We start from the raw sequence: 144179 nt of genomic DNA, 5'->3' as shown, positions 1-144179 counted from the left end.
CCTTTAGGGCCAGTATCAATAATGCTCTCTGTTAGTGCTAGACCTGGATAATGTATTATATTAGTGGCTAAGGAAAACTGCTGACACTTTTAAAATAATTTTTTGTCAATTACCTGGTTTAAAATATATTGTATATTCCCTGGTAAGGCTTAATAATATGAAAACCTTAAAATGTGAGATTTTTTCCATATGGGTCGGGATTTTCAATTATCTTTAAAAACCAGAATATCTGGTAATGCCAGGTCCATGTTCCCAAATAGCTACCCAAATAGATCTCCAGGTATTCACCAACATCTTCACCACTGTCTATGCTTGTGAGTACCTATTTGGTCAACTTCCAAACATTTATAAGGCCTAACCTTTTATGCTTGTTTGAGTTTGTAAGCTCAAGCCAAATCCAGAGCAGAGGAGACAGCCTTGAACATAAGTCATTATTATATAGTGTGAGTCTTGGTGATTCAGACAAAAAGACAATAGCAATTAGGTGACAGAATAAGCATTTGGGGGAATGAGAAATTTCATAGGGGATCTTTATACTGGTCACAGGCTAAGATCCTAGTCCTTATATCACTACTTGCATGAAAAAATAAACTCTAGGACCCAAACAAATGACTGAACAATAACATTTTTAGAATATTATCCATTAATTAAACTGGTGACTTCTTTATAAGTAACTCTAAGTACAAAAAATAAGTACCTTTCTAAGAAGGTACATTCAAGTAGAATAAAATCCAGGATTGGTGACCTTGATCCAAAAAATATGAATAGTAAAATGGTAAAATCTGGGAGAAAAAAAATGATGTTCATTATCACGTACATAATCTAACATCATTATGAAGGAACTAATCAAAATAATTAGATAATAGAGACAAATAGGGCATAAATATTAGAAAAATTCATCAAAACTATCATTATTCATAGACATATGCATTTATAAACTAGAAAGCAAAAGATAATTGATATGAGAACTCCTTCAGACAATAATAGAATTACTAAAGTAAGGAGTTATAAAATTATTTTTAAGCCAATCATTTTTCTATATGTTCATTCATTCAGAAAATATTTTGCCATGTACAATTCTAGGCCTTGATACAGTAATAAACAAACAAAATTTTTTTAAGGTACTTGCCCTGTGATACATATATTCTAGTGACAAAAGAAAGAGAATATATGAGATAGATAAGTAAAATACATGGTGTGTTAAATGAAGATCTGTGTTAATAAAAATAAAGCAAGAAATAAGGTCATACAGTATTAGAGGGATTGAAATTTTATATAAAGTGATCAAGATTCATAGGAGAGGACAGATGTAAAGATCTCAATTAAATGATGGGTAAATCTGTGAACCAGGCAGAGGGTTCCACAGGTACAAAACCCCTGATATACGTCACTCGAATATTATGGAAGAAAAATTCTATTCACAATTAAAAAGCAAAAGGATAGCATGCCTAAGAGCAAATATTAAAAGAAGGGTGTAGAATCTATATGAAGGAAACATTAAAACTGTATTAAGAAACGAAAGATATAGCTGGGTGTGGTGGTATATGCTTGTAATCCCAGCATTTGGGAGGCTCAGACAGGAGGATCCAGGTTCGCAGCCAGCCTCAGCTACTTAGTGAGGTCCTTTGCAACTCAGTGAGACCCTGTTTCAAAATAAAGAATAAAAAATAGGGTTGGGGGTGTAGCTCAGAGGTAGAATGCCCCTGGGTTCCATCCCCAGTACTGAACAAAAGAGGAGCTAAGTAAACTGTGTCTATAGGGGCTCAATAAAGAAAGCAAGGCCATTAGGATGATAATCAGTAAGGAGTTGATTGTAGGATGAGACCTTACTCACTTGTGGAAAGAGCTGGGGCAGTAAAAAGCCCCAAAGAGAAGGGGAGACGGAGTCACTTAGTCCTGAAGTGTTAGCCTAGATGGGAAATCAGAGCTTTCAGGGAAATCAGGAAGGAAGTGCAGGTAACTGCTGAAACTGCTGGCACACCCACAAACCAGCCTGTCAATCTAGAGAAGACTACTGCTTCCACATTGCTAACACTTGTGTGAGATCACAGTCAAAGGGCGATGGGTGGGACCAGGGCTGCTCTTCACCAGCAGGGCCGGAACCAAGAAGAGCAGGACAGAGAGTGGGGAAGAGCTGGAGTCCACTGGGACCGACTGGAGGCTACTGGAACCCACTGGAAATGACTGGAACCCACTGGAGCACACTGGAGCCCAGTGGAACCCACTGGAATCCACTGGCACTTGCATGTTTGCCTCTCGTTGCCTTTAGAAAACCTTTAGAAACAATGGCTTCTGCTTCCCAAGTCTTGCATATATTACCCTTAGAGCCAACTCCAACCTGGAATAACACAGAGAAAGGTATCTCAGGAGACCATCAATTTGATATATAAAACTTCTATAGAGCCGGGCGTGGTGGCGCACGCTTGTAATCCCTGCGCTTGGGAGGCTGAGACAGAAGGATCGCACAGGTTCGAAGCCAGCCTCAGCTACTTAGTGAGGCTCTCAGCAACTTAGTGAGACCCTGTTTCCAAATAAAATATAAAATAGTTCTGGGAGTATAGCCCGGAGGTAGAAAGGCTCTAGGTTCCACCCCCAGTACCACACACACACAAAAAAAACTTCTATAGAAAGATAAGTTGTGCCCTTAACACACACCACACACACACACACACACACACACACACACACACACACACATTGTAAAGATGTCAACTGCTCCTAAATTAATCTATAAAGTTGGTATAACTTCTAATGCCAGCAGGATTTCAGCAGGAAAAGGGGTTGCCAATAAATAAAATTCAAATGGAAAAATTAAAATGTGAGAATAGCTAGAAAATTTTCAAAAAGAAGAGAGGGCATCTGACTAATAAGATATTAAAATACAAAATTAAGCTACAAATATTAAATATACTTAGCATTAAAGAGGAATAAAATCAATGCAAAAATTAATGAGAAGCAGATCTAAATATATGTGAGAATTTTAAGGCAAAGTGTCAGTTTAATTTAATAAGGAAAAAAGGTTTTTATGGTATTGAAATATGTTTAAGAAAGAAAGCCTAGCCGGGCGTGGTGGCGCACGCTTGTAATCCCCGCGCTTGGGAGGCTGAGACAGGAGGATCGCACAGGTTTGAAGCCAGCCTCAACTACTTAGTGAGGCTCTCAGCAACTTAGTGAGACCCTATTTCCAAATAAAATATTTCAAAAATAGGTCTGGGAGTATAGCCTGGAGGTAGAACGCCTCTGGGTTCCACCCCCAGTACCACCAAAAAAAAAAAAAAAAGAAAGAAAGCCTAGCACAAAATACTTAATAACCAAATAAGAAAAGTAATAAAATGACTGCATTAAAATATAAAGTTTTTTAATAGAAGAAATAATAAAAAAGTTGAAAGACTACAACAAATATTGGAAAGCATACATGTACATTTGAGGTACAGTACTAGTTTCTATTATTTAAAAAGAACTCAATAAAAAAGATTAAGAAGGAGGAGGACAAGGAGAATGATAAGGAAAAGACATAAATTTTTAAAAGGAAATGACCTGAAACACAATAAAAAAATAGACATAAATATAAAAAGTTTACCAAGCCAGGCATGGTGGTGCACACTTGTAATCCCAGCATTTGGGAGGCTGCAACAGGAGGATCTGGGTTCATGGAGAGCCTCAGCTATTTAGTGAGGCCCTTTGCAACTCTGAGACCCTGTTTCAAAATAAAGAATAAAAAATAGGCCTGGGGTATAGCTTGGAGGTTGAATGCCCTGGGTTCCATCCCCAGTACCTCAATAAATAAATAAATAAATAAATAAATAAATAAATAAATAAATAAATAAATATATATATGTGTGTGTGTGTATTTATATATATATTTATATATTTATATATATATTTATATATTTATATATATAACCAAAAATATAAAGAACTAATTGTTTTATTTAATCATTAAAGAAAAGCATGTTAGTTAACACAATAATGAAAAATTATTTTATACCAGTCCAATGAGTAAAAACCAGGGAGCTTCATGCCCATTACTGTCAAGAGTGAAGAAAGAAGCACTTCATATCTCTAACCTTTCCTGTCTCACTCCTTGGATTGGTTTTTCTGTCTTTTACTTTTTCACTCCAAATACAGATTAAGTTCTCTCCTTTTCAATCCAAAGAGAAGTTGAGATCAGAATGATGTTAAACAAAACTCTATCAATGGTTGAACTAACACAGTCATTTGGAGAGAGAATTTGCTACTACAGAAAGTGCTTACTCATGACCAGACCCCACTCGGAAATTCCCATCTTCCTTTTAATGTCTTCCATGAGACAGAGACAGCTTACCTCGTTACCCCTAAATTTCTGAGTTTCTCATCCTAAATTTCATAAAAGCTTCATCTTTAACCACAGGAGAGCCTCCTTTGTTCTACTATGAGGGGTGCTCATTTTATGCCCCAGGATGGTTCAAAGTGGGAAGAGTCATTTAATTCAGTAAATAAAAATTATAATATTGCTGGGAGTGATGGTGCACACTTGTAATCCCAGTACGTGAGAGGCTGAGATGGGAGCTCATGGGTCAAGATCAGCCTCATTAACTCAGTGAGGCTCTCTGTAAGAAAGACTCTGCTTCAAAAATAAAAAATAAAATAAGGGTGAGGGGTATAGCACAGAGGTAGAATGCTCCTGGGTTCAGTCCCCAGTAACATACACACACACACACACACACATACACACACACACACACACACACACACACACACACAGAACTTATGTTAATTGTATATTTTTCAAAATCATTGAACAGTATCACATGAGCATTACTGATAGTTCATTTAAATCCATATTTAATAAAAATGTTCCCTTTAACTCTTCAAGCTCATAACTATCCATCTCAACATGCATCCAACCTATAGTACCACATACAACACTTAAAATCTTCAATTACAGTATTTCAAATGAGATCCATAGCGATTTTGGTTTTTTGAACTTTCAGATTTGCTTCCATTCATTCTAATAATGAAGCCAAATCAGAGTCCTTCCAAAAGTAAACTAGCAACACCTCTACCTCCAATAGCCTAAAATGGAGGACTCTCCAAAGGGCAGTTAAGTACAAGAGAACTTAAAATTCCATCGTCATCAAACATTCAGTTTCACAAACATTCAAGCTTTTGATATTGTGCATATATTACTTCTGCATTTAGAACAAATTAATGAATGTTCTTTAAAATAATCCTTTAGTTCTTTGGGATAAGAGAACAAAGCATATCTCTATGAGCATAACTGTTTTGAAAAACTAGCCATCTTCTAAAGAATTAATTATAGACAAACTTGGGACATGATTAAGGTTTACCTTAAGCTTACTTGCTACTGTTCCAGGTCCTCATTCAGGACAGAATTTCTTCCAGGAGCAAATCTTTTCCTGTTTCTTAACTATTCACTAAGCTATTGAGCTAACTCAGGCATGATACAGAACTTTTCCTATTGTGCCACTACTAAGATTTCTTTTGCTTACTAGTTGTGATTTAAATTTAAAAAAAAGTAAAACTCCCCAAGGGCATCTTCCTAGTGATACAAGAAGCTATAGGCATTTTGTAGCAGAAGAGGCATTTGGGACATCACAAATCTCAACACTTAAGTCTATTTGTAAACTTTCTCCTTTCTCTCACCCTCTATTTGCTTTTTCTGTTGCTATAGTAGATATAAAGGAAAGTACTTTGCTTTTTTTTTAAAGAATTTAAGAGCTCAACACAACAACAACAAAATATTGGAGGATTTCTCTTTTGAAAACATGCATTCATATTGCAAACTAGACAATCAAAACAACTGCAAAGAAAATATCACAACACAGAAATTAGGACCCATCCCACATTATTATGGTCCACAGATGGTAATTAAAGAGCTTAAGGTGAGCTTTGTGACATATTTTTATAAATCTTCACAAATAAACTATCTCAACTTGCATCATCTTTCCTTTTCCTTCCTCCTCCCCACAGGAGAATTTTTCCACCTCCATATGTTTTCAAAATAAAGAGCTTTATTCTTCAGTCATCAACAGATACACCCTGCTGAGAACTGCAGATGGAACACAATCTGTTTAGCTGAACTAGAGGCAGGACCTTGTTCATAGGATTTCCAGCACTCAGCTTTACTTACCTTCATAAATACCATCTCTTGCCCATGATTCAAAGGGAAATGCACACACGCACAGTGATCTTTCTGAAGAGTGTACTCTTTAATGATCTAGAAAAGAAATTTTTTGTGTAGGCATAAAAGAGGAAAATATTTGGCAAAAATTTGAAAGCTTGTGATAATAGCTTCAAAGATTCAGAAGATTAGATTAGGAAGTTTGCCGAATGTTTGAAGAATAAAGCGGTGCAATAATTAAGGAAACTTGGTTTGATTTAGGAGCAATTTTTCCATTAAACATGCCTACGCAACAGGATTTGGGGTTCCCAAAGTAGCTGTACTGTTGAGTGGAATCTGGACGACCCAAAGGATCCCCACTTTTGGGTATTTCTCAGGTGGTCTATTCCCCTTAAATAACTTGCCTCTAATCAATTTAAAAAGTGGCAGCATTGAGGAGCTATAATTAGGTAGCAGAATACTGGGATTTGCCTCTTGCTTATAGACTATCTTGATAGCTGGCTAAAATGAAGCAACCAGCCATGTTGGGGGGACCACAGTGCAAAAAGCTGGGGAGGGCCACTGGTCTACAGCCAACTGGGTGCTAAAGCATTGAAGTCCAACAGCTTTTGAGCAACTGAATCCTGACAACAACCACACAGATGAGCCTGGAAGTGGACCCTTCGCCAGCTGAGTCTTCAGAGGAGCCCCCAGCACTAGGAAACCCCTGGACTGCTGCCTCGTGCAAGACCATGGAGTATAGGCTCCAACTCAGCCACACCCAGATTCCCGGCCCAAAGATCCTGTGAAGTAATAAAGGTATATTCTTTTAAGCCGTTAATTTTTACAGTCATTAGTTAATAGTGGGACTCAGGATATGCTGCTCAAAAATATTAGCATACTAAGAATTTGAAGCTGAAGGAATTCAAGAAGGTCTCTCTTATCCTCCATTTTTCCCTGACAGACTGATAGAATTCTCTGACCTTCCTCTAAGTGTAGCTCTGTGTTTCTCCTCTTATACCCAGAGGAGCTACAAAGAACAATCTGAAAAAACAAGACTTGCTATATTCTCCCCAATTTATTGGCATTAGATCACACCTTTATTCCTTCAATCATATATATATGTGTGTGTGTGTGTGTGTGTGTGTGTGTGTGTGTGTGTGTGTGTATTCATACATATGGTTGGTCAAAGAGATATAGATACATAGATGTAGATATAAATATAGATATATTTGTACTTGGGATTGAACCCAGGGAAATTCTACCCCAGCCTTTTTTTTTTTTTAAACAGGGTCTCACTAAGTTTCAGAGAGAATCTCATTAAGCTGTTAATTCTGGCCTCAAACCTGTGCTCCTCCTGTCTCAGCCTCCTAAATATTGGTATTACAGGCATTCTCTACCACACCTAGCTCTCCATAATACTTCTGCGCAACTTTCTATAAAAATACACAAATTTTCCTATTTCTTTGGTTTTCGTTTCTTAAGGTTCCTGTGTCATTTAAAACTTAGGTTAGATAAACTTTTATGCTTTTCTCTTGTTAATCTGTTGTGCTTTTTGTTATAGGGATACCAGCCATTACACACTATAAATAACTAAGAACATATTTTACCTTTTGAAAATGTCCATAATGTCTGTTATTTTATAGATGTAAATAATTGTGTACTTACGACATTATTTATTAAAATTCTCCCTAACACATTCTGTTTACAGTTTAGTTTTATCTACAATAAGACTCAGTGGAACTAATAGTGGCCAGAAGAATCAATCTGAGCATTCTGATTCAGAGTAGGGATATTTGTACTTTGGAAGAGTGGTGGGAATAAGTAAGTTACTTTAAGAAGGGCTTCCATACCCAATACTTCAGCCATCTTGTTTTATATGTATGGAAATTTACAATTACAACTTCTTTGGGCTTTAATTATTATTGCCTTGACCCTGTTTAAAATAATATCATCTGAGGGCGGAAACTAAGGTATATTGTTATCCATTTGCATCTTTGTCTGAATATATGGGTCACTTTTATTTTAGATTTCTTTGAAAGCAGAAGTTTTGATAAGGAGAGGGGATCAATGTGTAAAACAGCTAACATGGTTATAAATGGTTATAAACTCAAAGAACAATAGCAAAGGCTTATCCTGTGCTAGTCACACTCAACACCAAAAGAAATTTCTCTCTCTTCATACCTCTGCCATATCTTTTCTGATACTTCCTGAGCACAATAGAATCAGACCGACAGACATTATGGAATCGAGCTTACAAACCAGTGCTCTTTGATTCCATAAATGAAAGGTGGAACCAGTTATAATTAAAAAAAAAAGGTGATATTGGGATCGGTTTTGTTGTAGATGTCCTCATCTGGAGCTTTAGGTTACACCACTACCAGCCCAGAGTGAGTTTGGAAATGTGAGAGGAGAAGGCTTTATTTGTTTGTGGCCATGACTGAGCCACAGTGAGCTTTACCTCAGGCACCACGGGACCCCCTGCTCCAGCCTTTCCCAGAGCCCCTCAGTCAACACTAACACACTTAACTGACTGTGCATCCTGCCTGGAAGATGCAAAGTTTTGTTCTCTTTCCTCCCAAAAGGACCCCAAGCCTCCTGAAACAAATGGGTCCCTCAGTAAACTTTAAGCTCCATTTATCGATAGTTTCTAGAAGAAGAAGTTACTCCTCATTAAACGTCCCAGAACATAAATAACCAATTATTATACAATATTCTAAGTGTTATGGTACTATGGCATGTTTGGACACTAGGTACAGGCCGAATAACAAAGGCACAATAACAATGACAGGTAGGATTTAGTAAAGACCTTTCTTTTGGGGGCAGTGAGGGGTACTGGGGATTGAACTCAGGGGCATTCTACCTCTGAGCTATACCCCCAGTTTTTTTGTTTTTTAATTTTTGTTTTGAAATAGAGTGTCACTAGGTTGCTGAGAGTATCACTACTTGCTGAGGCTGTCCTAAAATTTGTGATCCTCTTGACTTAGCCTCCCAATACTGGAATTACAGGCATGCACCACCATGCCCAGCCAGGACTTGTTATATTTTAATGCCCGTCAAAAACCTCTTATATTTTAATGTGCCTGTATTCCAGTAAATACTCTGTTTTTTGCTTATTTGGTGCTGGGTATTGAACCCAGGTGCATTCTACCTCCGCACTGCATCCCCCAGCCCTTTTTAAATCTTTGAAGCAGGTTCTCCCTAAGTTGCTGGGGGCCTCGCTATATTGCTGATTCTGGCTTCTAATCTGTGATCCTCCTGTCTCAGGTTTCCAAATACTGGGATTGCTGATATGCACCACTGTGCCTGGCTACTCTGTATTAATCCACATTCTAAATCTATAGGAGGAATGCCATTAGGATTCCCATTTTACAAACAAGCAAACAACATCTCAAGCTAAGGAAAGATAAGTAGCTTGCGAAGCAGAGCATCACAGGTTTGGTCCTGAGGAAGCAGAGCCTCAGATGGAGCTTAGCACGCAGTAGATAATTAGGGAGTTGAGGGATCTTGGAATCCATCCCTGAGGAAGGGAGGTGAAGGAGGCAAGAAGCTGAGCTGTGATTAGACTCAGCAAAGGCTTCCGCTAAGCCCTAGAACACTGAAGCGAGATGGCCCTTCAGAATCCTGTACGTGGGGCAGGGTAAGTGCTTCACCCAGTCTTGGATGCAGGCCACTTCACACAGGCTGCTGTCTTCTCTCTTCAATGGGGACAATTCCTGAAGCACGTCGTTCCCAGGAAGCTTTCTGGCACTCTCAGCAGCTGAGAAAATAAGTCTTTCATTCTCACAGCAGGACCTGGGCAGCGCCACACAGGTCCAACCCCGAGAGTTGGGTGCTGCAAAGTCCGTCGCTCTCTTGCATTTTAAAGAGCTACTGTTAAAAAGAAAAATACTCTCTTTTGTTTATAACAGAGTTTTGGGTTATAAAATGAGAGGGTTCCTCTAAGCTCACGTAAGTGAAAAAGAAGCAAGACAAAGAAAGCACTAGAATCCCCCCAGAGAATACAGAAGCAGGGCCTTGGCACTGTCCCTGAGCCTTGGAGGCCTTGGGGGTGTCTGAGGCCTCGAAGACTCAGAGAAGAGAGAAGAAAAGCCCCAATGGCAGGGCAGCGGGCAGCAACAGGTGCGATGGATTGCCTGCAAAAGGAGCCCACGTGGGCTTGGCCAAGAATCTCAAATATCGAATATTTAATCTTAGGTTGTCCATTATTCTAGTATAGTTTGGTTACCCCTCCCCCAAAGGTTCTGACTTCATCCACACAACGTATTTTTGTTACTGATGTCTCAAAGAACTATAGAAAAGGTAGTTCATGCCTATAGACAGGCAGTGGAGCCACCCAGGTCATTGAAAATCTAAAACGCAGGATGTTATAACCAACAGATGAATGGGTAAGGAAAATGTGGTAAATACATAACAAAGGAATTTTTTTGTGTGTGGTACTGGGGTTGCTGGAAGCCCTTCTACCTCCAGGCTACACTCCCAGACCTATTTTTTATATTTTTATTTGGAAACAGGGTCTCTTACACCAGCACGGAGGGCTTCGAACCTGCGTGATCCTCTTGTCTCCGCCTCCCAAGCGTGGGGATTACAAGCGTGCGCCTCCATGCCAGGCATAACAAAGGAATTTTATACTGCCATAAAGACCAAAATTACGTCAACTGCACAAAAATGGATGGAACTAGACAATATCATGTTGAGATCGGGCAGTTTTAGAAAATCAAGGGTCGTATGTTTTCTCATCTGTGGAAGCTAAAGAGAAAATAGGAACCAAAACGGTCTTCAGTCAAATGAGAAGAGAAAATAGTGGAAGGGGATTAGAGGAGGTTATGGGAAAGGTAAAAACAAGGATGGGGAAGGGAACAGTTCAAATAAGGTTATGTTCATACAAGAAGGTTTTACTACCAACCTCATTAACGTGTATGGGGAGGGGATAAGGCTGGGCACACAGAGGGAAATCCAGCAAGTCATGTGTACACAGATGTTTGTGTTTGTATTCCTCTGACTCTCACTATAATGTAAGATTGCATTATACCAATAAAATTATTTAAAAAATAAAGACTCCATGAGAACTATTGGGAGTGTTGGGAAGGGCACTGAACCTCAGTGAGATCCACCCAATTATTTGGCTATTACAAAAAGGGATTACCTCAGAAAAACAAAGGGCATGGGAGTATACAGTTTCTACCTTAGCAAAAGAAAATAAAAGCCAGCTGTAGTGTCACACACTTGAAATCCCAGCATTCGGGAGGCAGAGACCAGAGGATCGCCTCAGCTACTTAGCGAAGCTCTTAGCAACTCAAAACTGAGACCCTGTTTCAAAAGGTAAAGACTAAGAAACATAAAAATAGGGCTGTGGATGTAGCACTGAGGGAGGTAGAATGCCCCTGGGCTCCATCCCCAGTACTGCAAAACAAAGAAAGAAAAGAAAATAGAGTAAATTTTTCCTGAGACAGTCAAGAAAGTGCTTCAGAGTTGAAAAAGACAAGTGCGGATGGTACTGGAGGATGGGTAGGAGCTTTTTAGGTAGACACGGGTAGAGGAGGTAAGATATAAAGGCATCTAGGTCAAGGGAAAGACGTGTAAATACCTCAGGTATAACAGAAAACGCACCAAAAATGCACAGAAAAACAAAAGACGCACCAAAAAGGGCACAAAAAACAACAACTTTATGAACAAAGGGAGACTGGAACTGCAGAGGAGGGACTCTGGTCTTTGTCTGACACAGTGTAGAGCTTGAATTTAATTGTATAAGGTCCTGCTTCTCAAATGATATGTCTTCTCACTGGACTACATGTCATGGGTCAGGACTTCTGCAAAAACACAAACAAATGAGGCTGATCCTTCTGTAATATAAATTTTACACAAATATTTGAGGAAAAGGACTTTGTTGTTGTTTGTTTCTTTGTTTGTTTGTTGATGGTGATTGAACCCAGGAACATTCTATCTGGGCTATACCTCCCAGCCCTTTTTATATTTTTATTTTCAAACAAGATATTGCTAAAGTGCTGAGGCTAGCTTCCAACCTGCAACCCTCCTGTCTCAGCCTCCCCAAGTACTGAGATTACAGGTATGCGCCACCGTACTGAGTAAGGATATTCTTTTTAAATTAAACATGACATTGTTTTGCAGTAGAAAATAAAATTTGCATCATTTTTTAAAATAAAAGGTTTCAAATAGATGTTCTATTTGATTAAAGCAGTTCTTGTCATTTTCTCTGTCCTCTGCTCTGAGACTCTAATATAGGTGCTGAGAGTTTTGAGCAGGAGAGGATGGTAATCACCAATGTGTTTAGTTTTGCTATCTCATATGTTTTATTAGAGACATAATAACATATCTCATATATTTTATCTCATTAAATTAAATTATGCATAAATTAATTTTTGTGGTACTGAGGGTGGAACCCAGGGCCTTTTCTACCTCCAGACTATACTCCAGACCTATTTTATACTTTATTTAGAAACAGGGTCTCACTGAGTGCTGAGAGCCTCACTAAGTAGCTGAGGCTGGCTTCAAACCTGTGTGATCCACCTGTCTCAGCCTCACAAGCGCGGGGATTACAAGCGTGAGCCACCACGCCCGGCTCTAGAATTAAATGTTATATAGTTTATAACATGAGAAAGGATGAAGAGAAAGAAAAAGAATGACAGAAAAAGAAAAAGATCAAGACAGAGCACATGTGCTGCTGTGGGGTTGCAAGGGATATCCTCCCTTAGTGAAGTTTCCAATAGTTCTGTCCCTGTTTGCCTGGTCTCCAACTATGCTGCCTGGAGATCTGGGTTTTTAAGGTCAAGACTTCATCTGTGGTTGAAACAATTCTCGAGGCCCAAGTCACAATAACTAAAGCGAAAGTCTTTTACAAATCTATTGGCAATATGTATTAGTCTGCTTGAACTACTATAACAAAATATCAAGACTAGGTGGCTTAAACAATAGGAAGTCTTATTTTCTCATAGTTGTGAAGGCTAGAAGTCCAAGATCAGAGTAGAAGCATCATGTGCTGGTGTGGGCTCATTTCCTGGTCTGCAGATACCTACCTCTTCCTTCTTGTCCTCACATGAGCTCTCGCTCACTCTCTTTCCCTCTCCCCCACTATAAAACCATTAAATTTTCATCATGAGAGCCCCACCCTCCTGACCTAATCTGACTCTAGTTAGACACAATGAGACCCAAACGTCTCTTCTACAAATACCATCACACCGGAGGCTAAGGCTTCGATATATGGATTTGAGAGCTGAAGGACCAAAACACACAGTCCATAACACAAGAGATTCAGTGTCAAGTAGGAATACCTAAGATGCTTGAACCTTTCCTCGTAATATCTGAAGAGTTTTCCAAATGAGGACATATAAAGATTGTTCCTTCACACCAGCCACCGAAGATTGTTCCTTCTTCTCAGAACAAGGATCGTTAATATTCTAACTCTTGATTTTAGGCAAACGTAGATCCACAGTTGAACTGTCCTTCGTTATGAGTGTCTGCGTGTTTGGTCTGAAGGACGATGTATGACATACAAGCTCCTGCCTGACTTGCCTTTGTGTAAAAATCCTGATGTCTAAAATGGTTTGGAGAAGACTGATCATTTGGCTCCAATTCTGATGGGTTCTGGATAAGAACCACTGCGGCCTCGCCAAGGTGGAGACTAATGGAATATGCAGTGAACAGAGAGTAATTGCTTCTTGGGAGAAAGGCCCAGCAGACCGTTGGGATTCCTCCTTTTTTTCTGGAAGTCGACCTCATAAATCCCCTACAAAGGCTCTGCTCTTGGCTTTGGGTATCCTTTCTGTTGTTTACCTACAAGCACAAAAGCGCTATGCTAGATCAGCCCGCAGACACCTTAGTTCACTGGGTCACCTATGGACAAGGTGCTGAAAATACTGTGGGTATTATGGTATGGGCACTGCATTTGAAAGGGCATAAAAGAGCTTATGCCACCTTTCATTCAATTTCTTTCTCTTTATGCCCTAGAATTTTCTCCTATGTGATTTAAAGGATCAATGTATGTTCTCCTATAGGCACAGGAGGGACCATTCATTTGGATATTAATTTGGGCAGATCCTGACCTAACAGGGTTCCACAGTCCTTGAAAAGACAAACTACACATTCAGACATTTGTGCTATAAATGCAGAACCATAACCGAGGGAATCAGATGGTTTGGGGCAGTGGGGATGACTCTGTCCACTTCACGAAGTGGCTTGCTTTTCCAGGAGTGCCAGATGCAATGAGTCTCCTCCCCTCTCTGAATGAATGCTAACACTCCCCACTTCTCTTTATAAATAGCATGGAGATGATCCCCTTCTGTGATAAAAAAAAGTTTTCCAGAGAAATTAAAATAAGTTAGAGCTCATAGCCTTTCATATTACCTACATTTTAATGTCTGCAGTGAGATTTGAGCATTCCACTGTCTGATGGACCACACACAAGGATGCCAATTTTTTGCCCTTCCCTCCAATTCCTAGAGTCTCTAGCTCCTTATGGAGTGGTAGAGTTTGTGAATCCGGTGAAGCCCAAGCTTTTGACTAATGATGTTTTACAGAATAGGAGAAAGTGTGCAAAACATTAGTTTCTCAATAATTAAATACCTGGCGATTCATTGATACTGGATGGGTGATATAACAAACAGAATCGTCTTTTAAATAAAACAACCTCATAATAAAGTATTTCAATAATTAAATTCTCTTGGCTAATGCCTGAGATCCTCCTGACACCAGAGCAAAGAGCTTTTCTCGAGGTCCCAGAATGCTTACTCTGGAATATCTTTGTCCTTCTACACAATTAACAGCTCTGCTGAAGAGCAAGGAAGGAACTGTCTGGGTGCCCCTTGACACTGACAGATTTAAAGAAAGATTGTTGGGGTTTTTTTCTTTCTTTCCTCTAAAATCTACTGTGATCAAAGAAGACTTAAGGGCGTCAAGAAGAAAAACAAGCTAATACAATTTGTATTGAATTTTGAAAAAGCTTTCCCTGCAGCCATGGGTAACTGGATGAGAAAACACTAAACAAGTCCCTTTGGGGATATTACATGATGGTATTCAATTTTATACCCTGCCTCCTGCATTGGGGATTTCTTCAAGATATGGATAGGCTCTGAGACAGACTTATATAAATAGAAACATTGCTCAGTGATTAGATTACCTTTGGCTATAGGACAAAATTACTTCTAAATAGATCATGGTATTTAAAAAAAAAAGTTTTTTGGTTTCCGTACTATAAGAAAGCCTAAGTATTTCAAAGGTTACCTATAATACTCCAAAGAGTGACATATATAATTATTTTCGAAAGAGAAAGAAATTTTAATGATGGACATGTTGATTTACTATTTTGATAGACCCACCAAATTTCCTCCCACACTCCTTTCAGTCTGTTCCCAGACCTAAGGGCAGTACAAGGAATTACATTAGACAGCATAGTTTTGATTTCTCTGCTGCAAGAGATGTGGAAGAGAAACTTTAAATGATTAAAGTTTCCTTCACTTGGGAGTAAGGCTCCATGAAATTCTAAAACCAGAATACCCTCTGTTATCAGGCTATATACTTAATTAAGGTCTGAACTGTCAATGTTCAATATGCTAATTATATGCTTAAGAACACTGATTACAATTTTTAATCTATCACTCTGCTGGGTATGGTACCTTCTAGTTATATAATTGCATAACCAAAGAATCTTAAAATACACTCAGGCTGCCTTTCCCAGTCAAGTCACATCATTCATGTAGTTAACATAATTTTGGAACATATAACCACAAAAACATATTGGGACTTCTTCCCCATCTGTGTCAGAAATATTCAGACACATCCCCAGTTCTGCATCTGAAATAGTCATCTTTTGTTTTTTTCATCTAAGGAATTCTTCTATCCATAAAGCAGAACAATGTCCCTGGAGACCTCAGAGCCATAAAATGTGTTTCTCTCCTAGTTAGGACAAAAGGAAGGAAGACTGGCTGGGAAAGACCAGAGTATCTTATCTCTAGTCTAGACTATGACTCCTAGAAATTCCAGGACCCTGAAATCTAGACAATACCATAAATGTTAAATTGATGCTCAATAGGTTTTACAGTTCCTTTCCCACCTTCCTCTAAAAAAAAAAGTGTGTGTGTGTGTGTGTGTGTGTGTGTGTGTGTGTGTGTACTAGACAAGTCATAACTCTTATATTCTTATTAACCAATTAATATCACCTCACTTTGGGAATCATAGCTTCCCATTGGAACATACCCCATCCAACTTAGATCCAGAGTGCCGTGAATCCAGAGAGACAAGCAAAGCATGGGGAAACCAGAGCTCAGTCATCTTTACCTCTGTAACACTGCAGGCTTCCGTCCCCCAGGGAACATTTTGCCAGGGAAAGGAACATCCCTCTGACTTAAAAAGTCACTGAGGGAGAGCAGCCAGGGAGCTGCACCTTGGCTGGTGGGTGCAGTGGTAGCAACAAGACTCTCCTGTAGGCTTTCATGTCCTCGTCTGAGGAGTATAATGGCAGCCAGCTTTCAGATGGTTCCAAATGAAGCTTCAGGAAAAGAGGCGATCAGTCAGTCATTAGCTGCCTCACTGGTCACAACAGCAGAAGAAAGCAAGGACTCGTGTGGGTCCGTCCATGATCCATGTAGGAACACCCAAAAATTCTTTTTTTTTTAATTTTTAATTTTTTTAATTGGTGCATTGTAATCATACATCACATTGGAATACAAGACTTGAGAGGATATACAAGCACACATCATCCAATTAGCCCTCATCCAGCCCCCATCCCATCCCCTCCCCCTCCCTCGATCCCATGCTTGTTTGGTGATTAACTTTGATACATTTGTTTATGTACCTCCTGTGTTTTAAAGAGGCTCCATCCTCCCCTATTCCATACCCTCTGATTGATCACCTTAGTTGCTTCACAATAGGGCCCTTTCTATAGCTCGACCTCTTCCTGTTGCCCCTTTCCTCCTAGTTATTGCTGATTAGGGGAAGCATCTGATTTTTATTTTCTGTGATATTTCTCTGTGCATGTCGCGTTGCAAGTACCGATCCCATGATCCATGTAGGAACACCCAAAAATTCTTTTTTTTAATTTTTAATTTTTTTTAATTGGTGCATTGTAATCATACATCACATTGGAATACAAGACTTGAGAGGATATACAAGCACACATCATCCAATTAGCCCTCATCCAGCCCCCATCCCATTCCCTCCCCCTCCCTCGATCCCATGCTTGTTTGGTGATTAACTTTGATACATTTGTTTATGTACCTCCTGTGTTTTAAAGAGGCTCCATCCTCCCCTATTCCATACCCTCTGATTGTTCACCTTAGTTGCTTCACAATAGGGCCCTTTCTATAGCTCGACCTCTTCCTGTTGCCCCTTTCCTCCTAGTTATTGCTGATTAGGAGAAGCATCTGATTTTTATTTTCAGTGATATTTCTCTGTGCATGTCGCATTGCAAGTACCGATCCCACTCTTGACGGCCCCAGTAGTGGCCTGGCTACCCGGTGGACTGATCCAGACCTCGATGGCTCAAGCAGCAGCCTTGCCTCATGGGAGGTCCTGATTCTGGTCTTGCTGGCTCCGACACCAGCCTAACCCCTCAGCTGGCTCCGATCCCGGCCTCGGAGGCCCCAGTAGTGACCTTGCCTCACGACAGGCTCCAATGCCAGCCATTGGCCCCGGCACTGGCCTAACCCCTCGGCAGCCTCCAATCCCGGCCTCGGAACCCCACCACTGGTCTAGCCTCACAGAAGGTCCAATCCAGGCCTCTCTGGCCCCAACACTGACCTAACCCCTCAGCAGGCTCCGATCCCAGACTCAGAGGCCCCAGTAGTGACCTTGCCTCCTGTCAGACTTCGATGCCGGCCGTTGGCCCCAGCATCAGCCTAACCCCTCGGCCGGCTTCAATCCCAACCTCGGAGGCCCCAGCACCAGCCTTGCCTCACAGTGAGCTCCGATCCCGGCCTTGCTGACCCCGGCACCGGCCTAACCCCTTGGCAGGTTCCAATCCCTGCCTCGGAGGCCCCAGCACCAGCCTTGCCTGACAGCAGGTTCCAATGACGGCCTTGCTGGCCCCAGCACTGGTCTAACCCCTCGGCAGGCTCCGATCCAGCCTCGGAGGCCTCAGTAGCGGCCTTGCCTCATGGAAGGCTCCGATGCCGGCTGCTGGTCCCAGCACCGGCCAAACCCCTCGGCAGGCTCCGATCCCTGCCTCAGAGGCCCCAGCATCGGCCTTGCCTCACGGCAGGCTCAATGCCGGCCATTGGCCTCAGCACTGGCCTAACCCCTCAGCAGGCTCTTATCCCAGCCACGGAGGCCCCAGCACCGGTCTTGCCTCACGGCAGGCTCCGATGCTGGCCACTGGCCCCGGCATTGACCTAACCCCTTGGCAGGCTCCGATCCCAGCCTCAGAGGCCCCAGTAGCGGCCTTGCCTCATGGCAGGCTTCGATGCCGGCCATTGGCCCCGGTTTCAGCTTAAACCCAAAAGGAAAAGGAGGCAAGAATGAGGAGGGAACGGAGCTCTCCAGATGGGGCACTGTGTGGAAGGTGGTGACATTTTCCCTTGGTCTGCTCAAGCCTGGGACACTTGAGTTTCACAAGTATTTACCAAACAGTGTGACTGGGGCTGCAATTGCGATAGGGCTCAAATGCTAAGAAACAAAAGAGAGAAACAGAGTGAGGAGAATAAGGAGTTGGAGGAGTCAGGGAAGATGTAAAAGGAAGTAAGGCTCAAGCTAGGACAAGAAAAAAATACGTAGGATAGCTTTTCAGAGTGCCCCAGGGAAAGGGGGCTGCAAAAAAAGGAAACCGCTTCTGCAAAGACTCAGAGTCTCAAAGCCACAGACTGAGTGTGGAGAATCGAAGATTGGTGGCTACAGTTGGAGCAGTGGTGGCAAAACAGAGGAGAGGGCCTCTAGAGATAGCTTGGAAAGCCACTCACAACCCTGGACTTTTTTATAAAAGAGACAGGAAACCACTCGCAGGTTTAAGCAGTGACTCAGCTTAGGGGAAAATCCAATGGCAGCTTTGTGGAGGAGAGAGCGGAGGAAGACAAGGGTGAAGTTAAGGAGTCTATTTGTCCAGGGAATGGGTGAAGGAGAAAGAAGGACTTTGCTAAGGTCATTATCGTGAAGAGGGAGAAGAGGGTACCTCGAAGGGAAGCCTTTCCTCAAACCAAAATACCAAACTAATGCATGAGCAACCATGTTCATAGATGCACAATTCACCATTGCCATGCTGTGGAACCAGCCAAGATGTCCCTCAACAGATGAGTGGATTACAAAACTCTGGGATGTGTACACAATGGAATTTGCCCAGCCATAAAGGAGAACAAAATTATGGCATTTGCAGTGAAATGTCACAAAAAATAAGAAATCAGATGCTTTCCCTAATGTGCAAAAACTAGGGAGAAATGGGTAACAGGAGGCACTCTAGATGAAGAAGAGATCCTATAGAGGAGCAGTTAAGGTGACCTCTCTGAGGGGATGGGAGGGGGGAGGAGGGAAACTCTTTAAAGCACATGATGTACTTAAACAAACATATCAAAGTTAATCAGGAAACCGAGCATGGGAAGGAGGGAGGGGGAGGGGAGGGGTTAGGGATGGGGTAAGGGCATGTATATCTCAAGTGTTTTTTATCCTATTAAGAAGTATGACTACAATGCACAAATATAAATTTATTAAAAAAATGAAATAAAATAAAATAAGAAGGGATCAAAACATTTGACCTTGCAATAGTACTTACTTCATGGTTTCCTAACTCATCCACCTCCAATTTATCTTCACACAAAGCCATCAAGGCAAGGTGATCCAATGGCGATTTACTTCTAGAAAAAGCTATGGTCTCCAGGTATCTGACTCAAAGGTAGGCAGTACCCTACCCCAGAGACTGCCTGTCCAGACCAGTGCTCTGCCCACTGTCCGCAGTGCTTGGCACTAATAACCAAATTCAGAGAAAATGTATATGACTTGAGAGAATCTCACTGGCAAGCAGACCAAGTCAGGAAAAAAGAATTCTCCAGGAAATAACAGGTTTTTCTGATGGTCAGAAAATACTACTCTGAGAGTCATTTAAAACAGTTTGAGAACCAAAACATTACATGAGAGATCTATTTTTATTTTCATTTCTAATATTTAAAATATTACTTTGTAACTTCTTTTACATATTTTAATATATAACACCCACTTTTTACTCAAAAATGTGATTTGGAAAATTATATTTAAATCACGCACTACCCTTAAGAACATCTGGTAGGTACAGAAAATGTAAAATAACCGCGCCGGGCGTGGTGACGCACGCTTGTAATCCCCGCTCTTGGGAGGCAGAGACAAGAGGATCATGCAGGTTCGAAGCCAGCCATGCGCGCTGGCTTAAGAGACCCTGTTTCAAAATATAAAAGAGGTCTGGGAGTATAGCCCAGAAGTAGAAGGGCTTCCAGGAACCCCAGTACCACAAAGGAAAGAAAGAAAGAGAGAAGGAAAGAAAGAAAAAAAGAAAGAAAGAAAGAAAGAAAGAAAGAAAGAAAGAAAGAAAGAAAGAGAAGGGAGGGAGGGAGGGAGGGAGGGAAGAAAATGTAAATTAACCTCTTAAATTCTGGAACAATGTTAAGATATTTAAATGCATTAGTGTCCTATCTATCTAAAATTTGCATATGCTGTAATGAAATGGTCCTGTGTTCAGATAGTTAAACGAGTGTGCTTTACACTATAAACATTCAAACACAACATGCCAAAGAGAAGCAAACAGTAGAGAGTTTTATAGTGAACACATGATCTTTGAAGAAGAAACTAATTCCCTACTCCCCTGGCAATGACCAAAAAGAAAAAGTACGGGGACATTCTCTTCAAACAAGACCAGCAGGTGACTGTTCTAATGTGGTTAGCAGCAACTCATTAAATCCTACGGAATTCTCCGGCCAGAGCTGTATTAACTAGTAAAATGTTTTCTTATCTGCAGTTAGAGATCTCCGAACATAAGTCATTAGTGAAAGAAAGCACGAGAAGCTACTGAGATAGCAGTTGTTAGATGGTATCTATCTGTAAGCAGCTGGTTCCTGTCGAACTGAGAGCCGGATATAAGACAAATCCTTTCCCAAAAGCTGGCCAAATTCTTTTATCTTGACAGTCACAAAATATAAAAGTGAACTCTTGCTACCCCAGCCAAAGCTGCTCTTCCTCTAGTCTCTCCCACCTTTCTAGACATCACTTTGATTCGCCCTGGTACTGCAAGCATCTCTTTGTCCCTCAAATCCACTGTTCCTCCTGCCTTCGTTCACGGTGCCGTATGGACCATACTCATGAAATGCCTCCCTGGTCGCCCTCTTCCACTCTTCCCTTCTATGACTCCCACACACAGCAGCAGCAGCAAAAAATAATCTTTAGAAGCAAATCAAGAATTATAAACCTTTCAGAGGTGTCCTTGTGCTCCTGAGATGAAACCCACACCTGGGAGCATGCACTCTGCTCACTTACATGTTTACGTGTGATCTGGCCCCAGTCCTCTCCCCAGCTGCCCTCACATCTCTCTTCCTGCAATCCTTGCTCTCCAGAGACACCACCTGCGATTCCACCTCAGTGTCCCACCGCAAGGTCTGAGCGCATGCTGGTCTCTGCCTGGAATGGTGTGATACCTGGTCTTCACCCAACTCCAACTGTAGGTAAAAATAAACTAAAATACCTAGCTTTTCCTGGCCCATCAATATAAACTACGCTAGTCTTTCTCAATATGTGTTCTTCTTGGTACTCACAGCAATTTGAATATCATAGCCATTACACATTTACCTTTTTTTTTTTTTTTGCAATACTGGGGATGGAACCCAGGGGCATTCTACCTCTGAGCTACAACCCAGCCCTCTTTTTTATTCTTTATTTTTTGGAACAGGGTCTCACTGAGTTGCAAAGGGCCTCATTAAGTAGCTGAGGCTGTCCAAGAACCATGATCTTCCTGTCTCCACCTCCTGAATGCTGGGATTACAAGCGTGGGCCACCATGCCCAGTGTCACATTTATCTTTTTAATGTCAGTGTCTCTCTCTGTATAATATTAATAGAGCAGACACCAAATGCATCTTTCTGGATCACCTCTGTTTTCCCAACACCTAGCACAATGTCTACTACATAACTACTACAGGTATGCAATAGCCACTTTAAATGCATGTATGAATAGATGAGCAGAGTCCAAACTTAGGGATATTTCTTTTGCTGTACAAAGGATTTTCATTTTAATAAGGCACTGGTATTTCATTCTACTTTTTAAAAGATTAACGGGGTACAGAAAAATATTAATAGTTGGGTCAAATAAGCTGGCATTAAATACTACCATAGGATTTAGAAACTGTCACTTGAGGAAGTTTCTTCCCTCTCTGCATTTTGAGTTTCTTTCTTTTTTCTTTCTTTCTTCCTTTCTTTTTCTCTCTCTCTCTCTTTTTGTGGTACTAAGAATTGTGCCCAGAGGCAGACTAACTCTGAGCTATACCTCCACCCCTATTTTTTAGTTTTTTTATTTTAAAACAGAGTCTTGCTAGGTTTATAAGAGTATCACTACTTGCTAAGGCTGCCCTCAAACCTGTGATCCTCCTGTCTCAATCACCCAAGTACTGGGATTAAAGATTTATATCACCATGCCCAGCTCATTTAGTGTTTCTAACCTGTCTAAAAAGGAAGATTTGACCTACCACATAGTTGAAGGTGCTTTCTAGTTTTCTTCTTAGAACTTTATTGCACTTTTCTGCAGTTGTAATCAAGTGCATTAAGCATTATTTTAGAAATGCCTATCTTGCAAAGTTATCGTGACGATTGTTATTACACTATGACTTGCAATTCAAACACTGTATTATTAATTAGGCTAGTGAAAAATCACCCCCAAACTCGGTGGCCTAAAACAACAACATTGGTTATTTCTTCCCTATGGGTCTAGAACTCAGGAATGGCACCACGGGGCAGTTCTGGCTCGAGACATTCATGAGGCTGCCATCATCTATGGTCACCTGCCCGGGGTTAGACCACATACTCTGGCTGGCAGGTTGATGCTGGATATTGGTTGGGGGCCTCAGCTCCTCTTGTGAAGCTATTTCTATATCCTCACAGACCGGTAACTGGCTTCCCTGGAGATAAAAATCCAAGACACCAAAAAAAAAAAAAAGCTGTAGTGCCTTTTCTGACCCAGCCTGGGGTCACCATCGTCATTTCTCCCCTATTCTACTGGTCACACAGAGGCAGCTCTGATTCACTGCTAGATGGAGCCACACAGGGGCCTGAACGCTGGGAGGTGTGGATCGCCTGGGTCACTTGAGAAACCACCACAGGCTGGGAACCCTCAGCCTTTCACTTTCCCCTTACACAATACCCATAAAACCTCACCACCATGTATAATATTGACAGTCGCTAATAGTGATAGATTTGCTCCTCTGTCTCTCTCTCTCTCTCTCTCTCTCTCTCTCTCTCTCTCTCTCTTTTTTTAGTGGTAGGCTCTTTTTACATTGTCTCTGATAGAACAAAATACATGTCTCTCATATATTTAGAAAGATGTCAGTCACTGTCATTTCCCTTAGATAATGGTTTTGTTGTTTGTTTAATTCTCTTTGTTTCTCAGCATGCCCCCATCTTTATTCGTATTAGAACATAATAATTAGAGTAAATTCATAATTTAATGATGACTCTGATAATGATGGGCATGATTACTCCTTTAGGGTCACTACTAACTGGTTTTAGCCCAGGCAAGAGTAATTTAACAAATAATACCGTTGTAACTGCTATTCAGATATGGGAGCTAAAAGAGGGAATGAACAAGCACAGGAGAGAAAAGCCAACAACATCCTAGTAGCCTAAAGTCTAGTCACAGATCCAATGACAAGTCATTGATGGATACACTTGAGCACTCTACTCCTGATCTACCTCCCCACACACACACTCAGTAAGATTGCTCAGAGTGTGGACACTTGGAAAAGATGCCTACAGATCACCATGCTCCTAAGGCTGTCTTTCAGCCTTCCAACTACAGATGGTTATAAAAACAAAACCACACATGAAGGATTCTTTCTCCCAAGGTCCTTTAAATCATCCACCCTCTGATGAGACCCTGACTGCAATACTCCAACAGCACTCCTATCAGCTAGAAGCAGCCGGAAAAGACCTACGGCCCATTTCCCTAACCACAATTAGGATCACTTCATCAGAAGAGGGACATGAGGCAGGATAGAAGGCCTGAGAAGAGAAAGGGTTAAAAGAGGCCATCTGTATAAAGAACAAAAAGAAGGGAGGTTAATAAGCTATCAGGGTAACGATGCCCAGATAAGGACTATGGAAATCAAAAAGAAAACTTCAGCTTCTTGTGCGGGCTGCATTCTGAGCACAACCTGTATAAACAAGGATGGAGGAGGTGAACAGACAAGGAGCACCAGGAAATTAGAGCCACCAGCCCATGAGATAACCATTCAAATCAAGGACTGAAATTGGGCAAAAGACATTGGTCCTCCAAGACCCAATCCTGACCAATCACAAAAGAGCAGAGGGAGGACTACAAGAAGGTATAAAACTCATCTCCAAAAAGCGTCAATAATTCATTTTTTCGGGTACCGCTCCTCATTGTGTGTGGGGAAGCTGTTTTTGTCTTCTATCCTCTTTCCTTGACTTAAAATAAGCTTTCATATTCCTATGCTAAAAAATAAATAAATAAGCCAGGCATGGTGGCGCACACTTGTAATCCCTGTGCTTGGGAGGTGGAGACAGGAGGATCACGCAGTTTTGAAGCCAGCCACGCTGGCTTAAGAGACCCTGCTTCCAAATAAAAATATAAAAAAGGTCTGGGAGTGTAACCCGGAGGTAGAAGGGTTTCCAGGAACCCCAGTAAAACCAAAATAAATAAATAAATAAATAAATAAATAACACAATTACTAAGAACTGTCCTCACCCTACAAATATCAATAGCAATGTCTGTAAGTCAAAAACAAATAAAACACCAGATTGCTTCTGGGGAAGCCAGCCATCCTTGGATAACAAGGTGAGAAGGATGCTTCATTGTGTGCTGTTTATATCATTTGGATTTTAAATGAGTGAAAGTACCATCTAGTCAATATAAAAAAATTAATTAAAATTATTGGAAGAACTCAACTGTCCATCAATAGGAAAAAGGCTAAATGAACTATGGTCCATCCTGACAATGAAATCTATGCAGCTGAAAAAAAGAATAAAGGATGGGTAGATGTGCTGTATACGACTGTGAAGCCATCTACAGAATATGTTATTAAATGAAAAAGCACAGTGTAGAAAAAGTGTGCAAAGATGCTGGTGTGATGGCACACCCTTGTAATCCCAGCATTTGGGAGAATGAGGCAGGAGGATCGCTGTTCACAGACAGCCTCAGCTACTTAGTGAGACTCTATTTCAAAATAAAGAATGCTTTCTTTATTTGGGGGCTGGGGTATAGCTCAGAAGTAGAATGTCTCTGGGTTCCATCCTCAGTACCGTGGTGAAAAAATAAAAAGTGTACAGAGATAAAAGTGCTACAGTTTAAGAATTAAAAATGCATACAAATATATATATATATATATATATATATATATATATATATATCCATTTGAATAAGAAAGCAATGGAAGATTAGCATAGTATTTTTAAATAAATAGTTTTAAACCATAATTTTTAAATCTATAGGTCAGGGAGACAAGAATGGGAATTAGACTGCTTAGAATATTTACAGATTTTACATTGAAGCCATGTGAAGATTTCACATAATTACTTTAGAAATTAAATTTACAATCCAGGTGTGATGCCACATATACGTAACCCTAGAACTTGGGAGTCTACAACAGAAGATCTCAGGTTTGAGTTCAGCCTCAGCAATTTAATGAGCCCCTCAACAACTCAGTGAGGCCCTGTTTCAAAATAAAAAATAAAATAGGGCTGAGAGGGGGTCTAGCTCAGAGGTAGAACACCCCCAGGTTTGATCCTCAGTACCAAATAAACAAAGTAGTCTCTAAAACTTTGAAATGAAATGGAAGAAATGAACTTGTGTGTCAAGCTTATGGTACAACCACACAGTCCAAAACTTTGACGTTTGAGATACCTCAAATTGGGTATTTCTCCATAGTGGCTTGGAGCCAGCTAGCACTGCTTATCGGGAGCTGGTCTCACGTATCTCTTCCCAATTCTACTGTATTCAGTGACGATCATGTTGATAGGTTGAAAATAGCCACAGTGTGGGTACAGACATTATAGAAATTTGCAAATTCTACAAAGCAAGTTTGTGCTTACTTTGATTGTGTTATTTATGCCTGGTTTTAGAGTACTGATCATTAAACTTTTACCAGAACAAGATTGTATTTAACTGTATGTGCCTAAGAACAAAAAATAATTACCAAACAGAATTCCACAAATTCACTTCAATAATCATAGTGTAAGTAGAATATAGAAATTGTCCCTCTGAGATTGTTTTGTGCAGTGTATGAGAAAAACAAATGAGTAATTATGTCGCCATTGTTAAGAAGTGGGATTTTGGAGACTGAGAGGAGGAAAATATGTTAAAAAGAGGTTAAGTAAAAATTCTGAATACTTAATTCAGATGGGAAGTACCAGTATGATCATGTGATGAATTTTGTTTTATCAAACACAGTCATGGGGGTGGAATCAGAAAAAATCCAAACTGTGGGAACTCCAGGATAAGCAACACAATTTATTCAACAACAAGTAAAACACACACAGGCACACACACACACACACACGTAATAGGACAAGATATAGGTTATTAAAAGAGAAATAAAAGGCCTAAATATCTTTAAAGGTTTAAATGCCTTTCAATGATATATAACCAATCTATTGTATGATGTTTCTCAGATTCTAATTAACTCATTTTTTATAAGTGTAGAGGTAGGAAGAGAAGAGAAGGCACATGTGTGAAGGCGCATTCAAGCCAGTTAAGGAAACATGAGGACCATCTGGGAGATTTGATATTATTACAGAATTTTTGTAAAATGTGGAGGGTAGCTGGGCGTGGGGGCGCACGCTCGTACTCCCCGCACTTGGGAGACGGAGACAGGAAGATCACGCAGGTTCGAAGCCAGCCTCACTGGCTTAAGAGACCCTGTTTCAAAATAAAATATAAAATAGGTCTGGGAGTGTAGCCCGGATGTAGAAGGGTTCCATCCCCAGTACCACCAAAAATAATAATAATAATAATGTGGGGGGTATATTGTTATGTGTTACTGTGGATATTCTGACTATGCCTTAATAGCATAGACTTTGTCTTCTATAAATATATCCTGAGATATCAATGTATAAAATTGTGTGAATTATATAACATGTCTGAGTTCAAAATAATCAAGGGTAGGGGAGATAAGAAAAGTTGTCAAAATAGCATTGGTCATAGACTGATCGTTTTTATTTTTATTTTTGTATTCATTTATTTAGTTGTGGTAATAGGAATTGAACCCAGGACAATCTACCTCTGAACTACACCCCCAGCCCTATATATATTTTTTGAAACAGGATCTTGTTAAGTTGCAGAACAAATGGCCTCGCTAAATTGTTGAGGCTGGCTGTGAACCTGTGATCCTCCTGTCTCGGCCTCCCAAGTGCTGGAATTATAGGCGCACACTACCATGTCTGACTTGAACAAATTTTTCAACCAGTCATGGCCCACCATGCCTGGCAATTGATTGTTTTTAAAGCTTAATGGTGGTTACTTGGGAGGACAATGTATTGTTTTCCTGTTTTTGAATATATTGGAATTTTGTTTAATTATGTTTTGGGCATTTTTCTTATAATATCTTAAGGATTAATATTTCTACACCCTTATGTCTGGTAGATTCTGCTTTTCCAGAGTTGTCTTAGAAATATGTGCATATTTTATTGAGTTTAGTTTCCGTAGGTGTCTTTTTATTATCATCATCTACTAAAAACTATTTACTAAGTAGCTCATGTGTGGGCCTCAATATAACAAAATTACAAATCATCAAAGTATAGACAGAAAACCACACTGAATTAGTGAGAAAAAATTTAACTTAATAGAGTCATTTTATAAGCCAGAAAAGTTTGGAAGCTTTTAATGAAATGCTTAATTAGGAACCACAGAATTCCCAAACAATAAGTAATCAGAATGTCTTAAACAGTCACAAACCTTTTAAAGAGTTATTGCTGCTGTATAACATTATATAGGTCCACATGGAAAGACTCTTAAAACATCTGGATTCCAAGTACATCTGCTACAGGTGAGCAAACAAAGCCTCCATAAAGCCCTGGGACAAACAAAACAGCTGATTGACCCAAGGGACACTTTTATGAATAGCCCATCAGAAAGGGCGATAGACAGAACTCCTACCCACTGCACGTTTCTCAAGTAAAAGAAGCCACATCGAAGTACAATGAGGCATAAACCCAAACCATTCACATTGCTTCTGGTGTGAAACATCCTTTCTCAATTCAGACAGACAGCAAATATTGAACAAGAAGTGAAGAGGGGCAGGTGCAGTATTTGAACAAGCAGTAATGACTCCTTGCAAGTTGTGAGTCATTGGTGAGATAATTAGGTCAGTGACCTCTAGACACTGTCAGTGCTTTTGATCTCTATAAAAAAAAGTAAGGGGCATTTTAAGAGGAGATCCATTCCTGGCCCCTACCACCAAGTTCCAGCCAAATAAACACACGCCATGTAAGTCGGTGGTGAGAAATCTCAGCCACTAGTCAAAGTGGCTCAGATATTCTCTGGAAAGGGTCCCAAAGCCAAACTTCAGATGACATCAGCAAGGTGTTGACTTTGGGGGTTCCCGGTGGACGCTCTGAAAGCTTCAACTCATTTAAGGAGTGACTCTAAGCCAATGCCCTTGAAGAAGTGTCCACCTAACTCTGTACCAGAACTCCCCTGGGGTGTTGCTAAATGCAGACCTCCTAAAACAGAGTGGCAGGGGTGATAAGAATCTGCATCTGTAACTGTCCTCTACCTGAAATTTATGTCCTACTCAAATATGGGAACCACTGTGCTGGGCAAGGCGTGAACAGTGAATGTTATCACCCATCTCCAAATGCCCGACCACGAAAACCAAGGCTTAGTATTTTTCTATATACATGTAAAATGTATATGAAATTATTTCCTAATTATATCTCATATCTACAAAAGTTGGTGGAGGGAGGTTTGGGAGATGTGTAGTGCCAGAGATTCTGGCTTCTTCTCTGGCTAAATAATTTTCTGCTCTTTGAGTCATCTAGATTAAGTTCATATTAAATAAAAATAGCTCCATGAAGCCAGAAACTGTATGTGGATTTCAACAAATGAATCACAACTACACTGAGATTCCATCTAACTCCAGTTAAAATGGCAACCATCAAGAACACAAATAATAATAATTGCTGGTGAGGATGTGGGAAAGCAGGAACCTTCTTACATTGTGGGTAGGATTGCAAATTAGTATAGCCACCGAAGAGGTCAGTTTGGAAGTTCCTCAGAAGACTGAGGATATGGAACATATTTTTGATTTATGACCCAGCTATACCCGGCTTGGATATCTTTCCAAAGGAAATGGATTCAGAATATTAATAATGATGCATGCATATTCATGTGTATAGCACAAAAATTCACAATATTCTAACTATGGAACCAGGCTAGGTGTCTGTCAACAGATGAATGGGTTATGAAACTGTGATATACACACACAATGGAATTTTACCCAGCCATAAAGAAGAACAAAATTATGTCATTTTCAGGAAAATGGTTGAAACTAGAGAATATTATGCTAAATGAGATTAGCCAGTCTCAAAAAGTAAAGAGTCAGCTGAACATGGTAGCGCACGCTTGTAATCCCAGCATTCAGGAGGCGGAGACCAGAGAATCACGGTTGGCAGACAGCCTCAGCTACTTAGCGAGGCCCTTTACAACTCAGTGAGACCCTGTTTCAAAAATAAAGAAAACAAAATTAGGGCTGAAGGGGGATGTTGCTCAGAGATAGAATGCCCCTGGGTTCCATCCACAGTACCGCAAAAAAAAAAAAAAGTAGAGTCACATGTTTTCTCTCTTATGTGGGAGATTTATGGACCTATCAATACCAGCACCAATATTATGAACAGGGAGCAGGAGGAAGTAGGTGAGATCCAGAGGGAAATGTCCCAGGTGCTATGTGCATGTATGTGTCTATCATGCTAAACCTCAATGATATCTGGTTACAGGGCATGAATAAAAGTATATTTTTTAAAAAATTAGCTTCATAAGGACAAAGACTGGGTAAGGATTTCAACAAGCAAATTGGGCAGGCAGAGGGAAGGTTGGAAATAAACATTTAGACCATAGTATATTGTATGTTACAGATAACTTTCTGAAATCTGCTTAACAAAAATGGTGTATAGATTGCCATCATCCACTTGTCCAACGGCTGCTAAGCAGATTTTGGTGGGCACTGGGCTAATATGATCCAAATAGATTGAACATGATGCTTACATGATTACAGCAGGCAGGGCCCTCCAGCCATCACACTAAAAGGGGCCTTTGAAAAGGGGAGTGGAGAGAATTATTCACCAAGAGGGTGAATGTGGCATCCTGTGGTTCACGTGGGAAACACAGTTAACATAGAATAATGGAGCCAGGTGTGGTGGCGCACACTTGTAATCTCAGCATTCGGGAGGTTAAGACTGGAGGATCGCAGTTCGCATACAGTCTCAGCTACTTAGTGAGGCCCTTTGCAACTCAGTGAGACCCTGTTTCAAAATAAAGAATAAAAAATAGGGCTAGGGGTGTAGCTCAGAAGTAGAATGTCCCTGGTTTCTATCCCCAGTACCACAATAATAATTAATAATAATAATAATAATAATTAATAATAATAAGCCCTTGAAATCACTTATCTTTAGGACACAGAGAATTCTCTAGAAGATTCTGGGTCAAGGTCTCTACTTGTAGGGACTTGTAAGAATCCAGTTTCTAAATCAGCAGCAGCTAGAAAAGGAGACAATGGAATAGACTGAAAAGATGTCAATCACCTCATTCTTAGTCTCATTCTTAGTTCTCACCTGGCAGAGTTTTCATGACTTTCCAAAAACTGAGCTGTTCTCTCTCAATCAGGAATCATTCTGGGTCAGTGGTGGGACCCTTCTCTTGCTCTCCATCATTAAATGTGTATAACTGATCAGGGGGACTGGGAGATGGCAGTGAGGTCAGCTACAATCCCTGTGTCTCCCTTTCCCTCTTCTCTCCTCTGTGCCCTATACCCTGTTTCTAAGTCTCTCCCAGCAGAGGGAGAAAGCTAATAAATCACTAGCATGATTGTGACTTAGTTTAACATGTTACTTCTCGCAGTGAGCTGTGTTAGTTGAGAGGAATCCATAAGAATGACCTCCATGACCCTGTTGAACACCATACCTGCTGCTCTCCTCTTGCCCACATTCAATGTGTCCATCTTCTTCCTGCCATAACATTCATTACTGTTGAAGATACTATAAAATCCACTTATGTCTTTTGTCTGTAGTTCATGCATTCCTTCTCCCATTGGTTATAAGCCTTTATGAGTTCAGGAATATTTATTTTCTTCACCAGTATATGCCAAGTATCTAGAAGTGTGCCTGACATATAAATGGCTGTTGACTGAATACATGTTATTGATGGCTGGTAAGTATATGTTAAAGCCCGAGTTGTTAATGAAGGAGAAGTAAAAGGAGAGAGAGGACTTTCTGATGAGCATCGATCAGGCAGCCATACTTATCAATGCAGGACAGATCAGTCCTCACAGTTTCTACAACAAAGGCCTTTAATGAACAAGCTACATTCACATAGTTCTAAAGAATACCCTGGGTGGAATCCAACAGGGGAGACATCCTTCTCCCCAGGTCCCCTACAAATTATTCCTACAGGAAAAAAGAAATATTGCCTGGCCATGGCTCCTATGAGCTTGCCTCCTGCACTTCACTCCCAGTTCATTCCACATCTTAAAGGTTTTCAGAAACTAAAAGCAGCTCTTTATCAGGAAGTGACCAGGAGTTGTTGAGCCCCTTGTCTAGGGCTTTGCAGCAGACCCCAGACAGAGCTCATGAGTAAAGAGAGATAAATCAAACATGGGTCTGGGCTATTAAAACAGTACAAGTGAGCAAATGCAGCCCATGAGGGAGGAGCAGGTTTACTGGAAAATCATTGACTCAGAACAAGGGCCCAGGTTCAGCTCCTACATCTCACCAGGACTGAATCAGCCCCCAGTCACACAAATCCTACTTGTCTTGCCAACTCTAACAACGGTAGCACCAGCACTTGGCGTCTTTCTGTTTTCTAAGAAGGAAGGTAATCCACACATGGAAAAGGGGCTGGGAACGCACACAGCAGCTCATGAACCGCAGCTACCTCTGGGGGACAAGGTCACAGGGAAACGGAAGAGGCCATTAAATTTGTACACTTCTTGATTTTATGAGTTTGTCAAAACAACATACATTACTTTTGGGGATTTTAAGAAAATCAATCACTAGTCTCTTTTTGCCAAGAGTTCTGGTATTGTAGGATGAAAGCAGGCGTCTCAGACAGATGTACCATGACCAAATGGAAATTCTCAGTGAGGGGCAATTCCAACCTGCTCCCATGGGAACCACAGAAAAATATGAGTCTCATCCTGCAGCTTATGGACACCAGTGCCACGTGTCTCAGGAGCCGGCGCTCAGCCTCTCAACTGGGGCTCCATGCCTGAGATTCTATTGTGTTCCTTTAGCCTCCACAGAGCGCACGGCCACTCCAAGCAGTGGCCTCTGCACGTCCTCTTGCTCCAGACCAGGGCTACTCTCCAGCTATTTCAAATGATCCCTTGTTTTCTGGGTGTCCAGAATCCTCTGAGCAACCTGGCTTCAACCTTCAAGCCCTATTCCAATGGGACACAGCAGAGGGATTTATGAGAAGTCATGTCTGGAGACAAGAGGAAAATATTGGGTAATTAGAACAGGCTCTTCCAGAAGCTGGCTGTAGTGTATAACTAGACATCCACTTTGAGGCAAGCCAGAGACTGGGTCTTGTTACCTGGACTGACAGACTCACAGTGGGCTCCATTCACAAAACCGCAGCCCATGGCCCAGGGCAGAGAAGCTTAACACAGATGGCACCTTTTTCAAAATGTGGCGACTCAGACTTGTAACCAGAAAGAGTCTCCATTTCCTCGTGGTCAGTCTGGGACTGAAATGCAACAAGGCTGGTGTTACACAATGACTTGCAGAGTCAGAAGGGACTTGGTGATGAATCTAAGAGGTCAATCCTAACTAGGCTTCCCCGAGACTGAAAGGTCAGACCCAGCAGGCAAAGGTGAGACCAGAGGACTCTGGGTCTCCTATTATGTCCACCAAGAGTAGTGTAACAAGCCAGTGTGGTGACACACACTCGTAAATCCCAGTACCTGGGAGACTGAGGCAGGAGATCATGGTTCTCAGACATGCTCAACTACTTAGTGAGGCCCTCCACAACCTTGTGAGACCTTGTTTCAATATAAACAATAAAAAATAGGGCTAAGGTGTCGCTCAGAGGTAGAATGCCCCTGAGTTCCATTCCCAGTACTGCCAAAACAACAACAATAACAACAGAATGGTGTAACATTTATCCACTTATATTTGTCAATTATCCCTTTATATTTGTCTTTATATTTATCAATTTATATTTGTCTTCTCTCTTGGGAGTGTCAGATAGCCTTGTCCTGTCTTGGTGTGGAGTCATGTTCAGAGAAACTGTTGTCCATCAAAAATTATATAATCAGAGGCAATTCAAATCTATACTAAACAAAATCTCCAAAGGGAAAGTACATGTTTAATGCACACCAAGTTATCTTTAAAATTCATTGCTTCCGATATACTAAACAATGAACTTCCGGGAAAATGGCGACCGAGAAAAGCGGGGCTTAAGAGTCCCGCTAACAACCAATCTCCATTACCACAAAAAGAGCGCCTTTCATAGCCAGAAAACACCATCACCAGAAAAACAAAAAAAACCACCAGGCTCCAGAGAGAAAGCGGACTGAGAACAGAGTTCAGGGCCACAGAGGAGACACACGCGCCCGAGGACGCGGCAGCAGCGCCATACTGCCGGTGGCAGCGGCGAACTCAGCGGACGGCTACAGCAAGCCGAGGTGAGCCGATGCGGAACAGCCAGGCGGGATCTTTCGGCGCAGACAGCATTTAAAGCTCCCAGTGGCTGAGCTCAGCACACGCTGCAGGGATTCAGAGTGGAAATCAAAACCAGAGAAGAAAAAATACGCCAGCCTCATGGCCGAGGGCGTGGCAGAGGCACCATATTGCCACCGGCGGCGGCAGCAGCAGTGAATTCACCGAGTCCAGTACAACTACATCTACGTACTCAAGAACAGTGAGTCAAATTGCGGGCCACAGAGGAGAAATCGCAGTATTGGGCCTCCTGGGACTTGACCCAGTGAGGGAGTGGTGGTGGCAGAGATATCACACCATAGGAGAACGTGCAACCTGGCACCCCCCATAGTTTAAAGCAGCCTCTATCGACTCCCTGGGTCGGAGACTCTGTGATACAACCCAGTAAAGGAGTAGTGGGGTCTGAGATAATACAGACTCGAGATCCAGAGCACCTTAAGTGAAGCCATAGTGACCCAAGGGAAGAACCCAGAGAAGGCACAAACCTCCGAAATCATGGGAAAGAGGAATAACACTGGAGCAATGAATGCCCACAACCCCACAACATCAGAACCCGATAAAACAGAAAATCAGAGATTTCTAGAAGATCAAATCAGGAAAATAACTGTAGAAATAATAGAGGTGCTTCGAAAAGAACTCAGAGAGAGCCAAAAAGAGATAAAGGATGCAATTAATGAAGTAAAGGCCTCAATTCAAAGCACAAACAACCGATTAGACCACATGGGGAACAGAATCTCGCTCTTAGAAGATGAGCAATCCAAAAATGAATGCATAGTTTCTAATCTAGAAAAAAATATCCAACAGCAGGAATCTGACATTGAAGAAATATGGGCCCATCTTAAGAGAGCTAACCTAAGAATAATTGGAATAGAGGAGGGAAAAGAAAGTGATACCAAAGGGATCAACAATCTCTTCAAGGAAGTAATAGAAGAAAATTTTCCAAATATAGAGCAAGAGGTTGATACACAGATCCAGGAAACTTATAGAACTCCCTTTAGACAGGATCGGAGAAGAGGATCCCCACGCCACATAATTGTCAAAATGACCAATGTGGAAGCCAAGCAGAGAATCTTAAAGGCAACAAAAACAAAGGGCCAAGTGACATTCAGAGGCAAACCAATTAGAATCACTCCAGACTTCCCAAACCAAGTCATGAGAGCCAGAAGGGCTTGGAGTAACATAGTCCAAACTCTGAAAGAAAACAACTTCCAGCCAAAAATTTCCTACTCAGCAAAACTTTCTATCAAATTAGATGGAGAAATAAGAAGCTTCCATGACAAACAGAAACTGAAGGAATTTATGTCTTCAAAACCAGCGCTAGAGAAAATACTCAAAGAGATTAACTACAAAGAAGAAATAGGTAACACACATCAGAACCAGAGAAACAAGATTTTCCATCCAACAGACAACTAAGATTGGTTATCTGTGGAGATTCATTATTTATGTTAGTCTTTTACCTATCTCTAAGTTGTATTGTTTGCCTTTATTGTTGTTAATTTTTAGGATTTCTAGTTGGAATATTAATATACCTTCAGATATAGCATTTGGAAATATTTTATCCAATTCTATTAGTAACTTTTAACTCTGTTTACATTGTCTTTGGATATACAATATTTTCTTTTATTTTTTAGGGAGTTTGTATATTCTTCTGTTGCCTGTGCCATTGAAATCATATCCAAGAAATCACTGCCAATTTCAATGTTGTGAGGTTTTATGACCCAGATTTTCTCCTAAAAGTTTATAGTCTTAAGATTTATATTTAGGTCTTTTATCTATTTTGAGTTAATACTTGTATATGGGATTAGGTAAAGGTCCAATTTTATTCTTTTCCATGTAATTATTATTTTTCAACAATATTTAGTTAAAAGATTATTATTTCCACCACCAAATGTTCGTGGAAACCTTGTCAAAAATAACTTGACAATATAGGGAAGAATTTAGCTCTAGGCTTGTATTTAACTCCAATGGTCTATATATCTGCCTTTAGAACAGTACTACACTGTTTCAATTATTCTAGCTTTATATGGTTTGAAATCAGAAAATATATATCTGCTAGCTTTGTTCTTTTTCAAGATCGTTTTGGGTATCTAGAATTCATATTCCATATTAGGATAGATTTTTTTCTCTGAAAAATAAATATATAAATATATGATAGTTTCACCTAAAAAAACAGAAAAAAATATGCTCTAGTAAGAAAGAAAGCAAAAAGAAATATTGAAATGCTATCTTTAAATCATCAAACACTTGGTATCAGACTTGGATAAATTGCTATAATACTAGATGTCAACCACTAAGCCAAGCATGGGAAGGAGGGATGGGGAGAGAATGGGGTGGGGATCGGGTGGGGGCCGACTGGGCGATGTGTGCATGTATGTCTACAAAAGTTTGTATCCCACTATGATGTATGAATACAGTGCACCAATAAAATAAAATTTAAAAAAAAAATTCATTGCTTCCAATCTCAGCCATTCTCAATATCCCTCAGACAGATGGCAGCTGCTTCCTGAAATCTAACTCTTTCCTGCTCTCATACCCAGACCAAAAACTTTCCATGACATCCACCTCTCTCCCCTTCCTTTTCTGGCTCAGTTCTCTATTGTGTAGCTCAACTCAGCCTCCTGGGCTTCATTTGTCACCCCCCCCCCATTTGCTCTCCCTAAGTTTGTCCCATAAAGTACAGCCCAGATTCTAGTGTAGTGAATAGGAACCCTCGGCAGACAGAGAAAATGGAAAATGTCTGTGAATCCTAATGTGGAAGCCGAAATTTCTTCCTTGTTTCATTAAAGTCCCACAGAAAAATTCATTTTTTTTTAAAGGCTGCCACTGATCTAGTCCATCCTAAATTGAGTCTCTGAGAAAATTCTAACTTGTATTCATCCTTCTGCTACCCAGCTAGTGACAAGTTCATTACTTTACAAAGCAATGCCCATGCATTTCAGCCAGGTTTCATTTATGAAAGTTCTTCCTTAGCCAACTTTTTCATACGGTTTGAGGTTTGGACAAAAGTCCTCCTGCTTAGAAATATTCCTCTCCACCAACGGGAAGAAATGCCTCAATGTCTGACATTCCCACATGGTGTGTCCCAGAGGCCTAGTTCAATATAAATATATCCTGAAAAACAGGTAGGTCCTTCACTTGCTAACACCAGCCTTATTCTTTGAGTTCATTTCTCAAATTAGCTAGCCAGGCAACCAGTGACACTTTGAGACATTGGGTTAGGAATAAAGAAGGGGAAAAAAAATCCCAAAGTATGAGCTGACCAGAAAGGAAGGCCCCGAGAGAACATTCAGCAATGAGAAGGAGGAACAGACGGATCCAGAGATATCCACTGTCTCCTGTTAAAACCTTCAGCTTATCCAAGCTAGCCCAAAGGCTCCCTTGCCCCTGCTGTTGGGGACCAGGGTCTGTTTTCTGACCCAGTGTGATCTGTTCCCACCACCCAGTAAGCTCTGGCCCTCCAAAGTCTCTTTTCAGCCTGAGCCTTTTTCTTCTCCCACTTAGTTTCTTAATTATTCACCATCAGCTACAACTTGTGCCCACAGCCTCTGAAAACTTTAGTTACTTAATAGTTTTACACAGGGGTAGCTTTTGCACCTGACATCACAAAACCACACTGCCAAAGCCTTTCACTCTCGGGGCTTTCCAAATGCTATTCAATGAGTGAATTAATGAATGAAGAACAAGTCTATCATCTCATAGGGAATCTTGTGAAACTTGGCCCAAACAGGTTCCCTTTGGTCATGTGTATTCAAGAATAACAATAGCGATAACCATAGCAACAATTTTGAGGTTAATGCCCATTTTGTAACTATCCTCGATCCCTATCTGACCCAGGAACAATAGAAACTCATTGTTTTTGTGCAATCTGCACCCTTCTCTTTCTTCTGATTTTCCTCCAAGATTGTCAATGGAGGCACCTGACCCTCTCCTTCCTGATCAGGAGACGGGCTGAGGGTCTGGCTAGTAATTCAGACCTCTCTCCTCCAGGAATTTGCATCTTGAGCTTAGAATGGAAACAACCAGAGCAAATTTCTCCAGAAAGTCATGCCCTGCCAACACTGAGCAATTGTTTAAGAGGAAGTTTGCCCAAGATTGCATATGGCGTCACCATTCGTTATCCATGTGACCCTGGGTTACTTAAGGTTACATCTTGCTCCGTTTCAGTTTTCTCTTCTGCACAAAAGCGAGATACAATGCTCATTTGGGCCTTCTTAGGTTTAAGTACATTAAGACAGCAATAGGTTCTGTGTTTAGCATCAGATGTTCTTCCATATAGGAGCCCTTACAGTAGTCCACACAGTAGTATAAGGAGCCAAGATGCAGGTGTGGTTTGCTCTGGCTTAAAAACCTCATGTTCTCTACTTTTCCCCAAAGAGTTAGTAGTTTTTACAACAATTCCATAGGCACAGCTTTAGGTTCTCCCATAAGACATACCAATTACAAGAAACTGAGAAACCAGAAACTATAGCTTCCTAACATGTACTTTCGTTCTACCAGTCTTAGAGTCATTTAATAATGAAGGTCATTTTTTATCATAAGCAATATTGCCTAACATCATGGTTGACACATATCATCATGATGGTTTCCATAGTTCATCGAAGGTCATGTTGCAGGGGAGTTAGGTATCGCTCATTCTCTCACCCACAGGATAATAATGATATCCAACACACAGCATTGTTTTGAAAAGATGAATTAGTGCATATCAAGGACTTAGGACAAAAACTGGAACATAGGAAACAATCTAAATGATAGCTATTGTTGTTGTAGGTTTGGGGAGTTACCTGAGTTTTCTCTCTCTTCCATGATCTGATGATTTCATTATTCCTTCAATTGTCTTAGCTACCACTAAATGCTATAGTAAGATGAGTTTTTGCTTAAGTTGAGCAGAGTTCTTTCTACTGCAGTTTGTCAACTCTGATTGCCTTGGCGTAGCCAGAAGAAGAGCAACCTGTCTGTGCCTGAACCAGGCAGTCTAACTCTTGGACCTCTCCTAAATCTCAGATTTTGTTTTGTTTTGTTTTCTCCCCCACCCCATTGGTACTCAGGATTGAATGCAGAGGCAATCTACCTCTGAGCTACACCCCTAGCCCTATTTTATTTATTTTTTATTTTGAAATAGTCTAAGTTCTTGAAACCATCAACAAACCTACAATATACCTGTCTCAACCTCTGGAGTACTGGGATTACAGGTATGGGCCACCACACCCAACAGCTAAAATTATTAAGTGAGATCCTGAAAATTCTAGTGTCCCACTGGCCCAGAATGACAAGGAATCTGTAGCTGATGTGACTTCCAACCCAGAGCCAATAACATCTATATCATCAAGAAAGAAGCCATATTCCTCTACCAACCTGGCTCTGAAATATTAGGTCACTATGTTTGTTAATGACTTGAGGACAAAATGTGCCCAATGTATACATCTTTATGTAGAGAATTGTCCCAGAGCAAGTAAGGTGCTAAAACAGCTCAGTAGGGAACAGGAAGTGAGGACTCAGGTAAACAAGCTAGGAATCTGTTCCTGTATCATCTGCAGCCAGAGCAAAGACCTCATTCTGATGTGATACAAGAAACAGCGGGTTTGTCCTCAAGGAGGATCCCTCTGAATGGCATGTTCCTTTCCTTCCTCAGCCACTTGATGAATGGAAATGGTGGTATCCGCAACTCTTGCTCCTTCCTTTTTCACTAAGGTAACTGGCCGATGTCAAAACAGGATGACTCATTTAAAGGCATTTCTCTGCTGTCTCCTTTTTATGGTCATGGTGTCTGGTTTTCTGAATTGATTATTACCCCCTTGTCCCAGCTCCCATGAGTCTCTTAACCATCAGCACCCTGGTTCAGGGCTAGCTTCCACCCTCCTGCTCTGACATTCTTAACTAAAAGAAGTAGAGCAAGAAACCAAGGTGGCTTTTGGGTCCTAGACCTGGCAGGGGACCATGCCTGTACTTTTTCTCAAAAGAGTTGTCAGGCCTACTCTCTGGGCCTAAGGAACTTTGCCTGAGAAGATGACTTCCTTGGAAAAGATGATGGAAGGCCTTTTGCAACTCAGTGAGACTCTGTTTCATAATAAAGAATAAAACATAGGGCTGGGGGTGTGGCTCAGAAGTAGAATGCCCCAGAATTCCATCCCCAGTATCACAAAAAAAAAAATTGGAGGGTAAATATGAACATGTAAAACAAACCAAGGTCTTGGTAGAGGCCCATGACTGTTCTGTCATTATTTCTCCCTTTGGAAAAAGGTAAACAAAGTGCAATGACCAGTTGGCTTTGGGGCTCAGTCTTATTACTGTTATTTCCCAAATGCCAGCCATTGTTTTCAGGCATGACCACTACCCATTCTGTTAGTTACCAATTTTACTTCAAAATGATGCCCATTCCTTTTTTTTTAACATAAACACCCATTTTTCCCTTTCTAGACTCAAAACATGCATGCAATCCTAAGTTTAATGTGTTATTTTGAATGTTTTCTTAATACCATTTGCGCTTAACAAATACTCTCTCCCTAAATCTTTACCACAACCTTAAGAGGTAGGGCTGCTCTTACCTCCATTTGACAGATTAGGAAATTGAGGCTTAGATACATGAGATAATTAATTACATAGTAAGCAGTAGATTTGGAATAGAAATCCAGAACTCAAGTTTAACCTGAGTTAAGCTGAGTTAATCTGAGCAATCACTATGCTAGTTGGCCTGTTCTCTTTTTAAATTAGATTGAAATAAAAAGTAAATATACATATATACATACATACATATATGTGTGTGTATGTGTATGTGTGTGTGTGTGTGTGTGTGTGTGTGTGTGTGTGTGTGGTCTTATGGATGGAACAGAGGTATTCTACCTGTGCGCTACACTCTCAGCCTTAATTTATTTTTTTTTTTATTTTGAAACAGGATCTCACTAAGTTGTGGAGAGTTACTAACCTGCTAAAAACTTAAATATTGAACTGTTTGGGTCTTCATTTATATACCATTTAAAATTACCTCATGCCCTGCCAGTGAGTCTATACCGCTGGGAATACCATCTGAGTGGGAAGAGTTCTGGTTTTATGAATGGCAACTTCACTCATTGTATGGCCTTGAGAAAATTTGGGGATTTGTTTTTTGGGTTTTTTTTTGTTTTTGTTTCTTTTTGGTGCTAGAGATTAAACCCAGTGGATACCACCACACCTTCAGCTAATTTTCAACTAGTCTAAGCCTCAGTTTCCCCACATATTGACTATAGACAACAATCCTTGCTTTTTTCACAGGCGGCCAAAGACTAAGGAAATCAAAACACTGTAAGTGCTTTGGGAAATATTACAGCCCCAAGTCAACACTATCCCCTGTGATGATTAATAAGTGTCAAAATTAAGGGAACAGTGTCCCTACTTTTTCATTACAAACATCCCTGGCTGGCTAAAAAAAAAAAAAAAATTCTCTAATAAAAAATAGATCCTTCTTATGTTCTTTTGTGCTAGAGGTTGTTGCTGCTGCCACCTATCCAAAATAAATGATTTCATGAAGGTCTGTTTATATTATCCCACTACCTGATGACTTCCTGCATAAAACATTCAAATGTGAGCATCTCAGCCAAAGGCCTATAAAGCCATTTCCCCTACATTTGACACTTAGCTGTGCTAAACATCTGCTTTCTTTGGCCACCTGAGTTGATGAGTTTCCCTTTGCACCACGGTGAGGTCCGGGCGTCAAGCGAAGACCCAGACAATTTTTTCCCCACCTCTCAAAAAGCCCTGGGTTTACAGCTCCATTTCCCAAGTGAGAGCAAGTGGTGGGAAAACCACTGCAGCTGGGCTTCATTGTATTCATTCAACAGCCATGACTTTTTTTTTTTTTTTAAGGTAGCAGGGAGGCCCCAAGGTTGCATTCTTGAATTTTCAACCAGACTGAGTTGTGGCCATCTGGAAAGGCAGATATAAATGTATAGACAGCCCTTAATAGCCACAGGTTCTACATCTAGGTGTTCAACCAGCCACAGATCATAAATGTTTGGTTTTTCAAAAAAAATGCATTTATACTAAACAGGACAGACTTTATACTGGGTCATTATTCCCCAAACAATAGAATATAACAATTATTTACAAAATATCTATATTTTATTAGGTATTGTAAGTAATCTTGAGATGACTTTACACTGGAGGATATGCGTGGGCTACATGTAGTACTGTGCCATTTTATATCAGGAACTTGAGCATCACAGATTTGGAGCGTCTGCCAGAGTCCTAGAACCAATTCCCCACAAATATCAAGGGACAACTATAAACCTGGACAAGGGGTCTCGGTTTTTCTCTTCTGTTGTAGTCCCTACAACTGGAAAATTTCTTGAGTTCTCACTCTGAGAGCAATACGTTTTCTAGGCTGGGCCTGTGAGCATAAGCATGGATAGGTCTCAGCTCATTTCTGTTCCTCTTTCTTATCAGTATAAGAAAAAGCACTATAATGCCTGTGGGTTGTTTTGATATCCTTGCAAGAATAGTAATCAGTAAAAAAATATCAGTGAGACCTTTATATCACAGATGCCTTTTGAGGGTCTTCAATATAATCCCAACAACCCTCAAATATCAAAGTGTTTCTTTTGAGCCCTGTTCCCATTTTTCCCATGGAAAATACATAAGAGACAATTTCACCCAATAACTGCCTTTGTGAGAGGACAGGCAAGATAAATAGAAAAGAGCCAGCTTCTCTTATAGTGGAAACATCTCCTAATGCCATACAGCTTATCTCTCTCTGCACTTCTGTCGGCCAAACCAGAGCTTCCTTACATAGAAGAAAGCAATTATCTTCCTAAAACAATACAGGTTATATTTTGGAGAACATATCTTATTTAAAAAAAAAAAAGAATACAAAACAGGTTGTAACTGCACGAATACACCGAGATCCTAGCTGCTGCTATCCACAGCTTTTATACTTAATAACACAGGGCCTTTGTGTCTTGGTATCACCCCAGAGGATGTTGTACAAATGGAAAATGGACCAAGAGTATAGTTTGCAATCTTTTCTGAAAGGGGATTTGCACATGGCGGTCTGTCTAGTGTGTCTCATTGCTTACTGTCAGCCCTGACAGTAGCTTTCCTAAGCCACTTTTACAAGCTATCAAACAAGCATGGATCACTATTATTTTTTTAATGGTCCTGGTTGACTACAAGTATCCACATTTAGATGCTCAAGATTTTCTCTTCAATCAATCATCCCCATATTCCAGGGGCATTTAAAAAAAAAACATACTATAAAGGCTAACTAGAAAATGTCGTCTGTCTCTTTACATCTCCTGGTGAACTCAATACTGAGTTCTGTATCACCAAGCTTATGGGACCAAACATCTTCCTACACCTCAAGTCTTTGACCTTTAAATTCAGATTCACTATTAATTACTAGAGATGACTGCTTCAGGCCCTATGTTGCAAATTTTCCCAAGCACTACCCCATTTGCTTCCCTAAACTGATAACCAGAAGATCTCCATTTTATAAACAAGAAAACCTAGACATAGAGAGGTCACAAACCTAGTGGTGGTTGATTAGGGTTTATACCTGGGTCTTCTCCGGGGCCTGTACCTTCTCTATCAAATGTATTCTTTTTTCTGTGTGTATGTGTGTGTGGTAGTGGGGATTGAACCCAGGGATATTCTACCTCTGTGAACTGCTACATCCCCAGCTTTTTATTTTATTTTTTTTATTTTGAAACAGGGTCTCACTAAGTTGCTGAGGACCTCACTATGTTGCTGAGGCTGGCCTGGAACCAGTGATCCTTCTGTCTCCGCCTCCCAAATACTGAAATGACAAGCATATGCCACCACACCCAGCTAAATGTTCTGCTTTGACTCCTCTTCCTTCTGCTCTGAGCTCTCCCAGTTGGAATTACTGTCCACTCCACCTTTCTCAGGAGTATCTTCTCCTCTTCCACTCATGGCAGGAAGCCCAGCCTCTACAAACTCCACCACAGAAGTTCTCCCTTCATCCTGTGTTATCTCCTTTCCACTGACTTCCTCTTTTTCCTTTCCTATCACAGCCAAATTCCTTAAACACTACTGTATTCTTGCTACTGCTCAATTCCAGGCTGTTCCTTACTCTCTAGAAACTGATTGCTCAAAGGACAGCTTTGATGTGCTGCTGGTCTATTTCTTTCATTTCACTGGGTTTTTTGTTTGTTTGTTTGTTTGTTTGTTTTGTTTTGTTTTTGGGTGGAGGGAGCTGGGATTAAACTCAGGGACATTCTACCTCCAATCTACACTCCAGCCTTATTTTTTATTCTTTATTTTGAAACAGGGTCTCACTAAGTTGCAGAGGGCCTCACTAAGTAGCTGTGTTCCTCCTGTCTCAAGCTCTCAAGTACTGGGATTACCAGAGTGGACCACCACACCAGGCTCTCTTTTCACTGTTTTGATTATGTCTAGATCTCAAGAAAACAAATATAAGCTTACACAAATGTGATGTGGTTAATAAAGGAAGATAATTATCCACACATATTTCAAAGGACCTTACTAAAATTTTTTTCCAGGTGTTTTGTTTTTCCTTTGATAATTAAAAAATTTGAGCTACCTAGAAGTATCCCCTGCCCTCTTTTTAGTTGTGGGATGAGGACAATAACTCAATCATATTAGAAGCAAATAAAATATCAAGTTCACAACTGTTATACAAAACCACTCTTACTCTCTCAATTCCGAAGCTCTCATAACTTTGGAGAACAGAAGTAGTAAGAACAAACTACTCTATCTAGGTAAAAACTTCTTTTTTGAGAGTTGAATGATATTACATAAAAGGCTCACCTTCAATGATAAAATAGAGATAGAAAGAAGAAATTGTTTTTAGCTCCACCCAAAACCCGGATCAAGTGTATTAATGTAAGAAAATATCTCTCTCTCTCTCTCTCTCTCTCTCTCTCTCTCTCTCTCTCTCTCTCTCTCTCTCCATCCCCCTCCCTCCCTCTCCCTCTTTCTCTCTTTCTCAGATATCTCTAGTATAAAGGTGAAGAATATATGACCTTAAAATATGCCATTTTGGATCCACCACATAATCTGGCCATGCCACTACTGATTATATTTCCAAAGGGGCTGAACCAGTAATATAAGCATACCCATGTTCACAGCAGCACAATTCACAATAGCTAAAACTATGGAACCAATCTAGGTATCCATCAACAGATGAATGGATTACAATTATGGAAAATACACACTATAGAATTCTACTCAGCAATAAAGAAAATAAAATTACATTATTTTCAAGAAAACAGAAGGATCTGGAGAACATTATGTTAAGTGGGATTAGCCAATCACAGAGAGTGAAAGGTCATATGTTTTCTTTAATATGTGCAGCATAGGGAGTAATTGGGATACAAGAGAAACTCCATATGATGAGGAGAAATCTAAGGAAGCTGAGGAAGAGATATAAGGGTAGGGGTGGAGAAAGACTTAGGTTCATTAATAGAAATATTACCATATACTATATATATACATGTGAATATATAACAAGGTCAATCTGGGTAGTCCTATTGGGAGAGAGAAATATGGGAAGGAGGCATCAAGAGCCTGTGCATATATGCCATTGTCAACATGATTTACATCATGATGTGAGACTATAACACACCAATAAAAGCACACACACACAACACACACACACACACACACACACACACACACACACACACACGCCTTTTTGGCATAGGGGTTGCTTTGAACTAAAGACAACTCTGAACCAGCAGATGCAGAAGAAGCTCCTTATCGGCCTAAAATACAGTGCAATTTTCTTCCCAGCCTGAGGTTGGAAGAAAATTTGTTTAAAATGCAAACTTGTTAGCTTTCCACCACTGGAACAAAATACCTGAGAAAATCAACTGAAAGGAGGAATGACTGATTCAGGCTCATGGTTTCAAGTGTTTCCATCCCTGAGTGGCCGCTCCCCCTGCTGGGTCTGTGCTAAGGCAGAGTGTGATGGTGGACAGGGCACAGTGGAGCAGAGCTGCTCCTGGCTGCTGAGGTGGGGAAGAGTCCAGGGACAAAATATACCCTCCCTCTAGGGTGCACACCCATGACCCATCTCTCCCCTCTAGGCCCTACCTCCTCAAGCTTCCACCACCTCCCACAGGTACCACCGGCCACGGACCAGACTTCAACCCTCCGGGGACACTCCAGATCAAACTATAACAATACAGTTCTTTTTTTGTGAAGGAAATGTATATTTATTTATTTATTTATTTATTTATTTATTTATTTATTTTGTGGTACTGGGGTTCCTGGAAGCCCTTCTACCTCTGGGCTACGCTCCAAAACCTCTTTTTTATATTTTTATTTGGAAACAGGGTCTCTTAAGCCAGTGCGGCTGGCCTCAAACCTGCGCGATCCTCCTGTCTCCACCTCCCAAGTGTGGGGATTACAAGTCTGCGCCACCACGCCTGGCTAGGAAATTTATATTTAAAAAGAATTTCCACTTGTAAAGATGTCTCCTCTCACCAGAGGCAACTCATCAGCTAAGAGATTTTTCTCTGCAGAACAAGACAACCCATATCTGTCGTACATTCACTCCCCTCACCTCTGCATTTTTATGCACTAACTTAAAGTTTTGTCTTGTGCAACTGCATGGGAAGGAAAAGTCGTTTTCTTACTATCTGCCATAGTTCTTGCCTGAGTCTCTGTAACAAGTCAATTTAGCAAAAGAAAAATAAATTATCTTAAAAATAAGATAGTTACCTCGGATATATGAGAAATGCCTTTCTGTAAACCCCAAAACTCTCCTCGTTTACCCTAAAATGGCACATGAGCCTCATCTTCTAGCCATGTCCTTGAGCCACATTGTGTGTGTGTGTGAACTCTTGTGTATAGTATGTAATTCAAACATTTTTCTTTGTTGATCTCTCTTTTTTCCGTTTGATTCGTGAATCTCAGACTTAAAACCTAACAGAACAGAAAAAACAAGGAGAGTTTTCCTCACGAAAGTATCAACTGGCAAAACTTTAAAATGCTCATCCTCTTTGATCTAGCAACTCTGCCCATTTGGAAATAATCCCACAGATTTATTCATATCCATGCGCAAAGAAATATACGCTAAGATAGTCATTGTTTTACTTGGGAGTCTAAGACAGGATGATCACAGGTTTGAAGTCAGCTGCAGCAACTTAGAGCCTGTTTCAAAACATAAAAAACAAAGGACTGGGAGATGTAGCTTGGAGATAGAATGCTGCTGGGTTCAATTCCTAGGAACCCCTACCCCAATTCCACTGTGGCATTAAAAACAGAAGCAGGTAAATATCATATGAAATGTTATCCAAGATATCTGAAAAAGCAAAATGCAGAAGAGTATGTAAAATGTGCTAATATTTACCAAAGTAGAAATACACACACATACACACACACACACACACACACACACACACACACACACACACAGAAAAGACAATGATTTCCAAACATATACATACACATCTGGATTTGAAAGGACTACTTCTAGCAGACAATAAAATTTCAGCTTTTCCCTTTGGGAGAGAATTAAGGCTTGGGAGCCTAGGGTGGAAAGAAAAATTTTTTTCTCTATATATTTTTATGTGTTTAAATTTTTGCCCTGTGGAAGCGTGTGGAAAGAAAAATAATTTTCTTACTATTCTCCATAGTTCTGAAGATCCCCACAGTTCTCAGCTGGGTGTCCCTGTAACAAAAGACAGATTAACAAAAGGAAAACAGAAGTCTAATAAGATATGTACCTCCTGCACACATGAGAAATGCTCAGGGAAATCTCAAGGTATAAGTGTCAAGATTAGATCTCAAAGAGTTGTTTTACGTTTCTAGCTTAAATGCAGTTGTCCTCTGAAACAACAGAAAGGTATAGAAAAAGGCATGGTTATGGGGACGTAGTCAAAAACCACAAAAAGCAAGGTCAGGGTTTGCTATACATATTTAATTCCATTTTTTCCATTGATAAATGTTTCTACTCTCTTCTTGGTACAGAGAAAGAGAGCGAGAGAGACCCTTAAAAATGAAGATTTCCTTTATAGACATAAACTTTGCTTATAAAAGAGCAACTTCTAGTCTATTTTCACAGTGTCACCTGTGTCTGCTGTTTCCCAAGATAACCCACTCAAAATAATCCATACGACAAAGAGGTATATTTTAGGGTCACATATTCTGATTCAATAAGGTCATTTGGGGAGTGAGCTGAACCCATCAAAGTATTTAACAAACAATTTTTAAACAAAAATAATTTTTAAAAGAATTAGGTAAATTTGAATGCCTTTTTTCTCATCTTTAAAAAGCTGCTGTAAGATTTGGGGGTATGGGTGAGCTGACTCTGAGTGCAAAGGTCCAGCTGGTAACCTGGAACCAAAGAGGGTTTTCTTCCCTTGCCTGTCACTGGTTTTGAATTTTGAGTTCTTTAGTTCTTTTCAGAATTTTAAATGAAGTGTTACCTTAAAGAAGACACAAATTACTTAATCCATACCCAAGAGCCAGTCTCATTAGCTCACATCCACACCTCTTAAGTCACACCATGATCATTAATTATAGTTGGTCAGTGTTGTGAGACACAATCTCATTGCTCCCTGAAATATTTTCCTATCCTGCAAGTTCTGGGTCGCAGAGTATGAGTAATGACCTTCACCAGCCACGGTCCACTCTGTTCCTATATGTGGGCAGTAGGAGGCCTCTCGAGGTCAGTGGTAACACTAAGTCAGTCTGACTCAGTCATTTCAGCTAACCCCTCCACATCACAATTCCCGACACTGGATTGCAAGTTTATAACACCATAGCAAGCCTAGGGCTTCCGTTTCTTCCCACTCAGAACATCTACTCTCTTCCCTCAGGAGCTCCTCTGACCTGGCCTTCTCTCCACAGTCAACCTCACACCCCAGGCAAGGAGGGAAATTTCAGGGCCTGGGGTCCCCCCCCCAGCCTCCTGGGAAGCACCCAGAAGACAGCCACTAGCAGACACTCTGAGACCTCAGGCAGGTCTGGTCCTAATAACAACTGTCATTGGAAAGAATATTTTATAACAACTCCTGTTGTCAAGTGGAAAGAAATTTTTAATAATAAGAATAATAGCAGTGGACTGATAGTCCGGCTGTTCCAGAACAGCCATCCAGGGACATGTCAGCCTTTCTTTTCTATCAGTTCAAGCAACGGTTGATGTTTCTACCTCACTAGGGAGCACCTGAGCCCTTAATCTCTTTCAAAAGCAGCAGAGAACTAGAAGAGTAAAAGAGTGAGGCCAGGTAGCCATGAGTAAGTGACCACCATAGAAACCAGACCCTTCTCTGCATTTCTGTTTTTCTCACCACTATTTCTTTCCAACCTAGGTGTGGTACCTCGAAATGCATAATTCTCAGAAACTGTAACTCCCACTCTCTCTAGTGCCAAACAATGTTAAAATGCTAAGCTGCTTCCCGTAATCCACTCTCCCTGCTCAGCTTCAGCTTTGGCATTGACCAAGAAAAGAAGACTGCCTCATTTGCCCCCCTCAATCTTACTCAAGCATGGGGGAGACTCACCTACGGGAGGAGAAATACTTCCAGGAGCACGGTGTGAATTTATATCCCTACACACCAAATACACTGACATTCCAGAATCCTCATGCAGTTTGAAATAGAACAAGTAAAACCTGAATTGATTGTAGCCTGATTTTTTTCCCCCATGAAACAGGGACTTATAAATCACTCCATGTGTCAAACTCTGCCCTTTTCCCCTGATTCAGTAATCACTCTCTTAGTAACTTGGGAGATCTAAACTAGACATTTGTATCCTCCATGGGCCTTGACTGAGTTATTTATTTAATTCAGCTGAGAATTGGGGGTGTTATGTTCCATTAATTCACCAACGATCTATTTTAAATTAATGATTCTGAGCCAACTTCCTTTTGAGATATTGGACTTGAAATAAATACAATGCAATAAGAAGTCATTCTCCATTCTGGCTCAACTTAGTTATTGTGCTAACTATTCCCATAAGAAAAAAAATTCAAATGCTTGTAAAGCTTCACAGACATATTTTTGTCTTTATGTTGACTCAGAAAGGAAATCAAGTCCACAGTTTCATATTCATACTCTAAATTAACAGCAAGAAGATCCTAAGCCAATCCCCAAACCCCAGCTATGTTAAATTAAAGCTAAAGTTATAAAAATTGGTTATAATCACAAATTGCATCTAGCTTTTATACTATCTCTAATGCATAAATGCAATTTAGAAACACATCGTGTGTTAAAAAGTTTTAATGGCTTTAAAGGAAGGTTTATGTCATCTTCCCTTTTTTTCTTCATACCTAAGTATTCAAGTTCTATGGTGCTAAGACCCATGCAAAATGAGTTTCCAGAAATTCAAATGCAAGGAGAAAATAAAAGCTCTCCATCCATGTTTGCCTATCCAAGGAAGGAAGTGGGGAATGAGTAAGCAGATAGAGCTTTGTGATTTAAGGAAATCACTTGTGCTAATATACCCTGTAACATTTTTAAGTTCTCAGAAGTCACTTTTCAGCCCCAAGCCTGAAGCTGATTTTATAAATGACCCCATGATTTTGTATCCATAATTCCATGACTCAGAAATACTGAGCCACTCCGGGTACATTGATTCTTCTAGCTAAATATCTATGTCTCCATCTTCCCCAGAAATAGATTTCTTTCCTATTTTTTGCCATTCAACTAGAAATGGCTTATTTGGGTCTAAGCTATAAGGTCGACAAAAAAGCAATCAGACATATTATTTCTATCTTAGTGAGAATGCTCTGATGGAAGTGTAAGAGGATAAACTTTATCGCACTAACAGTTTTAAAGAGTTTATTTGATGGAGATTCATGAGTGGAACAGCTCCAGTCAGCAGGTGGTGGGTCTCTGCTAATAGGCCAAGAGGGGAATGCTTTCATGGGGTGAACTCCCAAGCAAGGCAAAGAAAATATACATTGCTTAAACTGGATTCATGGTCTATTTGGATTGTTTCAGTGGAAAATTCCTAGTTAGAAGTTAGTTGCTGGTTCTGATTGGTTAAGCTTAAATTGTGTTTTCTTAGACTAGGGCCATTTACACTGAGCTGGGTTTTGATTTTTCCACATCATCTAATGGGTCTCAACTGATCATTTTAACAGGAAACATGCTCTTTCTATGAATTTCTGAGAGCCTTCCTCTCATGGTGGTCCTTTTATTAAAAAGGTGTTCCTCTCTGTTCCTGCCACTTATCCAGGTCCATCCAAAATAGGATTGAAGAAATAAATCTGTGGAAAGTACACTTAAAGCCGACATGGTGGCACATGCTTGTAATCCCAGTACTTGGGAGGCTGAGACAGGAGGATCACGCAGGTTTGAAGCCAGCCTCAGCTATTTAGTGAGGCTCTTTGCAATTCAGTGAGACCCTATTTCAAAATAAAGAATAAAAAAAATAGTAGCTCATAGGTAGAATGCCCCTCGGTTCCATCCCCAGTACCACAAAAAAAAAAAAAGGACATTTAAGGGAGAACAATGAAAATGTAACTGTAATATGGAAGCCTATGACCAAGCCTGTATACCCCAAAGCTTGTGCTGATTCTTCCTAAGGAGGTCTCTGTTGATCAGACCCAGAGGTCACACAAAAGAGAAATCTTTTTGGACACAACTCAGGAGAGCAATCTCCTCAGGTATCATTGGCTGTTCTTGAACAGTTTAAACAAATGGAAACCTGCTAAGACATGGAAGGTCAGGAACTAGACAGTGAAGTCAGGATCTAGAAGATGATCAGTCACCCTAAATTGTATGACTGAGGTCATCCTCACAGTCCTCCTCCTGTTCACCTCTCACCAAAGTCTCTGGTAAAAGAAGAGCCCTGCACTCTCGTGGGACTCCTTTCACTTTGGGGGTGGCCCGCATTCTCCCTTGTATGTGTATTCCTTACTTTCCTAAATAAATCTTTGTCTCTGGCTTGTGCTCATTTTTTTTTTATACTTCACAAAAGCCAAGGACCATGTTGAATCTAAGTTGAGAATCAACCCTCCCCCCGTGATACCTCCTGCCCTCCAAGTCACCCTAATGACAGCACTACCTGTCCTGGTATCTAGCAAAGAGCCCACCCACATGAGAACGCAAGGAATGGTGGCAGAGGGATGATATTCTTTTCTGCTCTAAATTGTAACCTCCTAAAATTTCCATGTACTCTCAGGATGTAGCTCTAGGTAGGTCAGAGGCTAAGAAAGGTGAAATTTAGCTGTGACCTCAGAGGAGGTGTGTCTACAGGCACACCATGTAGGTAACTGCCTCTTTGTCTCCCCTCCTCCTTCATTTTAATGCTACCTACCACTGTTTCATCCTTGCCTTTTTGGGATTAAGCACAGGGATATTCTATATCTGAGCAATATCTCATATATAGATATAGATACATAGATATATGTATATGGATATATGTATATGGATATATGTATATATTACATATAGATATAGATATATGTATATATAGATATAGATATAGAGAGAGATAGATACATATATCTATATCTATATATGGCCTCAACTTATCATTTTAACAGGAAAGCATGCTCTTTCCATGAATTTCCAAAAGCCCTCCTCGGAAATATATATTATATATATAATACATTATATATAATATCTATATATATAGAGAGCCCTCCTCAGAAAGAAACATAATATATATATACATATATATGTATATATATACATATTTATTTATATACAGGATCTCACTAGGTTGATGAAAGTCTCACTACTTGCTGAAGCTGTCCTCAAACCTGTGATCCTCCTGTCTCAGCCTCTCAAGTACTGGGATTACAAATATGCACCACTATGCCCAGCATCATCCTTCCTAATTAACATCCTTTGAAGAGGAAGTTATAGATCACTTTTTTCCCTAAGAGTACAGCTCCTTGCTCAAATAAACATACTCAGGTATATGTTTTTTTCTTTGGAAAATAATTTGTAAAAGACTAACATGAACCAGAAAGATTATGAGAGGTCATCAATGGGAAGTTAGATATTGTATAAGTATTTTCCCAGGTTGGTTGATTCTATGAGCTTTGGTGTCTTTCACAGACTTTGAGCTATTGTACAACTCTATAAATTGTAGAAAACTGAGAGTAATGCAAATGAATCTTGTCTACAGGCATGAAAATTAGTTTTGTCCTCTGAAAATACAATTGGTTTCCTTCTCTACTGAAGAATGAGCCAATTTTGCATCTATTCGTAAATTTATTACGGCGTTACTTGCTGGTTCTTTGAATTCTCCTTTAAACCCATTGCAATATTGTATGGTTCCTTCATTAACACATTAAAATCTACAATGTGTTAATTTTTATGTGTGAGAATCATAATTGTGTTCTACTTTTAAAAATCACGTTTAACACAAGAAACTTCAGAAGACAGTACAAAGGTATGTCTCACGTTCCTCACTGAGGAATCCAAAGTTGGTCTCAGGTGGGTAACAAGAACCCCCATCCTTGTTCCCTTCCCACCCCTTCCTCTCAAGTCTGCTGAGTCTTATTAGCCATTTACACTTACTGCAGACTCAGCCAGCCAGTTCCAGCTGAAAGGAAGAAAGAAGAGTACTGTTTCCTTGGTTCTCTCAACATACAACAACTATGAGAAAAGTAAATCTGTTGGTATTGATGACCCATCAGATCAGAACTCCAGTGTGCTATATTAATCCCAGTGGTCAAATGTCACCTTCAAAAAGGAGAAGGGGGTTAAAATGCCATTCTACCATTCTCTGTTGCCATTCTTCTCTGATTTAAACAGTGTGTTGCTGATCTGTCTCTCCATTAAAGAAGATGGTTTCCATTGATCTACTCTTTCATTCCATCTCTTTCATGCCACAAAACTAGCTGACCTCATTAATTGAGCATTTACTATCTATCAGGCATTGTTCTATTTGCTGGAAAGTATAGACTTCAAAGAACTTCCAAGTTTGAGAGGATCACCATCACACGAGAAAACAGTTATAATTTGGTGTAGCCATGCAATACTTAATATACCTGTACATTTCAGGACACAACTAAAGTTCTCAATAGAGAACTCAATCAACTCCTTGATTTCTTTGTCTCTAAGTTTGAGCAAACACAACCATTTCCAGACCAGACCTATATGAATACAAAATAGCGACGATCAGATATCTTGGATGGCTAGCTACTAAGTTCACACTCACAACCCAGAAAATGTCTCTGCTTAGTTTGACTTTCAAGTTGATGATTCATACCATCACAGAGTTAAGAAAGTATCTTGATGAGGCACTCAGCATGCAGAGACAACGTGGTGGGGGCTGTTCTGCTTGGGGTCTGTTCCCCTTCTAAAGTAACATGGGCAATTCATTTCCCTGACCTCCAAGAGGCAGCCAGAGTTTGTTGTGTTTTACAACTAATTTTTAAAGTGCATGCTAGACCTCCCTCCCTTTTCAAATGCTCCAGCTTCGCTAAGCTCTTAAACTTTCTATTTCATTACAGTACAAACAACCCTACAAGCAGGCCTCCTGCTTCTCCCCTCAGGCTATGCGGAATTATTCATACTCGAGGACTACAGAGGAACATTGGCATGGAGGAAAAACAGACTAAGGAGTGAAAACAAATTAGCAATCCAAACAGCTCTCTCCCCGCCTGTCACTGGCAGGCCTTTGGTGTCTCCTTCCAGAGTCAAGGGGTTTCAGATTAAAGGATACATTTTCAGGGCTCAGAGAACAGACACTATGCAATGTATATTCATCCAAAGCAACAGGACAAGCTATGCATATGCAGCCCCAGGCGTGCCGTATACCCTGCAGGGGCTCCCACAGATCTTCCTGAGGTGGATGTTAGGTCTTTGGTACCCAGGGACATAGGTCTTCCAGATTTTCCTTCTTGCTGGGGGAGGGGGAAAGGAAGGAAGAGCAATAACTCCTTAAGCTACCTTTGGGAACCTTGTGAATCTCACCTTAGAGTAGTTATACTCGACCAGATTTTGCACCACAAGGGAACATTTGGTAAGTGTCTGGAGACATGTTGGATTATCACAACTGGGGCTGGGAGATGCTTCTGGCAGCTGGTGGATAGTGAGCAAGAATGATGCTGCTGAATATCCCACAATGCAAAGGTCAGTCCCCACAATAAAGAATTACCTGTTCCAAAATGTCAACAGTGCTGGGGTTAAACAACCCTACCTTACAGAGATTAATCAATGGAAACAAACTTTTGAGAAAGCTTCTGTAATAGACACACACACACACACATACACACACACACACACACACACACACACACACACACACACGGCTGGCTTCAAATAAAACCTGTGCCTATGCTGAGGGCCCCACATTCATAAGAGTCCCTGTACTTGACACCATCCTCTATTGCCACCACTTTGAAATACCCAATAATTGTGAACAAGAGGTCACATATTATCCTTTTGCCCAGCCCTACAAATCATGAGGCCGGTGCTGTGTGCAAAAGCACATGTACCGGAGGCTCGGTCACTTACTGGGGCAGAACCAGATGTTCGAGTGGCACCACCATTCACCCTCAGCACTGTGCTTTCCCAGAGTAACACATGATCTTCTTTTGTCTTTGAAAGAGAATGGAATAAATAGTAAATAAATAAACACTTTTTGGGTTATGTCAGAGCTGAAGCTGGAAAATGAACGATGCCATGGATTTCAAAAGTGCCTGCAGATTTTCTTCTTGCCCATCAAACTGTCTAGAAAATCCACACAAGGCACCAAGTGGCAGTCAGCAGATGGTGGGACATAAACACACTCGTTTTCTCAAGAACTCAAAAAAAGCTGCAGAGGCAGTAAAGAGTTTTCTCTGCTTGTCTGGGCAATGGGACTCTAATATAATACTGCTGGCAGAAAGTACAAATAGAATCCAGGACAAGGATTCTGATAACTGCAATCAAATAAAATTTACTTTCATATCTATCCCTTTTCACTGAGCTACACCCCCCCCCCCCGCCAAGCCCTCTTTACTTTGTATTTTGAGACACAGTCTTACTCAGTTTCTCAGGCTGGCCTCAAATTTACAATCCTTCTGCCTTATCCACCCATGGATGAGAGGTATGCACCAGCATACCAGGCTTTAGCTTCTTTTTGCAAGCCTTTCTTCATCTAATGTTTTGTATTAACAAGTCTGTAAATATGCTTAGAATCTCCTAATAAAACCCCAGCAATCTGGAATGTGGTGGTGCATGCCTGTAATCTCAGTACATGGGAGCCTAAGAAAGGAGGACCACAGGCTCAAGGACTACCTCAGGCAGGTGGTGAGACTCTTGACAACCTACCAAGACCTTATTTAGAAGCAAAAATTAAAAAGGACTGGAGTTGTAGCTCAGAGATAGAATGCCACTGGGTTCGATTCTCAGTACCACAAAAGACAAACAAGAAGTAGCAAGGTAACTGTCACTCGGCTTTCTGCTAATTACTTTCAATCTACTCTCATGAGGTCAGCAACAATTGATTGCACAATTGTAGAAATGTGAGATCCTACCCACAATTTTGTTCCCTCTTCAGAATGGATTCTTTAAAGTGTGCTGTTTGTGGGAGGACACAGAACTCTCAGAGCACCAGAAGATGTATGTAGATGTCCTTAACATCTGTGATTCTTACATGAAGAGAAAAAAAAAAAAAAACAAGAGCAAGAAGAAATTCATTTTCTAGGTACTGTACAGACAGGAGAAGTTCTGTGTAAAAAGGGCCCCTCTGTTGAGAAGTAAATCAATGAATCTCTGCTGCCATCTTCCGGCAGACCATCTGCCAACACGCTCATTAGCATCTGCCACTGGGGAATCTCCCTGAGCAGTTTAGAACTACACTTACAAAGTAAATGGGCTTTGAAAAAAATATTAAAGCACAAATCATTGTCGCTGCCACATTAGTAAACAGTTGAGGGCATCAATAATAATTTCTGAGTATGCAGGCAATTCTACTTAAAACGGTGCACACAGCACAATCCATCCCCGCAGTCGGTGAGCAGGCAGCCTTGACAGAACAGGCGACTCTTTGGGGATCCACACAAGGACTGTGGATCCATGCATAGGCCAAAGAGGGAGGGAGGACATTGACAGGCCCTGACCCTAACAACCTGAGTGCTTTGAAGTGTTGTGTTCCTATGAGGGAAAAAGAGGGACAAGTAAAAATATACTCCATGCCCCCCCACTCCTTAGCCATTCCTGAAACACAGGCAGTGTCCCTTTCTCCTTTATTCATAATAACATAGACCAGACATGCAATAATGCTGATGACAATGATAGAGATTCCACAAAGGCAGGGACTATTTATTCCATTCTCTGCTGTATTATCATAACTAGAACAAAGGTTCATAGTAGGTGATTGAAAGATATACATGTGGGACTTTCAGGAAGATGTCAACCAAGGGAAGCACCACATACCAGTCCTGCTGATACCCAATCTCCATTGCCTCAAAAAAAAGCATTATATAGAGGCAAAAGATACTATCAGTAGAGGAATAAAAATAATAGCTACAAGGGAGAGGTTAAATAAGTTTAAAAGAGTGATCAGAGAACAGAAAAGAAACCTGCCTGCCTTATGGCAGCGGACACTGCAGTAGCCACCTTGCCTCATAGCACTCAACTCTAGAGAAGAAAAGGAAAACAACGAAGGACCTGAAGTGAGCAGTTACAGACCATCAGAGTTGTAAACCATCCATTCTTCCTGAACAAACATCAACTACAACTTCCATCAGTGGTGGCCAATCTCAGCACGCCCTCCAGGGATCCAGAGCAGAGCTCAACAACAGAAAAGAAACCTGCTTGCCTCATGGCCGAGGACGCCAGGATGGCGCCATCTTGCCTCACTGCACCCTACTCCAGGGATGATCAGGAAAACACCCAAGGATATGAAGTAAGCAGTTGTAGATCATCAGAACTATAAGTCATCAGTACCTCCTACACAAACAACAGCTAAAACTTGTAGCAGTGGCAAGCAAGTCCACGACTCCATGCTGGGCATTCTGCAGGGACTGAACTTCACTTTACTTCCCTCCTCACTCAACCTTCACTGTCGAATACAGTACAACTTGCCCTTGGATATACCAGTTGACATCTGGAGGCTGAGAGAAATCTAGCAAAAGCAATGGATACAAACTTCTGAAATCATGGGAAGGAGGAATGACAAGGAAGCAATGAGCTCCCACAACCCCACAATAACAGAATCTAACAACATAGAATTGCAGAGATTTCCAGAAGATCAAGTCAAGAATATAACTGTAGAAATAATACAGGAATTCTGAAAAGAATTCAGAGAGAGTCTGAAAAAAATGAAGGATGTAATCATTGAAGTGAAGGCATCAATTCAAACTATAAACAATTGATTAGACCACATGAGAATAGAATCTTGCTTCTAGAAGATGATCATTCCAAAAATGAATGCATTGAATATAACACAGAAAAAACAATTTGACAGCATGAATTGGACTTTGAAGAAATATGGGCCCATTTTAAAAGCGCTAACCTAAGAATAATTGGCATAGAGGAGGGGAAAAAAGGTGAAGCCAAAGGGATCAACAATCTTTTCAAAGAAGTAATATCAGAAAATTTTGCAAACATAGCGCAAAAGGACAATGCACAGGTACAGGAAACTTGTAGAACCTCCTTTAGACATGATCAGAGAAAAGGTTCCCCATACCACATAATAAACTAACCAATTTAGAAGCCAAGGAGAGAATCCTAAAGGCAACAAAAAGAAAAGACCCAATGACATTCAGAGACAAACCAATTAGAATCACTCCAGACTTCCCAAACTAAGTCATGAAAGCCAGAAGACCCTGGAGTAACATATTTCAGACTCTGAAAGAAAACAGCCTGCAGCCAAAAATTTCCTACCTAGCAAAACTATCTCTCAAATTCAATGAGAAAATAAAAATTTTCCACGACAAACAGAAGCTGAAAGAAATTAAGTTTTTTAAACCAACACTAGAGAAAATACTCAGAGATTAACTTCAAAGAAGTTAGTAATACAGGCCAGAATCATAATTTCCATCCAGCAAACAACTAAGCAAAGAACAACAAACAACAAACACTATTTCAAAAAGAAGTAAAATTTCAACATGTCAGAAATTAAAAATCATCTCTCAATAATCATAATGAACAAAAATGGCCTCAACTACCCAATAAAAATACATAAAGTGGCAAAATGGATTAAAAAACAGAATCAATCTATCTGTTGCCCACAAGAAACACACCTTTCAAGTAAAGATAGTAACAAACTGAAAGTAAAGGGCTAGAGCAGGGCAATCTATGCCAACAGAACTCGAAGACAAGTAGGAGTAGCAACTATGATATCAGACAAGTTAGACTTCAAGCCTAAGCTTATTAGAAGAGACAAAGGAGGCAACTTTTTACTGGTAAAAAGGAACAACCCAGCAAGAGGAAATAACAATATTCAACACTTATGGCCCAAACATAGGTGCAGATACTTTCACAAAACGAACTCTTTGTGACATTAAGTTGCATGTAAGTCTCCAAACAATAATAGTGGGAGGCTTCAACTCCCTTCTAACACTGTAAGACCAGTTTTCTAGACAAGGTCAGTAAAGATGCCTCAGACCTAAAGAACACCATCAATCAAATGGACCTGTAAGGTTCATATAAAATATTCCACACAACTACAGCAGAGTTCACATTTTTCTCTGTTGCTCACAGAACCTTCTTCAAAATAGATCACATCCTGAGCCACAAAGTGAGCACTGACAAATTCAAAAGACATGACATATTTCCCAGTGTCATTTCAGACCATATGGAATGAAACTAGTAATCAACTATAAGAAGACCCACAGAAACTACATAAACTTATATAAACTGAACAACACACTTCTGAATGAAGAGTGGGTCATAGAAGTAAGGGGTGAAATCAAGAAATTTCTAGAAACAAATAAAAATAGAGATACCACATATCAAAACCTCTGGGACATTTTGAAGACAGTATTAAGAGGAAAATTTATACCAATGAGTGTTCACAAGAAAAAGATAAAATCATCAAATAAATAACCTAATGACAAACTTCAAAGCCCTTGAAAAACAGGAACAATCTAACCCAAAAGCCAGTAGAAGACAGGAAATTATTAAAATCAACACAGAGATCAACAAACCAGAGAATAAAAAATACAGAAAATCAACAAAACCAGAAACTGATTTCTTTAAAAAATTAACAAGATAGGTAAATCACTAGCCATCCTAACCAGAAAAAAAGAGAATCAACCCAAATTACAAAGATAAGAGATGAAAAAGGAGATATCACTACTGACAGTGTATAAATGCAGAGGATTGCCAAAAACTACTTTGAAAAACTATACTCCAACAAAATGGAAAATCTGGAGGAAATTGACAACTTTCTAGGTAAATATAACCTATGTAAATTTAGTCAAGAATATATAAAAAATTTAAACCAACAAATAGCAATAAAAAGGATTGAAACAGAAATAAAGAACTTACTATCAAAGAAAAGCCCAGGACCAGATGGTTTCCCAAGTGAATTTTATAAAACTTTTATACAATAGATAATACTGATACTCCACAATCTATTTTGCAAAGTAAAAAAAAAGGAACTCTCTCAAATACATTCTATGAAGCCAATATCACATTAATACCAAAACCAAATAAAGACAGCTCAAAGAAAGAAAACTACAGGCCTATATCTTTGATGAACTTGGATGCAAAACTGCATAACAAAATACTAGCAACACACATTCAAAACCACATCAAGAAAATTATACACCATGACCAGGTAGAGTTCATCCCAGGAATGCAAGGCTGATTCAAAATATGAAAATCAATCCATGTAATTCATCATATAAACAGAACCAAAGACAAAAATCACATGATCATTTCAATAGACGCTGAAAGAGCATTTGATAAAATCCAACACCCATTTATGCTAAAAGCACTGCAGAGAACCAGAATAGAAGGAACATACCTCAACAACATAAAGGCAATCTACAATAGTCAACATCATATTAAATGGGGAAAAACTTTGAGAATTTCCCCTAAAAACAGAAATAAGACAAGGATGTCCATTATCACCACTTTTCTTCAATATAGTACTTGAGACTCTAGCCAGAGCAATAAGGCAAGAAAAAGAAATCAAAGGAGAACAAATAGGAAAAGAAGAACTCAAACTGTCACTATTTGCAGATGACATGATACTATACTTAGAAGACCCAACAAACTCAACCCAAAGGCTTAAAAAACTGATCAATAAATTCAGCAGAGTGTCTGGATACAAAATCAATTTTAAAAAACTGGAAGCCTTCCTGTATATCAACCATAAATACACTGTATACCAACCATAAATCCAGAAAACACTTCCACTCAGGATTTCCTACAAAAAATAAAATACTTAGGAATAAACTTAAGCAAAGAGGTAAAAGACCTCTACAAAGAAAATTATAAAACATTGAAAAACAGAAATCGAGGAAGACCTTAGAAGAAACAATGATCTTCCATGTTCATGGATAGGGAGAATAAATATCATCAAAATGGCCATACTTCCAAATGTGTTCCACAGATATGCAACACCCATTAAATTACCAGGATCATTCCTCACAGACATAGAAAAATCAGTCCTTAAAATCAATTGGAACAACAAAAAACCAGAATAGCCAAAATAGTTTTTAGCAACAAAAACCATGCAAGAGGAATTATAATACCTGACTTTAAACTATACTACAAAGCTATAGTAATAAAAACAGCATGGTACTGGCACAAAAACAGATACATAGACCATTTGGAGCAGAATAGAAGTCTCAGAAACAAATCCACACACTTAAAGCCAACTGACTTTTTACAAAGGGGCCAATAACATACACTGGAAAAAAGCCTGTTCAACAAATGGTGTTGGCAAAACTGGTTAACCATATGAAGAAAATGGAAATGAATCCCACTTTATCACCCTTTACAAGAGTTCATTCAAGATGGATCAAAGACTTGGAAATTAGACCAGAGTCCTTGAGGCTCCTTAAAGAGGGCATAGGTCCAATACTGCAACACATAGGCACAGATAAAACCTTTAAAACAAGACTCCAAATCAATATGTGAGATTGCATTAAACCAAAGATCTTCTGTACAGCAAAGGAAAATATCAAGAACCTCAACCGAGAGCCAATAGGATGGGAGAAGGTTTTTTCCAACTACTCCTCTGATAGAGGACTAATATCTAGAATATACAAAGAACTCCAGAAACTCAGCACTAAGAAAACAAATAACTCAATCAAAAATGAGCAAGTGAATTAAATAGATACTTCACAAAGGAAGAAATTCACATGGCCAATAGATGCATGAAAAAATGCTCAACATCATTAGCAATCAGAGAGATGCAAATCAAAACTATCCTGAGATTTCACCTAACTCCAACAACAATGGCAATCATTCAAATACAAACAACAACAAATGCTGGTGAGGATGCAGAGAAGTAGAACTCTAAAACATTGTTAGTGGGATTGCAAATTAATGCAACCACTTTGGAAAACAGTATGGAGGATCCTCAGAAGAATGGGAATGAATTTACCATATGATCCAGCAATACCACTTCTGGGTTATCTACCCAAAAGAAATAAAAACCAAACTATCAAACTAATGCATGTGTATCTATGTTCATAGCTGCACAATTCACCATTGCCAAACTATGAGACCAGCCAAGATGTCCATCAAAAGATGAAGGGATTACAAAACTGTGTGATATGTACACAATGGAATTTTACTCAGCCATAAGGAAAACAAAATTACATCATTTACAGGGAAATGGATGGAACTAGAGGACATTATTCTAAGTGAGATTAATCAGTCACAAAAAATAAGAAATTGAATGTTCTCCTTAATATGCAAAACCTGGGGAGAAATAAGTCATAGGAGGAATTTTAGATGAAGAAGGAGATTCTATAGATGAACAAATAAGGTGACCAGAGGGGATGGGAGGGGGAAAGAGGTATATTCTCTAATGCACATTATATACAAACATATCATAGTCAATCACTAAGCCAAGCATGAGAAGGAGGGAGGGAGAGGGAACGGGGAACACATTGGGTAAGGACTAACTGGGTGATGTGTGCATGTATGTCTCTGCCATCTTGTATCCCATTAAGATGTGTGACTACAATACACCAATAAAAAATTTTAAAAATAGGACTTCCGGGAAGATGGCGACCGAGAAAAGCAGGGCTTAAGAGCCCCGCTAACAACCAATCTCCATTACCACAAAATCAGCGCCTTTCATAGCCAGAAAACACCATCACTAGAAAAACAAAAAAATCACCAGGCTCCAGAGAGAAAGTGGACTGAGAACAGAGCTCAGAGCCACAGAGGAGACACACCGGCCTCACGCCGAGGATGTGGCAGCAGCGCCATACTGCCGGGGGCAGCGGCGAGTCCACCGGACAGCTACAGCAAGCCGAGGTGAGCTGCTGCGGAACAGCCAGGCGGGATTTCTTGGCGCAGGGAGCATCTAAAGCTCCCAGTGGCTGAGCTCAGCACACGCAGCAGGGATTCAGAATGGAAATCAAAACCAAGAAGAAAAAATATGCCAGTCTCATGGCCGAGGGTGTAGCAGAGGCGCCATATTGCCACCGGCGGCAGCAGCAGTGAATTCGCCAAATCCAGCACAGCTACATCTGCGTACTCAAGAACAGTGAGTCAAATTGCGGGCCACAGAGGAGAAATCCCAGTACTGTACTCCCTGGGACTTGACCCAGTGGGGGAGTGGCGGTGGCAGAGATATCACACCATAGGAGAATGTGCAACCTGGCACCCCCCACAGTCTAAAGCAGCCTCTATTGACTCTCTGGGTCGGAGACTCTGTGATACAACCCAGTAAAGGAGTAGTGGGGTCTGAGATAGTACTGACTCGAGATCCAGAGCACCTTAAATGAAGTCATAGTGACCCAAGGGAAGAACCCAGAGAAGGCACAAACTTCTGAAATCATGGGAAAGAGGAATAATACTGGAGCAATGAATGCCCACAACCCCACAACATCAGAACCCGATAAAACAGAAAATCAGAGATTTTTAGAAGATCAAATCAGGAAAATAACTGTAGAAATAATAGAGGTGCTTCGAAAAGAACTCAGAGAGAGCCAAAAAGAGATAAAGGATGCAATTAATGAAGGAAAGGCCTCAATTCAAAGCACAAACAACCGATTAGACCACATGGAGAACAGAATCTCGCTCTTAGAAGATGATCATTCCAAAAATGAACGCATAGTTTCTAATCTAGAAAAAAATATCCGACAGCAGGAATCTGATATTGAAGAAATATGGGCCCATTTTAAGAGAGCTAACCTAAGAATAATTGGAATAGAGGAGGGAAAAGAAAGTGAAACCAAAGGGATCAACAATCTCTTCAAGGAAGTAATAGCAGAAAATTTTCCAGACATCGAGCAAGAGGCCGATACACAGGTCCAGGAAACTTATAGAACTCCCTTTAGACAGGATCGGAGAAGAGGATCCCCACGCCACATAATTGTCAAAATGACCAATGTGGAAGCCAAGCAGAGAATCTTAAAGGCAACAAAAACAAAGGGCCAAGTGACATTCAGAGGCAAACCAATTAGAATCACTCCAGACTTCCCAAACCAAGTCATGAGAGCCAGAAGGGCTTGGAGTAACATATTTCAAACTCTGAAAGAAAACAACTTCCAGCCAAATATTTCCTATCCAGCAAAACTTTCTATCAAATTAGATGGAGAAATAAGAAGCTTCCATGACAAACAGAAACTGAAGGAATTTATGTCTTCAAAACCAGCACTAGAGAAAATACTCAAAGAGATTAACTACAAAGAAGAAATAGGTAACACACATCAGAACCAGAGAAACAAGATTTTCCATCCAACAGACAACTAAGATTGGTTATCTGTGGAGATTCATTATTTATGTTAGTCTTTTACCTATCTCTAAATGGTATTGTTTGCCTTTATTGTTGTTAATTTTTAGGATTTCTAGTTGGAATATTAATATACCTTCAGATATAGCATTTGGAAATATTTTATCCCATTCTATTAGTAACTTTTAACTCTGTTTACATTGTCTTTGGATATACAATATTTTTTTATTTTTTAGGGAGTTTGTATACTCTTCTGTTGCCTGTGCCATTGAAATTATATTCAAGAAATCACTGCCAATTTCAATGTTGTGAGGTTTTATGACCCAGATTTTCTCCTAAAAGTTTGTGTCTTAAGATTTATATTTAGGTCTTTTATCTATTTTGAGTTAATATTTGTATATGGGATTAGGTAAGGGTCCAATTTTATTCTTTTCCATGTAATTATTATTTTTCAACAATATTTAGTTAAAAGATTATTATTTCCACCACCAAATGTTCGTGGAAACCTTGTCAAAAATAACTTGACAATATAGGGAAGAATTTAGCTCTAGGCTTTTATTTAACTCCAGTGGTTTATATATCTGCCTTTAGAATAGTACTACACTGTTTCAATTATTGTAGCTTTATATGGTTTGAAATCAGAAAATATATATCTTCCAGCTTTGTTCTTTTTCAAGATCGTTTTGGGTATCTAGAGTCCATATTCCATATTAGGATAGATTTTTTTCTCTGAAAAATAAATATATAAATATATGATAGTTTCACCTAAAAAAATAGAAAAAAAATATTATCTGGTAAGAAAGAAAGTAAAAAGAAATATTGAAATGTTATCTTTAAGTCATCAAAAGCTTGGTATCAGACAAATGAAACTGTTATGTGAGATTATCATTCATTTTTAATTTTGGATAAATTGCTATAATACTAGATGTCAACCACTAAGCCAAGCATGGGAGGGAGGGATGGGGAGAGAATGGGGTGGGGATCAGGTGGGGGCTGACTGGGCGATGTGTGCATGTATGTCTACAAAAGTTTGTATCCCATTATGATGTATGAATACAGTGCACCAATAAAAAAATTTTTTTTTTAAATAAAGACATGCTTAGGCAGATGTGACAATGCAAGCATGTAGTCCTGGATACTGGGAGGGCTGAGGCAGGAGGGTCAGCCGAGCTCACTAGGAGACCATCCTGGGAACACAGAGAGACTTTGTCTTGAAAACAAAACAAAAAAGATAGATGCTTCACCAAGAGAAAGTCATAGCTATCATTTATTAATAATATATTTTATGCTGGGTCCCTTACAGTTCTTGTCTCATTTAATCTTTATAATATCCTACGAGGCATGCATCTTATTTATGTGTTATTTGTGGAGAGATGTCAAGCAGACTTGACAATTTATTAATACAGGTTGAACACCCTTGATAGGACAATACTTCCGCTACCAGTGAAATATTCCACACCTACCTTCATGTGCCAGGTCATAATCAAATCACAAAATACAAAATTACCCTCAGGCTATGTGTATGGTATATGTAGAAAACACAAACGGAGTTTTATCTAGTTATAGACATGCAAATATGCCAAAATCTAAAATTTGTAACATTTTGTTTCTTCAGTACTGGGGAGAAGGTGAAACCGAGAGCCTCACACATTCTAGACAGACAGTCTGTCATTGAGCTACATCCCCATCCCTTTTAAAAATGTTGAGACTGGCCGGGCGTGGTGGCACACGCTTGTAATCCCCACGCTTGGGAGGCGGAGACAGGAGGATCGTGCAGGTTCGAAGCCAGCCATGCTGGCTTAAGAGACCCTGTTTCCAAATTAAAAATATAAAAAAATAAAATAGGTCTGGGAGTGTAGCCTACTAGCCCGGAGGTAGAAGGGCTTCCAGGAACCCCAGTACCACCAAAAAAAAAAAAAAAAATGTTGAGACAGAGCTGGGCATGGTGGTGCATGCTGGTAATCTCAGAGCTTGGGAGACTGAGAAAGGAAGATCATACAAGTTAGAAGCCAGCCTCAGCTACTTAATGAGGCTCTCAGCAACTAAGTGAGACCCTGTTTCCAAGTAAATTATAAAATAGGGCTGGGGATATACCCAGGAGGTAGATAGCCCCTGGGTTCCACCCCCCTCCCAAAAAAAAAAAATGTTGAGCCAGGGTCTTGCAAAGTTGCTGAGGCTGGCTTCCAACTTTTAACCTTCCTGCCTCAGCCTTTTCCCAAGTAGCTGGGAATGCAGGCATGCACTACTGTGCCTGACTGAAATTTGTAGCATGTCTGGTCCCAAGCGTTCCACATAAGTAATATCAACAGCTAATATAAACATCAGTTATTGATAAATAACTGTGTGTCTGGACAGTGTTGAGCATGATCTTCTTTGATCCTACTTTCAATGAAATAAATATTACTAGGTATTTGATAGATGAAGGCCAGAAAGGGCAAGCAATTTGCCCAGGTTAGGAAGTGGAGAGCTTGGATTGCTACCAAGGTCTCTCTCATTAACCCAGCTTCTCCCTGCATATCCTGCCTCTCTTGATCTGTGTTGAGTTTGTTCCTTCCTCCAGGAAGTCCCCCATGAGAATCGCAACAGTATGAGACTACTCCCAAATGGAATGTCCACCATTGGACCAACTGCAGGGTATTTCTTCCCACACCAATTATTAGCATGGACGCAGAATAGAAAGAGACATGAGGTGGAGATTTGAGGACTCCAGTTGGTCTTCAGTGGAATAGCATCTCCAAGATACAGCCAAGGCCAGAAGACGGTCAGCTAAGAAGGCACGGATCCATGGGCAGCAGCTCAGCTCCTCCACATGTCCTGTGAACATTGTAAACTACATCCAAGCAAAGCTTTTGATGTCCACACAAAAATCTATACACAAATGTTCATGGTAGCGTTATCTACAAAGACCAAAAGTAGAAACAATACTGCTAGAACTGAGTGATCCAGCTCTGACTCTGTATTTGGAGCTGTGGCCTTTGGAAGTTAATCAATCATGAGGATAGAGCCCCTATGGATGGGAGAAGGGTCCTTATAAGAAGAGACACAAGAGAGAGATGGCCTTTACCACAGGAGGACACATCCCAAAACTGGTTCTCTGTAAGAGAGCCTTCACCAGTAATAAATCAGCCCGCACCTTGATCTTGGACTACTAAACTGCAACTATGAGAAACAAATGTCTATTGTTTAAGCAGCTCAGACTAAAGCATTCGTTATGGCAGCCCAAACAGACTAAGACAAACCCATTGTCCATCAGCTGATGACTGGAGATGAAAATTATATCCACATAATGCGTAATAATACATGTTCCAATGGGGATGAAACTTGAAAGCATTATACTAACTGAAGGAAGTCTCACCCCTAAAGCCTCACATTGTATGAGCCCACATGTATAACGTGTCCATGACAAATATGCACATCTGTAGAGATAGACGCCACATTAGAGATTACGTAGGGTTTGAGGTAGGGAGGGAAGCAGATGTGAAGAATGAGGGAGGAATGGCTGCTAAATGTACAGAATTTCTTTTGGAGTAATTAAAGTCTTCTAAAAATTGATTGTGGTGGCACTTGTACAACTCTGTGGATATACTAAACACCACTGAATTATATACTTTAAATACATGAATTGTTTAAGATGTGAATTATACCTTCATAAGGCTATTACCAAAAAAAAAATCCCTCAATATTCCAAATGTGTTTAGAAACAGAACGAGTTCTGTAAATACTGGGCTGGGGTGAGGGGCTCTTGGTGGTCCATTAAAACTTCTTAGCCTCTTTCCCCCATCATACTTGTCTTTGCAAATGATATCACACTCTTCTGGAAAGCTGTGAATCACCTATGATTTCTCCTTGTCCTGCTCCATCCCAAGTCCAAATCCATCAGGAATTTTTATCAATGCTCTCTCCAAAATGAATCGCAAGCATGGCCTACTTCTCTTTGTCTTTGCTGCCCTAGCCTCGTCCAAACCACCATTCTCTCTCAATACTAACTGATCTGGCTTCCAGTTTTGCCACCCTCCAGCCCATTTCTAAGAAATTGTAAGACTTGTTTCAAAATGTAAGCCAGTTGTGGCTGTTCCTGGCACCCACCCCTCAGTGGTTGCCCGTGGCAGGGGAGCACAGACCCTCTCCCTTCTGAAGATTGTCTTACCATTTTAATCATTAGAAAATGATACATTATTGGCAGATATGGCATCACATGCCTGGAATTCCAGTACTTGGGAGGCTGAAACAGGAGGATTTCAGGTTTAAGATCAGTATGCAGTAACTTAGTGAGACTCAGTTTCAATTGTTTTTCTTTTACTTTTTTTTTTTGGCACTAGGAAGTGAAATGTGTGGGGGGCTTTCTACCTCGGAGCCATCCCTTTTTATTTTGAAACAGACTCTCCATCATAAATTGTTAAGGAGCCAGGTGTGGTGGTGCATGCTTGTAATCCCAGCATTTAGGAGGCAGAGACAAGAGGATCCAGGATCTGGGTTCACGGCCAGCCTCAGCTACTTAGTGAGGCCCTATGCAACTCAGTGAGACCTTGTTTCAAGATAAAGAATAAAAATAAGGCAGGGGGTATAGCTCAGAAGTAGAATGCCCCTGGGTTCCATTCCCAGTACTGCAAAAAAAAAAAAAATTGTTAAGGGTCTCACTAAATTGATGAGGCTGACCTTCAACCTGCTACCTTCCTGTCTCACCTTTCCAAATACTGAGATTATAGGTATGTGCCACCATGCCCAGCTCAATTTTTTTTAATGTTTTAAAAGGCTGGGGGTTGTAGCTCAGATATAGAGCACCCCTGGGTTGCTCAACCTCCAGACACATACAGAGAGAGAGAGGAAGAGAGAGAGAGAAATTAATGTATTCTTTTTTATTCAAACATTTACTATAAATATATATACAGATTTTTTTGTAGTACTGGAGAATGAACCCAGGATCTTTCGTATGTTAAGCAAGTGCTCTAGCACTGAACTACATCAGAGCCTTTTTTATTTTTTTTGAAACAAGTTTTCACTAAATTGCCCAGCTTACCTCAAACCTATAATCTCCTTGTTTTGGCCTCCCAAGAAGCCAAGATTACAGGTATTTGGACCTACACCTGGATAGAACTTTTTTCTTTTTACACTGAGTATTATACCCAGGGGCATTTTACCTCTGAACTACACCCCCAGCCCTATTTTATTTTTATACTAAAACAAGATCTCGTTAGGTTAAGAAGAGTCTCATTACTTGCTGAGGTTTAAACTTGTGATCCTCTTGTCTCAGCCTCCCAAGTACTAGGATTACATGCATGTGCCACCACACCTGGCTGAACATTTATTTTTAATGAAAGAGTAATTAAAAGTTCATAAAAATTCCTGTACTTTGAGACTTATTAGAGAAGAAGCCAGCAGAGAAAACTGATGGAGCAAGGGATCTAGGTTCCCGAAAACTTCTCTCATAGGAAAATTCAGGATCATAGGAAAAACCATTACACCATCTAAGTGAATCTGAAAAAGACCTTATGACTGTGTACTTAATGAACTAACACAATAACAGTAAAGGTTATATAACTTAAATGCATGCTATCGGGTTGAAATTATTTTTCCTATTTATTAGACTATTTTGATTTCAATATTTTGAGGTTTCCCTCACAGATAACTCCAAAAAGATTATAAATTTTCCCCACTTTATGTACAGAAAAAATGAATGAAAGAGACACTTTTCCTCTTGGCAAGATTCTCTATCCAAAAGGTAGATGATTTTCTAAAAAAATAAATGTCTCAGAGTCCTTGAGTCACTTTTCCCAAGCCAAGACTCAAGGAGGTGATGGATCTGAGCATACTCTTCCAAAAAAATTTTTTTTTCTTTTCCAGAAAAAGAATACAGAATATTGTACAATCATTTATTTGGGGATTTCCATAAGAGAGGCTGCCCACACTTCAATTAAATGAGCTTAAAAAAATGAACAAGCGGTTCAATGAACAATAAAGTTGCTAGGCAGATTTAATGAGGAATTCAGAACTATTACATCCCAAGTCCTTGCTCATCATACCCCCCCCCCCTGCTAAACTATGCTGTCTCAAGCGGCGGACTCAGCAGGCCTGGATGTGAGGGAGACCTGAAGAAATAAATGTCAATCTATAGCTCCAAAAGATTCTGGCATAAAGTCAGGGTTGAAATACTTGCAGGCCAGACACTAAGAAAAGATCGGGTCACAGGGAAACAAAAATGTCCAGGATTTGCTGCTAGACTGAAGGCAGCCTCTTGTCTGGGGGTCAGGAGCACAGGAATGTAAACATGTAGTTCAGTGTCATATGATACTCTTAGCACTCTGCTATGGGGCCCAAAGATAGAGCTGTCTTCTAGTCTGAGTTATATTTGCTCTGGAAATACCAGGAGATTTTGAGAACTAAAATGGAACAAGGGATCTTTTTATTCGCAATTTTCTCTTTCCAAACTGGTAGTAGTCTACCTTTGAAGAAAGGCAACACTTTTACCAACCAATAACGGATCATGGGCTCTGAAACTTGTCCTAACCGGATTGGGTACCTTTAGCCCTTGGTTTGGAGAGGGGGGATGTAAAAAGCTAAAAGGAATGGGCGAGTTTTTTTGGGTTTTTTTTTTTTTTTTTTTTTTTTTGGTGGTGCTAGGGTTCCTGGAAGCCCGTCTGCCTCCGGGCCACACTCCCAGACCTATTTTATAGGTTTTATTTGGAAGCAGGGTCTCTTAAGCTAGCACAGCTGGCTTTGAACCTGCACGATCCTCCTGTCTCCAACTCCCAAGCGCGGGGATTACAAGCGTGCGCCACCACACCTCGCGGAATGGGCAAGTTTTATAAATGGCATCCTCCTACGTGAGAGGAGATCAGCTTTCTGTGGTTTTCTGTGGCCCTCGTGGTCGAATTGCCAGGAGCTGCAACAGACGGGATTGAAGACTTTAATGAGTAAAGAGTGGGAGTTTTGAAAATAGAAAACTAACTACAGAAAGCTAAAGCCAGCACGGCCTTGGTTTTAAAATAGTTGGTTTTGTGAATATAGTGAGATGTCCATGGAAACCTGAACCCAGGGCCTCCCACATGCTAGCAAGCTTTCTACCCTTAAGCTACTGCCCCAGCCCTTCCTGAGAAACTCTTACAGGGGTATATCCTGTTTGGAAACACATGCTAGAGAGGCTCTTACACTGTCGCTGTCATTTACAACAGCCTGTTTGTAGCTTCTAAGGGATCTCAAATATATACTGATGGTTTTGAATTCCTTTGTAGAATAAACTGCCTAAATATATACACATTAATACTATACACCGCTATTATTACTCTAACTATAACTAAACCCAACAATAAATTGTTTTCTCTTTAGAAAATCCCTGCAAATATATTTCAGAAGCTTTTGAAAATGTATATGTAGACTGGCTTCTAAAAGAGAATATAGCTTTCAGATATATACACAAAGCTGGTAGAAATCAAGTGGAAGCCGGGCGTGGTGGCGCAAGCTTGTAATCCCAGCGCTTGGGAGGCTGAGACAGGAGGATCGCACAGGTTCGAAGCCAGCCTCGGCTACTGAGTGATGCTCTCAGCAACTTAGTGAGACCCTGTTTCCAAATAAAATATTTAAAAAAAGGTCTGGGAGTATAGCCCAGAGGTAGAAAGCCTCTGGGTTCCACCCTCAGTACCACCAAAAAAAAAAAAAAAAAAAAGAAAAGAAATCAAGTGGAAGAGTAGTGTCATAGAAACACATTAGCAATAAAGGTTTGGATCAGACTGTAAAATTAGCTGTACCAATTTGGGCACCTGCTTAATCTCTGATCCTGAATTTTATTATCTATAAAATAGTGGGATGATAAAACCTGCTTTAGGGGAACAATAAGTAGATGATTATGTAAAATTTGGTCTTTTATTAAGTGATAGGTATATAGACTCAACTTTGCTAGTCTTTAAACTTTCACATTAAAGTTTTGCCAAAGCATAAAGAATTATTTTGTGCATGTGTGTGGTCTTGGGGGTTGAACCCGCACCTCTGAACTACATTCTCAGTCCTATTTTATTTTTTTTAAATAGGATGTCACTAAGAGTCCCTGAATCTGAGGAGCTAAGTTGCTGAGGGTGTCCTTGAACCTGCAATCCTCCTTGTCTCTGCCTCCCAAGTACTGAGATTATAGATATTGCCATCATGTCTGGATGCAAAAAGGATATTTTTTTGTGTGGTACTAGGAGTGAAACCCAGGAGCTTTTCTACCTCCGGGATATACTCCCAGACCTATTTTATACTTTTATTTGGAAACAGGGTCTCACTAAGTTGCCGAGAGCTGAGACTGGCTTTGAACCTGTGCGATCATCCTGTCTCAGCCTCCCAAGCGCTGGGATTACAAGCATGCACCACCATGCCCAGCCTTTAAAAGGGATTTCTTAAAAGTAAAAAACTATAATGACACCAACAACGTGATACGCAATAAAGGCCACTATTAGACATAGTTCATATTGGAGCATTCAAATAAATATCAAAATTTTTTTAGTATCTTGGTCCCAGAGCCAAAAACAACAACTTGAATTTTTTCTTGGGCAGAAACTCAGAAGTCCTAAAATGATCTTATTTATGAGACTATAATCATTTCATCTTCTGCCAATTATCAAGTGTTCTAATATATATGTGTATATAAGTATATATACATATAGATATATATATATTCTTTGAAATTTATTTTAAAATATTAGCAACCTCGAAGTCAACCATTAAGTAAGAGAAAAATAGAACTTTGTATCTTGACTCAGGCTTTTTTTTATTGATGCATGATATTCATACATCATATTGGGGTAAAAAACTTGTATGTAGAGACATGCACACATCACTGATTTAACCCCTACCCAATTCCCACCCCTTCCCTCCCTCCCCTGCTCGGCTTAGTGGTTGACTTCGATATGTTTAAGTACATTGTGTGTTTTAGAGATTTTCCTCTTCCCCCCTCCTTTCTCCTCCTTTAGATTGTCTTGGACACGGGCTTTTTAAAAATGGTCCTTCCTAATGGAGGCGGGAATCTTGGCCCGGACAGACAGAAGAGTGAATCAACAGCAGCATCTAGTGTTCAGTCAGAATCCTGCACAGCTCCTAAGAGGCAGACCTGTAAGATGCAAGTCAGTCAATTGCCTGAGATCCTCCAGATACCCTTGCTTGGGCATTTATGCTCCATCTTCTACAGATTGCTCCAGAGAGGCCAAAATTACCCAGCCTTGGAGCACATCTCCATCCCTATCTCAGCCTCCCTTTCTATAGACAGGGTCCCTGGAGGAGAGATGCTCTCTGTGATCCTTTAACAGCCTTCTCCCGGAATAAGCTGAATAAATTGTGCTAATTTCTAAAAATAAATCCTGGCTTGACATTAACTTTTCCCCAGACACCCTTAACCCCTCAATGAACAGTAAACTCTGGAGAGATAAATCTACTATTATCTACAAATGAAGGTGATTTGGAATCTATACATGACAGAGACTCTCATTTTGTTTCCTCCAGCAGTGGAACTATTGAGGGAAAAATATTTGAATGACAATGTTACGAAGAGTAGATAAAAATAGCCGGGCATGGTGGCACATGCTTGTAAGTAATCCCAGCATTCAAGAGGCTGAGACCAGAGGATCACCCTGACAGCCTCAGCTTCTTAGTGAGGCCCTCCGTAACTTTAACGTAGTGAGACCCTGTTTCAAAACAAAAAATAAAAAAATAGGGAAGGGGGTATAGCTCAGAGGTTGAATGCCCCTAGGTTCTATCCCCAGACACACAAAAAAACAGTAGATAAAATAAAGAATGTTTGTTCTATTAAAGAACGGTTAATATGGAAAAAACTTGCTCCCAAGTTCCTCAGCCTTCCAGAACACCCACCTTTTTCCTGCCCTTTCTCTTCTCAGTCTCCTTTGACCCCCTCACTCCATTATCCTATCCCGGGACACCCCCAGTTTCTGACACTTTTCTGCAGAGTCCCAGGACCTCCCAACACAAGCACTGTAAATTTGGACCTGTTTTCTTTAGGTGGCAATGGACAAAAAGGCACCCACAGGGCTGGGAAAAGGAGATAAGGTACTTGAACACAGTAGAGGTTTCATTTATCTATCACAGAAAGCCACACAGAGCAGGAGGCTCTGCAGCACGTTTCCAGTTAGAAAGACCAGCTTCCCATGTCTTCAGTCCCCACAAAGTTACTCCACTTTTTCTCTCCCCTTCTTGCTGATGGGACTACAGCTTTGGACGAGTATCCTTCTTTTGCCACTCTTCTGGGAGATTTTAGGCCTGCCTAGTCCCTCCCAAGTGCTACCCGCCTGTCCATCCTTAGGTGAGAGTACCTGGTGACAATCCCAGCAACATTTTGAAGGTTATTGAAAGGATAGCCAATGGTCATATCCCAAGGCCAATTTCCAGGTACAACATCTCTCTCACATTCCTATCCTTCAGGCTTGACTATGAGATGTTCCTAAAACTTTGTATCTTGGCATTTCCTCAATAATTCACTCGTTTAACTTTTCCATTCAGCAAGATGGCCTATCCGAGCATCTTCCAAACTACTTAACTGAACCAAAATGTCAGCCATTTTATGCTTGAAAATGACTCATGTCTCAAGATTATGAGAACAATTGATATTCTAAACAAACAAAAACTAGAAGGCTCTCCTTACGGTTAAAATAGGATGTGCATGGTTTATCAGAGAGTAAAATTTAAAAAAAAAATTCTCCCAGTCTCCTTCACTCAGTAAATTGTGACAGATGTATTAGCATTCTTACTCAAGGTTTCATACCGGTACTTAAAACTGAGCAATTGCTGGAGACAAGCCTTCTTCTCAATTATTCGTCTTAAAATTGGTCAACCTCAGTACTACTGATATTTTGGGCTGGATAATCTGATGTTGCAGGGGCCAGTCTGACACATTATAGGATGTTTGGCAGCATCTCTGGCCTCTACCCACTAGAGGCTAAGTGTTTCCCTAGCCCCAAGTAGTGACCCCTAACAATGTCTCCAGACCTGACCATGTATCCCCTAGGGGACAAAATTGCCCCCTCCCATGTTGCCTACCACTGTGTAAATTATATAATTCTTGAAAAAAAAAAACCCTATGGATTAGACAATCGTATCCTCATTTTACAGTTGAGGAAACCAAAGTGCAATGGGTTGTGCAAATTCCCTAATTTTACACAAGTAAACTCATTTTAGATGGCTGTAGCCCAGCTCCAGAGACGTTGCTGTCAGCCACTCTGCTGCATCCTTTGCTAAATTCCTAGCCTGCTTTTTGTTTTGCTTTGTTTTTGACCAGGATAAACATAACTCTCAGAAGAGCTAGCAATTTCCCCAGCACCACTAAGACCGGCTGCCTCTTCCAGAGGCCCGTGCGGCAAAAAGAAAAACAAGAGTTAAATTAGATCTCTTTCAATCTTGAGCTTGTGTGTGAAACTACATATCTCAGGACAGGTCAGCTTAGAGGTTTTTATAAAGTTTCAACAGCAATCAGAAAACAATTTCCCCAGCCTCGTCTCAATTCCCTGTAGCTTTCCACGCCTCTACCTTTAAACTTCTAAAAAGCTTTGGATTCTTTATTTGCTTAGGGGGCAGAGCTGGAGCCACTATTTTCCTCTAATAGATTTATGAGATGAATATAACAGAAATGCAACCATTCGTTATTTGGATTGTGATAAATATGGCCATTCATTATTTGAATTATATCAAGATCAAATTATTGTACAAAATGTAGCACTGATGGGTAGTTCTGACCAATTTGACCCAGCTCAATCCAGTTTGAACTGGTTGTTGCCAGTTTGATCCGATTCTGGAGGGTTTGATCTGGTTTGTTCCGATTCTAGCCGATTTGGTCCTGTTTGAACCAGTTTGATCAGACCAGGTCTGGCTTGATCCAATTTAATCCTGTTTAATCTGGTTTGATTTGATCCTGTTCAGGCCAGTCTGACTCAGCCCATTCTGGCTTGATCCAATTCAAGCCAGTTTTATCCTATTTGATCTGGTTCTAGCCATTTTTATCTAGTTTGCTCCTATTCTAGCTACTTTGAACCAGTTTTATTAGGTGCTAGCCAGTTCGATCTGGTTCTAGCCAGTTTGATCTGGTTTGTTGAAGCACCTGGGAAGCAAGAAGGGTGAAGCAAAAAGAAAATAACATCCGTATGATGTTGTAGAAATAATGTTAACTTACTTCCACATTAGTAAAATTTATAGGTTTGTAACTGATGATTTGTAAGGTCCATTTGTACTCTGGAATTTCAACCATGGCATCTCAAAGCCAGGAATCAGTCTTGCACCCAATATCACAGTGTTAACAACTTACATTTGTAAATTCAAAATAATTCATAGATAGTAATTAAGTGACTAATCAAAAATGTAAAACCTGAGCAGTTTTAATCCTTGAGAATTATATCCCACAACATGAATTAAAGATACTGAGCTGATAAGAAAAAAAAGGCTATTTAAAAATGCCTTTGTGTCCTTTCTGCCTCTATTATGAATGCCACCATGTGAGACAGTGAAAGACCCAAAGACAAAAGCTGAGACTGTTAGGGGAAAGAAATGCCCCATAAAACAGATGTTGTAAAAATGAAGCAGATGTTGCTTATTTGTACCTGGCTGCTGCATAGATTGACACTGTTAAAATTTCAAAGTAGGAGTGCACCCCACAGACAAGGGACAAAGGAAACAGACAAATCACAAAAGAAATGAAAGTGATAAATAAGCAAACAGAATAACCTTCCATCTAACTAATAAACAGAATGCAAATTAAATCATCAAATTAAATCAAAGTTTTACCTGTAATACCAGTACTTGGGAGGTTTAGACAGGAGGATTGCAGATTCGAGGACAACCTCAGCAATACAGTGAGATTCTCAGCAACGTAGTGAGATGTTATTTCCAAACAAAAAAATTAAAAGGGCTGTAGCATGGAGATAGAATGCTGCTGAGTTCAATCCCCAGTGCCACACACACAAAAAAAAATCAACAAGAGAGTACCATCTTTTTCTTTGCCCATTTCTTTACTAGTATACATCTAATGATGAAAAAGATATGAAACTATATTTTCCATACATCAATATTATGTGATAGCATAAATCACTATAAGCCTTTTGGATAGTTTGATGACATATAAAGTAATGATTTAAATATGGATAGCCTTTGATTCTATAGTTCTTCTAGGAAAACAGGACAATATGCACAAAGTTTGCTATAAAGACTTCAAATGAACTCAGAACATCCAAAAATGCATAAAATGAGACATCCAGGAAGATAGCAACCAAGGGAAGCAGCACATACCAGTCCTGCTGACACTCAATCTCCATTGCCTCAAAAACAGCATTCTACAAAGCCAGAAAATACTATCCATAGAGGAATAAAATGACAGATACAAAGGGAAGGCCAATCAGAGAGCAGAAAAGAAACCCACCTGCCTCGTGGCAAAGGGTGCCACAGTGGTACCATCTTGCCTCAAAGCACCGGACTCCAGAGATGAAAAGGAAAACAGCAAAGGACCTGAAGTGAGCGGCTGCAGACCATCAGAGTTGTAAGCCATCAGTTCTTCCCGTGCAAACACCAACTACAACTTCCAGTAGTGGCAGCTGAGTTCACCACGCCCTCCAGGAATCCACAGTAGAGCTCAACATCAGAAAAGAAACCCACCCACATTGTGGCAGTGGATGCTGCAGTGGTGCCATCTTACCTCAAAGCACCCAACTCCAGAGATGAAAAGGGAAACAGCAAAGGACCTGAAGTGAGCAGATGCAGACCATTAAAGTTGTAAGCAATCACTTCTTCCTGTGCAAACAACTAAAACTTCCAGCAGTGGCAGCTGAGCTCACCATACCCTCCAGAAACCCAGAGCAGAGCTCAACATAATAAAAGAACCCTCCCGCCTTGCAGTGGTGGGCACTGCAGCGGTGCCATCTTGCCTCACGGCATCCGACTTTGGGGACAATCAGGAAAACACCTATGGACCTGAAATAAGCAGCTGCAGATCATCAAAATTGTAAGTCATCAGTTCCTCCTGTGCAAACACTGGTTACAACTTACAGCAGTGGCAGCAAAGCCCACTATGTTTTCCAGCAATCCAGACCGGCATGAAACAAAACCATAAGTGAATCCACTGTCCCCAGGGACTCACACAGCCACAATAAATTCCCTGGAGCAGAGACACTGCAGTTCAACCCACTGAAGGAGGGGATACAGTCTACAACTTACAGCAGTGGCAGCTGAGCTTACCACACCCTCCAGAGATCCAGAGCTACATTCAATAACACCATTAGTGAAGCTGTGGTTCCCGTGGGAGAATGCCCAGTGTGGTGCTCCAAGGGACTCACACAGAATTGCAGAGATCTCCAGAAGGTCAAATCAGGAATATAACTGTGGAAATTAAACAGAACTTCCAAAAAGAATTTAGAGAAAATCTGAAGATACAAAGGATGCAATTGTTGAAGTGAAGGCATGAATTCAAACTATAAACAATGGATTAAACCACCACATGGAGAATAAAATCACACTCCTAGAAGATGATCGCTCCGAAAATGAACACATAGTATATAACTTAGAACAAACAATTCAACAGTATGAATTGGACATTGAAGAAATATGGGCCCATTTTAAAAGAGCTAACCTAAGAATAATTTGCATAGAGGAGGGGGAAAAAAAAGGTGAAACCAAAGGGATCAACAATCTTTTCAAAGAAGTAATATCTGAAAATTTTTCAAACATAGAGCAAGAGGTTGATACACAGGTACAAGAAACCTATAGAATCCCTTTAGACAAGATCAGAGAAAGGTTCCCCATGCCACATAACAGTCAAACTGACCAATGCAGAAGCCAAGGAGAGAAGGGTAAAGACAACAAAAACAAAGGATCAAGTGACATTTAGAGGCAAACCAATTAAAATCACTCCAGACTTCCCAAACTAAGTCATGAAAGCCAGAAGGACCTGGAGTAGCATATTCCAAACTCTGAAAAAAAACATCTTGCAGCCAAAAATTTCCCACCCAGCAAAACTATCTCTCAAATTGGACAGGAAAATAAAAATGTCCCACAACAAATAGAAATGGAAGGGCTGGGCGTGGTGGAACATGCTTGTAATCCCAGCATTTGGGAGGCTGAGACTGGAGGATTGTCATTCACAGACAGCCTCAGCTACTTAGTGAGGCCCTTTGCAACTCAGTGAGACCCAGTTTCAAAATAAAGAATAAAAAATAGGGCAGGGGGTATAGCTCAGTGGTCAAATGCCCCTGGGTTCCATCCCCAGACCCACAGAGAAAAAAAAAGAAAGAAACGAAAGGAATTTATGTCTTCCAAATAAGCACTAGAGAAAATATTCAAAGAGGTTAACTGCAAAGAAGAAATAAATAATATACACCAGAAGCAGAAAATAAGAATTTCCATCCAGCAAACAACTAAGCAAAAAACAACAAACACTATTTCAAACAGAAGTTAAATCTCAACATGTTAGGAACTAAAAATCATATTTCAATAATCACTTTGAATGTAAATGGCCTCAATTCCCCAATAAAAAGACAAAGTGGCAAAATGGATTAAAAACCAGAATCCATTTATCTGCTGCCTGCAAGAAACACATCTTAAAAGTAAAGATAGTAACAAACTTAAGGTAAAGGAGTAGAGCAAGGTAATTCATGCCAACAAAACTCAAAGACAAGAGGAGTAGCAACTATGATATCAGACAAATTAGACTTCAAGCCTAAGCTTATTAGAAGAGACAAAGTAGGTCATTTTTTTTTTTTTTTTTTTTTTTTTTTTTTTTTTTTTTTTACTGGTAAAAGCAACAATCCAGCAAGAGGAAATAGCAATAGTCAACATTTATGCCCCAAACATAGGTACAGCTGTTTTCACAAAAAAAAAAACTATTTTTGACATTAAATCACACATAAATCCCACTACAGTAATACTTAGAGACTTCAACACCCCTCTCACACTGTTAGACCGATTTTCTAGACAAAATTCCATAAAGATGCCTCAGACCTAGAGAACACCATCAATCAAATGGACCTATTAGACACATATAGAATATTCCACCCAACTACAGCAGAGATCACATTTTTCTCAGCTGCTCACAGAACCTTCTCCAAAACAGATCACATCCTGGGCCACAAAATGAGCACTAGCAAATTCAAAAAATATGACATACTTTATCTTTTCATACCATAATGAAATGAAACTAGAAATCAACTATAAGAAGACCCATAGAAACCACATAAACATGTGTAAACTGAACAACACACTTCTGAATAAAGAGTGGGTCATAGAAGAAGTAAGGGGTGAATTCAAGAAATTTCTAGAAATAAGTAAAAATAGAGATACAACGTATCAAAACCTCTGAGACACTTTTTTTAAAAATTTATTTATGTTTTGGTGGTACTGGGGTTCTTGGAAGCCCTTCTACCTCCGGGCTACACTCCCAGACCTATTTTTATACTTTTTTGTTTGGAAACAGGGTCTCCTAAGACAGCACGCACAGCTGGTTTCAAACCTGTGTGATCCTTCTGTCTCTGCCTCCCAAGTGCAGAGACTACAAGCGTGCGCCACCACGCCCAGCTTGAGACACTTTAAAGACAATATTAAGAGGAAAATTCATAGCACTGAGTGCTCACATTAGAAAAATAGCAAATCTTCAAATAAATAACCTGATGGTTCACCTCAGAGCCCTTGAAAAACAGAAACAATCTAACCCAACACCAGTAGAAGACAGAAAATTATTAAAACTAAAGCAGAAATAAAGTTGATTAAAAAATACAGAAAAAATACAGGAATAAAGAAACAATATAGAAAATCAACAACCAAAGGCTGGTTTCTCAAAAAAAATTAACAAAATAAATAAACCACTATCCAATCTAACCAAATAAAAAGAATCAACCCAAATTACAAAGATAAGAAATGAAAAAGGAGATATCACTACTGATGGTATAGAAATCCAAAGGATTATCAAAAGATATTTTAAAAAAAACTATACTCCAACAAAGTGGAAAATCTAGAGAAAATTGACAGCTTTTTAGATAAATATAACCTGCCTAAACTGAGTCAAGAAGATAAAGAAAATGTAAACGAACCTATAGCAATCAAAGAGATTGAAACAGCAATAAAGAGCCTACCATCATAGAAAAGCCCAGGACCAGATGGTTTCCCAAGTAAATTTTATAAAACCTTTATAGAAGAGTTAATCCTGATACTCATCAATCTATTTCATGAAAGAGAAAGGAACCGGACTCTCCCAAATACATTCTATGAAGACAACATTACATTAATACCAAAACCAAATAAAGACAGCTCAAGGAAGAAAACTACAGGCCTATATCTTTGATGACCTTGGATGAAAAACTGCTCAACAAAATACTAGCACCTTACATTCAAAACCACATCAAGAAAATTACACCTGACGTGGTGGCACATGCTTGTAATCCCCAGCATTCGGAGGCTGAGAGCAGAGAATCAGAGTTCATGGACAGCCTCAACTACTTAGTGAGGCCCTCTGCAACTTAGTGAGACTCTGTTTCAAAACAAAGAATAAAATAAATAGGGCAGTGGGTGTAACTCAGAGGTCAAATGCCCCTGAGTTCTATCCCCAGACCCTCCCTCCAAAAAAAGAAAGAAAAAGAAAATCATACACCATGACCAGGTAGGGTTTACCCCAGGGATGCAAAGCTGGTTCAACATACAAATATCAATCCAAGTAATTTATCGTATAAACAGAACCAAAGACAAAAATCACATGATCATTTCAATAGATGCTGAAAAAGCATTAGATAAAATCTGACATCCATTTATGCTAAAAGCACTGCAGAGACTCAGAATAGAAGGACCATACTTCAACATCATAAAGGCAATCTATAATAGGTCCACAGCCAACATCATATTAAATGGGGAAGAACTTTGAGAATCTGCCCTAAAATCAGGAACAAGACAAGGATGTCCATTATCACCACTTTTCTTCATTATAGCACTTAAGACTCTAGCCAGAGCAATAAGGCAAGAAAAGGAAATCAAAAGAGAACAATTGGGAAAAGAAGAGCTCAAACTGTCACTATTTGCAGATGACATGATACTATATTTAGAAGACCCAACAAATTCAACTAAAAGGCTTATATAACTAAACAACAAATTCAGTAGTGTCTGGATACAAAATAAATCTTAAAAAATCAGAAGCTTTTCTGTACACCAATCATAAATCCACTGAAAAAGAAATCGAGAAAACACTTCCACTCAGGATTTCCCACAAAAAAATAAAATACTTAGGAATAAATTTAACCAAGGAGGTAAAAGACCTCTACAAAAAAAAATCATAAAACACTGAAAAAAGAAGTCAAAGAAGACCTTAGAAGATAGAATGATCTTCAATGTTCAAGGATAGGCAGAATAAATATCATCAAAATGGCCATACTTCCAAAACTGATCTACAGATTCAATGCAATGCCCATTAAATTACCAAGATCATTCAGCACAGACATAGAAAAATCAGTTCTTAAATTCATTTGGAACAACAAAAAACCAGAATAGCCAAAGTAGTTCTCATCAACAAAACTATGCAGGAGGAATTATATACTTGACTTTAAACTATACTACAAAGCTGTAGTAATAAAAAAAAAAGAAAAGAAAAACCACCATGGTACTGGCACAAAACACATAGACCAATAGAGCAGAAGACTCAGAAACAAATCCACACACTTATAGCCAATTCATTTTTGACAAAGGAGCCAATAACGTACATTGGAAAAAAGATAGCCTGTTCAACAAATGGTGTTGGCAAAATGGTTAACGATATGCAGAAAAATGGAAATAAATCCCACTTTCTCTCCCTGCACAAGAGTCTGGATGGGTCAAAGACTTGGAAATTAGACCAGATACATTGAGGCTCTTCGAAGAGAGCATAGATCCAACACTGCAACACACAGGCATGGATAAAAAAACTTTCTCAACAAGACCCCAAAGGCACAAGAAACTAAAAGGCGAAGCAATACATGGGATTGCATTAAACTGTACAGTAAGGAAACTATTGAGAACCTCAACCGAGAGCCAACAGAATGGGAAAAGATTTTCGCCAACTACTCCTCCGATAGAGGATTAATACCTAGAATATAAAAAGAACTCAAGAAACTCAGCACTAAGAAAACAAATAACCCAATCAAAAAATAGGCAAGTGAATTAAATAGACACTTCACAAAGGAATAAATTCAAATGGCAAATAAATGCATGAAAAAATGCTCAACATCATTAGCAATCAGAGAGATGCAAATCAAAATTATGCTGAGATTTCACCTAACTCCATCTAGAGTGGCAGTCATTCAAAATACAAACAACAAATGCTGGCAAGGATGTGGAGAAGTGGGAACTTTAAAACATTGTTGGAGGGATTGCAAATCAGTGCAACCACTTTGGAAAATAGTATGGAGGTCCTCAGAAGAATGGGAATGAACACACCATATGATCCAGCAATACCACTTCTGGGTATCTACCCAAAAGAAAGGAAACCAAACTACCAACTAATGCATGTGTATCTATGTTCATAGCTGCACAATTCACCACTTCCAAACTATGGAACAAGCCAAGATGTCCATCAACAGATGAATGGATTACAAAACTGTGGGATATGTAAGGAACTGGAGGATTACTCTAAGTGAGATTAGTCAGTCACAAAAAATAAGAAATTGAATATTTTCCCTAATATACGAAAGCCAAGGAGAAATGGGGCACAGGAGGAACTCTAGACAAAGAAAGAGATTCTATAGATGAGCAAATAAGGTGACCTAAGGGGATGGGAGGGGGAAAGAGGGAAATTCTCTAATGCACATGATGTACTTTAACAAACATATCAGTCAATTACTGAGGAGGAAGGAGGGGGAGGGAATTGGGTAAGGGCTAATTGGGTAATATGTGCATGTATGTCTCTACCATCTTGTATCCCATTAAGATGTATAACTACGATGCATCAATAAGAAATTTAAATGCATGAAATATTATAATGTGTTACATCTGCTCAAACTAGTATGCACCTTTGTTACAATTATATTTATGAAGGCTACTTAATATGTTTATGGACTGAAATGCTGGTAAACTGCAGGGCTTATACACAGATCTTTGGTATACAATGTTTTCAAAATTTTAGTTCAGTGGTCAACATTTTTAAATTGAAAAAAACTTATACAAATACCATGTTTGTTTAGCTCTACTCAAAATAATCAGAATAACTGGTAAGATGGGGGTCCATTTGCATGAGAATAATAATTTTCAGCTATGTAGTAACCATTTACGTTAGGTAAAGAATACATAAACCCCTTGGATTCTACCCAGTGTTCCTTGGATGAATATAGGTCCATAACCCTTGTCAAAATTTTAAAACCAGTATATAAAATTATATAATTTCAAATATGACCTTAAAAAATGAGATCTCTGAAACATCTATGAATGATTGTATGAGTTCTAGTATAAGAGTTGTTTTTTCATTTTTAAAATGGGTTAGAAATTGACCTAAGCCAATGTGACCTTTCAGCAAAGTCCAGGCCTTTAGTGAAGAGCCAGTAATCTTTAGCATTTGAAAGAGAAAATGAATGTCCTGTATTTCTTCTTCCACTGTCTTGTAACTAAGGTGGCATGGTCCAGTGAAAGCCAAGTCCTAGCTCCAGTTCTTCTAAATATTTAACACCTATTAGTCAGAAGTTATACATCTGCTTTCTGTAATGCCAGAGAAGTTGTCCTTTCTGTTCTCGGGCACACAATCCTGAAATAAAAGTCTGACTAAAACTTGAGTGAAAGGTTCACTTAGGCAGACACAATATTCTCATAACAAGATGTGGGACATACTGACAGGTCTATGAAGTAGACGGATAACAAGTAAAGGGAGCTCTAGGCCTCAAGCACCACTTAACATCTTCATAAAACACAGAGACTAGACAGGCTTTCTAGCCAATTACTTATCTTGATGACTTTTTGTTTAAAAAGCAAAAATGATTTCTAACATACTTTATGAAACTTGTACGCTTTCTGGTATAAATTTGACAAAGATAATTGAAATGATTAAACAACCCTCTTCAGAAAGTGAATTCCTGATTAGGATACTTCAGACGCTGACCACAGATCTCTAAGCTATATGATGACGTTCAGTTACACACATATATATATTTTTTCACTAATTCTCAAGAATTTTTGTAGCCAGGTGTGGTGCCACACACTGGCTGAGACGGGAGGATTGTAGGTTTGAGGATAGTCTCTGCAAATAGTGAGACAAGACTCCCATCAACCTATTTTTCAAAAATAAAAATAAAATAGGGCTGAGGGTATAGCTTAGAGGTAGAATGCTTCTTGGTACAATCTCCAGTGCCACACATAAAATAAAGAGTTTTTAAAGTAACTTGCTACCTAACAACTATAGTTATTGGTTTCTGTAAAAGTATTGGCCTATAGGTCTATGATTTCTCTAGCTCTTTTATGTATGTATGTATGTATGTATGTATGTATGTATGTATATTGTTGTGGTACTGGGGATGGAACCCAGGGGCATCCTACCTCTGAGCTACACCCACAGCTCTATTTTTTTATTCTTCATTTTAAAACTAAGTTGCTAAGGCTGTCCAAAAATCATGATTCTCTTGTCTCAGCCTTCCAAATGCTGGGATTACAAGTGAGTGCCACCACACTCAGCTTCTATAGCTCTTTTAAATGTCTTAATTTCAGTTTTTGTATTTATAAGACTGTTCTCACCAAACTTATTCCGAGTACTTAGGATACAGATAAGACATGATAGCAAATATAAATTTAGCTACTAAATACTAAATATACTAAATATAAATTTAGTTACTAAGCAACAAAGGGTAAGATGCAAGCTAAAACTAAGCTCTCTACAATTTGGCATTCTAAACCCACACATTGAGTGACTTGAAAATTGAGTGACTTGAAAATCAGCAACCCACGGCCCACTTATAGTGTATGAAACAGAAAATGTAAGAATACTTTTGAAGCTTCTATCACTTGTTGAACCATTGTAATCAGAACGTTCAAAGTGGCTGACCATTTTCATTTCTGCACATGGTAGTCAATGGAAATTATGAGACCATGCTCCTTTTAACACAACTTAATCAAATTTAAACATTTCCTTATGTTATAGCAATAAAGAGTGATCTGAGGAAATTAATAAATACAATAAACCAATGAAAAGAAGCCATGTCTGTGCCATGATCCCTCTCTGGTCACTGGGAAGTAATCAAATAAATGAGGTTCTGCTGCTATCAACACAGTCTTTAGCCCTTATACAGGTAACTCCTAGGGGAACTTATACTTAGTGTCTTTAAAAAATTCTAATGTTGGTCTTTAAAAACTATTTTGCCATTATGGTAAATAAGTTTACAGATAATAATACTTAAAATAAAAAATTTAATATAATGTCCTAATATAAAAATGCACTTAGAAATGATTCACAATGAAATGGCATGCATTTTAATAGATGATAGTAAAATTGTGCCAATTTTATTAAAACTAACATAAAATCACTATGGAGATAATAGTTATAAATGCAAACTTGGGTATTATATTGATGGCTCAGACACCGTCACATTTGAGTTTGTTAGAAAAGAGATTCTGAAATGGCTATTAGTGAATAAATTTGGGGAGAAGGAAAGCAGGATTGGGGAAAAGTTTCACTGAGATGTAGTCACAGCAAACATCTATGCCAATTTAATGGGGAGCTTTGAAGATGAGCTAACCTTTTCCCTCCATCAATTAATTACCCAACAGATATAGGTTGTCCTTAAGGGGAGAATAAAGATGGGCAAGGCAGCTGTCATCAACTAACCCCCCTAAAAGGCAGATTTTAATAACTCTGGTCCCTGTGCATTAACATCAACTTGGACCTTGTATCTCATGGTCCTCAGGGTATTTGTGTACTACTCTTCCTTTGTGTACAGTTAGCCAAGTCAATGATCATAGAGGAATAGCTGTCATACAAACTTACAATAGTGTAACCAATCCTTCTTGGGGATCAAGTTTTCCTTCAGCCAGTAGTTTTTGGCGTTGATAGCTGGACAATATCTGGAAACTTGGATGATATCATGCGTTTTATTAAGGTAGCTGTGCCCTATTCTTCTAATCATACATCCTTGAGAACTTTCAATGGAATAGTTTGAACCATGTTCTCCTTGTTTACCCACCTAGTTTCCCACCTTCTATTAACCAATCTACAGCTCTCTGCAGGCCACTCCCTGTGGCAAAGGTACCCGCATTGCTCTGACAGTGGAACACTGCCACTGGACCTACTTTATTACCAGTGAGCCCAGTCCTGGAACAGCCCACTACCGGAACAACATTTGGCCTGCAGAACTTCACTGAGCTTCTCCATGACCCAGTTCCCCTCACCAAAACATTCCTCATCACTTTGGTAAATGTGACTCTCTGGGTGCCCCCTACCCTTAAGAAAACATAAATACTTCATTGTTCTGTGCAATAACATCCACGAAATATGAAATCAGGAATTTGGTCTGTTAGTTACAGGGATTTTTCTCTTGACATACATGAAAATAAAAAGCTATTAATATACAAACTTCCATTCATTTACCACTTGAAATTATCCTTTGTACACAGATGAACCTCTGGGAAATATACTGGAGCAGTCAGCAAGGATGTGATCAAAAATAGATAAACCCTCCAACCTCCTACATATCCACAGTCCCTGGACCTGCTTGAGCACACTGTGACTTCCCAAGTGGCCAGCTCAGCACCCCAGGCCTCCTTCAGACACAACAGGCCCACCCACGTTAGCCCTGATCTCCACCATGGCTGGATTTGGGATGAGAGGTCCTTAAGCCTCTCTGCGTCTGTTTCTCTAATGTTTAGTTTAAAGCAATCAAATGAAATTGATTGACTATGGAAAGAATATGTGTTCCTTCTTATTGGTTAGACATATAACACACATCTTCCTTAATTGTTTATTTCCTTGGAAAAATTCCTAAATAATTCCTAAATGATACATATTTTAATAATCATAAGGTGGGCATGGTGGCCTGGCCTGTAATCCCAGTACTTGGGAGGCTGAGACAGGAGGATTGCAGGTTTGTGGCCAGCCTCAGGAAAGTAGGCCCTCCACAACTTAGTGAGACTTTGTTTCAAAATAAAAGAAAAAAATAGGGCTGGGGTGTATCTCAGAGGTAGAATGCTATGGGGTTCCATCCCCAGTACCACAAATAATAATAATATTAACAACGACAAGAACAATGATGACGACAATCACAGAGACAGTATTATTTGTTCATTACCAAAAATAAAAACAATTTATACTCTATAGATGCAAGCAGAGACAAAACGCAAATTCTGAGTTTAAAGATTAAAACAATGCAATGTTCTGAGATTTCTTGTTTATTTTTACTATTTCTTTCACCATTTGTATATTCGTCTTATTTATTTTATTGTTTGTTTCACTATTTGTATGTTTTTCTACAGAAGTGAGGAAAAATATGTGCAGGCTGATTTTAAACAACAAGGATTGTTTAACACAGGCTAATTTAAATAGACATGGATTAAGCACTAAATATTACAAAAATAAAACTTTTAGGTTACTTATTAAACTATGAAAGTTTTTCCTGAAACACACTAGTCAAATCAGTCTGCAATGCATTAATAAATGGAGTTTATGAACCTTTTAGGAAATATTTTAAACACAGTGTACAACTACTCATAAAAGCTAGTCAAGATATGAAAAATTTCAAGTCACAATCCCCTGAATGAACTAATCCAAGTTAGTTTTTAACCTGAAGTCAGAGTGCAAAATCTTTAAAAAATAAAAAGACTGCCATTGTTCTCAGCAATCTACTGATAAATCCTACAAGTCCTTAAAGGCTTTTCAATAAAACAAACCATGGTGTCTTGGCAAGCTCCTTGCTTTTATGGCAAGAAACTTTCAAAACTCTGGACCGGAGCAAGCCCATAGATGGCACTGCTCCATCTTGAAAATCACGTGGAGGCTGGACGAAAGTCCAGCAGTAACCTTCCTCAGTGCATCGCTGTCTGCACGCCTACAGGTCTGCGTGGGCGCTCCCTGCATGCAAGCAACTCTCAGCTATAAGCAAGCTGGAAACAGATCAAAGGCCAGAGAAGGAAATGGGAGTCAAATGCTTCAGTTTGTAGATGTTACCCTGGAAAAAGTACCCAGGGCTTCAGGACTGGAAATGGACAATATGCAAAAATGAGGTAACCATATATCAGTAATGTTGAGGACTGAATATGCATGTACCGCAGGAGGAGACGGAACAGTTTACAAGAAGTTGCACGAAGTTCTGCTTGGGCCATTCTATTTGGAACTTACTTCTAAGCAGCCCTCCTGGACATTTCTATCTGGTCCATCTACACGTTCACATAATCATTACTGAAACTCAAAATGATGCCCCTAACACACTTCAAGGTTCTTCAAGTTTTTCCAAATCAATGTGAGGTCACAAAATGCCTAGTATTATACAGGAGCCAACCTATATTTATAGTAATTATGTTTAAGTTGTTAATCCATTTGGGGGCTCAATGATAGCTCTGATAACCATAGTATTATCATCAGAGCTTATTGTATAACCCAAATCAAAGCTGGGGCAAGGGGCTCTTTAATCTGATCATCCATGATAAACTACCCCACTGACCAACTGTTTAACTTTCTAGATGCAAGATCACCAGGGTGCTTCAGTGCCACTAGAACATTTCTTGGAATAAGGGCCTTATGAAGACTTTGTATCTTTGTAGGATTCACAATCATTTTTCATGGAGCGAGCCCTTGACTTGCCGACTCTTCTGCACGCAGTCATCCAACTTTGGTTTGCATGTTGAGTCCCAGTGGAAGAATTCCCATTCTGCCGCTGAGCCTCTTTTTTAGGGACTTGGAAATGGAAGGTAGTGTGGTTCTTTCTGGCCGCCTGCCAAGCATGGAACCCCAAGCTTCTTGGGGTAAGTTCGGCTAGCAATTTTAAAGAATTCTTCTGCAGCATCAAGTGTAATCAGACGGTCCTGCAAAAAAAAAAAAAAAAAAAAAAAGTTGGAAACCAAGCTATATGGAAAAGGGAATCAACAACAACAACAAAAAACCTCACTTTAAGAATAATAATGAGGAAGTAAAACATTCATTAAATATCTCTCAACAAATTTAGAAACACGCCATAACCCAACATCTAGGAAACACCCTTCCAGTCTTACTTTTAAGTTACATTTCCATCTTAAGTTATATAAGCAATATTTCTCACATCTCCTAGACCCTACAAATCATGCAAAACCCTAGGTGCACAGGAGAATCGGCCGAGAAACAGATTCTGCGGCCACATCCAAGCCTCAGTAGCTTTAGTCGTGATCCAGAAATCAGAAATCTTAGGAGCCTAGGGTAATTCTGGTACTTTGGCTCCTGCGGACCAGGACACACAATAACCACCTCCTCCTACAGAGGTGCTGCTGGTGTCGGAATGAGAACTTGGAATAACATAAAAGAAAAAGAAACCTAGAGCAAAATCAGAGCAAATGGAAAAGGCATCATCTACTTACCACTACAAAGAGATATCTCTCAGAGAGCTCCCAGCTTGTTGGGAAGATATTGGTCTCTTCAGCTAGTTTCAGCAACATCTCTCGAGCTTTCCTTGTGTTTTTAGAATCACTCATGGTGCTGAGTTTAGTCACTGACAACAAAGAGTCCGCTTCCTTTTGAAAACCTAATATTTAAAAAAAAAATCAGCCTATTGCAACTCAGTGAGACCCTGTTTCAAAATAAAGAATAAAAAACAGAGCTGGGGGTGTAGTTCAGAGGTAGAATGCCCCTGGTTTCCATCCCTAGTACCTTAAAAAAATCATCTTTCATGTAGTAGTAGTCACTAGGAAATGCCTATCTTGCAAGACCACCCCCACAGGAGGACCTGCATGCTGATTCTGCCCAAACATCAGAAAACTAAGGCAGGGGCTCAGCTCCACGGACTGCTTTCCCAGCCCTGTGTGACTGTCAGGGTCTGTAATTAAAATGTTCTCTGTACTTTTCTCCTTACTGACTTCTGTATTAACTTTTCCCTCATATACTCACCCACCGACTGCTGGCTGTCTTGTTTAGTTTGAAATCCTCATCCTTGTCCTCACCCCTACCTTTGCCTCCTCACTTATGCCTAGAATTCCTACCTAGCCCCAACCTGCAAAATTACTACCTCCAGGCTCCTACTACTCCAAGCCCAGATTTCCTTCCTTGGGGCAATATGGTTGGCTAAAGAAAATGACTTACCCAAAGGTTGCAAAGACTCAAAGACTGAAACCCGCCTGGAACAACTCACACTGTAAATGGGAGACTGTGAACTCACAGTATTGCATGAATTGAGAGGGTAGAGGTCTCTCTCATTCCACAGTACCCAACTAAAGCAACAGGGGCTAGAGTGCAACCTGGTACCCAATTTTTTAAATATACTTTTATTGGTGCATTGTAATTATACATCATAGTGAGGTTCATAGTGATAGAGACAAACATGCACATAGCACCTGGTGTCTATTACCCTCTGGGTCCCATCCCTCTCCCCACGCCTTCTCATGCATATTAGTGCGATTGGTAGTGACACTTTTATACAGAGACACTGTGTTATTAAACTGTTTTCTTCATCAGCTTTTTTCCCCTTCCCATCTCCCTTCCCTAATCCTCTTCCATTATTCTACTGATCTCTCTTCTCATTTATCTAAAATCCCCTTTGTTTCCTACTTTCTCTCTAGATTCCACATAGGAGAGAAAACATACTACTCTTGACTTTCTGCAACTGGCTTATCTCACTTAGCACAATAGTCTATAAATCCATCCATTTTCCTACAAATGACATAATTTTGTTCCTCTTTATGGCTGTGTAAAATTCCATTATACGTGTATACCACATTTTCTTTATTCATTTATCTGTCAATGGACATCTAGGTTGGTGCCCTAACTTGGCTCTTGTGAATTATATACGTGTCACTACAGTATTTTGATTTTTCTAATCTTAATTCTTTTGGAAAGATACCAAGGAATGGTATAGCTTGGTTATATGGTGGTTCCATTCCCAATCTTTTGAGGAGCCTCCATACTAATCTTCATAGTGGCTTTCCTAATTTATAATCCAAGTGCATAAGAGCCCCTATTTCCTCACCAGCACTTACTATTGTTTGTATTCTTGATGTCTGCCATTTTAACTGGAACTAGATGGAATCTCAAGATAGTTTTGATTTGTATTTTCATGATTGCTAGTAATTTCAACGTTTTTCAGATATTTATTGGCCATTTGTAGTTCTTTTTTGAAAAGCATCTATCCAGTTCAATTGCTCATTTTATTGATTTTTTTTAGTGTTAAGTACTTCTTTAAATTCTTTATATATTCTAGATATTAGTACTCTATCAGAGGTATAGCTAGCAAATATTTCCTCCCATTCTGTAGGCTCTCTCTTCAGACTCTTGATTGTTTCCTTTGCTTTTCAGAAGCCTTTAATTTGATTCCATCCAATTTATTAATTCTCAGATTTACTGAGCTTTGAGAATTTTACAGAGAAAGTCTCTACCAATGCCAAGAGGTTGGTCCTATTCTTTCTTCAAGTAATTGCAAAGTTTCTCATCTTATTTCTAGGTCTTTGATCCATCTTGAGTTGACTCTTGTGCAAGGTGAGAGGCTGGGCTCTAATTTCATTCTTCTACATACTGAATATCCACTTTTCCCAAACCTATTTGTGGAAAAGTCTGTCTTTTCTCCAGCATGTGTTTTTGGCTCTGTTGTCAAAAATCAACTGGCAGTCGGGCATAGCGATGCACACTTATAATCCCAGCATTTGGGAGGCTGAGACAGGAGGATTGTGGTTCCAAGACAGCCTCAGTTACTACTTAGTGAGGCCCTTTGCAACTCAGTGAGACCCTGTTTCAAATTAAAGAATTAAAAAAAAAAGCATGGTTAAAGGTATAGCTCAGAGGTAGAATGCCTCTGGGTTCAATCACCAGTACCACACCAAAAAAAAAAAAAAAAAATCAGCTGGCTACTAGTGTGAGGATTTATTTCTTTACCTTCCATTCTATCCCTTGTTTTATGTATCTGGTTTTGTGCCAATACTATGCAATTTTTTGTTACTATCACTGCAATAAAATTTAAAATCACGTACTGTGATGTCTCCTCTATGGTTCTTATTGCTCAGAACTGTTTTTGCTATTCTGGGTCTTTCGCTTGGCACCCTGCTTTTGAAAAGCTATAAAGCCAAGGTATCATGTTCTTTCAAAGCAGAAGGATCAGAACTTCAAAATCAATAAATTCATTTGTTATGCATAAAAACAGCTGAAATTTTGCACCAAATATCACTGTCTCACTTACAAACAATAGTTGTCCCAACCTACCTCATTTATAAAGCTATTATTAACTGACCAATCATTCCCATCATTTCAATAGCAAAATAGTAAATAGTAGTGCCCATATGACAACACTGCTCTGTGCTATCCTGTACTGGATACACATGGAAGACTGTATCCTCAAGACATGGGCTGCTGACAACAGAGATATCAGATGTTTAGATTAAGAATATCAGAGTAGGATTGGGAAAATAATTAGTACATAGTAGCCTTAATTACTTCATTACTGGCATTCCTTCTGTAAAACCAACCTTGGTGAAGAAAGTAAAGAGTAATGATTACATGATTACAACTGGTTATTTTTACAACTTCACTGTCTCTTCCAGACTTACCCAAATCTTCTAAAATGCGTTTCCATCTATTCCTTACTTCCCTTCGAATCTGCCGTAGGGCGTAGATATCATAGTTGAGCTTTTGCCATTCCTGTAAGAAAATTAAAATTCAGTTTCATTTACACCCTGTGGCCTAAACCTCTATCTCATTCCTGAACTTTGCACTGCTTATACATGTGTTTCCTTCATAACTAATCTTCAAAGCATTCCTAAAAGAAGAGAAGGGGATGGACGATGGAGTTGGACAAGGTAATATGGCACTTTACATATGTATATTAAACACTGCCTGTTACCAGTTCTCTCGCGTTCAGTGATCTCACCTGCAAAGAGAGGCTAACAATAATGAAGATTCCATTTAAGGCTGTTATGAAGATACACACATGCACACTACCTGCGCACAGGGAGCACCTAATAAAATCCATGTATTGCAGACAATTTATTTTTTGTTTTGTTTTGTTTTGCAGTACTGGGGCTAATTTATAGATGAAAAGAGTGAGGCTCAAAGAGCTTAATTGACTAATTCAATATCATCCAGCTAAAAGGGACTGGTATTGATATTTGAACACACCTCCAAGGTTCATGAGGAAGCTGACACACCAAGAAGCCCTGTCTCCCTTTGTTATCAGAAGAGCATAGACCTGGAAATCCCAATCATGACATTGTTTTTAAGGTGATATCACACAAAACAGTCATTTTATAGAGTATACCTTTTCACACATCCACCTTAATACACCACTTAAAAGAGTATCAAACTCAAGGCTGGCATTTGGAAGGCTGAAACAGTATGTTCGCAGTTCATGGACAGCCTCGGCTACTTAATGAGGCCCCTTGCAACTCGGTGAGACCCTGTTTCAAAATTTAAAAAAATAGGGCTGGGGGTGCTGCTCAGAGGTAGAATACCCCTGGGCTCCATCCCCACTACTGCAAAAAAGGAATATCAAACTTTAATGCTCAATTTAAGACTCAAGCTTTATGATGTTCTGACTCCCCAACTGAAAATGTTTCAATGATGCCATTATTTCCCTGCTAAGTTTCTTTTAAAACCTGCTTTGCCTCTTGCCAGTCAACTTTCATGCCCAGTTAGGAAAAATAAATGTAGATGTCATTCACAAATGTTTCAAAGAACCACTTTGAAAAAGAAAAGCTAATCAAATAAAATGTATTTTGTTACAACTACATTTTAGTTCTTGTATATGAGGCTGTGTCAGGAAAAAGGATGGATGGGCTTTCTCAGATACCTTCTCAAAGTCAGGATGTGATGCTGTGAATTTCCTGGTCCTGTTTTGTTTTGCTTTGTTTTGTCTTACCAAAGCCACATATACACATGCATGTGTACAAGTGTGAGCTCTCCAGAGTCAGCAAAGTCTTCAGAAGAGGAAAAAGTCAACTGAATCTCAAAAATATTTAACCCCAGCCTCATCTTTAACATCATGTTAAAATACACCTGACTCCCCAGAGACTGGATAAATTGAGGAGGAAAAACAAGAGTATTGTCCTGTTCATTGAATGGGCTTTATTATACTTAATTGACCATTAAGTATATCATATTAGAAAAGACTCTGGGTGCTGGCCCAGACTGTCTGGGTTTGGACTTCAGGTTGTCTATTAACAGCCTGACTTCAGAGAAGTTCTCCGCCTCACTGCGTCTCTGCTCCTCTCTGCAATATGGCGACAGTGTTCCCTACTTCCCATTGGCTTATTGTAAGGCTTAGTTAATACAAGCCCTTCAAATGGAGGTTGAAGCATCTTCTCTTCCAAAGGGGTGTAGATACAATTTAAAAAAAAAATCCAAGAATCAGATTTTATTTCTACTACAAGGATGGAGATCATTATATATTACATTATGCATTATCTCACTTGTGGGGATCTCCAAAAGAAAAACTTCTCAGTTCTTAGCCTCAAATGGTGTTTTACTATTCCTAAAAATTGTTTCATCTTTCTGGTCATTGAATCTCATAACTAATCAGTTTCTACTTTTAGCTAAAAATACAGTGTTTTCATGAAAAGTGCATAGTATTTAGTAAACATTTTTAATTATACCATATGGGTCTCTTTTAGATGTCTTTATTATTATCTTTTTCTCTTCTGTTTTCATGTTCTAGTGTGTACTATCTTTTTACACTTTCATGTAAGTTGCCTTAAATCCTTTTTGATAAAAAGAAGACTGCAAATGAAGAATTAGACACAACCATACTCTGTTTATCCTCAGTAAAATTGACCCTGTTTTCTGAACTTAATAAAAATTGGTCAGAATTTAAAGTGCACTTGATCAAACAAAGACCCAAACAATCATTCTACAGAAGACTTGTTTCACAGGCTCACACAACCTTAATTTATACAACAAACCACTAGGTGGCTTCATTAACTTGCAATTCAAAGTCTACTAGTTTTTCTTAATTCTTTAAACTTATGCCTCAGACCTGGTTCTCTCTTGAGTGTAGACAAATCTGTGTTTTCTCAGAGACCCATTCACCTTTGGATCATCCGGGCTTCAGACATTCCCTTACTGCCTACAAGTGTGTCCCTCTATCAGTTATTTGCTAATCCTAAATATGAATATTGAATGTTATACAAATATGATAAGGTTTAATATGTTATTCTCATAAAATGTTTGACAGAGAAGCAACATACAAGTAATAGTCAATATGAAATTCTAAACTTTCCTAAAAATGGGTCTGTACCTCATACATCCTTGAATACCACCCTCCATTAGTGTGGCTCAGAGAAAACTCGCATGTGATAGATACTTGTTAGGATGAGTGGAATCAAACTATACACTTTATACATCCATCCATGCCATTACTATCTTTTTAATAGAATAATCATGGATAACCATATATGAAAGTATTTATTTATTTATTTATTTATTTATTTATTTTGGTGGTACTAGGGTTCCTGGAAGCCCTTCTACCTCCGGGCTACACTCCTAGACCTATTTTTATATTTTTATTTGGAAACAAGGTCTCTTAAGCCAGAGCAAGCAGATGGCTTTGAACCTACGTGATCCTCCTGTCTCCGCCTCCCAAGTGCGGGGATTACAAGTGTGCGCCACCATGCCCAGCTATATGAAAGTATTTAAAAAGAATCTTTGGAAGGGATTTACCTAAGATCTGGCGTTTGATAAAATAAATGGTAAAAGAAGAATCTGAACTCCTCTTAAAGATATGACCACAAAGAACAGAATCTAAGTGTAGCAAATGAGAAATGGTTGATGTACAAAATCTTATCAAATTATGTTTCATCATGTCTAAAAGCCAAATTCACCTACTTTGAGGTATTTGATTTTTTATGATTTTTAAATTGTAAGGATTTATCTTGTAAGCTTGCGACAATTTAAAAATAACAAAGATCATTTCAATATTCTTCACAGGTGAATTCAATTCTGTTAGAAGTCCAAGTTAAAGTCTTATCTTCTAAAGTAATTTATTTTCCCATAATTTCTGAAATAATATACCACGGTCTCTATGATGTTGTAGCCCTATGCCTTAGAATGAGTAAATTAGCAGAGAGGTGGCTTCTTGGTAAAATGAATTCTTTAAACACGGTAACTGATCATCTGTTTCCGTTTGTTTTTCACCAGTTCGCATCATTTTATGCTACTTTCTACTTAAAATGAAGAGGGAGCCTCTAAAAGATGGAGAAAACATTGGCTGCTTCTCCAGTTCAGTTTCTTTCATCTCACAGGTAGTGGGAAGCATCGGATTAGTAGGAGAAAGATATCTAATACGTGGTGGGTATCTGGATTTCAACAGGCATCTAATAAATTCTCTCACATACACCTTTGACAGAAAAATTCGAGATAGATAATGAATATACACTGAGGTCACTGTGCAGCCACCGAAGAGTACTCAAAACTGTTGATGTTGTTCTAGAGAAATGTCTCCAGTATGCACCATGGGGCTCAGTTTCAGAGCCAGGTCATCACTTTTATCAGTGACTGATGAAGTCAAAGCCACAAAAGAAGAAATGATTACAAATACATGGGATGGACCCCAAAGCTCAGAAGATTAAGACAAGAATTAATACACGGGATGACCTTAAACTGAAAAGTTTCTGCTCATCAAGGAAACCCTCAAGAGTCTAAAGAAAGAGCCTATCCTCTGATAAAAGACTGATATCCAGAATATGCAAGGAACTTAAAATACTTAACACTAAAAAAAGCCAAGTAACCCAATCAAGAAATGGGCAACTGAACCTAATTAAACACTTCACAAAAGAAGAAATACAAATGGTCAATAAATACATGAAAAAATGTTCAACATCATTAGCTATCAAGGAGATGCAAATCAAAACCATACTGAGCTTCCATCTAACCTCAATCAGAATGGCAATCAGGAAGTCAAACAACAATACATGCTGGTGAGGATGTGGGGAATAGGAACTCTTCTACACTGTTGGCTGTATTGTAAATTAGTACAGCTGCTATGGAGATCAGAGTGGAGATACCTCAGAAAACTGGGAATGAATCCATCATATGATTCAGATATACCACTCCTGGGTATCTTTCCAAAGGGACTGAAATCAGAATATTATAGTAATCTATGCATATGTTTAGAGTGGCACAATTTGCAATAGCCAAATTATGAAACCTAGGTTTCAGCTGGATGGAGGGAGCAATCTGAAGCCACAGATGTGCCCAAGGAGAAATGAGGAAAACACAACACAGCTGAGTCTCAGGAGAAAACAGCACTTTCTGAGAGGTTGAGTCTCCCAGTCTCTTGCTATTCTCAGGGTACCTCCTTTGGGGCTGAAGTCCAGCTCTTCCAAGCCCCTTCCCTCCCCCCATCTCTTGCCTTCCCTCCTTCTCTCCCCACTTCCTGTCCATCAACAGATGACTGGATTACAAAAGTATGGAATATACACCCAATGGAATTCTACTCCGCAATACAGAAGAACAAAATTATGTCATTTAAGGAAAATGGAAAAACCTGGAGAACGTTATTTTAAGTGAGATTAGCCAGTCACATAAAGTAAAGGGGCATGTGTTTTCTCTAATATGCAGAACATGGGGAGTAATCTGGACACCAGAGAAACTTCAGATAATGGAGGAGAAACTCCAGTGGATTGAGGGAGGTGGTCTGGGGATGGGGGGGTCAAGGAAGGAAACACTTCCACTGATATTATGTACTTATGTGACAGTACCAATATCAATCTCAGGTCCTTGTATGGAAAAGGGGAGGAGTGGAGTGGGAAGATGGAGGAAAGCCCACCAAGTGCTGTGTGCGTGTGTGTCACTATCATTATGATGTAAGACCGTAATGCACCACGTGCTTACTCAGGTAATCTCATGATGTCATGCATTACCCTACAAAATGGACACAATTATAATCCACCCTAAGAAACAGGAAACTGAGACTTGGAAGCAGTTAAGTAACTAACTTGCCCAAGCGCTTGAAGAGCTGAGGTTTCAAGTCCAGCCAGCCTGGCCACCACAACTTAGCCACTGTCCACACTGTCTCTTAAAACAGGAAGGCTGCGGTGTTCAAGAGAGAAAAAGAAGTGGAGGAAGAGACAGCAGCTGGATGGATGGAGGGACCGACCCGAAGCCGCAGCTGTGCCCAAGGAGGAGCGAGGCAAACACAACACAGCACTTTGAGAGGTGGAGTCTCCAGGTCTCTGGCAGAGTGCTGTCCTCAAGACACCTCCTTTGGGGCTGCAGTCCAGCTCTTCCAAAGCCCTCCCCTTCGCCCATCTCTTCCCCCCACCCAGGCCTGCCTCCCCTCCTTCTCTCTCCACTTCCTGTCTGCAGGAGAGAGACAAAGGCGAGCCAATCTATTCTAGGTGTAGGGCAGAAGCTGCAAAGGCTGAGATTGTAAGGACCAAGGAAAAAAAGGTAAATACCTGCAACACAGGGCTGCTTCTGAAACTATGCTTCAGCCTTCAGGACTGAGAGATGCCCAGGAAGACTTACCCACCCAGGAAGATTTACCTACGGTACCTCTCCTGCTCCTCCCCTTGACGCCCACCTCTCAGCTTAAAAGGAAGCCTTTCCTTGAGAAACTCCCAGAGAGCCAGCGCCCATCTCTGCTCAGGGCATCACAGGGTTCCAAGAATGCCCCGTTCAGGCCCCCAGCCTGGGCCTTCTTCAGAGTTCTCATGATAAGCTGTGGTTTCAACTCTCTCACATGACAGGCTGCCTCCTCCACAGCTACTCAGCAGGCGCATTCTCATGGTCACCCAAATGCTTGCCGTCCTATGCTGAACCCGAGGGGAGAAAGACTTGCAAGGCAACAGTCCACGTTTCCTAATATGTCAGCTGCTTTCCCTGATGCCAGCAGCCACAGCTCCCTCCTCACCCCTTGACCCCTCAAGCTCCATCCATTCCTCACCCTCCCTGTGCTGCTAAATGGCTTGAAGGGAGCCTGCGCTCGCCACTCTCACCCCGCCGGCCCTGGCAGCCTGCCTTCTTCAGGACCCACTCCCCAACACCCCCTCCACTGGTGAACACATCTGACCATGTATCCTTGTCCTTTGTGAGGACCCCCTCCCCGCCGTCTCTAAAGCATTTAATCCCAATGGCTGTTCTCTAGGTTTCTCTGGGGAAGGAAAAAGCCAGAATGACCATTTACCTAGACTCCACCTTATCTGCTGTGTCGCTTCCCATGGTTTGGGTGGAATCTGAAATCAGATCCACTGTCAACTGGAATCCAAAATATATAAACAAAAAAATTCCAGAAATAAACAATTTGTAAGTTTTAAATTGTGTGCCATTCTAAGTGATGTGTGGAAATCTCATTCTGCTCACTCCCACCACCACCCCAGGACACTAATCACCTCTTTGCCCAGTGTATCCTGCTATCCACACCACCTGCCTGTTGGTCACTCACCAGCCACTTCCGCTGTCAGAGCTGCTGTTCAGGTAATCAGTGCATGTGGTCAAGTATCCTGATTTTACTTAACAATGGTCCCAAAGCACAAGAGTAGTGATGCTGGCAACTTAGATGTGCCATAAAGTGCTTTCTTCAATGTGAAAAGGTAGAAATTCTCAACTTAATAGGAACAGAAAAAATGTTTCATTTACTTAATTTTCATAGTGTTTAAAATCAAACGCGGGACCTCATGCATGCATGCTAGGCAAGTACTCTCCCACTGAGCCGTATTCTTAGCCCCAGGGGGAAAAATGGTATGCCAAGTTTTCTCTGAGAAGAGAAAAATCATTGTGTGTGTATACATATATGTATGTGTGCGAATACATATATGTATGTATACATGCATATGTATGTATGTGTACATACATGCATGTATGTATTCACCCACACATACATACATACACACATAAGGTCTGAGGCTATTTGCAGTTTCAGGCATCTGCTGGAGATCTTGGAACATACCCCCTATAGGTAACAGGGACAACTATGCAAAATGCCCACTTAGTAATGTAGGCATTAGCTCCTTTACCATCCAACAGGGTGGCCATTATTAGCCCTGTATTACAAAGAAAAGCTTCAGGATCTTGCAAAGACCCTGGGTTTCGGGGTCTTCCTTCAAAGTGTAACCTCCAGCTGATCTCCCTCGCTCTTTTTCCCTCCTCCCCTTGCTAGTTCCTCTTCTTGTCTTTTCCTTCATTCAGTTCTTTCCCATGGTTCGGTCTTAGGCCTCTTCTCATCTCTATCTCACTGGATAATTTCCCCAGTGCCTCATTGACCAACATCACTAATTCTCCCATGGTGACTCCCAGTCTCTTTCTTCAGTCCGGACCCCATTCACTCCAAATCTCGATTCCCGCCTTCGTGCTGGATGTCTGCATGTGGACAGGCTGCTGACAGGTGGATGAGCCACGCAGACTCCTCTACCATCCTTCCCCAAGCCAGCACCTTCCCTCTGTGTGCCCAACTACTGCGCACCCCTCCATCCTCCAAATCCAAACCAGTCACCAAATCTTGCTGATTCTCCCTCGGTTACAAGATGTCGTTCTTTCTTTATTCCCATTGCCTCAGCCTTCATTGGCCCAAATGGCTGCAAAAACTGGTCCCTCTACTTCCAGAAGCTAACTTCTCTGATCTCCCCCAAACCAGGTGGGTTATTTCCCTCCCTGAGTATTTCACTATTTCTCTGCTGTTTACTTAAATTTCTTTTTTTTTTCCAGTACTGAGGATGGAACCCAGGAGAATTCTACCTCCAAGCCACACCCCAGCCCTATTTTTTATTGTGTGTGTGTGTGTGTGTGTGTGTGTGTGTGTGTGTGTGTTACTAGGGGTGGAATCCAGGGGCTTTTCTACCTCTGGGCTATACTCCCAGGCCTATTTTATACTTTACTTGGAAACAGGGTCTCTCTAAGTTGCTGAGAGCCTCACTAAGTAGCTGAAGCTGGCTTCAAACTGTGTGATCCTCCCAAGCGCTGGGATTACAAGTGTGTGCTACCACACCCGGTCTGCTTACTTACCTTTCGATCACAAGCAAGCTGCCCATGGTCTGCCTTTCCAGTCTTGTTCTTCCCCACACAGTATGCCCTGACACTTGGGACCACCGTTTTATTCTCCAGTATACTTCGGCCCTCCAGGACTTAGAGGCCTCAAGTCCTCATTCCTTTGCGTCTAAATCCTACTCACCCCTCCTGGCTCAGCTCAAATGCCTCCATTTCTCTCAATGTAGCAGTTGAAAGTTATTGCTTCTTCCTTTGGATTTCCTCAGTCCCTTGATGAACACGGTTGTAGACTTACTGTCTAGGTATTCTTACTTAAGTATTTGTAATGTGTCTTCACTACCTAAGTATAAGCCCCTTGGACACTAGAATCTGAATCCATCCACCTCCTAAACAGTCCTTGGTATAAGATGAATCCTCCAACAGGTTTTCACAATTCAAATCCACATGAAGATGCATCTAAAGCCAATTATAGGCCAAGCATAGTGGTGCAGGCTTGTAATCCCAGTGTTTGGGAGGCAAAGACAGGAGGATCTGGGTTCGCAGATAGCCTCAGCTACTTAGTGAGGCCTTCTGCAACTTAGTGAGACCTTGTTTCAAAATAAAGGATTAAAAAAAAATAGGGCTAGGGGTGTAGCTTGGAGGTAGAATTCCCTGTGTTCCATCCCCAGTATTGCAAAAAATAAATAAACAAACATACAAATAAAGCCATGTTATGCTGGTAAATGAACCTAGACTAAGAGCACTAAACCTTATCAGAAAAGCCATTTGGGCTATAATCCATGACTATTCTGACATGGTGGCTTTCTAAAACTGGATATTTTGATTTCCACATAACATACGGGAAATAATAAATTCAAGAAAGGTAAAGTAAAACAAAATGATTAACCTTGTGTACTCTGGGCTTCGCCAGGCATCTGATACTTGAAGAGTACTTTTCAGACATGTCTCTCCCCACAATACTAATGCTGAGGAGACACTGTGGGGCAGGCCCTGTCCCAGGCACTCCACATGCTCATCATTAAATCTGAGGAGATGGCTTCATGGAACCCTTCCAAGAAACCTGTTAAATGAGACTCTGAGGTTAAGCAACTCAGCCAAAACCTCACAACTCTTAAGTGGGGAACCTAAAATTCAAATTCAAATCTGACTTCAAAACCAACATTCCTTGCAGGAATCTAAATTGACACTCAATTAAGGTAAAACTTAGTCCACTATATTTTCCTTCTCTGACACCAGTGTGGCTATGAACTCAAAGAGACAAATGGAACATATTGTATGGGGTCTTTTTTTCCCAAAATTGCCTCTTCCATGTCCACTCAGGTCCAGGATGCAGATGGGCATCCCTCCTCAATTCTCTGGCTGCCCCTGACTGCCAAGCAGCAGGAGGAGGATCGATGCAACCAGACCCGATGCAGTCTAGTGCAGAGGACAGGCTGGGGAGACTTGGTGGAGAAGGGGAAGAGGACGGCAGCTGATTATGCAGAGGAAGCAGCATTTCCTTAACATTCCTGGGCCTGTACAAGAGGAGCATCATCTTTCAGCACTACAAAAGCCTGTTCTCTCCATCCATCAGACGTGGAGTGCAAGTGGGAAAGATAAGATTGTATTTCACCGTTCCTAGACAGCGGTCTAATCACTAGCTGACTGTCCCTACCTCAGCCCAAATGGCACAGGCTCTAATGACAGAGCAGAGAAACCCAGTGTATTAGAGGATAAGCATCAGGCTAGATGAACCATAAAGAATGGGGTGATGGGGACCGGAGGCCAGGATCTGGCACTACGTCTGTGGGGGTTCCAGGATTTGGCCGCCCAAGAGCTCCCAACAATGCGTGACTTTATTGCTTCTACCTGGATATCTCAGGTCCCCAGGGCACTCACTGTAAGAAAGAAAGATATATCTGTGGGTAACCAGAGCTGATGAAATGAGCCTTTTCAGTGTCTAGGTCAAACTCTAAGGTGGGTATCTCTCCGAGCCTCATCAGACCCACCCACCCATCCTCATTCAAGTGAGAACCTGCTTATAAATGGTAGAATTGCATCTGGCAAAATGGAGGGAAATGCTGAATATAACCTCTGTCTTCACTTCCTTTCCATTCCTGGCTTTTATCAATGATGTCAGGGGTCATATAACTAAGCAATATATTCACATTAGCTTAGCTATTAGCTAGTAATAGATAACACCTTTGACATATGGAGCATGATGGTAATGGTGGCCTAACTTGTTTCTCAGGAACCTGGAAGTAGCTCAAACTGACTGAAACCACCCGGGCTTGTGCAAGCATCTGATGGGTGACCTTTCAAAGTCAGAGGGCCAACACTCCATCTTCAGAGCATGCCAACATCACCATGTGCTGGATGGGAAGAGCCATGACGTTTGGTTGCACATGTACTAACCACCAATGACTTCACTTTACCCCCAATCACCTTTCCCTATGCCATAGACTGCCCTGTGTCTTTAGCCTAGAAATAACCCTAAACCATATCCTTGGAAAGGTGATTGGAGGCCTACTCCCTAGAGTGCATAACATCGGCCACCTCATGAATAAACTCTTTTGCAAAACTCACTGCTCAGTGATCAGCATACTGTGTGGTAGGCTAAACTGGCCTGGCTGGAAAACATGGGGTCTTCCTTACTGACAGAGCTATCTCTTTGTCCTTTCTCTGAAATCCAGGGAAAAGAGAGTCTGAGTGGAGTTCATAAGGCCCCCAGGTCTAGGATGCTGCTCTGACCACTGAGCCCTGATGCTCCAATACTTCAAATTTTAATAAGTGAAACTTTGGAGCAGTTCATCTCTACATGCCAGGCAAAACCCCCAAATACTCCAGTAAGATGGAGTTACTGCTTAGAGCACATTAGAAGGGCATATCCTTACCCAGGCTGCTGACATAGTTCCACAGCTCACTATAATGCTCGTCTGTTCCCAACCAGAATTAGAGCGAGAGCTTTGACCTAGAATAGGTCAAACGCAAATAGTGAGTACTGCTTTTCCCACTCTCCTTGTTTATTTTTATTCCACAGCTTGGCTGGAGTTAGGAAAATACACTGCTTTGCAGCCAGAGCCTCTGACCTAATTCTTTATCTGGTTTTAACCAGATTAAGCCAAAGGATAGCTCACAGCTCCTTCTGCTGCCACCAAAGTGCACCAGCAAAGCCATAGAAACAGGCTGCCAAGCATGCCATAGATGCTTGTTACTTTTGTCTAATTTGGCAGGTTTGGGCCCAGACACGGTTTTAGGGTTAGAAAGCCCAGGCTCAGGCTGTGAAGTGGCTGATGCTGTGGTGGTTTCCATGTGACACTATTATTCCTCATCAGCTACTTGGAACCAACTCAGAGTTGTGGGGCTCCCATCACTACCGATAGAAAAGACAATGAATTGCTGTCACCACATTCAAAGGATAATATGACTAAATTCTTGCTCACGATGAGGTAAGACAGTCTAAAATTTCTAGCAAAGTAGAAATAGCTAATTCATGAAATTACCTTAAGCATGCCCCACTGTGGAAGGCAGTTTCTTCACAAAACTGACCCACGTTTAGATTTATCAACAGATAGGATGGATCCATAGTCTACAAGATGTCTCAAAGAGCTGCCGATCCCTCGGCCTCTACACCTGTCAATACACTGGCCATACATGGCTACCAAGCACCTGAACTGTGGCTAGTCTAAACTGACATGTCCTGTAAATGTAAAACACACACTGTATTTTTAAAGGCAAATAAAAAGAATGTCAAATTTCCCACTAAGAGTTGATCACATGTTGAAATGCTACCCTTCAGATATAGTGGCTTAAATAAAACATGTTAATTTTAATTTTACTTATTCATTTTCACAACCAGCACTCCATATCCACAGGTGTTGCATACAAGGGGTCAACCAAGCATGGTTCTAAAATATTTGGGAGAAAAAAAACTGTGTTTCTTGTCATTAGTCCTTAAACAGTACAGTTATTTATAAGGATTTTACATTTTATTAGCTTTATAAGCAATCCAAAGATTCTGTGAAGGACAGAGACGAATATGGTCAGGCCATAGGGTTTTTATTTGTGGATGCTGAATTCTGAGAATACTCAAAGGCCCTTATGTAAACTGCTGCAGTATTTGCATACATCCACAAGTATTTGGGCTTCATTCCTCTGATACCTGAAGCATGATGTGATGTCACAAGTCTCAAGATAAAATAACCACATCAGCTAAAATGGTCCTGGAATTTCCTGGAAATTCATTGGTTAAAACATTGGTTGATCATTACCCGACTCTTTCCTGGCTATTATAGGTACATGAACGATTCCTTGCCAAGCCAATTAGCACACTGCTTGTGAATTCTAAATCTTACAGACATTTCTAGTTTTCCAGACCTGAGTCTTGTCAGTCATCTGCCTGCCTCTTCATCAACACGCTTAGGCTTTAATTACATTGAGCAAAGCTCATAAAACAATTCCTGTGGACTTACAGTCGCAGAATGTGGAGGCAAAGGGTGGTGTGGCAGTAACCTAAGGCAAAGTACATTTTAGCATATTTTATTTAATCCATTTGGAAATTAAATTTATTTTTAACTTAGACTAATCTTACATAATAAATCATGGTACGGTCATTTTTCAAAAGAAAAAAAGTCAGTAGTAAATGAAAAGTGTTTCACACCTATAAATATAAAAGCTAGAAGGCTTGTGGTTTCTAACCAAAGCATCATGTATCAGTGGGAATAGGAAGCCTTCCTCAAAGGAGTTGCTCATGTGTACTCTTTATAGAAAAAACTTAAATCCACATGATCATTTGAGCCAAGACTACTGAGCACCAAACAAAAGACCAAGCTCGAGCGGCCTCAAGGAAGAGGTCAGCAGGCCTTTCACATAAAGATCCAGATTGTAAATAAATAGTTTAGGTGTCTGTCACAGCCACTCGGCTCTGCTATTACGACAGAGCAACCAAGGTGTAAACAAACTGGTGTGACTATGTGCCAATAAAACTTTATCGACAAATCAGGTGGCAAACTGGATTTGATCACAGTTTGCCCTGAACATAAAGGGAAATATAGCCTGGAAACGTCAAATTCAGCCCTTTTACTCCCCTAATTGTACTCAACTCCCCCTCCACGCCCAGGGCGTGGATCTTGCTCAAGGAAAATGAACGAATTTGTGCTGACCTATTAAGAACTGGTAAATTAATTTCTTTTGCTAAAACATAATCTCTCCTTGCTAAGGGTTTAATATGCTATTCTTCCTACATAGCAGAGTTGAGTTTTAAAAAGGGCCTTTCGTATATCAAGACAGTGTTTTTGAAACCATGTTGGGCAGCTTCTCCAAAAATACCTCGGAAGCTGCCTGAGGTGGAAAAGTCAAGGCTACCCCCCCATCTCAACCAGAGAAGATTTAACCTTTTCAATTTCCTGTAGATCTCATCTGGGGCTTCATTAAGGGCTTCAGAGATGACAGCCGCAATGCCAACTGCTGTCTACACTTGGAGGGAAGAGCTCACTAGAAAATCACCACTCTGAAATGTTTCAGTATGGATTCCCTCTATACTGAGGGAACATTTCTTTTTATTTTTCTTTTTATTTTTTTATTTTTTATTTTTTTTGGTGGTATTGGGGAGGAACCCAGAGGCTTTCCACCTCCAGGCTATACTCCCAGGCCTTTTTTATATTTTATTTGGAAACAGGATCTCACTAAGTTGCTGAAAGTCTCACTAAGTAGCTGAGGCTGGCTTCGAACCTGTGCGATCCTCCTGTCTCAGCCTCCCAAGTGCGGGGATTACAAGCGTGCGCCACCACGCCCGGCCTCTGAGAGAACATTTCTATACACCCCAAACATCACTTCCAACAGAGGTGAAAGATACATACTACGTCATGGATTAAAAAAAGTAAGATGAAGAAATAAGACCCTAGGACTCGATACCCAGCACTTCAGAAAAATAAAAAAATTTTTAAAAAATTTTAAAAAATAAATGAAGAGCCAGCAAAATGCTATGTTTTTGGACTCTCCACAATCATAGCCTAGATACATCTGGGCCTGAGATGGTTCTTTCCAGGATCAGATTTTACCCTGTGTCTGGTAAAAAGTTCACTTAAAGCCATGGACAGAAAAAGGTGAAAAAAAAAAAAATCCTGGGGCTGGAAGGGGAGGGGTGAGAATGGGGATGAAGAGAAGGATGAATAAATAGGGTTTCTGTTTGCTGTCCTTCCTGGTGGTTCTACAGAGTTTCTCCACCAACTTTTGGGAGCTGGAAGCCGAGCCAGAAGGGACTGGAAGCAGCAGAAACAGGAGAACAGGGACCGGCCTTTGGAAACTAGGGCAGAGGAGCTGGTGGAGTGAGAGGGATGCAGGGCGGCCAGCGTTTCAGCAGCAGCGGAGGATCTGACCGAGAGGGGGCATCATTACTCAGATGCCCTGCCTCACCTAACTTCGGATGGAAAGCGCGTTCCGGGCATGCCCGGTTCGTTTCCCCGTTCTCCGACTGTCAGCTTAAAGATGTGTCTGATGCTGACTGCTGACGCATGCCAGACTTCACCCTCCAGCAATTCAGCCCTTATGCCCCACATCATCTGGGATCAGAAGCAATCCGGCCCATCCAGTGCCTGGGCCTCATCCAGTGCCTGGGCCTCATCCAGTGCCTGGGCCTCCACTCTCAGGACCCTGTCTTCACCCCAGGCTCCCAAGCCTCTGGCAGTGTTTCCACATGATGAGGTGGTTACAACTCTAATTCAGAAAAAAACTGAAAACCTTGGGTGTATCTGGAAGCCCAGAAAGAAAGCACTGCTATGAGCTGAACTCTGCTCAGAAAAACCTCTCTTCTTCCTCATATTTCACCAGTTATCATCAATTTTGGTTAAGTTTCCCTTTAAAGGTCACAAAACAGCCAGATATGGTTGTGCAAACCTATAATTCCGGTACTTGGGAGGCTGCTGCAGGAGGATCACAGGTTAGAGGCCAGCCTCAGCAACCTAGCAAGACCCCCAATTAAAACCTAGCAAGACTCCCAATTAAAATTGTTTAATTTTAAAACAAGGTTTCAAATTAAAAAAAAAAAATAGGTCTGGGCGTGTAGCTCAGAAATAGAATATTCCTGAGTTCTAACACCAGTTCCCCTAAAAAAAAAAATATCAAGAAGAAGGTTAATCCCATCAGCCATCATTCACACTCCTGGCTGAATTCTGTTTTTCTCATAACATCTGCTTTTTTAACTCTTCCAGTCGGGCGTGGTGGCACACACCTGTAATCCCAGCATTTGGGAGGCTGAGACAGGAGGATCACGATTCGCGGACAGCCTCAGCTACTTAGTGAAGCCCTTTGCAACTCAGTGAGGCCCTGTTTCAAAATAAGGAATAAAAAATAGGGCTCGGGACTGGAACTCAGAGGTGGAATGCCCCTGGGTTTCATCCCCAACACCAAAAAAAAAAACCTTCCAGTTGAGTTGAACCTACATAGAGTAAGTTGACATTCAACTGGGTGGAAAGATGGGAGAAAATGCTTTTGGGGTGGGATACCTGTGAGACCCACTACTGGTAAGGAGCCAGCCACAGGGCACATAGCCAGAGGACCCTGGTGGCCAGATGACCAGGAGAGGTGCTAAGAGAGCGCAGGCCAGCGCGGCAGGACAGGGCGCTGCACACAAAAGACAGCCCCTTCTCTGGTCAGTAGTACGACTTTGGGTAGCTCATCCTACTCCAAAAAGTCCGCCTCGTTCTGCCACCTGACCCAGTCCCTCCAAACTTCTGCCACAGAATAAATAAGCAATGGCTTATGAGTGTGGACCGCAGGGGTCCCATAGGAAAACTACCGGAACCTTGACAACTTTAGTCAGACAACATCTCCAAGGCCTAAGGCAACAAAGAGCATTTTCAAATTCATTTCTGCAGACTGCTAAGACTGGATTAAAAGGGTAGACACCATGCTGGGCGTGGTGGCGCACGCTTGTAACCCCAGCACTTGGGAGGCTGAAACAAGAGGATCGCGCAGGTTCGAAGCCAGCCTCAGCTACTTAGTGAGGTTTTCGGTAACTTAGTGAGACCCTGTTTCCAAATAAAGTATAAAATAGGTCTGGGAGTGTAGCCCAAAGGTAGAAGGGTCCTGGGTTCCATCCCCAGTACCACACACACACACACACACACACACACACACACACACACAAAGAGCAGACACCGTGACCAGTCCGTGGCCTTAGCAGCCTCTCCCTTCTGTCGGGCCACTGTGATTCTCACTCCTCAGCTCGCCTCAGAGTCTCCCAATTTACATGACTGCTAGGAAAGGGGCCACAACAAATGGATAAAAGGCCAAGTCCTTGAAACACATCTAGGCGTATCCACACACCAAACGTCAGTGGATTTATGCATCGCCATTGCTTACTTGCACCTGTAAAGTCATCTGAGATTGGCAAACAAACAGCAAGAACAATACACCCAAACCAAATCAAACAAACAACAAAAATGAGCTAGAAAAAACACTGACGTACAACTGAATGAAATAGTTTGGTTGTGCTTCAAAGGGCTGACTCCTGCCACGCCCCTCGCAGATGACTCGCCTGATACCTGGGCTTGGTTAATTCTCAAGAGCACCCGGATCTTCTGGTTCTCAGTCAAAAAATATGATTGCAGAGCCAGGTATGTGTGACAACCTGTGGGCCCATGCGCACCCTCGGCGTGCTTGCAGACTCCGAGGGCAAAACACATTGCTTAGGGAAGAGGGAACTAAGCTAATTTTGACTCAGATCCATGGAAAATTGCTCCGAGGTGACCGGTTCCATAACAACAATGACAACAGCAAACTGATGGTAAAGGAGCTTCACCTAATTGGTAATTAAATGCAACAATTCTTCCAAGAGGGTGTGCCAGTTGGTATTCATTAGTTCTGTGGCCTGCCTCATAGGCTTCACAACCACGAAATGGCACAGCTCAGTCCCAGGCTATACATAGCGTGCTCGGGTGTAACAATTATGAAACTCAGCAGGTATGCTGGAGCCCCAGGGCCCAAAGGGAAAGGCTGTTTCATGTCAAACATAGAAATATAGTCTCTCTGAGCCGGGCGTGGTGGTGCACGCTTGTAATCCCAGCATTTGGGAGGCTGAGACAGGAGGATCGCCGTTCTTAGACAGCCTCAGCTACTTAGTGAGGCCCTTTGCAACTCAGTGAGACCTGGTTTCAAAATAAAGAATAAAAAATAGAGCAGGGAGTGTAGCTCGGAAGCCAAATGACTCTGGGTTCCATCCCCAGACCTGCAAAAGTGTAAGAGTGTGTGTGTGTGTGTGTGTGTGTGTGTGTGTGTGTGTGTGTGTAGTCTCTCTTCAGAGCTCTCTGGGGACACAGTCTGAGAAGCTGAAGATCTGGGCCCCAACAGGAGTGGGCGGGCACTCCAATGTCCTCCCACATGTTCAATCAACAGCCAGAAAGCCAGGCGAGCTGTTCCTACCGAGTCCTCAGCAGGCTCCGCCACCCTGCAGCTGAGCGTCAGGAAGTCCGGGTGCGTCTGGAGCAATGGCTTTCAAGGGCTCCATGCAATAATTAAGAGCCAGCGAGACAAACCAAAGGAAGGGCAGGGGTGGGGTGGTTGTAGGATGGAGTGGCGGAAAAGCCAGCAAATAAAGCTCTGTTGGAGGGAAAAGAGCGCCAACGTCAGAAGCTGACGCACAGGAAGAATCTTATAACATCAGCGGTATAAACGCTGACGGATGTTTTCATTGCTTTCTGTGTCAGTCTGATTTGATAGGGTTCCTCAAAAGCTGCTCCAGCTCCTCCTAAACAGACATGCACGTTCTCTCCCCATCCTCACCTGTCGTGCCAGCACCCCCAGAAAACAAGGCAACAGCCACCATACAGTGTTGTAAAATACTAGTGAGAGAAATTTATTTATGTGGACTAAACAATAGGTGAAGAAATGTATCTGAATTATCTTTGAATGGTACAGAAAACCATAAAGCTAAAGGAATGTCAAAGTCCCCTTCCCTTCATCTACAAGTGCACAGGTAAATTTCCCCAAAGCGTATCACTGTATATTAGCATCTATAGATGACAGATATAATAGTATACCTGTCCACCTAGCCATGGACCATAACCTAGGTCCAGTCAGGACCTATAAGTCCTACCGCATTATTTGTCAAGCTATAAAGCATTCATTGGTATATGACATATTTAACCAGTACTTTCACTGGATAGGTTTATTTCTAGATTTTTACTTCACAAAATGATACTGCAAAGAGCATGCATCTTTGTTTAGCAGGAGGAGAATATCCACAAAGCAGACTGAAAACAGCAAAACTCCTGAGTGAGTCCACTTAATTTATATCCAGTGTTTAGGCTACTCCACCTTACAATGAGATTCAAACTAGCCAAGCACAGCGGCACATGCCTGTAATCCAGGTATACTTAGAAGGCTGAGGAGGGAGGATCACAGGTTCGAGCCCAGCCGTAGCAACTCAGCACGACCCTCAGCAACTTAGTGAGATCCTGTCTCGAAATAAAAATTGAAATAGGACTAGAAGTGTAGTTCACAAGTGGAATACCCCTGGCTTCAAACCCTAGTACTTCTTCCCACAAAAAAAAACAAGAAGACTGACAAACCCAGTCTCAGTGGCCAGTGGGGAAGCAAAGGGACTGTTGTTTTCATACTTTCACTGGTGCCCTGTAATTACACATCATGGTGAGGGTCAAAGTGATACAAACTTACACACAACACCTGGTATGTTTCCTCTGGATCCCACCCCACTCCCCACCACCATGCACATTATGAGATTCATATAGGACACAGCATTATTTTACATTTCCTTTATCAGTTCTCCTTTCCCCTCCACTTTCCCCCCTTCCACGCTCTATTGGTCTCTCTCCTCTTTTATCTAAAGTCACTTTTGTTTCTTAACCAAATAATGGAAGCAACCTAGATGTCTGCCACTAGGAGAATGGATAATAAAAATGTGGGTTATACCCGCAAAGAAACGATGTGGATTGCAAGGAGTGAAGTGAACTGGTTACAAAAAGACAAATAATGCAGGATTCCACTTATACAACGTACCTAAAGTAGCCAAATTCATAAAGATATAAAGTAGTAAAAGTTGTAGCCAGAGCAGGGAGACAGAAGGGACTGAGAAGCTGCTGTTTCATGGGCGTGGCGTTTTAGATGGGAAAGATGAAGACGTCTTGGAGGTGAATGGAGGTGGCTTGACAGTATGAACATACTCTATGACACCCTGAATGTGAATACGTAATGCCACAAAACTGTACACTTAAAAGTGACTGAAATGGTAAATTTGAAGCTATTCATATTTTATCACAATAAAAAAGAAAGGTAGTCACATATTCCAGCTTGTCTAGATCAGTCCCAGTTTATATTTTTGTCCTGGCATACTTGCTATTACACACACACACACACACACACACACACACACACACACAGCCTTTTTTTCTTAGTTTAGACTTTGTGACTGTGTCCCAAACTGGACAACCAATAGTATATTCACCCTAAGGTTAAGTAATGGCTCAGTGTCGAACAGGGCAAAGATACGACTTGTCCTCAAATCTGTCTGTTCTCAAGCCCCTGTTCTTCACTACAACACATCCTACTAACCACCTAATAATGTTTCCTGGCATATATCAAGTTTGCCAGTATTTACTCTCTCTCAACTCTGTTGGCTTACATGGGAAATTAGCACGCTACTTACCTGCTAATTAAGAAATACGGATTATGATCAAGCTAATTTCCAGAAATGGAATTATATATAAAATTAAGGGGTGGCAGTAAGTAAAAGGTAAAAAGAAACAGTACAGACAGATAAAAAGAACTGGCACAACCCGATATATTTAACTCTCCAGAGAGTCGCAGCCCCAGAGGCTTGTAACCTGCAGAGCCCACACAGTGTAAACAAACGCCAGAGTCAGTCACCCTGAGATGCGGTTGGTGAAGGGTGAGCAATGACCCCAAACACACAGACCCAAGTGCCTACTTGAACCAGGAAGTCAACGTTCACCTGGTAACTTTGGCTTTGACCAAAAAGGTGACCTAAAGCTTTTTCTAAACTCACTATGGAGACCAGAGGAATATTTCTGGTCATACAGGTTTCTGGATCATACAGAATTGAGCTGGGATCCCAGCTGTTAACTCATTTCCTCCAATACCTTGTGCACATCACTCCAAATCTCCAATCACACCTGTTGAAATGCCACCTCCCTAGGGTTCTGGTAAAGACTCAGAACTTATTTGGAGAGCATGCTACTTATAACACAGTAGAGCACTTAATGGATTATTATTACCTAGAAAACAAAGGGCAAGATGCCTGGATCCTCAGATCCTAATAAGCTTATTTATCCTTCTCCCCCCTCCAAAAAAAAAAAATCCCCCAAACCCAAATAGTCACTAGCAAGATAAAATTAAGAATAGATGAATTCACTAACCCAGATCATTTGAACCCCAAAGAAAAAAAGCCTTTGGAAGAACTCAATTAATCTAGAGAATTGCTTCAATTTTCCATTTATCTGGCTCTAGGATAAATTTGCACTCCCATTAATAGCCAATGTTTACTCATTCCTAGAGAACTCAGATGGTCCTGAAAGAGTGGGCCTTGTCCAATTCTGCAGACCTGCTGAGACAGAGAGATGCAGAGCTGACCTGAATACCCGGGTCTCAGCCCCTTTTCACGCTCTCACACCAACTCTGGTCACTTCTGTAGTAGGGATATGATTGGAGTTGCCCCTGGAAAGGCTGGTGCTTTGTTACAGTACCTGTTTACCATGCCTGGCAACCCGATGGCAGCAGGCAGTGTTACGGCACTGTGAGCCAGCATGTGAAGTTTTTGCTCTGTAATTTTAAAAAACCAAGCTATACAGTGGTGCAAGAACTGATTCCAGTTCTTGAAAGGCTGAGACAGGAGAATCACAGGTTCAAGGACAACTGCAGCAAGTCGTGAGACTCATCAACCCAGGGAGACCCTGTTTCAAAATAAAAATAAAATAGGGCTGGGGATGTAGGGCAGAGGTAGAATGCCTAAAATGAAAATAAGAATGGTACCTAGTTCATTGAGCTGTTGCTAAGAAGGCATCCATCACTAATATATGCAAAGGGGAAAGGACACTGCCTTGTGTGGTTTTCATGATCATTATATTGGAGGACAACATTGTTCCATATGCTTACAGTTATCTACACAGTTACATTAGATACATTATATATGTGTGTGTATGTATATATATATAGTGTGTATGTATATATATATAGTGTGTATATATATATATATATATATATATGGTGTGTATATATGTGTGTGTGTGTATGTATGTATATATATATATATTGCAGTACTGGGGATCCAGGGGCATTCTACCTCTGAAATACACCCCCAGCACCCTACTTTTTATTCTTTATTTTGAAACAGGGTGTCACTGAGTTGCAAAGGGCCTCACTAAGTAGCTGCAGCTGTCTACAAATCACAATCCTTCTGTCTCAGCCTCCCGAATGCTGGGATTACAACCATGTGCCACCATGCCAGGCTTTAGATGCATTGATATAATTGTTTAAGTTATTAAGCTCTCTAGAACTAGAGTATGTTATGAAAAGCACGACTGGCTTAATGAGAAAGATCACAGGTTAATGATACAGTGACATGATTCTGAGATTGTTTCTTTGTGTGTGTGTGTGTGTGTGTGTGTGTGTGTGTGTGTGCAGTGCTGGGGATGGAACCCAGGTGCATTCTACCGCCAAGCTACACTCCCAGCCCTATGTTTTATTCTTCATTTTGAAACAGGGTCTCACTGAGTTGCAAAAGGCCTCACTAAGTAGCTGAGGCTGTCCACGAACCACGATCTTCCTGTCTCAGCTTCCCAAATGCTGGGATTATAAGCGTGCACCACCACACCAGCTTTGGAGGTTGCTTCTAAGTTAAACATAAAATATTTTATTCTACCACTTGGAGGAATGTCTGCTTTCCACCAGTATGTGTGCATGTGTGTCTGTGTGTGCGTGTTTGCGTGTGTGTGTGTGTGTGTGTGTGTGTGTGTGTGTGTGTGTTTTACTAGGGATAGAACAACCCAGGTCATTCTGCCTCCGAGCTTCACCCCCAGCCCTATTTTATTATTATTGTTATTTACTTATTTATTTTTAGAAACAGGGTCTCACTTATTTATTTTTGGAAACAGGGTCTCACTAAGTGGCAGAGGGCTTCACTAAGTGGCTGAGGCTGGCTTCGAACCTGTGACTCTCCAGTCTTAGCCTCCCAGGTACTGGGATTACAGGCATGCACCACCCTGCCTTGCTGTCCATCAGCTCTTGGAATTCATGGATAAATAGAAGTGGATTCTGTCTATGAAACTTAATGTTACTGTTTTCGTTTTTCGACACTGCAAGTTACTCTAAGTCCATACCTTTTCTTCTTTATTTGATTTCTTACACATCTTCTTTTCTGCTTTTCAATTCGGAACACTGTAACCTTAGCCATAACTATTTTCTACCTGCTTCAGATTCAAGGAGGAAATGTGGGAAGTACACCACTGCTTTGAAGTTATTTTTCTCCATTACTCAGAGAAATTCCAAATATGAATGTTCCTAGGTCTTTCATGCTGTTTCTAGTCAAGGAAAAACATTTTGTTCGGTTTTCTTAATAACTTGCTTGAGCTTTTAAACTGTAACATACAAAAATACCCAGAACTCCTTGTTCCTTAGTAGGTAGAGTTTTATTTTCTTTCAAAACTCAAATCCTATTATATTAAATTCTGTACCAATGTTATCCTTTGTGAAAAATAAAATAAGTAATTACTAATAAATATGGGACTTCTTCAAACTTAACCCCCCACACCAGCTTCCTGCTTTCGACTTCTAAATCAACAGTAAGCTTATTTTTTCAATCATACTGGACAAAATAATAAGTAGTAGTCCTTGCTCAGAGTGTTCTTATGTTACCAGTTGTCCATTAACATAGTTTGTTTAGCTGACATAATTTTCAATGTACTCTTTTAAAATCTGGCCATTTTATATGAAAACCTGGATTTTTCAGCTTCAAAAGTTCCAACACTTGTGGGTCCACGTTCCCAGCATGGAAGCAGTGATCTGGAGCTTCACAAGGACTCCCCACTAATGCAGTGTGAGTTTCAAATGCCATTTGATATGCTGGGGGTCGAGGGAAGTGCCCACTTCGCTTCCTGATGTTACTACCTGTTCCTAAAGGGATCTGAGATTGTAACCTCTATTCCACCCTCTCAAGTGTTAGTCTAGTTTCTTCCAATGAGGAAGCACTGTTGCAACTCTAGAATTTAAATGTATGTACTCTGACCCAACGATTCTACCCCTGAATAACCATGAAGGTCACACAAATATATATACATGGATGTCCATTGCTTCTAGTAGCAAAAAGCTGAATTACCTTAAATATTCATAAAAACTGGCTGAATAAATGATGGTAAATCCCTACAAGAAAATACAAGAGAGCCAGGTGTGGTGGCACACGCTTGAAATCCCAGCATTTGGGAGGCTGACACAGGAAGATCTCTGTTTGAGGACAGCCTCAGCTATTTAGTAAGTCCCTTTGCAACTCAGTGAGACCCTGTTTCAAAATACAGAATAAATTGCTATAATACTAGATGTCAGCCACTAAGCCAAGCATGGGAAGGAGGGATGGGGAGGGAATGGGGTGGGGATCAGGTAGGGGCTAACTGGGCGATGTGTGCATGTATGTCTACAAAAGTTTGTATCCCACTATGATGTATGAATACAGTGCACCAATAAAAAATTTTTAAAAAAAATACAGCTGGAGTATAGCTTGGAGGTAGAATGCCCCTGGGTTCCATCCCCAGTGCCAAAAAAGGAAAAATAAAATACAAGAGAGTCCACAAAAGCAATAATGTAAATCTAAGCATGTGAAAATGGAAATGTGTTCAAAATATATTATGTAGAAAAAGCAAAGTTTAGAACAGTATATAATATACACTGAATCTTTAGGAGCGATGAACAGATAATATTAATACATTGCTTGCACTAAGAAAAAAATATAAACAACTTTTTATTAACCAGACTTTTATACTTTCTTTTAAAATGGAAGCTCTATAAACTGGGACAGCTTAAGTCATTTCATATACAATTATCATGGCATCTTCATGTTATTTATTTGATTGCTTATCTCAGTAACAGAGTCCCTCTCGAGTCCAGGTTGACTTCATTTCTTCTGCAAGTAAAAGAAAAAGCCTCCTGGGTGGGCTTTCTCACCAGGTCCAGGGGCAGCACAGAAAAAACATCAGAACGCTTTGGAAGCAGCTTACTGGATCGTTCTATCATTGATGTTGCCTCCTTCCTGCCTTTTCAAAAATAGAGACAAACCGAGCAGAAAAGCAGGGGCTGTTCCAGGGACAGCTGCCAAACACAGCTCCACACACCCTTACAGCCTTACAGTCTGTTTCACATTTGCAGAGAACCCTGGGGTGTGTGTGTGTGTGTGTGTGTGTGTGTGTGTGTGTGTAGGTAGAACAGGGTGCTGAACACTATTTTCTTTTTGCTTTTGCTACTTAAGGCAACACCATGGAAGAACAGAAGGAACTGGTTCCATTCTTACCAGCCAAACCCCTGACTGGTCAACCCAATACTGTGCAGAAAGGATTCACTCTTCCCCTTAAAAAGGAAACAAGGCCATGCATTCTGCTCAGGGAAGGCGGCCAGCGCAGGCTGTTCTCGGCAGCAGCAGCCTCTTGACCTGCTTTCAGTTACCAGGCAAGGAGAGGAATTTTCTGGGGATGCGGGAATCCAGAGAAGAGCCTGCACAGTGCTCCACCGCTAGTGGGATTACACGTGTCAACAGCACTGCAGGGCGCTCCAGCCCACCCCTCCCCAGCCTCCAGAACCAGAGGCTCCTGTCAGCCCCCCCAGGCATCCAAGTCACTCCAGAATAAAAGGATGCATGGCATTTCCAAAAGTTACCATGTCCTCTAAAATAAGGTGTTTTTTTTTAAGAATAAAAATAGAAAGTTAATTAGCAAAAGTAAAGATCCTAGATAAGGAACAGTTGATTCCCATAGGCTCTGCCCCCACTGCACACCCCAGCACTTCCCTTCAGAGCCAGAGGCCAGGTCTAACTCTCCCTATTTTTCTCAGTCTGTATGATACAAAGAAACATAGGTGTCTACTCAGAGGTAAAGGATGAACCCAGAAGTCAGAAAACTTAGGTGGCATTATTTGGAAACTGAATTCATGAAATAGTGTATATAGTACTCCAATACTATTTTTGAAAGAAAAGAGAGGAAGAACACTGTAGCCCTCACTGTCTTAACTTACAGAGTTCCTTTTCCTTTTCAATTCTCTACTGTTCCCACAGCAACAACCGTGGATTTGGAGTCCCTAGAAGGGGTGTCAAGCCTCCTCACAAAAGCCATCCCAAATATGACAGCTCCATAGCTGTCTGATCTACACGCACAATTTAAGAAGCTTTAAACAGAAAAAAAAGAACATTATTAATTCAGGCCCCACTGATTCAGAATTAGTGATAATGCAAAGCATCCTTTAAATTTCAGAATCATCTAACTGTGGCTAGTTAAAACAACTGGAAAGATAAGAGATGGGCTACTTAAGATATTTAAGATGATCTATCTTCCCAGTCTTTAACAGCACGGTCCTGAGTGTAATTTGTACCATTAAGGTAATAATTAGAAACGAGTCTTATCTGTGAAGCCAAGCAGGTTTATCAAGATTAGCTATAATTAGCAACTAGCAATCATATATGCTGCTAAAATACCTGCCTTTCATTTCAAAGAGCTCATCCATAAGCCAGGTACAGTAGTGTACAGCTGTGGTCCCAGCTACCTGGGAGACTGAGACAGAAGGAGGGTGTAACCTCAGAAGTCCAAGACCAACCAAGGCAACAGAGCGAGATCCCTGTCTCATAAGCTCTCCTCTCATTATTTTAAGCTGGGCTTCCCATGATTGGCTATTTTTGCTCTCCAGTGTCATCTGCACACAGACGAGATGTCAGAATGCACTTACCTCTGAGTCTTTGACCTGCTGGTTACGAATGACTATCAAATTGTACAGGATTCTGTCGTCATCTGCCTCTGTGTGGGACACGTCATGAGGCAGACTCCACAAATTCTTCTCATCATCCCTTGCCAGAGTTGCCCCAAAAGAGGAATATGGGTTGTTACTACTGTGGTATAAAAACAAGAGAGAAGATAAGGATTTTGTTTCATCAGTATAAAAATGCACTATACATCACATGTAATATAAATAAAAATGTCATATAATATATAGTGTAATATATAAACATATATTTGTAACTCAAGGTTTAAATTGTCTTTAATCATTAAATACAACAATAAAAACAAAGTCACTTCCAAAAGAGGCAACTAGATATATGGGCAGAGGTCATTACCACAGTTAAACATGAAATTCAGCCAGGCGTGGTGGCGCACGCTTGTCATCCCCGCACTTGGGAGGCTGAGACAGGAGGATCACACAGGTTTGAAGCCTGCCTCAGCTACTTAGTAAGGCTCTCAGCAACTTAGTGAGACCCTGTTTCCAAATAAAATATAAAATAGGTCTGGGAGTATAGCCCAGAGGTAGAAAGCCTCTGGGTTCCATCCCCAGTACCAAAAAAGAAAGAAAGAAAGAAAGAAAGAAAGAAAGAAAGAAAGAAAGAAAGAAAGAAAGAAAGAAAGAAAGAAGGAAATAGAGCATGGAATACTCAGAAACTAAAATCAAAAAGAACATTCAAAGGGGAATAAAATTCTGTCTGATTAAAAAAGAAAGAATGAAGAGATGAAGGTTTCACTGGCTCTGAGTTCAAGGAAGCACAGTAAATGTAGAATATGAGGATATCTAACAGCTATCAAAACCTATACATCAAGAATATTAAACAATAAATATGCATGTCCAAATACCTAAGTTGAGTAATACAGGATGTGGACTAAGAATTTGAATAGCCCTGTTTTGTACATTTGCTTCACGATTTCCCCTTGATAAAGCGGCACCCGTGTTTGAGAAGCTCAGAGACAGAGCATCACATCTAGGACATGCTGGTACACAGCCCCAGGTAACTGCTGTGGGACGGGACAGGTCGGATCGGGCTGGGGCCATTCACTTAAACTAATAACGTGCATGACACACTGACCACATGTTGATCATGGGCTGAATAAAATTATGAACAGAACAGACAAGTTTCCTGTCCTTGGGCCTCACTAGAGTCAAGTACAGGAAATACATTAATTCATGATCATGCCTACAGAATTTAAAAATGTGCTAAGTCCTGTTAGGGGGTGTTCCGGGAGCCGAGAGAGCTCATGCAAGATGCTAACAGAGGATCCTGCAGAAGCAGGCACCGGGCAGGCACAGAGAAGAAGGTGATGGATACAAACAGAGGGGCAGCAAAGGAAGCAGCAGGTTCAAAGGTACAAGGCGGGAAGAAGCAGGATGGATGCGTTAGAAGAAAGGGGGTCGGTCAGAGAATGAAAGGGGTGCTGGGGCAAGGAGCTTGGCGGGGGAGATACGTGGCTTTGGGGGACATGTCTCTAACATCTTCCCACTGTGATCTTTATTCCTAAAAGCAAGGCAACACCCGCAAGGGGTTTAAATAGGATTGTGATGTAATGTAAACAATAGTACGTCTTTGTTTCTTTGGGGTTTTTATACTTGTATTGGTGCACCGTCATTCTTCATCACAGTTGCAAAGTGACACATTCACATACAGCATTGCTTGGTGCATGTCCCTCCCCACCCCTCGTCCTCCCTCCCCATCCACGTGCGTGAGATCAGCAGTGATACCCTCATATATGGACAGAACATGGTTTGAACTGTTCCCTTCCTCAAGCCTCACTTTTCCCTCCCCACCTCCCTTCCTGTCCCCTCCCACAATTCCACTGGTCCCTCTGCTCATTGAACTGAAGTCCCTTTGGTTTCCTGCTTTATTTTTCCTGCTTTATTTTCCTCTAGCTTCCACATACGAGAGAAAACATTGTTCCTGACTGTCTGAGACCGACTGATCTCATTAGCATACTACTCTCTAGATCCATCCATTTTGCTGCCAGTGACATAACTTTGCTCCTATTTATGGCTGAGTAACATTCCACTGTGTGTATGCACCAGTGTCTTCGACCATTCATCTGTGGAGAGACCCCTAGTCAACACCACTGCGCCTTGAAAATACCTCCGCAGGTAAAGCTTGAGAGGCGCCAGGAAAGGATCGATCGGCACTTAGGTGAGAGATGGCAGGCATCCCGATTCAATGATGGTGTGGAGCTGACTATGTGCTGGGAGATTAAGAGGATTCGGAGAGGATCTCAGTGGGGAGGGCGGCCGGGGGAGAGTAATGGTAAGTCAGAAGCCACTCCAAGCTCCCTGGCTCACTCCCCTGGGTGGTGAGTGATACCACTCTCCTAAGCACAGCTCGCATGCCCCACAGCCATGAGCAGGCAAACACACTTGTAGCTGTAACCCGAGGAGACAGCACACCAAGACAGACAAGAGACATTTGGACAGGCAGGCGGCGCCTGGGAAGGAGAGATGATGGGTGGAATGAAGGTCAAGATGCGCACAAACATGATGTATTCAGATGAGCACCAAAGAAATCTCATAACAGGAAGCAAATACCAGTGAGCAGATGGGGTTCAGGGACAGGAACCACCCAGCAAGGGCGGGGCTCCAGTGCTGGAGCAATGGATGAAGACGAGGCTGCCAATCACAGCCTCAGACTTGGGAAAGACAATCGGGGCCCATGTAGGGAAACTGGGGCAAGAGATGGGGATAGGACGTAAGAGCCAATACGGGCAGGATGCCAGCCGCCTGGACCAGCAGAGCCTGGCTTGAGAAGTACACCTGAGATCCCTCTGGCTGTAGGTCAGAAGTTTGGAATTTGAGACTGGGCAGGATAATAGGCAATATGGATTAGGGGAGCAGTTTATGAGGACCAGGCAGCTCAGCCACACTGTTCTCAGAACTGCCCCATTCCTTCTTGGGCTGATCAATGCTGTAACGGCTAAAACAGTGAGCCCCGCAGCTGGTCCTTCTTTTTTTTTTATTTTTTTATTGATATATTGTATTTATACATCTTAATGGATACAAGATGGTGGAGACATACATGCACATATCACCCAATTAGCCCTTACCTAATTCCCACACCATTCCCTCCCCCTCCCTCCTTCCCATGCTTAGCTTAGTGATTGACTTTGATATGCTCTCTGGGGTCTTGGTGTTGGGGGCCTCTGGGTCAGGGCAGGGCAGAGTTCAGGAAGAGATGGGCAGGGACAGAAAGCAGCCCACAGACCAACCTCAGCAGGGTGGTAACTCCACTAGAATCTTCTTCCTTATAAGAAGATCCTCTGAGGAGGGAGAAACAGGGCGTTCTCTTGCTAAATAAACAGGTGCTTTTAAAGTGGTTAAGATGAAAGTAAGTGAGGGTGTGAGCAGAGGTTGGGGGATGAGAAGACAGACTCCCACAGCTTGTGAGGGGCCATCAGCGTGGAGCGGCGGGTGCAGGAGTGATCGGCCAGGGGCAAGGGCCTGAGCTGACCCTGTGAGCCCACAGGATGGCCAGGGAGACAGAGGCAGCGTGGAGATCCAGATGTGGCGAAGTGGGCGTGTGTGTCATGTCACCACAGAGCCCTGGAACTGGAGGGATGGGGAGGGAAGAGAGACCTCAGGTCACTGGAGAGAATCCAGAGTTGAGAAGACAGACAGATGGCCAGAGCGAAGAGGGCTGGGAAGAGCAGGTGGACACCGCAGAACGGTCGGGACCGTGAAGGGCACTGATCCAATTTCCTTGGGCCTAACTACCTCTTGCAGCTGATGACAAGAATCTGTGTGACAGATTCAAAGCTTGCACCGAGGGCTGCCACATGCAGCCCCTTGGGTTATACAACCACAGGGCGGGCAGGGTGGGAAGGGGTACTATCCCACTTTGCAGATAGGGACAGCAATATCCAGTTGCTTGGACCCCCCCCCCCAGCAGCTGGCAGCCTGCAGCATGAGGTCCCTGAAGGGGCGTCCCCAAGCCTCCAGGTGTCGTACCACACTAAACATCCCAAAATGCAGCAGCTCAGACAACAGCCGCACATGTGGATGCTCGAGGCGCAAACCAGCAAATCCTTCTACCAGGGTGGGCACCGACCTGGAGTCACACAGACCCAGGGCACAATTTCCACCTGGCGCTGCAGCCATGGACACCACCAGAACTGCTCCCCCAAGAAACTTTAGTACTTTCCTGGTGCTGGTGTTTTACTTTCGCCAAATTTGTTTCAGTTTTCTTATTCTTGTCTCCACAGCAAGTTGATAAGGTATCCCATAGGATACGTAGGGCAGGGGATGTATCCCATACTTCCGTAGGGCGCGGGATGTATCCCATACTTCCCTGCTGCACTGCACCAAGCAGGATCCAGCACACAGTGGGCGCATTAAAAGTTCTTGTTGGAGCCGGGCGTGGTGGCGCACGTTTGTAATCCCAGCATTTGGGGGGCTGATATTGAAGGATCACGGTTCTCTAGGACAGCCTCAGCTACTTAGTGAGGCCCTTTGCAACCCAGTGAGATTCTATTTCAAAGAAATAATAATAAGGAATAAAAAATAGGGCTGGGGGCTGGGGGTGTACCTCGGAGGTAGAATGCCCTGGGTTTCATCCCCAGAACTGAAAAAAAAAATTTTTTTAATAAATGAAAGTCCACCAGGCGTGGTGGCGCACGCTTGTAATCCCCACGCTTGGGAGGCTGAGACAGGAGGATCGCACAGGTTCAAAGCCAGCCTCGGATACTTAGTGAGGCTCTCAGCAACTTAGTGAGACCCTGTTTCCAAATAAAATATAAATAGGTCTGAGAGTATAGCCTGGAGGTAGAAAGCCCCTGGGTTCCACACCCAGTGCCACCAAATAAATAAATACATAAATAAAAGTCCTTGTTGGATGGAACCAACCCAGACCTTGTTGAATGTGACCCCAACCTGTTGAAGGAAACCCCAGTGAAACTCCCTGTGACTACCCTTCTAAGCTCCCCTAAAGAGGAAGGTTAGAAATGAGACAGCTGCCAGGCATGGTGGCGTGCACTCATAATTCCAGCATTTGAGAGGCTGAGACAGGAGGATCATGGTTTGCTGCCAGCCTCAACTACTTAGTGAAGCCTTTTGCAACTCAGTAAGACCTTGTTTCAAAATAAGGAATAAAAAATAGGGCTGGGGGTGTAGCTCGGAGGTAGAATGCCCCTGAGTTCTACCCTCAGTACCACACACACACACACACACACACACACACACACACACACACAAGAAATGATGCAGCATGTACTTGAAAAATCAGTAAAAGTAACATTTGTCCACAAATAATGCATGTTAAGCACTTTTTTGCTTTATAACTTCTTTTCCTGTTTTAAAAAGGCTGCTTCCCTGGCCATGAGGCCCTTCTCAGTCATATACTTAGTTCTCGTTCTCTCTCTCTCTCTCTCTCTCTCTCTCTCTCTCTCTCTCTCTGACTCTCTTTTCTCTCTTCCCTGTTCTCTCTCTCCTCTCATGGTGGCTCTGTGTCTCTCCTCTCTAGCTGTCTCCATATCTCTATCTCTGCTCTCTCTGGCTGTGTCTATTTCCTCTCTCCCACCCTCTCCATCTCTCCTCTCTCCAGCTGCCGGTGTCTCATCTCTTCCTGTCTCCTCCGTCTCTTTCCTCTCTCTTGCCCTCTCTCACACGTGCACAGGACTCCAGCCCACGTCAAACACACACACTGGCCACTCATCTTTACTTTACAAATGAGGGATGCTGTGTAAGTTAACACCAGGCCTGATGAGGATGCTCCTAAGTCCACACAGGAAGCACCTCCCCAGCGCTCCCCACAGCTAGCCCTGCCCTAATTAGGAGCTGCGTTCCCTTGGCGTCCCCTCAGGAGCCTCTGACCCTGCCTAGTCACGGATACTCAGGGGATGGTGTACAGCCAGGAAGAGAAGCAGCGGCAGCTGCCCTAGGACTCACTGGAGCAGTGTGCCGGGAGCGCCCCTCCCCGCTGACCTGCTCACCCTGCAGGGCCGCCTCCTCCATGGACCACATTCCTCTACCTTCTTCTTGTTCAGCAGTGACAAGCCAGGTTTCTTTAAGGCATAGAGAAGCTGAGGTTCCACCTCTACATAAATGGTTATACGAATTTTTTTTTTTCAAAAAGGTGTTCAAGATGAAATTGAAGGAGGGCTGTGAGGTCACTAGCGTCAGAAATGCCCATGGTATGGCTGAGATTCTGAAGCCTGCTTGCTCCGCCCTGCTCCTTACTCCTACACCGCCACCCAGCCAAAGCATAGAGCTGTCATGTCCTAAAATTCTGGACCCTTAGGGAAGAGACAGGACAGAGAAAAGTCTACAGCAAACAGCCTGAGAAGCAGATTGGGAATCTCTGTGAATCCAAGACCAGGAAGGGCTCTAGGACAGGTGTACAGAGGCTTCAGAGCAAAGGTCCTGAGGTCTGGGCTGCAGGAGCCCTGGGAGGACACATGGGAGGTAGGAGGGTCTCCAGTCAGGGGCTTTGCTTTCTCTCCCTCCCCCATCTAATGGCGTCTAAGAGGCTCTGAAGACGGCAAGAGCGGCTGCTTTACCCCGGCCACCATCTGTGATGATAAATATTTTATTAACTCTGGGTATTTGAGAAGTTGCTCTGATGTCACCTCCTAAGGAGAAAGTGCCTTCACTCCCAAAGGTAGGGTGAGGGAAGTCTCAGATTTCACCCGAATCCCACCATAAGGCATAAGACCCTTCCCTTCTGGAGTCTTCTCTCAACAGGGCCTAAGATAAAAAGGAGACTGGGGTTTAGAAATGCTAAGCTTTTGGAAGGCCCCAGAGAAGCAGCGCCGTGACCCCTGATTTTGGAAGGCCCCAGAGAAGCAGCGCTGTGACCGTGCTGCGCTTCCCAGGAGCCGTGTGGCCACTGGTGCAAACTGAGGCTGGGAAAATAGTGATGAGATATCTCTAGAGAAACAGAGCTGGAGAGGCTGTCAGCTCACCCTGCACTCCTGACTGCCCGCTAGGCACTGGCCCTAACCCTTCTTCCTCTGTCTAGGGAGAGCTCTGGTGAAGCAGGACCAGAGAAATCCAGAATCTTTCCCTCCCCATCCCTGTCTTCCCTCCACCTCCTCTTCCTCTTCCTCTCTCTCCTCTCCTTCTTTTCTAACTCCCTCTCCTTCTTTCTTCTTTCCTTCATTCTTTCTTTACTGTTTCCATATATTCTGGATTTCTTCCCTACTTGATCCAATGTGTAAGCATTCATTAACCCCACATTTAAATTCCACTGATCCTGGAACTTCCGTGTGTAGATGTGAGGATACCAGGGAGTGAACCCAAAGCTGTTCTACCTACCTCCAAGCTCTACTGCCAGTCCCTTCCCCTATTTTTTTTTTCTTTCTGTTTTGCTTTGAAACAGGATCTCCTTAGGTTGCTGAAAGTCTCACTAAGTTCGTAAGACTGGTCTCAAATCTGAGACCCTCCTGTCTCAGCCTCCCAAGTACTAAAATTACAAGTGTAGACCACCACACCCAGTTGATTCTGGAGCTTGTCTTAGCACGAAACCACCTTCCTTCATGACTTCCTTTAAAGACCTTACATCCCTCAGTGTGAAGAAAGTAAGCCTGGGCACCGGGTTCCTGGCACCTCTCTGATGTCTCCACCCACTGGGCTTTCCATCCTCCGGGCTGAGGCAGAGCCATGTGACCGACCAGGCAGGCAATGGAGCTCTGCTTCCATTTCCTCCAGCTGAGGTAACACTGTGGCTCAGGAAGAAGGGACTGGGTCACAGACATTCCTCTGCTCACACCCAGTAGCTCATCTGGTCTCATGGTTTTAAAGACAATTGATGTAAGGACGATTCCCAAATCCATGCCTGAACCTCCAGCTCAGACCTCGCTCCCAAATTTCCAACTTCCCATCTGTACTAGGATGTCTAATAATCACCAACGTGGCCCAAACCCAGCCCTGGATCGTCCATCAAAGGCTGGCCGCCCCCAGCAGGCCCCCCCACTCCCACAACAGCGGTGCCCTTCCCAATACTCAGGCAAGGCTCTTGAAGTCATCTCACCCCCTTTCCCCTATATTCCATCCATCAGAAAATTCATAAAATAACCAACCGTGCAGCCACATCCTGCGCAACAGCCTTGCAGAGTCGTGCATAAAATCCAGAAACAGTTGTTTTCTCAGAGATCCACCTTTGCTAGGGCTGCTTCCCACCAACTATTCTCAACACAATAGTTCAGGTGATCCTTTTATTGTGTAAACAGGACCATGTCATCCCTCTGCTCAAAACCCCCCAGTGGCTTCTATTTGACTTCTATTTGAGTAGAAGCCAAATCCCTACAAAGGTCTATAGGCTCAAGCTGATAGCAACCACTCTGGCCTCCCCGCTGCTCCTCCTGCTAACCCAGCGGCCACGTTTCCCCTGCAGGGCCCTTGCACAGGCTGCTCCGTCTGCCTACACCAATGTCTCCAGATTACCCACATGCCCCCTGCTCTCCCCTCCTTCAAACATCACCTCCTCTGTGAGGCCTGCTCTGACTCTTAGAAAATTGCGAACATGTCTCCCTCCCCAACTCCACCTTTTTCTTTCTTTCTTTCTTTCTTTCTTTCTTTCTTTCTTTCTTTCTTTCTTTCTTTCTTATATGGTACTGAGGATGGAACCCAGGGCCTTTCTACCTCCAAGCTGCACCCCAGCCCTATTTTTCATTCTTTATTTTGAAACAGGGTCTCACGAAGTTGCAGAGGGCCTCACTAAGTAGCTGAGGCTGTCTGCAAACCAGGATCCTCCTGTCTCAGCCTCCCAGATGCTGGGATTGCAAGCATGCGCCACCACACTCAGCTCTCCTACCCACTTTTCTTATCCTCTAGTTTCCTTGCTGTGTTTACAGTTTATTATGCCCCATTAGAATGAAACCCCCTAAGGACAGGAACCTGTGTTTTGGGCTCAGTGATGAATCACAAGAGCTCAGAATGATACAAGAGATGCTCAAGAAATATTGGCCGAATGAATGAACACTTGTTGCCCAAGTTCACAGGCTCTGAGGAGTAGAGACGAGGCTGGAATGTGCGTTCCAGCTGACGGACAAATGCATCATATTGTTCACTGTTTAAACTGATGAAAGTCAGGCTGCCAGTCTTGTGGGAGGAAGCAGATGATAAGCACATACGTTGACGTCAGGGACCGGCCAAGACTATGAAGAAATCCACCATGAATAAGGTTCAGGCAGAGGGCCCAGGCACTGTTATAAAGAAGGTGATCAGGGAAGAAGATTCTGATGAAATGACTTTGAGCAGAGACCTGAATAAAGGAAGGGAGTTATCCACACAGGTAACCAGAGGAAGAATATTCTAGCAGAAATAGTGTCAGCGATGCAAAGGCCCTGAGGCAGGGATATGTTTGGCACATCTACAATAACAGGATACCAGCGCAGCTGTACGATGAACAATTTTGCCTTACATGCTGACTTCAAAATCTAAACCATGCTTAACAGCCCCAAATGGGAAACCACCTCCCAACGATCAATGGATGGACATGATGAGACGCACAATAAAGCAAAAGAAGACGCAGTAATCCCCCCACGAGAACACGGGCGAATCCAGAAACTTGAGCAGACAGAGGCGGCACGTAGGCACATACACATTTGATCCCATTCATGCAAAGTTTAAATGTAGGCAAAACTAAAGTGTAAGTCAAAGCACATACAGGTGTAAAGCTATAAAGGCATATAAGGAAATGACTCTCAAAAGTCTACATATGATCAGAGAGGAGACTGGACTAGCTCTTGCCGTGGGTTATAGTTATAGAGATACACACTTCACAGTTGTTCTTTATACTTTTTTTTTTTTTTTGGTACTAGAGATTGAACCCAGGGGCATTCTATCTCTGAGGTAGACCCTCATCCCTGTTTTATTTTTTTATTTTGAAACAGGGCCTCAATAAGTTGTGGAGGGCCTCGCTAAGTTACTGAGACTGGCCTCAAACCTGCGATCCTCCTATCTCAGCCTCCCGACTGGGGTTACAGGTGTGTACCACCACACCTGGTTTCTATATATACTTTTCTGTCCTTTTTTTTTTTTTTGGTCTGTGATATCACCCATATGAACACAAGTTTTTAAAAGCTTAAATAAAAACTAAGTAAGAGGCAATTCAGGACACAGCCAAACAGTGACACACACTGTGTCACCAAAATTATTTCCTAAAGAGCATAAAAGACGAGGGTGTAATGTATATAAGTATATATACATATTTATGAACCAAACTAAAAAGGTCTCCAGCAGAATAAAAATTTCCTTTTTAAATAAAGGTGTAGTGATATAGGTGCTTTAAGATATCTAGAAAGTTCCAGAAAACCTAGCTCACATGCTGTTACAGAGAAAGAATCTTAACCTTCTGGGGAACTCCCAATTCACTAAGAATGACTAATGTCAGACACAAAAGGGGAAGAGGGATTCAGTGGGCTGCAGGAAGAAAGCCTTTGAAAGTCATCCTTGTGAACTGTGAGTGGCTGACTTCTCATAAAACGTCAATCTCCTACTCAGCGGGCCTGAGGCCCCATTCCAGGAACCTCCCCATGACGCTCCCCATGGCTCCTCTGACTCTCAGGAGGGTAAAAGTGCCAGCCTTGGGCCCGGATTCTTGGAGCCGGGGCACGGTCCTGCAGTGGGGCTCCTTCCTGTGAATCACTGCCTTGCCCAGGGCTTGGCCACACACTGCAGGTTTCTGCAGGAAGCCAAGGATGAGCTGCTTCCCCTCATCCTGTCTGCTCAGAGATCTGGCTCCAGGAACCGCCACAGCAGGTTGGGGGTGGGGGGGGGATCAGGCCATCTGGGGCGCAGAGGCCTCCGGGCACAAGCCCATCCTCCATTGCCTTTAGAAAGCACTTCCAAGGCTGAAAGATGGGTCTCCACTGTACATGAAAAGGTCTACACATCAGAGGGAATAGTACTCCTAGTGTTGGTGGTGATTTGGGGTGTGTGTGTGTGTGTGTGTGTGTGTGTGTGTGTGTGTGAAAGAGAGAGGGAGAGAGAGAAAGTACTCATATCAGAGGTAATAGTACTCCTAGTGTTGGTGGTGATTTGGTGTGTGTGTGTGTGTGTGTGTGTGTGTGTGTGTGAAAGAGAGAGGGAGAGAGAGAAAGTACTCATATCAGAGGTAATAGTACTCCTAGTGTTGGTGGTGATTTGGGGTGTGTGTGTGTGTGTGTGTGTGTGAAAGAGAGAGGGAGAGAGAGAAAGTACTCATATCAGAGGCAATAGTACTCCTAGTGTTGGTGGTGATTTGGGGTGTGTGTGTGTGTGTGTGTGTGTGTGTGTGTGTGTGTGTGTGTGAAAGAGAGAGGGAGAGAAAGTACTTAGTATTGAGCCCAGGGGCATTCTACCGCCAAGCTACTTCCCCAGCACTTGCTTTTATTTATATTTATTATTTAAGAATTTTGTTTTTTATACTTTTATTGGTGCGTTATCGGCTCACATCATAACGCAGCTCATAGCGATGGTGACGCACATGCACGCGGCACTTGGCGAGTTTCTCCCTCCCCTTACATGATATTGAGATTGACATAGGTATTCTTACATACGTACAGAACATCAATGGAATTCACTAATTCTCTCCCTTCTCCCCCAACGCTCCCTAGACCACCTCCCTGTTTCTCCTCCATTATCTGAAATCCCTCTAGTATCCCTCTTAGTCCCTGGCTTCCACATATAAGAAAACATATGACCCTTCACTTTCCATGACTGGCTAACCTCACTTAGCATGGCGGTCTCCAAGTCCATCCATTTTCCTGCAAGTGACATAAGTTTGTTCTTCTTTATTGCTAAGTAGAATCCCATTGCATGTATATCCCATAGTTTTATAAGCCATTCATCTGTTGATGGACACCGTGGTAGGTTCCTGTTGTGAATTGTGCTGCTACAAACACGGATACTCGTGTATTACTATAATATTGATTTCAGTTTTTATTTTGAAACAGGGTCTTTCTAAGTTGCGGAAGGTCTAAGTGGCTGAGGATGGTTTTGAACCTGTGATCCTCCTAGCTCAGCCTCCCAAGTACTGGGATTACAGGTATGCATCACCACGCTTGCTAGTGATTCCCTTTTAAACATCATGATCCCTCCCTAACTCCAACCCTTCCTTCACACTGGCACCTGGCCTTAATCCTCAATACAGAAAAATGGGCTCAGTGTTTGTAGGTCCTAAACTGCCATGATTGGGGGAAAGTCTCAAACTCCACAGTGCAGCGTGCACCACACAGGCAGCTAGTGACATGTCTCCACGCACGGCACGGGCTCTGCTCTTTCTGTGACACTGAAACATGATAGGATACGAGCCCTGGCTCCACCACGTGTGCCTCTGAGCAAGTTCTAGAAGCTCTCGGTGTCTCAGTCTCTTCAATGGGAGAACACAGATGTTGTTACGTGTTGACATGTTCTTACGGGCAAGTGGAGAACACAGATGTTATTACAGCATCCATATTGCAAATTCTCCCACTCACTAAAATTTACCTGAAACCCTAAAATCTAGACTCGTGATGGTTTTGAAGGTAGTCATGGTCATGCACTGAGCCACGAAAAACCAAGACAAATATTCCCAACTGAGGCTGAACGGGGAATTCTCTGCCTTCTTGTTTCAGCTCTCTGACTGGAAACGTGCCCTTTCCGTGGTATGGTTAATGGTATACTTTTCATTTTTGAAATGTTTGTTGATGATGTCACCGTTTAGAATGTCCCAGTTGTAGTGATAAAGTGATAAACTAAGTACATGTTTTAGATACGTTTCCTTCGGGCCTAAGTCAGGAGCCCATTGTTAATGAACAACAGCATATATTATATGAGGTGTCTTCTAGTGAAAACATCTAAAACAAGACTGTGCGTGGATCAGTCAGTGAATTGGCTCCAGGAACCTAAGTCTCCTCGTATGCCCCCCAGGAGCAGTGGCTCACTCGCTCCCTCATTCGGAGTTCAAGGTGGACTTACAGATCACAACCGCCCCAAGTAACAAGCCCCAACTGTTGTCTCGTAGGGTTGGACAAACATACAGTTAACACCTATGAAGCACTGACCACCGTGCCTGCTGCCCGTAAGCACCAAGTACAACCTGAGAGGCTTCAGAAAGCAAGCACTGGGGAGAAAAAGCATCTGAGCTGTCTCTTCCTCAACCTCCCTTCTCCCCTCATCTGCCTCCTGGGGCAGGGACATTCAAACTATACCATTTCTTTATGGCTTGTGGGCTATGCAGGGAAATCAATTTCTTCTTAGAACTACCCTTTGTTTGGACACAAAATAACCATCTAGCTCAAAATAAAATTGTATTTTATTTTTCCCTGATGGGAATGTAGGCACTGCAGAAAAATAAAACCCCAACATCTGGGCCAGGCGTGGTGGCGCACACTTGTAATCCCAGCATTCGGGAGGCTGAGACAGGAGGATCCAGGTTCGCAGACAGCCTCGGCTACTTAGTGAGGCCTTCAGAAACTTAGCGAGACCCTGTTTCAAAATAAAAAATAAAAATTAGGGCAGGGGGTGTAGCTTGGAGGTCAAATGCCCCAGACCTGCAAAAAAAAAAAAAAAAAAATGTTCTCTGTGCATTGCCCACAAATGTGTGCATCCATCCTGTTGTCATGAATGGAAGCTAAAGGCGGGCGCCCAGAGGAGCAGAGAGCAAAACACTTAGAAGCTCATCAGGTGGCCCACCTCAGTGGCTTAAGAGAGGGCCACTGGCCAGGCATGGTGGTATATGCTTGTAATCCCAACCTTTGGGAGGCTGAGATAGGACTGTGGTTCATGGACAGCTCGCTACGTAGGCCCTTTGCAACTCAGTGAGACCCTGTTTCAAAATAAAAAATAAAAAACAGGGCTGGGGGTATAGCTCAGATGTAGAATGCCCCTGGGGGTATAGCTCAGATGTAGAATGCCCCTGGGGGTATAGCTCAGAGGTAGAATGCCCCATCCTTAGTACTGCAGAGGGGGGGGAGGGGGGGATGGGCAACCAACGATTAAAAACCCACTATCCCTGTTAATTCTCTCACTTCTTTGGCTTTTGATCAAACACATAGTGATGGTGATGCTTATTAGTTATTAACAGCCATTAAAAAGGAGAGTATAAGAATTATAACTCCCTGAAGAAGTTTAAAGTAACCCTGGTTGAAGGTGTTTTAGCGGGTGGCCTTTACATCCCAGGGAGTGCTCCCCTTCCGTCTCGGCCTCCTTCTAGGCCTCTCATGTTAGCATTGAGTGTTGTGTGGCAGGAGGCTCTGAGTGTCAGAGGACTTTGGCCTCTTGCTGCTTGGTGAGAGACTGTAGCTGGGCCTCCAGGGCCACAGCTCCTACTCAGGCAAGGGCATGCTTTTATCACTGATGGGAAAAAGCCATGCTATGGAAATAAAATAAAAAAAAAAATGCTGTCAGCTCGCATATTTTCCCACTAGTCAACCCACTGGCCCTGTAATGAGTTGACTAGTGTCTCCCCAAAAGGCCCATCCAAGCTCTCATCCCCAGTACGTAGGAATGTGACCTTATTTTAAAACAGGGTTTTTATAGGTGTTAAGGGTCATGGGATGAGATCATCACTGACTTTAGGACGGATGCTAAATATAGTGATTGGTGTCCTCATAAGTGAAAGGAAAGGAGATCGGAGACTCAGGAGAGGAGAAACCCATGGAAGACAACAGAAGCAAGGGCTGAAAATGTGTTGTCATAAGCCACGAGCACCAGGAGCCCCAGAAACTGGAATCAACAAGAAACCACTTGAGATGCCCAGTGCCTTTAGAGAGACTGTGGTCCTGCCCACACTTTGACTTCAGATTTACCGACTTACAGAAACATGAAAGAATACATTACGGTTGATTTAAGCTACCAAGTTTGAGGTAATTCATTGTAATAACCTTAGGAAACTGGTAATATATACCTCATGTGTTTCTTTTAATAACATGAAATTTTGAACCAAAAAGTGATTTGATATTTGTTGTTTTAATCACTGCTCTAGAAATGTGTTTAGTTCTGGGAAGAGTGACACACAGAACCTCAAACTTTATAGAGATGGTGGATGAGCTGAATCTTAAATGATTCCATCCTTACATGACTTCAATCCCACTGATGGTGAGAAAACAGTGAGTATATGACTCAAAGCTTTGGGACTAAAGTCTGGGTTGGGATCAGGCCATGAGTTCTTTTTCTGGGCCTGAAATTGTTCTTAAGCTTCCCTGCATTAAAAATCTCTACTCAGGGACTGGGGGTGTAGGTCACCGGTAGAGCGCTTACCTAACATGTACGAGACCCTGGGTTCCATCCCCAGCACAACATAAAAAGACAGAAAGAAATAAAAATTAGAAATGCCTATCCAATTATCTACTCATGAGGCAGCCCTGAGCAGCTGAAGAATTGGACAAATGATCAGGATTCACACTTTGTGGGCCTTCGGGTTCCTTTCCTGTACTGTGGACACCTGTGATAGGTCTGAATTCCATCTCAGATCCACAGAAGGTCAGTGACCCCAAGTCCATAGGAAGAGAATCACAATTAAATACAGAGCTCCCCGTCGAGCTATAGAAAGGGCCCTATAGTGAAGCAATTAAGTTGACCAATCAGAGGGTATGGAATAGGGGAGGATGGAGCCTCTTTAAAAAGCGGAGGTACATAAACATATGTATCAAAGTTAATCACCAAACAAGCATGGGATCGAGGGAGGGGAGGGAATGGGATGGGGGCTGGATGAGGGCTAATTGGATGATGTGTGCTTGTATATCCTCTCAAGTCTTATATTCCAATGTGATGTATGATTACAATGCACCAATAAAAATAAATTTAAAAAAATACAGAGCTCCCCATTTTCACTAAAGAAACTAAGGCCCAAGGAAGTTAAGAGACTTCCCAAAATCTCACAGCTGGAATTCGAATTCCAGTCTCCAACCTCCCACTGGGCTTGGTGCACAGGGACAGGCTACTCCCACATCTAAATGGAAGAATTTTAATAATGAAGGTCATATGAAAAGAAAAGGGCGAAAGGGCCAAAGTGGGCAGGGGTGATAGCTAATAATTTCTAGAACACAAATATTATGCTACTTTTGGAAAATAGGTAACAGTTTTCTGCATTTTCTACACTGCAAGGCATGGGCTTTGAAGTCAGATTGACCTGGATTCAAATACTGGCTTTCTGACTTATTAGTTGTGACTTTATTATTTAAATTCTCTAAGCCCTGGCTTCCTCACCTATAAATGAGATAACTAACACCTACCTCTCTGATCAGAGTGACTTATTAAATGACAAGGCACATAAATCTCACTCATGCCAAAGCCTGCAGGCTCTGTGCACTGTGCATATAAAATTCAAGAATGCTAAGCACAGATCCAGTTCGGAGGCCACAGTTGAGGTAGGAAAAGGATGAAGTGATGGGGGATGTGAGGACTTTGACTCAGTCATTACTACTTTCTTTTTAGTTACCTGCTGGGTTTGTGGGTGTCTTTTCTTATTCTTTGTAAGATTTGGTTTGAGGAATTTTAACGTACATACAGTGAGCAATTAATAAGTGAACAGTTATAATTATTATTAACAAAAATATATATACTCAGCTTTTACTCTACCGTAGCACACTAGGCTGGGGTACTGAGGCAGGTAAGATCCAGCCTCCCTAACCTGAGCTAAGGCCTCCAGCCTCTCAAGGGTTACAGCACCCACCTCCTAACTGCAGTACCAGGCAGAATACAATAAAAGACCTGAAGACAAAAATGAGAGAAAGAAAAGAGACACCAGAGCTTCTTAGGGAGACTTTCCAAGGTTTCATCGGTAAGGTAGCGACTGAAATGGTCCTTAAACACCAAGAATGAGGGAAAACAAAAACTTGTCTCTAGTGGTGATGGCCTTGTCAAAGGCACGCAGCGGTAAGCCAACTGGATTGGAAAAATCACAGGCAAAGAAACAAAGAAAGCAGAGATGCTAGGGAGATACATGTGAAAGAAGAAATATCATCAAAGAAGTATTCTACCTCCACTGAGAAACCAACACTCAATTTCTTTCTCTTGTAACTTTCAAGGGAACAATTATACAAGGGGCAGAAACCAGATTCCAAGGTCTGGCAAATAACCACTCACATAAATAAATGGATGCTACCTATAAATGGGCTTGCCCCATGGAAGCCAGCCATCCCTCAGGCCCATCTGAAACCTAAGCCTTTAGAGCTGTGCTTCTCAAAGACTCTCCCCAGACCACATGGCCAAACCACCTGGCATGCTCACTAAACTGCAGATTCCAAGGCCCTGCCCCACACCTATAAGTCCCAATCTTTAAGATGAGTCCCAGAAGCTGCATTTTAGCACATTTACCAGGTGATTCTAGAAAAATGTAATAACCATGGTGGTGAAGAAAGAGATGGAGGGAGAGTCCAGTTGGCTTCTCTGTAAAGATATTTGTGTGTGATACAAAGGACAGCAGAGAATGGTTGTTGAAGGTCAGGGCAGTACTGAGATGAACTGGCAGTCAGGTGAGCCCGCAGAATATTTCTAGGGAAAGGGAGAAGAAAAGCAAACCCGTGGGCACAAGAAGCAGAGATGCACATCAAAGAAGATACCAGCCTCCCTCTCAGCTACAAGATTCCAGAAAAAGCACCAGCGTCAAGGTCACACATGTAACTGGCATTGTCAGGCTGGCAAGCGAGCTGAGAGCAAGAGCTGTTATTCCTGAACTAACAAGAGTCCCTGGTGTGTTCTGAGAAAGGGCTGGAGGTGGCTGTGCACGCAGAGGGCAAGTGTTGTCTCCCTGTCGGTACCTCCTCTAGGCACAACTGCCCCAGGAAGTACAACACAACTTTAAAAACATTCCTATAGACCATAAAGGATTTATTTAAGGAACATAAAATGTCTGAACAAACCCTTTTTTTAATAGTGGGGAGGGGGAGAAGGACTTCAAAAGTGAAGTTTGCAGACAGCCTCAGCTACTTAGTGAGGACCTCTGCAACTCAGTGACACTCAGTTTCAAAATAAAGCATAAAAAATAGGGCTAGGGGTATAGCTCGGAGGTGGAATGCCCCTGGGTTCCATCCCCAATATTGCAAAAAAAAAAAAAAAAAATAGAATGAAGTTCTCAGTAAAATAATAATTCAGACCATCTGGCCATGTGACATCACATCAATATTTCAAACCAGTCTCTTGGGGGTACAACATGGCAATTCCTCAAAAACTAAACATGCAGTTAGCATATGATCCAGCAAGTCCATTCCTAGGGCTTTATCCAAAGGAACTGAAAGCATGTCTACACAGAAAACTGCCTGTGAATGTTCACACCAGCATTACTCATCACAGCCAAAGAGCTGAAACAATCCAAGTGTTCATCAACAGATGCTCAGATAAATAAAATGTGATATATCCATAAATGGAATATTATTTAGCTACAAAAAGGAGCGAAGCATTGATATATACAATAACACATTATGCAAAGTGAAGAGCCAGACCCCAAAGGCAATGTCCTTATGATTCCATAAGGAATCCAGGATGCCAGAAAATAGCTCAGTGGTTGTCTGAGTGAGGGGCAGGAGGAGGGGGAAATGCTAAAGGAGACAGTAGTCTTTTAGATGTGATGAAAATACACTGGAATTAGATAGTGGTGATGGTAGCACAACTTTGTGTATACATACACACACATACACATACACACTGAATTGCACACTTTAAAAAGATAAAAATAAAACTAAAAACCAAAAAAAGAGTAGGAATTCTATCCAGACCTTCGGTTGACTTGGATAGGAAAGGCTATGCGGCCACCCATCCACACGACTATTCCACACGTCTATTAATAAGCTGCTTTCTGTAATAGTTCAGTCAAAATGGTGCCAGGATGACTCTAAACCACATGAGACCAGTCCACTCATATTCACATGCTTGAGGAATAACAATGATAATTAAGAATAATTAAAATTTATTGAGTATTTATTATGTGTCAGGCACTATATTAAGTCCTTGACCTGTGTTACCTTTCCGTCCTCACTGCAATCCACTGAGGGGTGTCCTTTTTGCATCCCCATTTACAGATGAGGAAATTGAGGCCCAAATGAGATTAATAATTTAGGGCCCACTCACCTGGATGGGTGACTCAAGCAATCTCAGTCATCATACCAGGCTCTGCTGACCCCACTGACCCTGACTTCTTAAAAACACACGCAAAATTCACTGAATTGCATCACTGGATACAAGCCAAGATGGGAGAAGGCCTAGATTGTTTGTTTTGTTTGTTTATTTATTTGTTTGTTTTGCAGTACTGGGGATTGAATTCAAGAGCATTCTAATACTGAGCTACACCCACAGCCTTTTAAATGTTTGTTTGTTTGTTTGTTTGTTTGTTTTAAAACAGTCTCGCTAGATTACTGGGGATCTCATTGTGATGCTGAGGCTGGTCTGGAACCCGTGATCCTCCTGTCTCCAGCTCCCAAGGACTGAGATTACAGGCATGTGCCACCATGCCTAGCTAAGGGCCTAGATTTTAAAGCAACTATTAACTGAAATAACACTCCTAGACAGGACACTGGAAATAGCCAAGGCTCTGAAGACGAAACTAAGCTGGAGGCTGAATTTCATGTTACTTAACTAAGAGCATTGGCAAGTTGAGCGTATAAGTCAAACGAGAAATTCTAGATTGTTCCCCACTGCCTTTTAAACCAGGAGAAAATGACTCAGTTATTCCTGGCTCATGATAATCTAGAGATCTAAGTGGGAGCACTTATCAACAAAAGCAATCAAAAACATTATGTAGCATGAATATATATATACGATATACATGACATACATGTGCACTCACTAAGTAGTAACGAGCAGATGATAAATTCTAAGTTCTATATCACAAGAGAGGAGATGAATAAGGGCAACAAAATAGAAGAAGACTCCTTAGCCAGGAATGGTGGCGCCTGCCTGTAACTTCAGTACTTGGGAGGCTGAGACAGAAGGATCACAGTTCAAGGCCAGCCTTAGCAATTGAGCTCCTCAGCATCCTGTTTCAAAATAAAAAATACAAGGGGCTGGGGGTGTAGCTATGCAGCTCAGAATGCACCTGAGTCCAATTCCCAGTACAAGAAGAAAGAAAGAGAGAAGAGAGAGAGAGAAAGAGAGATGAAAGAAAGAAAGAAAGAAAGAAAGGAAGTAAGAAGACTGCTTAAGGAGGGCTTGAAAACCAGCATTTAAGAAGGGGTAGTAAGGCAGAAGGTCACCACTTGTGGCAAGCTTGGGGGCCTAAGAGTGAGTGCATTGTTCCTCCAGGGGCAAGGGCACAGTGTTTAATGTACTAGAAAATAAGAGTGGAGGACAGGCAGGAAGGGATTATGTAAGATCGTCAAAGTCAAGGGAAGTGTTTAGACTTGATAGAGTTAAGAGAAAAAAAAAGTAAGTCATGCTTTAGAAAGAGTTGTGAAAGCCTATTTCATCAGCTGCACACTTCAGAAGAAAGAAACCTGGCTTCAGTATTTGCCGAGCCAACTTTGGAATTCCTTCCTACACGCTGTTTCCTAATTTCTTTTCAGCCTTCTGTGGCTGTCCTTCTCTACCCCTGAAGCAGGACCTGGTGGAAGTTCCCCTTCAACACACTCAAGATACATAATCCTGGCTTAAAAATCACAGCCCTGAACCAAACTGCCCCGTGGGGTTTCTTCACAAAGACTCTTAGCACACCTAATGAGCTCTAACTATATTTCCTCATATTTCATAGCACAGCCTATAATGAATCAACCTCCCAGTGAAGAGGCTGTCTCTGAATCCGTATGCGTTTTTTTTTTTAATGTGGAAAAAAAAAAAAACACTTCCTTCTGCTCAGTCCTAAAATCGTCTTCTAGTAACGAAACGGAATGGCAATGCATCCAACTTTTTGCTGAGTGGCACAGAAATCCACACCTATCTAATTCACTGTTAAGAGCCTATCAAACACCCAATCACAGTGGTACTTTAAGAGACCTCTCCCCCACCCCTCACCCCCACCCATGGAAACTTCTCTCCGTACCTGGCACTGTCCAAAAGACACCCACCTGGGCATCCAACTGGGCATCTCAGGTGCCTCTAAGGATCTGTGCTTTGGGGCCAAAAAATCTTACCCAAGGAAACTGTGAACCTTAAAAATCTTATCCAAGAGTAAGAGATCAAGGGGCTGAGTCTGCGCCTCGGCGCGACCCTACAGCAAGCTCGCCTCCCCAGTTCGCCCGCATCCCGCGGTATCCGGCCGCTGCCAGGTGACCCGAGCCGGGCCGGGCGGGCACCCACCTGACCAGGGGCTCCTTCTCGGGCAGGGCGGGCTCCTCCAGGCACCTGCACGGGCAGCAGCAGCACGCGCTCCGCAGCCAGTCCCTCAGCCCCATGGGGAGCGAAGCCCCCTGCGGCGCGGGGGTGCGGGAGGCGTCCGGGTGCTGCGGGGACACTGGCGGCCGGGGCTTCGCGCGGCTCCCTGCGCATCACGCCGCGGCGGGGACGCTCCACCGCCAGGCTGCGGTGGCCCCTAGCCAGGTGCTGCTGCGTGTGTTTTGCTGGAGCTTTCTCCCGGGCCAACCTCTTTCTTTTAATTCCCGGGAGCGCACTTGGAGGCGCATGCGTCCCCGAGGTGCCCGCTGCTGCCCTCTAAGGAGGAAGCCGGGACTCCAGCCGGGCGGCACCCTGGGCTTGGCACAGGGCGGCGAGGAAAGCCCTGCAGCCACGGCGCACGAGGTCCTGCTGGATCTATTCATACTTTTTATTGGCTTCACTGCGGGAGGAAATAAAAGGGCTTCTCCACCTCCCTCCTCCACCTTCAAAGCAGAGTTTAAGGCAGATTTTAACACGTCAGCCCCACTCAGAGCACAAGCTAGCAGGCTCTGGATTGATGCGTTATTCTTAAAAAGGAATGTATTTACAATATACGATTTTTTAAATGTTTGCGGGTCGACCCGCCAAGCTTTGAATAGCCCCCCGCATAAAAGCAACCACTCGGGAGTTTTCAGAACTATTTATTACATGTTTATTTATACATTGAGTTGTGTATAGACGTATTTTTATATTTGCACAAATTTGTAAGTACATGCACACATATACTCCTCCTTTTTTACTCAAACAGCAACACACTCCACACGTTTCTGCCCCTGGTTTATTTCACCTCGTCATGGACCCATGTCGACGTGTGTGTATCTTCCTCTATCAATTTAATGTACTTACCACAGTCATATACATGACCATAGGCTGTCCAACTGGACCCGTGTTGATGGACATTTTGGACATTGGTTCCAGACTTTTTTTTTTTTCCAGTAGTAGGGATTGAACCCCAAGACATTCTACCTCGGAGCTACATCCCACCCCTAGATTTTTTATTCTTTATTTTGAAACAGAGTCTTACTAAGTTGAGGAGTGCCTCACTAAGTAGCTGAGGCTGGCAGTGAACCGGAATCCTTCTGTCTCAGGCTCCCAAGTACTGGAATTACTGTACCACCATGCCCAGCTCTCCTATTTTTTATTCTTTAATTGAAACTAAGTTGTGGAGGCCCTAAGTAGCTGAGGCTTTGAACCTGTGATCCTCCTGTTTCAGCCACTCAAGGACTGGAATTACAAGCATGCGCTACCACACCCAGTTCCAACCTTTTTTTAAGATAAGACTTCAAAGAACATCCTTGAATCTATGGATTTGGCCAAACCCTTAAGAATATCTATTGAAGCTGGCCGTGGTGCCAAATGTTTGTAATCCCAGCACTTGGGAGGCTGAGACAGGATACAGGTTCAAAGCCAGCCTCAGCTACTTAGGCTCTCAGCAATTTAGTAAGACCCTGTTCCTAATAAAATATTTTTTAAAAAAATAGGTCTGGGAGTGTAGCCCAGAGGTAGAAAGTCCCTGGGTTCCATCCCCAGTATCACACACACACACACACACACACACACACACACACACACACACACAATATCTATTAAATAAATGTTTAGCAGTTGAACTGCTGAGCCCTTTTAATTTTGATGGATCTTTCCAAATTGCTCTCCAATTAATAATTCCAATTTACACTCTCACATACAACCATATTTCCTTATAGCCCCTACTCCCACCAATACAAGGTGCAAGCTTATTTATTTAACAAATATTACATGAGCATCTCTTTTGGGCCAGGCATGTTTTAGGAGGCCAGGGCCACAGCAATGAGGTAACAAGTGAAATAATCCCTGCCCGTGGGGAGTAAACATCCTAGAGGTAGAGTTAGAAAGACAAAACAGCTGGGCGTGGTGGCGCAGGTTTGTAATCCCTGCACTTGGGAGGTAGAGAGGGAGGATCGCACAGGTTGGAAGCCAGCCTCTCTGGCTTCAGAGACCCTGTTTCCAAATAAAATATAAAATAGGTCTGGGAGTGTAGCCCGGAGGTAGAAGGGTTCCATCCCCAGTACCACCAAAAAAAAAAAAAAAAAAAAAAAAAAGAAGAGAAAGAAAGAAAA

General features: G+C 41.4%; 1 protein-coding gene across 3 annotated transcripts; it reads right to left on the bottom strand.

Moving 5' to 3' along the window:
• Window positions 1-90692: 90692 nt before the first annotated feature.
• MREG (melanoregulin) lies at window positions 90693-142100 on the bottom strand (the record flags this gene model as incomplete). Of its 3 annotated transcripts, none has more annotated exons than XM_080690261.1 (5): window positions 90693-90827; window positions 91353-91516; window positions 94521-94611; window positions 120814-120970; window positions 141916-142100. In XM_080690261.1, the coding sequence occupies 5 exons, from the start codon at window positions 142098-142100 to the stop codon at window positions 90693-90695; spliced, it is 732 nt and encodes a 243-aa protein (XP_080546387.1). The 3 variants fall into 3 exon arrangements, with proteins under 3 accessions (XP_080546387.1, XP_080546388.1, XP_080546389.1); XM_080690262.1 differs by having other exon boundaries at window positions 120814-120973; window positions 142006-142100; XM_080690263.1 differs by having other exon boundaries at window positions 142006-142100.
• Between the last annotated feature and the right edge of the window lie 2079 nt (window positions 142101-144179).

This window comes from Muscardinus avellanarius, assembly GCF_963383645.1.
Source record: "Muscardinus avellanarius genome assembly, chromosome: 2".
NCBI classification, from domain to species: Eukaryota; Metazoa; Chordata; class Mammalia; order Rodentia; family Gliridae; genus Muscardinus; species Muscardinus avellanarius.
This window is presented reverse-complemented; position numbering and strand designations above follow the sequence as displayed.